Raw genomic sequence first — 144,179 nt, 5'->3', positions numbered from 1 at the left:
CTTGCACTCGATTCCCTTGACTCTACCCAGGCCAGGGGTGAACAGGTGATTAAAGTGCTCGAGACACGGTGGAAGGTTCGGCTGTATAGATGCAGGCTTTGCCGGCGTAGCTGCGGACGGTGGCATCACTGTCGCCCGTGCTTGTGGCTGTTGCCGAGCCGCCCACTCTTCCTCCAGCGCCGCCGAAAAGTCATCCGGTTGAGACGGTACGGCGGTTGATATTGAAGAATCTGGTTGTCGACCTTCTACAATGTCAGCAGTCTGTGTTTGTAACAGAGAAGGATCTGACGGGCTCGATGACGCTTCGTCAAGTTCGCCGGTCTCCGTGTAGAAGCACGTTCTGGTCGCTCCACTCATTTGAATGTCCAGTGCAACTATAGCGTCCATGCCAAGTAGCGACGTGCCTCTGTCTGCGATGTAGAACAAGACTTGTGCCTGTCGCGTCTTGAACATTACTGTCGCCGTGAAGGCACCCAGGACGTTGATGGGTTCACGGGAAAAGTTCAGTAATGTAACAGGTGGTGGCACGACTTTTGCATCACTGGCGAATCGCTGTGTGAATGTGGACTTGTCCATTATAGAAACGGACGATCCCGTATCTAACAAGAATGACAGTGGTGTCCCAAACACTTTGACGCTGATAAAAATACGCGTTTTAGAGGCTCCCGTAATGTGATTTACGAGCCCTGCTTCATCGTCGTCATCGAAATCTGATAGAATTTGTTCAACTTCACGCCGGCGCCGTTGAAAGTAAGCTCTGCGCACGCTTCTGCAAACATCGCCGAAATGACCTCGACGGCCACAGTTATAGCAGTAAAGGTTCCGTGCTGGGCAGGTGTCATAGCTCCGGCAACGTTCCCAGCCGTGACCGCAATTGGAGCGCGTGCGCCCATGACTTCTTGTGTAGTCCTGTCGGGGAGACTGGTGTCTCGCGAAGTCTTGCCGCGAACAAGTTGATGGTGTAAAGTGGACCACTCTGCGGTCCGACGACTGTATGAATCCTGAGTGTCCACCTCCATAAGATTGGTCTCGACCGGTACCGCCACAGGCTGTACAGGACGGAGCACTCGAAGACTGCCTGTCACGCATGCTCCGGGAGGACGATCTTCGCCTGACTGCCTGTTGGTGCCTGGAAGAACGACTACTGCACCGGCGCTGTGCCTCCCGAAGTGGCTCATTTCTTGAAGACGGCTGAGACCGTTGCCATGAAAAGTCTTCCCTTACCGGTAATTTTGCTTCGAAGACCCTATTCCTGGTGGTAACCTGACAAGTTGCCTGAGCGCTCGCAGGCGGAGTTGTCAGTGACGCCCATTCTCGCACCTCACGTCGTGAGCGTTCAAGGTTCAGAACCGTTTGGATGACCACGTCAAATGGAAGAGCGGCATCCAGAACCATACGCTCCTGAATTTCGGTCGACGCGACGCCAACCATAAACTGCTTCCGAACCTGCTCTTGGGTTTGGTTTCCGAAGTTGGCCGGAATTGCAAGTGCTCGAAGCGACGACAGGAAGTCTTTGAGCGACTCACCCTCCTCTTGTTTCCGACTGTGGAATTTAAGTTGTTGCAGAGTTACGTTCGTAGGTTGTGCGAACTCTGCTTCCAGAAGCATTACGGTCTCTGAGTAGACGTCTGTCGCAGGTTGACCGACAGCCCCTCCGCCGCTTGCTGTTGCCGACGTTGCTGGCGCCTGTTCGACAGCAAGCTGTGGCATTGGTAGGGAGTCGAATATTTGCTGACCGGCCTGGCCGAGACAGTTGAGCAGCATGGCTTGCCGACGCTCTGGGTCGTAGCCTCGAGCACCAGCGGCCAACAAATATCGCTCGAACATCCGAATCCACTGTTCCCATGGAATGGGCGGAGGACCCGGCTTTGTCAAGAACTCCGGAGGAAGTCGGCCACCGGACGCCATTGTCGAGGTGACTCTGAATGGAGGCCGTTCTATTCAGCCGCCATCTTGATTGCCGCTGGGACGAAGAAGGCTTGTCCAGCAGGATCACTCGTCGGGGCCCAACCGACGAAATTGGAGACCGAGCCGTTGCTTGCCCAGGTGAACGGTAAGGTCCAGGGACCTCCTCGTCGCCAAAAATGAATGTAGAGTCCCCGGGTGTGGGGACGTGTGTGAAGAACGACCAGTCCAGTCGGAGCTCTCAGGAAGACTCTTTATGTCACGAGACATTCCCGTTATATCCCAGAATGATGATAACATGACAGATAGGACAACACAGAGAAGAAAAGGAAGTGATAACGAAACATGATGAACACAACAAAAGGCAGGTGTGACCTTTTTAGGCGCTGTCACTTTGTTTTGTGCATTTTCTGCAGCTTTTGCGGGACAGCTTCTTTTTAAGGTTCAATAATGATAATATGAACTCGAGTGAGAGAGGGGTTTTTCTGAGAAGACCGGCCCCTTTGCTAAACCATTGGGACTGGTATTATATCTATAGAGTTCATGTACGCCTTACGTTATATGCTTTTTTTATTTTACTTGTTACTTATACTTCGATGTTACACGACAGCCACTAAAATGGGGAAAAAATAAAAAAAAATGTTGACTTGCCGGATTTTTTTTTTTAATGCTGAAAGACGGAAATAACCCCTGGAGAAGGGGAACAAGAGGAACAAAAGACAAACACAAATCTCCAAACACATCTAGGTGACTGGTGCGGGACTGAAAAAATCCGCCTGGTCCGGGTATCGAACCAGGGACCTCTCCATTACAGGTGGAGCGCTCTACCAACCAAGCTAACCAGGGGTTAGATGTTAGACGTTATTAGAGCAAACGGGTTTTATCAGCTGTCACCAGTTTAACACCAACAAGGGTGAAGCTTGCAATTCAAGGTTAGGTATGATTATGATGCAATTAAATGCAAAGGTGCAAGCGAGTTGGACAAGAATGACAAAAATAATCCCTGGAGAAGGGGAACAAGAGGTACAAAGAACAAACACAAGCACACGGTCACGCACCAGTCACCTAGCTGTGTTTGGAGATTTGTGTTTGTCCTTTGTTCCTCTTGTTCCCGTTCTTCAGGGGTTATTTTCGTCATTCTTGACCAGTTCGCTTGAGCCTTTGCATTTAATTTCATTATAAAAATGTTGGAAGGGTCAATGATGTGGTCGGTCATTCATGTTATTTTTCCTACACGCACGTCCAGCCTACGTTTACGTAAAGCCCCAACTGCCCCTTAGCAACGGAAATAATTTGTGCGACAGACTAGGCGGCAGCATTGTGGCAGGAAACTGGCCTGATTATATCTGCCATGTTTAGAGACTACATTTGATGACAAGTTATGAATTCAGTGGCGAATTCCCGCCAAAAGAATCTACATCAACTCCGCCAACCAATCGCTGCCGTCAGTTGTCGTGACGTCACGTCCAGCAAAGAAACTACAAACTAGTTTTTTTTTTTTTAATGGCAGGTCTTTGCCGTTGATGCCACATAGCACGTCGACACTCGAAGCAATTCTTCCGCTCTTGACCTCTCCGGTTTCACCTTGCGAAGTCGTGACGGTGTCTGCTTTTGTTTGCGGTATTTCTCGTGTGTCGACGTGAGAAGGCAGCGGTTGTATCGCCAAGGAAGTAGCAATCAATCTCTGCATTTGCTCCAGCGGCACAACGTTGCAAATCGGACTTTGCCCTTCGCGAAGGACAAAGTCTAACGACTGGCCCTACAGTTGCCAGCATCGTGCATGCGTGAATGCGTAACTTCTCCGAATGCTTTCATGCTTTCGTCTGTATACAGTGACAAAATGACTCGCTGAATGCGAAACGCCGTACTGCAAACTACAGTGGACTCATTAATTCAAACTACAGGAAGTCACAGGTTTTAGTTTGAATTATCAGAAGTTTGAATTATCAGAAGTTTGAATTATCAGAAATTCATCTAAACATGATACTAGACGACATTATGATTTGTTACATGGATAACTACTCATACAAAGCAGATTTTTGCCAGTTTCCTCTACATGGGCCTAATTATAAGCAAGTACAGGAGTAACTCATTGGTGAAAGAACTATGACGTTAAGTTTATTTATCCGGCAAGAAAGCTGTCGATTCTGGACTGTTTAGACAGCACATACGATCTCAAAACAAAATTTTCAATACCAGCCAACGCAAGTAGCTCTTTACGGGACTCTTCATTTGCAGACAGAAATTTCTGGAGTTGAGCGATGTGCTCAAAGCTGTGGCTGTGACAGTTGGTAGCTAGTCATCCCTTTCTTAATCGTCATCTTCACTCACTGCTGCACTGTGCTGGCATTACTTCCTGTACTATGTCCTCTAATGAGTCATCACGACAAACACGCATCGTCGTCAAGATGAGCATATTCCGCCAACTCGGCGTTCACATTATGTGCTTCAAGGCCAAAAAGCATGACGCCGTTGAGCTGGTCCTTATCCTCAATGTCGTCTTGGTCATCATTGCTAGTCTTGAAGCGCATAATATGAACGCTGTTTTCCGCTAATGTGTGCCCGCTTGAGCCCCATTGAGTGCGCATCTTTCCGAGCACCAATGCACTGCAGAGAAGCAACACTCGCAAAAGCAAGCTCCGCAGGTATTGCTTCTCTGCGGTGCACCGGTGCTCGGAAGAGGCGCACTTAAAGGGGCCCACCAACAATTTTTTGACCGGGGCGATTGGAGCAAAGCGTCGGCCGGTTGGCTCGTCGGCCATTAGGCCTAGCTGCAACCATGGATATATGGATATGGATATGGTGGCTTAACCCTTTGTATCGGGCGATCACAGTTTTAACAAAACTGGATCTAGCCAAAAAGAAAAAAAAAAAAAAACCTAAATTTGATTGCCATTGCCCCCCACCCTCCTCACAGTTTTCCCCACCAGTCCTCCAGTCTTCGCTTTGCGATTTCAACCACCCCGAGGCCGCCGACATCCCCCCGCTGACTGCGCTGGCCACCATGGTCTCGACTTCCCACTTCATTGATGCACGTCGTCTGCGTCGTCTGCCCCTGCCCTGTCGATGGTGTCGGTCCCAAGTCCAACCTTTTCAGACCCAGTGCAACCGCATAATCCACCAGATCTGGTGGCATCAGCGGTCTCAGCTCTCGGCACTCCATTATGATATGTTCAGCTGTCTCCTCCTGCTGGCCACATAGCTGGCATGTACCGTCCATCCCCGGCGTGTACTTGGACCTCAGGTGGCGTGTCCTCAACACTCCACTTCGTGCCTCGCACAGCAGCCCACTGCCCCTCGAGTTGTCGACGAAATCCACGCCCACAATGCTCTTCTTTTCCGCACCGTAGACGGCGAGGGACGGCCGCGCGCCTACCGCGGCGACCCATCTGGTCGTTTCTGTCTTCTTCACGCGTTCCCGCACCTGTTTCGCCGTCCCCGGAGATTCGACCTCGCACAGCAGCACCCGTGGCACGTCATATCGCTCCGTGAGCTTGTTCACTCTCCTTACCCACCGGGTGTTGATGCTTCGAAGGTGGATGTACTTGAACACCTGGCGAGCCCATCGTTGTTCCGGCAAAGTGCAAAGCCGCCGCTCGAAAATCAGTTTGCTGCTGGCCTCACGGGCCTCAAAGCAGGACCAACCCATGTCGCCCTGGACGTACTCACTGGTGGTGTTTCGGTGTGTTCCCAGCGCCAGGCGACCCACCTCTCGCTGCCTCACTTCCAGATGTTCTCGTGTACGTGCCGACAGGCACAGTACGGCATTGGCAAAGGTCAAACCCGGCACCGCCACCATTTTCCAGAGTGCCCGCACCGTCTCGTATCGGCTGAAGCTCCACATTCCCCTGCATCCCAGGTAGCCCTTGCGTTTGTTCGCCGTGGTCCGCAGCTCGGCCTCATCCATCGTAGCTTTGGGATCGGGTTGCCATCATCGATGAATTTACCGGGCTTATCGGATTTCGAGTGCGGAGCTGGGCGTCGCGCCGTACGAGGACACTCCACGGAAGCGCCGCGACGCGTCTCTGCCTCGGTCCGCTTCGACTGCCGCGGAACACTCGAATCCCGCAACTCCGCCACCGGAGCCACCTCGGCGAGTTGGAGCTACAAACTGGTGAGCGGTCCCGTTTGGCAAAAGCTGGGTCCCGTCGCCGCACTTCACTCAAACAGTGAAAAGTCTGTCACAGCACTAAAAGAAAATAAGGGTTCCCCTGGCTCTTCTTACTGCTTTTAGTTGACCGGGACCAGGGGCGCACAAGTGAAAATACGGTGCGCGTCGTCTGCATGGATCACTTGTCGTCTGCTCGTGATGGTACGTCGCGGACGCCGCTGGGAGCCGCGCATGAGCGACAAGGCGTTGTTTTCGCCCTTTTTGAACTTTACTTTGCAACTTTATTAGCTCTATAAAAATGACTTGTTAGAAAAATAGTGACGGTTAACGTGCGATATACTTTATTTCGCTTCAAAACTCCTGGGACGGCTCTCGCCAATCACGAAACCCAGAGAATGTGACGTATAGTGAAAGGGAGCGCCGTTATGCGCGCGCATTCGGCACCTCACGGCGCCACCGTCGGAGGAGGTGTTTCCGAGATGTCAAATTAAAATATGATGCGCTAATATTTTCAAACTCTTTCGTTGTTCACTGGGTTTCCGGGACCACTAGCGTGTAGAAACCGCAAAAAAAGTAGATGCTCAAATACTGTTGGAGGGCCCCTTTAACGGGGCCGCGAGAACAAAAGAGTATGAATTAAGCAAAAACGCCGTTCGAATTAGGCGACTTATAAATACATTAAAAACATAGCGTGACAACCAAAATTTTCAAATCTGTTTGAATTAACCGGAAGTATGAAATATCCGAGTTTGAATTATCGCGAGCCCATTGTATCAATTACTTTCTGCAGAAACTTAGCACTTAACATCGCAATAAAGTGATTTTTAGGCTACCGTAAGATACCGGGCAAGCGCCCACTCAAAATTTAGAGATAATCGCGAAAATAGGGGGATGGGCACTTATCCGGTCATCAATTTTACATATAAATGTACTGTGCACACTTTTTCATCTTAGAAATTTGGATATGGGCGCTTAATGTGCAATGGGCGGATGCGCAGTATTCTACGATAAATTCATTTTTTCGGACTGCTCGATTAATCTGAGCTTTGCGTGATGCTCATCGAGTCCGAAATATTGGTCGGTGATTATCAAACTTCAACACAATGGTTGCACACCACAGGTCCCGACGACCAGGACATCAATGAGCTGGCCTTCACCTTGTCCTAGGCAGCAGCGGAACACTGGGTGGGACCCTGGGTCACTGCACCGGCCGGCTCATGGATGCCGTACTGTACCCTGCACGGCACTGCGTGTGGCTTAACTGGCCAAGCAGGGGGTCATTGCATGACTTTTATGAGGCGTCGCAAGCCATTGTAAGTATATATTTTGGACACTCATGTCTGGTACTGTACAACACTTTGGTACTCTACAACAGAACAATACTCTACAATACTTTGGTACTCTACAACAGAAGACATTTGGTGGTGGTTCAGTCTTGCCAATGAGGCCATTTTGAAACGGAACACATTTAGTGGCGGCTCGGTTTCTGTCTCGGCGGTCTTGCAGCAATGTCTAGACTCGGCACAAACTTCTTTGTACTTCATTGTCAGGGCTAGTGTAATTTCTGCAATGATATCAAAGCAACTTCTGTACTCGAACAAGATGCAAGACGAAGCCAGATGCTCGTGCCCAGTGTACGACTACATGTACTCATGAGCACTCGTGCCCATGCATAGTTCATTTCGGCGTTGCCACTTCACGCGTCCATGCACTCGCTGCACCTTGAAAATCAAGTGTGCACCACAATGCACTCCTGTCATGCATCACTCACGAGAGGAACGAGAGCAGACATATGGGGTTTTTCCGTTATAAGAGACGGGAGAACCGAAAAAAACGAAGCATGTCCCACGGGCAACAAAATCGGACGCGAGCTGGGCTATTTATTCTGTGAAGCAAGCAATCAACAACCTGTGCTTTATTTGCAAGTTTTCAGTCATTTTGTTGCCGCACAGACGTTGAAATACATTAGTGGATAAATAAAGATTCAGAACAAACGTCAGCTGCCTCGAGATCTCTGTCGCCATCCGTGCGGGGGTGGAAAGTTGGGACGTTAGTTGACAAACCTCGCCAGCCCCCTGTCCATCACCTGACCCCATTCTGCGAATGTGGCTATATGCGAGGGAGCGTGATCATGTGGCAAAAGATTCAAGTGCTGTTGGCCCAAAGAGCACATAGTTTCCACAGCACTGTCAGCTTAGGGGTGCACGGAAGATATTTGTGCGTAGTACTGCGGAAGCCACAGGTCAGAGAGGGGGGGGGGGGGGGGGGGGGGGAATTGACAACTTTTGTCCGAATGGTGAGCGAAGAGCATCAAGGGCTAATTTTCTAGGGGATGATTGGTGATGTGCAGGTACAAAAATAAGGGTCCAAACACAATGAGCAAGAGGGGAGTTCCTGCTTTTCCTTCTCTGGTACTACTAGCGGTATACCAGCTTTAGGTCTACCCACTTGTCATTCCAACCAGGGCTCTGTGTTCTGACGTCCCCCACATTCTCTCGTGTCCTCCTCTCCCTCAGTGTTTTGGTACATACTCAAGTGCTCTGCATCATGGACAGATCTTTTTTCTTTTTTTGGAGGGGGGGGGGGGGGGGAGTTGTGTTTCTTTTTCAGGTTAACTTTTTCTTAATGAAAAATCAACATACTCCAGCTTTTCATAGGAAGAAATGATTAGTTTTTGGTGACAACAAATATTAGGTCAACAAAACACATCTGGGCTACATTTTGCCCGTGAAATAAGTATCTCCTTGCAAACTCCCCCTTCTCCCCCCACCCCACCCAGCCTGACCAGTAAATTCGCCCCTGCTCTTCATTGCCCTCCATGTTCTGGTAAGATATTGTCTGTATTGACCTGATCAGACTGTACCGTACGCATTACAAGTAATCAGATTACTTGTAATCGATTACTTTTTGGAGTAATTTTGTAATCAGTTGATTACTTTTGTTAGGCAGTAATCACAAGAGTAAATTACTTTTTGAGGTAATAAAATTACTTGTAACCGTTACAATTTGTCCACGGGACCACCCCCCCCCCCCCCGGCACACGCCTTTTTTTATAAAATGACAAAAATAAAATTTGCTTTTTCTTTTTTAACGGAAAAAATAAAGATTTTTGCGGAGCTGTAGGACATGATGTCAATCTCTTTCTATGTACAGTTTCTGTGGAATGTTCGTTTTTTTTTTTTTCGAGCTGGGACTGGGAGTGGGAAGCCCCAGGGAAGCCACAGTGCGTGACAAAGGCCATTCATGGCGAAGTGTGAGGAAGCAGAATGTAGCTTTGTGAGTCCTTCGTTCAAACTAGCCCCCTCACGCTCACACACACAGAAATTAAAAAAAAATAGAAAAAATCCTGCTTAGGGTACCTACTCGCAGCCCGTAGGAGAACCAGAACCGAAGAATGCCTAAAGCGGATACAAAATATAGCCAAAGGCAGTTGAAATATTTCCCCATTTCCCCTACGTGGTCTTTGTGACAAGCAATGTTTCGAGTTGACAAGTGGTCGGGGCGATCTCTTCCGCTAATGGATACTACACATGATCCGTTTCAAATCCTCGAGCTGCTGCTCTTTTGTATAACATGCGAGCTCATCCACATGTGAATAATAAAATGAGCGACGCAAACTTTGAGCGACAACCCTTGCTCAAGCTTAACAAGATCTATAACCCCCTCCGCTCCCCCCCCCCCCCCCCCCCCACACACACACACACTGGCGAACGCCTAAATCATTAAACGTCTTCAAACGAATTCTAAGCTTGTGTCCGCAGTGTGAAGGTGCAACGACCACGAAGAGGGAGCCAGTTTTTCTTCTTCAATACTTGTGCAAATGTGAAATATAGGTTGGAAGTAGTTCATTATTATGAGCGCTAAAGATGTGTCTTCACGCAATAAAGTAATCAGAAAACTAACGATTACTTCTTTAAGTAATGTCCAATTACTTTTGCCGTCGAGTAATCAAGTAATCTAATCGAATACTTTTTAGCCAAGAGTAATAGTAATTGTAATCGATTACTTTTTTTAGTAACGTATACAAGACTGGACCTGATGGACTCCTTTGTTCCCTGCATTCATCATAGGTTTCAAACCGTCCTGAATCATGGACGAAGCCTTCCAAGACTGCACTTTAGGCCCAGTCCTTTTTGGTGGATCGGGTCTTGCCTTGTTCCCTTCTTGTGGGTTCCTGTCGTAATAAATAAATTATATTTTTTTTCTGATGACGGTGCATACCTACTGGTACACGTCACTAAAAGTGTGTGGTGAATTCATGCCACGGATTACTGTGAAACATGCGAGAAGGTAATTATACAAAAGATGAATCTCTAAAACGTTTAATGGAAAGAAGGTAGATATCCCCGTTTAATTTTTTTTTGCCACCTTAACATGCATGTCCAAAGTATTTCAGCCTATCGTGGCATTGGCTTTTGACCATTCACACTTTCAAGGAAAGGCTATCAGCAAGAAGGGTTCCCAAGTCTTCTTTTTGCAATAATTACTGAGAAAGGTTTATGCGGAGCGCAGGTTTGTCTGCTTTTTTGCAGGGGTTGTGGTGACGTCGAAATGCCAAGCTCTTATTGAAGGATTGTGGGTACACAATGCTAGCTGCCTTCAGGTTTACCCACTATTCTTCAATCAGAGCTCTGCATTCTGACATCACCACAACCCCTGCAAATGAAACGGACGAACTTGCACTCCACTAGACATTGCCGAGTGGATTTCAACACGTCTAAATGCTTAAACTTTACACTATTTTGTCACCATGATTTTAATGAGGTTTTGCTAGGGGAAGTATGTTTTCCAGAGAGTTTGCAGTTGCCATGCATAAATTAAAAAAAAAGAACATTGACTACATTTGACCTCAGAGTTTTTACAGAACACACATCGCTATCACCATCACTCTTTTTTTGGATCACCATCACTTTTTATTTGGGTGGATAGCACTTGTGTTGAGATGTTTTACTTCCGCATGTCCAAAAATCATCCTTGCCGGGCAGCTGTCAACAGTCTAGTGACGAGCCGAAGCGGGACGGTAATGTTGGAGATATGAAACAGAATAGTACCCAGTGTTAAATATTTATTTGTTTGCTGGTCTGCTAGGCATCACTGAGGTGCTTTGTTTGGCTGTGTGCCTTTATTTTATGCTAATAGAATGAGCTGCACCTACAACTACTGCTTAGTCGCACTCGTGCAGGGGTCTACGACAGTTGACCGAACATCATTCCATAGAAGCATGTTTTCGAGTACGGGCACATTTTATCGAAGCTCAGTTTACAGCAACATCAGTTATTGAAAAAGGATCGCCATTTACTGAATCTATTCGATGGGAATAAGCAAACCTGGAAGCACATAAATGCTAGTGCGATTTACTGAGGCATGTTTGCCTATGCTTTAAGCACACGCTCTTCTCTCTTAGGTTGTAAACCAGGCAAAACGTAAAAGCATTCTTGCGAAAACAGCAGGGTTGTGACGTGCACAAAACATGTCTATCATATTCTGAATGTGCTGGCCGCCCGAGCGAGTGATTCGCTGACTGGCTCGGCTTCACCGTCGGCTAAGGCAGAGCAAGCAGTCGAGTTCGGTGAATTGTGTTTGCCTGAACACAAATTCTCTAAACTGTATCTTTTTGAAAGGATTCAATAAAATGGGGGTTTCTAAACCGGTGCTTGAGAAAATAGGTGCCTCCGCTCAGGCCCTACACACCGTTGTTCTTAGATCTATCAGTTGACAAGCTCCACAGAAAAGCAGCGTTCAAAAAATGAAAGCCGTTTACAACTCCCTGTAACACCGAATTGGAGCGCAGCTCTTGAGGAGGAGGAGGGAAGGGTACAGAGGGTTACCTGTTGTCGGGGCGGGGGGGGGGGGGGGGGTCATGTGGCCTTGGGGGGTCACGTGACCCCTCAGAAAAATTTTTCCGCTAGATTTAGCGGGGAAAATTTTCCGCTAGATTTAGCGGGGAAAATTTTCCGCTAGATTTAGCGGGGAGATTTTTCCGCTAGAGGAATTTTTTCCGCTAGATTTAGCGTAGAATTTTTTCAGCTAAATCTAGCGGGGAAAATTTTCCGCTAGATTTAGCGGGGAAATTTTTCCGCTAGATTTAGCGGGGAAATTTTTCCGCTAAATTTAGCGGGGAATTTTTTCCGCTAGATTTAGCGGGGAATTTTTTCCGCTAAATCTAGCGGGGAAAATTTTCCGCTAAATTTAGCGGGGAAAATTTCCGCTAGATTTAGCGGGGAAAATTTTCCGCTAAATTTAGCGGGGAATTTTTTCCGCTAAATCTAGCGGGGAAAATTTTCCCGCTAGATTTAGCGGGGAAATTTTTCCGCTAGATTTAGCGGGGAAATTTTTCCGCTAGATTTAGCGGGGAAATTTTCCCGCTAGATTTAGCGGGGAATTTTTTCCGCTAAATTTAGCGGGGAATTTTTTCCGCTAGATTTAGCGGGGAATTTTTTCCGCTAAATCTAGCGGGGAAAATTTTCCGCTAGATTTAGCGGGGAAAATTTCCGCTAGATTTAGCGGGGAAAATTTTCCGCTAAATTTAGCGGGGAATTTTTTCCGCTAAATCTAGCGGGGAAAATTTTCCCGCTAGATTTAGCGGGGAAATTTTTCCGCTAGATTTAGCGGGGAAATTTTTCCGCTAGATTTAGCGGGGAAATTTTTCCGCCAGATTTAGCGGGGAATTTTACCCATAATGCACCGCGCGGTTACGCCGACGGCGACGGCGACGGCGACGGCGACGGCAACGGCGACGGCGACGGCGACGGCGACGCCGCTCAAGCCGGAAACGGGCCCCTAAGAGCTGCGCTCTAAAACAGTTCTCTGTTGCTGGCACGCAAGCAGGTAAAGGTAGATAACGTTCCTAGCGCCATAGTGTCAATGCCTCCACGGTCAACAAAGAACGTTTTTGGAACGACACTTTTTTGCATTAAGTGCTGTGAAGACCTTATGTTTACTGTAAGAACCACAATAAAATCTCTTTCCACCGCAGGTAATGTGTATCCAACCTTTAACCGGATCTGTCCATAGGATGGGCCGATAGTGTAGCAGGTGCCATTGAGCGGATGTGCCACAAAAAGGCGTCGGGCGTTTTCCGAAGCTTGTCAACTGACCTAGATCTAAGAACATATGTACACACATGGCTAACATTGCCAGGCGAGTCCAGACATTGTTGGAGATCTGCTGTGTTTGCTGAGAAATGTTTTTACAATGTTCACACTTTGGTCAATGCAAGCACATCTTTTGTAGCGTGAGCTACACTGGCCGAGGTTCAGCAGTTTCGTGTGGCTCGCATAATGAGCCGTGCGCCGTGCTGCGCATGCGCGAGGAGCACTGACGTCACACGGATCTCAGCTGGTGCGCCGGAGCCGCCACCGCGCGCGTTTCGCCGGCCTGCACATGCGCGAGGAGCAGTGACGTCACACGGCGCACAGCTGGCGCGCCGGAGCCACCGCCGCCACCGCGCACGCCTTGCCGATCTGCACATTCCAGAGGAGTGACGTCAAAGCCGCGGCAGACGGACTGGCGCCGCCGCGTGCCCAGCTGTGAGCCTCTGTCTGACGCTGCTCCGGGCAGTCTGACGCTGCACCGGAGCCGCTTGGTAGCGCCTCTCATTTTGTGCACATAAGCTCACGCTGCGTATATCCTGGCATAACCGAACTAATTTTCAGTAATATTGACTAACATTTCTGCAATCAAGGAAGTTAATACCGAAATGTTTAAAGCAATAAAGAAATTAAATCTAGGCTTTTCTTGGGTTGAGATTATATGTCTTGTTTTATCGTTAAGAACAGCGCTGATTTTGTTTGCCCCATCATTGAAGCATGCATATCACCCGAGAAATCTGATCTTCCATCGTTGTGGAGAAATTTTACTGTATTACCAGTAAAGGAGGCTGGTGACATGTCTAGGGTAGACAATCATTGCCCCATTTTTCTACCGTATGCTCGTTTGAAAGTCTTACACGTTACAAGCAGCACCATGGAACGCAATTTTTTAGAAAGTCGCTCAGTACAAATTAGTTTCTGTACACTTGAATACACGGTGCCATTTCTTCTTTCTTGGAAGCAGGTCGATATTATTTATTTCGATTTATTACAAGCATTTAAGCTGCCGTGGCAACGACGCCACACAAAGGCCCTTTAGGCCCTTTAGCTGTTTACAACATGAACTGCTGCTTGCATCCCAAGCGACTTCCGATCGCTCAGTCTTTGCAAGTCTGTTGAGCTTGCTTATGCCACCAGTGCTAGAAAGAATAAATGCTACACGGAGAACAAAGTTGGAGATTTAATGAGGGCATCTGGCTGTACAATTTAATGTCTTGGAGGAGGCAAATTGGTTTACAAAATATTCGAAACATATTAACATAGTGTAAAGGACTTAAATTTCGCGAACCGCCTACATTTCGTGAAAAATAGGTCACGCGAACGATTCTGGTAAAACGTAAACACATTGGAATCTATAATGAGATTCCACCGCGTCGCGAAAATTAGAACCCGCGAATTATTCCAAAACTTCAGCTTTAACCTGAATTGCGAAATATTGAGCCCGCGAAAAATAAGTCGGTTACAATATCTCCCATTTCTTCGTTTTTTTTTTTTTTTTTTGGCGTTCACCTGAAGAATTGATGGCTAAACATTTCATCGATATTTCAAGCAGCTGTGTCAAGGTGGGTTGTGTTCATTCTTTCTGTGAATCGAAAGTTCGCTGGAACGTCAAACTGGAGCACCACCTGGTGGCATTTGCAAAGAAAAGGGTCTTTACAAAAAACGTTTTGGTACAGTGCATTTACTTTTGCTTTGTCAATCATTTGGTATAGTGCAGTGGGCAATCGTTGCAGGTGATACCATAGCTTCGCTGGCCAACTATCTTTACAGCGTGAATAGGAGCCCCATATTTTTTTTATTTTGTCTTGCTTTGTGAAGTGTTGTATGATACTTATATTTACTACCGAACTGCATGCCATCATTATGTGCGCAACGTCTGCACATTATTTTATATATGCACCGCCGAGGAAAGGAATCAGCGTTAGCACTGGTGCACATCGAGTATGTAGACGTCCCCAAGACAGGCAAGGGTTGAAAGGCCAATTATTTATGACACTGGAAATTCGCTTAAGTGTTACTTGTGCAATAAGAAGCACAAGGTATACACAAGGTACACATTTACGATCTTAAAGAAGACTGAACATATAGACAATGTAAGTAGTCACTGTGTGTTTCTGAAAGCATCAAGCTCTGCCTTCATAAAAAATCCAAAAATTGCTTTTGATTATATTGCCGCGCCTAGTTTCCCCGGCGAGGAGCGAGGGGCGACAGGCTTTCACGTCGGGGTCGGTGCATCGGCGAAGCTGGACGTTGTGGCGACGGCGACCGGAACTCTCGGCGGGACGTAGGCTCGGGGGACTGAGGTCGTCGCAGGTACTCGTCGATCTCCCGAGGGCGTTCACCATAACGGGGTCGCGGGTCGTTCGGGTGGAACCCGCGAAGCCCGAGTCGTCGGTATGGGCATCCGCGGTAGGTGTGGTCCGCTTCCCCGCAATGGAAGCACAGAGGGCGTCGGTCGGGCGTACGCCACACGTCGGTCTTGCGGGGTGCGCGAGGCTCCGGGCAGGCGTACTGGACCTGGTCGTCGTGGTGTCGGTCGTGCTGCGGCGCAGGAGACTGACGTCGGGGCGGCGCGACATAGGCGCGACGAGGAGGAGGCGGTGGCCGTCGAGCCACTGCGGCGTAAGTCAACGTGGGCTCCTCGGGGGCTGCCACGACGACGGGAGCCTCTTTCTGGAAGGTTCTCTGGACTTCTTCCCGCACAACCTCGGCGATTGAGGGCGAAGCTGGGCTTGCGGCGGCAGGTAGAAGTTTCTTGATCTCCTCCCGCACGACGTCCCGGATAATCTCGCGGAGGTCCGGGCTGTTGCAGCTGGAAGTCGAGAGGGCCGCGACGCCGGGAAGTCGCTGGTAATGGGAGGCCCGTGCTTGAAGGGCACGTTCAATGTTTGTTGCCTCCGTGATGAATCCTTCGACTGTGGTAGGCGGCGCTCGCACCAGGCCGCCGAAGATGTTTTCTTTGACGCCTCGCATCAGGATTCTCAGCTTCTTCGCTTCGGAGGCTTGAGGATCGGCGCGGTTGCTGAGTCGCAGGACATCCTCCACGAAGCTGACGATGCTCTCGTTAGGGCCTTGGATCCTCGCTTGAAGAAGCTCTTCCGCGCGTTCTCTTCGTTGTTGGTTCGTGAACGTTCTTCGCAACTCAGCTTTGAGTTGCTCCCAGGAGGTGATCGACGCTTCGTGGTTCTCGAACCAGTTCCGAGCGGTTGCTTCCAAGGCGAAGTAAGCATTCTGTAGACACTGTTCTGGTGTCCACCCGTTATGACGGGCCACTCGTTCGTACTGTTGGACCCAGTCGTCGATGTCTTCGTGGCTTTCGCCGTGGAAGGGAGTCGGTGTCCGAGGAGCGACGGGTAGGTAGACGACGGCAGGAGCGGCGGGGTTCTGCGACTGGTTGGCCATCGTCGTCGTCTTCGGCTTGGGCGTGTCCAGCAGTAAACCGTAGTCAGGATCCTCTTCCTTGGTGCGGCGGCTGGTCCGAGTTTCAGCTTCCGTGGTGAGTGGTCTTGTCACCGAGCTAGGAACCGGACTTGCACTGCGGGCCCTTGGAGGGGAACGCTGCACGGGCATGCGGTACCCAGCACCTCCACCAAATGTCACGGGTGGTGACCAAACAAAAAACAGGAAATAAACAGAAAGAAATAAACGTTTAATGTGGCGAACTTGTGCCAAAAAATAAAGAAGGAAACAGAAGAAAGCAGAGCGTCGCGGGCGTCGAAGTCGGCGTGTCAGCAGAATCGAGCGCTGGGGCGAGACTGACTCGGCAAGGTCGCGGGCGGCCTCTTATCTAGAGTGCGCCGCTATCTCGAAGATTCGGCGAAAGCGGCTCGAGCGTCGCGTGATCGGGGCGAGAATGAACACGCACTTTCTAGAAAACAAAAGCAGGGATAAAAGACAGAAGTCACGTGCGGTACATGAATAAACGGGAACTTTCTGGAGGACCGTGACCGAGCGTTGCTTTCTCAGCCTTGAGCGCGGCAATATGGAGGAATCATGATTGTAGTAAAACATTTGCTTGATCTATTTATGAATTTAAATATACTACCGTAAAATTCCGAGAGATGCCCCACCCCAAAAGATAGCCCACCCCTATTTTTGGCTTGACTTGCTATTTTTTTTTAAACACCGAAAGATACCCCCAGACTCCTGATAATAGTAGCATTGGGGTCAATGATGACCTCGGCGTAAATGCGGCTAGTTTGCTATGGCGGAATATAAGCGAACGTTGCTAGCTGGGAAGTACAGTTATCTTTCCTTCGTTGCCCCTCGCCACCATAACAAGCTTGAAAGGAACATGACCTAAAAATAGTAATGTTTTAAAATTTTCTTCATTGTACACCGAAAATTAGGCCACTCCATATTTTCACCTGATTTGCTCTTGATAGGTGGGTTATCTCTCGGGATTTTACGGTATACAAATAATTTATTTAGACAGACAGGGTTGGCTCCCGGGGTGAAAAACGTTTCAAAGAAGAGTTGAATGCCTGACAAAAGTGCCTGAGGCACATAATATGTGACGCTGAAAAGAGACCGTCATCATGTGGTCAAGGCATTTAGTGATTCTTCAAACCATTCTGTTTTTCTTTTAAGTCTCTAACCTCCTGAAAAGGGTTAGTCTCGCCGGTACATAATGCAAAACAATTTCAAAGGCTTTGTTAAGCAGGGCTCCTCGCAGTTTATTAATAGGGCAAAGATTAGTCTCAATATCCCTGCCAAGAAGTAAAAGCAACATGTAACTAACACTTTCGACATAGCCATTAACACACAAACTGTCACTGTCAAAATCTAGGACTCATTGGCATCGAGGGCTCACCAGCACAGTTAGTCCTGGCTGCTGTCACGCAAGGCATCTTGCGTGGCATCAAACCCTCTGTATACAAGGCAAGCCGTGTATACAGAGGGTTTGATCAATGGGAGGCGTAGGCAGAGCCAGGGCGTGTGCCAGACGCAGAAAGTGGGCTAGACATGCTCCCTTGGTCAACCAGAAGCCTGAAATTCTTTAGCGGTAATAGCGAGAAACTGTTTTGTCCCAAGGTATATGTTGGTATAGGGTCTTAATAAGCGCGCAAAAGTGAAGTGTTGTACGCTTTATGGTTCAAAATAGGGTGCACGTGATGTTTCGATCATGATCATGCAGAAAGATGTAAGAAATGAATGCGCCACTCAGCTCTGTTTTGCTTGGACAGAGTGTGACCGCTCGGACGGCAGATTCCCGGCCCTCGGCGCTTGGCGTGTGGATTATGTTGATCGTTTCGCTAGTCACACTCTTCCAACATGATTGAAACATCACGTGCACCATATTTTTAGTCACCGAGAGTTACTCCGACGCACTTGTCAGGTTTGTTTCTCGCGTCCACCTCCAGGGTATTATTTTCGGCTTATGGTTGGCAATTTCTGAAGATGCCCTGGAACACGCCCAGCCCGCTTTCGGCCAATGGCGCCTCCTCATTTGTCTCCTTTACTTCCCAACGAATGGCCAAACTCTACATATACGGCTTTGGGTTGCAGGTGCGGTCCTCTCGTCGAGTGAACAAAGTCAGCTCTGGTTGTTGCCCCAACCGGCAGCCACCGCCAGAAAAGTTGGAGTGCCGTGCTTTTGTCTGCAATCAAATCTCGGCCCAAGATCACAGGCACCACAATTTCACAGTGCTGATTCTGTTCCTGTTAGCCTCATTTGCGGCATCCGGGCTCCTTCAGGTGAGGATGCTGTGCCAGAGGGTAATTGTAAGCGTGTACACATATTGAGGCTTACCTCTTTCACTTTCGGGAGTTTAAAGCAAAGTCTCCTGTAAGAGAGATAATGGCCCCACCACCCAAAAGCATGACGGCATACCGATGGGATCAGTGTCACTGCCTCACCGTTCTCAGGGACGGTAAAAGCCATAGGTCACTGGCTGTTTGGGTTCAGCGTCTCTGCTGGTTTCTTTGGCCATTCGTCGCCACGGCGTTCCACCTTTGCTTGTTTGTAGGTTCTGCCAGTCACTGCTTTTGAAGATGGTCAGGCTCCTCACACTCATGGCAGTGGACCGACGACAGGTGCCTGCCTAGGTTCTCACGTACCAAGGTTTCCTTTGGACCGCCTCACATCTGAAGTTGCTCTCTGCAGTGAGTGCAGATAACAAAGAAGCCATCAGGTCGAGGAGAGCACTAGGAGACGCAAAGACGCAAGGCAACGTACGACACTTGAGCAATAAAAGGGAAGTTGGCGGCTGAATTCACTGAACCGCATGTGCTAAAAGTGCGAGCTAGTGCAATTGCTTAGGATCACGTGGTAAGAGCGGTCCTGCAGCGGGTGCTCCAGACATGGCAATGAAGGCTACTCGCTCACCGCTTGCACGGCCTTCGCAGCTATTCTATGCAAGGGTGATAATCGGTCGTATTACACACAGGTACAGCTCCAGAAAAGTGCGTACAAAATCTATTGCGGCTGGGCTCTGTCGCCTCCGGTACACGTAATCTTCATTTGCAGCAGGAGTGACGTTAAAGCAAGGGTGCAGGCAAGCTGGTTGAATATAACAATTTTAACCCTGGAGAGTGGGGACAAGGAGGACAACACGACACAGATGTCCAAACCAACTCCGAGCTACATAATTCTTCTCTCACATCACGCACAGCTCTAAAATCACGACTATTAGTCCTAAACGAACTGTCAACAATGTTACTTAACCTTTTCACAGATTGGTCTATAAACGCTGACCTTTCATCGTCAGATGAGATTTTGTGTGCTACCTCATGAATATTTGCTACCATGTCTATTCTTGAGGGTTTTACGTTCAAACAAACCTTGGGGCTTTTTTCTAATACACGGGAACCCGTGGGAGACAAGGGTATATCACAAGGATTATAAATCTGACTCCTTTCAAAATCCGGTGCGCTACGAAAGGTCCCGATGAGGCTGCTCGCTGAAGATGTAGAACGAAGGTCTGAAGGCTGCGCACTTTAGCTCCGCGAAAGTTTTCACAGTAGGGTTCTTTTCGACAACCAAAGGCGATGATAGGAGTCTTGTTTCAGTCGATACCAAGCCTTGAAGTCCAGCGAGGAGGCGAAGTTCTCTCCGTGGACAGCAACCCACAGCTTAGTTGACGCTTCATGAGCGAACTTAAGTTGAGGATTCTTCTCTTAAAACGCAACTGAAGGTTTGCAGAAGTCAGATATCTGAAGTTAGAACCTCCACCACATCGTTTCCGTAGTGCAAGGCTGAAGTAGCTTGCGTCCGACTCGAAGTCCGCAGCACGATGACCAAGCTGACATAAAACAGAGAGCGCATGCAGCTCGAGGTCTCTCGGATTCATTAGGGAAAGAACAGAAGTAGATATTGGGAGAATGTCTGCATTAGGTAGAAGTAATGAAGTTAAAGCAAGGGTGCAGGCGAGCTGGTTGATTACGGACATTTTAACTCTGGAGAGTAGAAAGGGCAACACGACACAGATCTCCTCCAAAACCAACTCTGAGCTACATAATTCTTTTCTCGGCACCGGGCGAAATTCGAAAATGAAAGACGCTTACCCTCTGATGTTCCTGAGAACGCGACGAGCACAGGCTGCACGTCGACAACACACACCAGTGCGGACACCGCCGAGTCGCCGGGCGCCCGACCGACGTTGCACGCCATTTTTTTTAGTAAAAAAAAAAACAAATATAAACCACTGTGACGTCACAGACGTCAAAATAACTTATTTTGATGTCCGTGACGTCAGTGGCCACGCCCCCTGTGCTTCAAATCGGTGCCGAAAATACGTAGCCGTCAGCAACATTGCAGCAACATCGTAATGACAGTGTTGTGGGTTGTGAACGGAAGACTGGAATTATCGCCGATGTGACCGTGTGCTCGCGTATCAGTGGTGTAACAGCAAGATGAGACCGTAAACTGTCGGGCATTGATGCCGCTGGTCGTGCCGTGATCGGAGGGGGCGGGGTGTCGCAGGTTGACATTCCGCTTTACATTAAAAAGTTTAATACCACTTGAGGGATTAGTCGCAATCGATCGACGTGCGGATAGTCATGTTGGAATGCTGGTCTGAACAGTAAGCTCCTATGGTACAGTGGCCAATGTGACTGTCGGTTGTATCGTCCCCGAGAGCGATTGCGCTCTGGGGCAAGGAGAACAGTAGGAAATCGGGACGGAAAGTACGTATAATTACAGTGCGGAATTTTAGCATTAAAAGACAATAGTAGGTAAAATAGAAAAAAAAAAACTACCCTTTATTTTGCTGTTTAAATATACTACGGTTCCTGGAGAACCTGCCCTCCAGCTAGCGCGCTGGGATGAGCGCTAGAAGTCTTCGGGCTCGCAACGGCGTAGTTCTGTACACTTAACAGCTGCCGCAAGTCGCGGCTTTGACTACATTCAGGTTGATCGAAAAGCGATTTCTCAGCCCGTAAAGATTCACTTCAAGCTGAGTGAATATCCGCTCTACAGAGATTAATTCAAGACGGCAATTGCAGCTTCGCGCGAACAGCACAAATAGAAAAACAAACACTACAATAGAAATACAGGCTACAACGTGCCGTGCGAGGAAACAAGCTCATGACTTCGAACCGCATTGGAGCGGCTTGATTTATTGGCTTTCAAATAATTACGGCATGATCGAGCGTTTGATTTTTAATAAGAGATTCATCCCCTGAGCCATTCGAAATACTTTCAGAGGTGTGACATTGCTGAAAAAAAATCAACATGCTGGGAATATTTTTTATTGCTTATTCAGTCACCGAGAAATTCCGTCCGTTCAAAATGACCAGTATAAAAGGCGGAAACGCAGAACACGGGTGTAGTGTGGTGTGCCGTGGTATGTGCTCAATGTATGTTCACCTGATGCTTGTACTGTACGTAATGTGTATAGTAGGGGATCCCTAAGCGCAATAGCGGCCTGAAGAAATCAATTTATTTTTGTAGAACATGAATTGGGCGGTACCTAGCGCCACCTAGCCTAGCTTTTTGCAATTACTCTGCTTGACCCTGCCATCTATTTAACCCTCTTCCACGCTACGCGATAAACAGCAGCTTCGAGTTTGTTCTTTTGGTTTCGCGGATTGAGTTTTCCATTCTCCGTGATGTGCGGTTGACGAAGGAATTGAGTTTCGAGGAACACCAAAGGTAAGACGCAATGTGCGCTAAGTAACTAGGTATCAGTTGTCTCCGTTTAACATCGCAGTGGTGTCGACGAGAAGACTGAGTAACTGCTTTCGAAACGCAAGTTTCTGTACCTGTGGGGGGAATCTGGCTTCGGAAATAAACACAGTTCGCGGAAAGCTCGTGTTACGCTTTTATTTGCTGGTCCTCTCGTCCCGTACAAGAGACGTAGCGTTCTTGTCAAGCCTTATTGGGCTCGATTTGTTCGATTCGGGGCCGCCATATTGAGATGCAAGCGACGGAGGAACTTTGCTCCCCTGCTTCTCCCTTTCTAAATTGGAACACAGGTTACAAGACCGTTCCTCCCCCTAAGGGAGGACTATCCATACCCTTTTTTCTAAGAGTGCATACTCTAGTTGTAGACTTTGACCAAGCTCTGTCTAGGTACTTCTATGAACGTCTTGGTTTTCCTCTCGTAACGTCCTGCAGGATCCCATGGGGTTCAAGCTTTGCGTGTTGGACCCCATGATGGCGCCTCTGTTGTCATACCATTGGCAGATTACAACGCCACTGTCCTTCTCTGAACTGAAGTCAAAAGCACCTCGACCTTCGGACTTCATGCACTTTTAATTCTTCAGTGAGCAATGCCCATCCTCCCATTCCTCAGAGTGGCAGTTCTTCCCGGCCCGCGGCGTTTAATTTCAGTTAGAAGTTCAACCGAGGCAAAGAAGTTGTCACAGATTTATTTTCCTTCACAGCCAACGGTAAGTCGCTCTAGAATCTTTACACTTTCCCCAATGTCGTTTTCAATGTCTTCTGGGTCAACAACAAGGTTGTCGCCATAAAGCTCGATTTTATAGACATAGCCTGACCTTCGAGCAAGAGTCCAAACTTTATAACCCCACTTTTGTGGCTTTTTCATTACATAAACCTTCAGGCCCTGTCTATCCTTGAAAGGCATCATCATCTCGTCCACTGCAAGGCAGAGTTCCATCTCTGCGGCTTACTGAAACTTCTCATTGAGTGCGTCAAGGATGTGACGTATCTTGTAGAGCCTGTCATTGCCGTCCTGGTTTTTGTTTTTTATCATCACTGTTGCTGGCGTGGAAGAAGGAAAATTCTTCATCGAAACGATTACGGGGCATGCACTCGGCAATCTATGACTGGCGCACGCGCCTGAAGAGAAAGGACGTAACGCGCCTGAAGAGAAAGGACGTAGCTGACATGTTGAGAATGATCCCAATAAACTTCTGATTTCCACGCGTCGGAGGGGCTTCACCTTTGTTTTATTCTTCTGGAGCCTGTGGCGATTTGTTTCAAACGTGAGATGCTCAATCAACTCCTCATCAACGAGCTTAGTAAACATATTCAGTGGTGTTTTCGCTTCTGCTTCCGTTACCCGTGGAAATATTTCACTTGTCTGAAAGCCCCTATTGATTTGATATCCTTTTTCACCCAGTGCCATGTCTTTTTTTACCTTATTCTTCACAGTTGTTGATTCCTGCACTTATGATTAATCTATGTCGGACGAGTCTGATGGATACTCTACGGAGGAACACTGACTGACTGGGGCTTCCACATAGTCATCGTCCGAGTTGTCCAACTCGGTACATTCGCTACCACTTGGGCAGTTGAAAAGAATAGCTTGAATATCTTCTTCAGTCAGGTGACGCCTGCCACAGAAAACAAGATGCTTGTGAGAACAGTGCCAATGTGTGCACAGGCAGAATAACACTTGTTTTATAACATATATATCACAGGGGACGCCTCATCACAACCGTGAATGCGTCGAGCGAAAATATAGAACACCTTCTTGGTTTTAAAAGCGCACAAAAGACGAGGACAGAATAAGAAACAGAAACGACGGACGAGCGCTCACTCGCAACAGGTTTTATTGGAACCTCAGAAAATGCAAAAAGCATCCCCCCCCCCCCCCCCCCCCCGATCACTCATGCACACCGCAGCTCCTTGTTGTCAAACTGCACATCTTAAAAACTGTAAAATCACGATGTTTACGTGTTGACACGTGTCGTTGTCTATAGAGACGCAATTGAAGTAATTACACTTACACAATTGAAGTAGTTTGTTGGGAGCCTTAAACACCACCTGTACGTCATACCGCCTCGCAACATTCTTAACATTGTGCGAAACACCGTGTAGGTACGGGAGCACCACCGGTCTCTTCGACCTTTCCCGTGGAGCCCGGCTGACAGGCCGGGCACCACGGGAAAGGTCGAAGAGACCGGTGACATGTGAACTGTTTTGTTCGATGTCGGGTTTGTGTGGTGTATTGCATTCCTTTATCCTGTGGCAAAGTGTACGTGGGCCAAACTGGTCGCTGTGTTAATGAAAGGCTCAGGGAGCACCGTGCCACTCTTCGAGCGACTCCGTCGGGCCACTTGGCTGTCCACTGTGACAGGTGCGGCTGCTCTCCAGCGTTCGTAGACACAAATATGTTGGGCACGTACAAAGAACAGAGGGCGAGAGAGTGGCAACACGTAAACATCGTGATTTGACAGTTTTTAAGATGTGTAGTTTGACAACAAGGAACTGTGGTGCGCATGAGCGATCTGGGGCGGTGGGGGCGGGATGCTTTTTGTGTTTTCTGAGGTTCCAATAAAACCTATCAGTTGCGAGTGAGCGCTCGTCCGTCGTTTGTGTTTCTTACTCTGTCCTCCTCTTTTGTGCGCTTTTAAAACCAAGATGAATAACTACCAACTAGCCCAACTTTCCACCCTACTATAGAACACCATTTTCCTGGCGACAACGCATGTAGAGCTGTGATGACAATAGGCGCTGTGCGAATTCTACAGCACTTTTACCTTTCAAAGATATGCAGAACGAACCGTCAGGTATTCCTATCTATGGAAAAAAACAGTAAGTTATACACAAATTAACTGGCTTACTACAAACAATTTTTTTAAACAAAGGGAACATACCGTGAGCCGCACACCGTGGAGGAAGCCATCGTTCTGTTCTGCCCGCCGCACTTTTTGGGCGCCTTTTGCCATCAATTGGAAGTCATTTCAAACGCGGAAATGGCACGAACGTAGCCGTCGGCAGACTTGTGCGTAATCCGTTACAAGTAACGAAATTACTTGGAATCCCTTACATTTATCGGTAATTTAGTAACGGAATAATTACATATTGCCTAGAGTAATTTTAAAGTGATTCCCTTACATTTTTTACGTAACGGATTCCTTGTAATCCGTTACAATTTGTTTTCAAAACCAACACCCCCCCCCCCCCCCCCCCCCCCCCTCTAAAGAAAGGGTTGTTTTCATTTTGGTAAAGTCGAGTGCAGTGACACTGTCACGCGAATTGACCAGCCCAAAGGGAGGCTTGGCACTCTTCGGTTCCCCCAAAGCCTTTTTTTGCAACACAAAGATCCTGAATCTATTCTTTTTAGGCACTAACAACAATGTCGAAAAATCCAAATAAGCATTTATCAAAAAAAAAAAAAAAAAAGAAGGGAGGGCAAGTTTGATCCGTTTTTTTTTTGTCCCTTTGTTTTTTCTTTGCGGTCGAACACGGGGAGAGGAGGACGTCAAGTGATTGTGTACCTCTTCGAGAAGCTCTAGGCGGTAAGTGCACAGACAAGAATTAACAATGTCCTTCTCGGTCACGACACGAGACAACGCTAATAAGAGACAACGATAATATGTAAAGATGTTATTGCCACATGCATCCTCGTTGGTTGCTGCGCACTTATCATCTTCTGTTCGAAACCAGGATGTATCTTTTTTCTGCTTCTTTCACCTTATTTGACCCTGTTTTAAAAGGTAATTACTTTTTTGTAGTCCAACTTCTAGGGTTGGCCCACTTTGTTTGTGAATTCCAGCCAGGTTATCCGCATCTCAGTCACCCTCTTTGTGAGTCAGCTTTTTGGGAGCACTTCTAAAATAGTAATAGTCTTCCTTTTTTCTTCTTCCTGTTTGTACGGCAGCAGGACGCCTCTTATCTCAAGCAGATATCTTTACAAATAAAACATAATCGTGGCTGACGTAGACTTGATATTCTGGGCTTGAGGGAAAGTGAAACTCGTGAGTGGGGCCATGATGTGGCTTACTTAGTACTCTACCCTTCACTGCCCGTGGCATCAGCGGACGTCTATCTGGAGAACACCGGAGTAAACTGCAGTCGGTCCGTGGCCCGTGCGTCTTTGAACGGCACCAAGAAAGGTACACACAGCAAACTTGCGTTTACATTTCCTTGTTTTAACCAACGTTCTAACTAATTGTTGTTATGAATGTCCTGGTGTTTTTTTTTTTTTCTCGATTACTTATATTTATATATTGGAAACTCTTATTCACCCACGTCTCAACCGAGTCTCGACCTGTTCAGAACCAAAGAAAGAAGAATATCGAGCCAAGCCTTATTTATTACTTTTATTATCACCTTAATGTTACCAACTCTTCTAAAACTCGAATATCAGGCAACTGTTGCAACGATGAAGCTTTGCTCTATCTTCGAGCTAAATAGTACTTCCATTGCTTCGCTGAAAAAGCTCGATGCAGAGCATTAAATATTCCTGAGGCACAATGTGGCACTCTTATCCAGTGTCTCAGTTTAAAGGGTGATCAGCGTAGCAGTCGACATCTTCAGTAAGAAATAACGCAATATGTCTGACGAGACTGTCGACAGTCAGCTGCTACTCAAAATACTCAAGGTCAATGAATAGAACAGGTGGCAACCATAACAACTTGAATAACTTTCTTCCCTTTGTTTCTTAACTAAGGAAAATATTGTTGAAAGTAGCGCCACGAAAGTAACGGATTACTTTTGGGGGTAACGGTCACTTACTTTTATGAGAGGGTAATTGTAATTGTAAAAAAAATACAATTTGGCCTTGAGTGATTGTAAATGTAATTCCCTACTATTTTCCAGTAACGTTTACAAGTCTGGCCGTTAGTATTTCAAAGTTCTGGACTTACACATGACGTGTAATAAATCAATTCCTTTTGGCAACATATGTTGCCATTGGTTAATAAAGGTTAATACGTTACTGGACAATGGTCTGACAATGTTAAACTATGCTTTACCAGATTTACTTAACAGCTTCATTAGTCGCGACATTCAACTGGATTCGGTTACAATGAATGAGCTTCGAAATTACTACGTACAATAACCGCAAAGTGCAAATAGGTTTGTCTGCTAATCTGTTCTGCCAAGACTGCTTTTTGTATCAGCTTTTTTTGTATTAGCTACGTTTTGTTTTCTTGAGCTGTTCTGTTCTGGCAATATATGGGGCCGGGGGCCTGTCGAGCTGCATGTCTTCACAGCTTTTTTACACGTCCTCCCCTTCATCGAGTGAGTGAAAAATAAACGCATCATTATAATAACAATAATAATAATAGTAATAATATTATTATTATTATTTGACGTACATGACAGCGCGCACATCACAGAGTCGAAATTTGCGCATTGACTCACTTAACAAGCTTTTTCGAATACGCAACCGGAGTCTTTCGAATTCCGAAAAAGTGTGCCATAACTATTGCGCTCTGGTTGCGCTAGTCTGCTCCCGAAAACCGCTTTCTACGTCCTTAAAGTTACAGATGGACTAATAACCAATTGAACTTGCTACGGAAAGCGAATCGGTCGTTCCTAGGGAAAACTGCTGCGTTGTTTTGAACTCTGCATTCCCATCGTCGTTTGTTAACAGCACGCCATGTATGTTTCCCGATGTTCCGGTTTATGATTTTATTCCGATGGATCCAATAGTTATTGACTGGGCAGGCGTAATGAAATTAATTCAAAATATGAAGCTTTCCTCTTCTCCAGGTAATGATGGCATTAACCCCAAATTTTTGAAGAACACGAAGTGTATTCATCGATAATATTATCGAAGATTTTTGCACAATCATTAGAATCCTGTACGCTCCCGGACGACTGGAAGGTGGGAAAGGTGGTTCCTCTGCACAAATCAGGTAACACTCATTGTCCCAATAATTATAGACCCATTTCATTAACCAGTATACTGTGCAAACTCATGGAACATGTCATATACTGTCATATGGTGTCCTTCCTCGAAACTAATTCTTTTTTTAGTATGCATCAACACGGCTTCAGAAAAAATTACTCATGTGAAACTCAACTACTCGCCTTTACTAACGACTTATTCTCTGCTGCAGATCACTTAATCACTGTTGACTGCATTTTCATCGACTTTCCTAAAGCATTCGATAGTGTCTGTCATAGTCTGCTCCTCTATAAATTAAGTAAACTTAACATGGACCCTAATATTTTTAAATGAATAGAATGCTTCTTGTCTAATCGCACGCAATATGTAACCGCCAATGACCATAACTCCCCTCACTGTCCTGTAACGTCCGGTGTCCCGCAGGGGTCAGTGCTAGGGCCCTTGCTTTTTCTTATTTATATTAACGACTTACCTAGCTGCATTTCTTCATCTATAAAACTTTTTGCTGACGACTGTGTTGTTTATCGCAAAATTCTGGAACCTGCTGATCATCATGCTCTTCAGTCTGACCTCGATAACATTTCATTTTGGTGTGACACCTGGCTAATGAAACTTAACCCTGCCAAATGTAAGTCAATGAGAATTGCACGTCATTCAAATCACATCCTACCGTGTGACTACTTACTTAACGGTGTTCGCCTAACCCAAGTTTCGTCCTACAAATATCTTGGCATTATCATTTCTGCTAACCTTTCATGGCAAGATCACGTCGACTACATCACTAGTAATGCTAATCGCGCACTCGGTTATCTACGGTGTAATTTTTCTTTAGCTCCAACTAACTTGAAACTCATACTTTATAAAACTTTAGTGAGGTCAAAGCTTGAATATGCATCATCAATCTGGGACTCTCATATTAACTCCATTATTCTTCAAATAGAAGCCATTCAAAACCGTTCCGCGCGTTTCATCTTCTCAAATTACTTTCGGACTGCCAGTGTCACTTCTATGAAATCTAATCTTAACTTACCCGATCTTTCATTGCGTCGTAAACTATCTCGTCTTTGTCTCTTTCACAGGGTTTATCATTTCAATTCTCTACTCAGTGACTCTCTCTTTCTGCCACCATCGTACATTTCTTCCCGCAGCGACCATCAGTTCAAGGTTGGCGTCCCAAGCAGCCGCACCAATTTGCACTTCCACTCGTTCATTCCCAAAACCTGCACAGACTGGAACCACCTCCCCGCCTCCATCGCTTCAATCACCGACAGCGACCGTTTCAAAAGCGCCATTTGCAACCATTTTTTTTGTAATCCCTCTGCTGTGTTTATGTTCATGTTGTATTTTTTTTTCTTTTTTGCTTCACCACTCCTCTCTGTAATGCTTCGGCCTTGAGAGTAAATAAATGAAATGAAATGAAATGAAGCCGCTCTTGACAGATGACACTAATAGGTCGCACTATAAAAGGCGCGAAGACGCCTCATCGCTTTAGAGTTGGAATGTATATATATGCCTGCATGTGCCAGTCTGAAAAAGAAAGGTGACGATCAAAACAACACCCACAATTAAAAAAAAAAAAGTCTCGCGTAGGGTTGTGATCGGGGAAATACTTTTGACCTCGATGTCCTCTGAGAACAAAATGGCTAATGGGGCTATTGTCAAGACCAGTTACGACGAAGTCGGTTATAACGAAATAGCGGCTATAGCGAAGCGATCACGATTTCTCATTTCCTTTTGCACTTCGTTATGACCGAAGTCGGTTATAACGATATAGCGGATATAACGAAATGGTTTCCGATTTTCTTTAACTTTGTTATAACCGGTCTCGACAGTAGTTGGTTCATGTTCATTCAGATGAAAGCCGCTCAGAGAAACGGGGACAAGTAAACACTAGACAGCACAGAGCGCTACTTACAACTGAAAGTTTTATTGAAACACGTTTATTTATAGACGAGATCGCCCTCTCCGGATAAGAAGGCGAAGTGATGGTATGCGGTCGTGCAAAACGGTGACCTAGTGCTTCACATTTCGTGTTACACTTCATTTCCCCAGGCTTGCTCCGAGAGACTGCAGGCTTTTCACTTACACCTTTTATGCATGACCACTCTCGTCTTGCCCTAAAACGGACTGTTTGGCATGAAATCGTTCGTGCTACTCCACGCTCGGTCCTCCTGTGTCCAATATAATCGACGACATACAGATAATTCAATATAACGTTAAGTGCCGGCAAAGAAGCTAGGACAGATATGTGTGCGCTTGGAACACTCCTGCTTTGCACGCACACTCGTGCATTCTAAGCAGAGGCAACATTCGCACTTCTGGTTCCAGTTTCGTTCCTATGACAATGTGGAGTGGAGCCTAGAAACTATAGGCTTTGGCTCTGGTTTTCGCATCTATTTATTAGTTACTGTCTCGCCTCCAAACCAAATGGCTTCAACGTAGTGCCCTCGGACTAGGTTTGCTTCATACTGTAGACCGAATGATCACCACCGCAGCTAGATAGCAGCTGCAAGTTACATTGTAGTCGTCGTCAATGACAGGGACTGGTGAAGGGCGTCTATGTGAAGGACATGTGTGTCTTCTCATCAGCGAACTGTGTTAACTTCTATATTTCGGTTTTGTATTTTCATGTTCCATAGAATAAATATGAACATGTTGATTTCAGCAGTAAAGGCAAATTTAAGTCTCCAAAAGTAATGTTTATACAAACCCAGCATGTGTGAATTCTTACTTCAACTGGGAGTAATCCGTCTTTTGTTCACGTGCCTCGAAGTTTAAAGTGCTCGAAGCGCGGAAAATTACAGCAACAGTGAGTTTTAGTAGATCGTTTTCGAAGGCCCACTACCACTACGGGCGCGCTCTTCAGAGCATGCATCGAAGTGGCAGCACGAGCTCCCGCTACAAATAGCGTGGCCTGAAAACACGATCTACGAAAGCTTTTTAATGGTGCCGGTCGGAAGGAAACTTCCCCGCTCGGAGGTGGCTCCGAGGCATCCGCTGTTAATTGCTCAAAGCAACTATAGATCTGTAAATGCACCAGGCGAGTAGCTTCACGTCAACCCAAAGAAACTTCCAATTCTTCAAGAGAGCTGCTTTTGTACCACTTCGTCCTGTGATTACAGTGAAAACAAACTGTGTGCACCCTTGCACTGCACCAAGACTGAAGCGCGTCAGTCTCGCAACTTCCCTACTACTACAATATGGTGCTTGGATTGCGTCTCCGACCGGTGTCGTTTACCGCCTCCCTAAAATGTCCCTCAATTTCTGCCCTCTGGCGTCGTGTAAGTGCCTTGTTGTTGCCTACCGCGACCCTGCCGGTGGCTGAACTGCGGAAGCGGATACACAACAGACGCCTGTTCCGCTGTGGCTCTCTCTCAGCTCAAACGTTCACGGAAACTTCTCCGACCACGAGCTGTGACGCCATGACGACAACGACACCCATGTTCGCTCGTACTGTTTTCTTCTTCTAAGTTCTACGATCAACCGCAAGGATCGCGACATCCTACAGCACGGTATAGAGAGCTTAGATTGAAGAGAGGGGTCATGTCGAACCATGGGGAGCGTTTGCAGTTTATGACGGACGTCTCGTGCGAAGAGTAGTCGCAGGTGCGCATGCGCTGCGTTTTCGCATGCCGAGGAGGAAAGCAGACAAAACTGTGGAGACCTTTGCAGACGATCAACACTTCCGGCACCTCCTCGCACTCGTATTGTAAACGCGGGTTACGCGGCCCACAAACCACGTGACCCCGACCAGCAGTTAGAAACTCTCCGTAATACGGGCTCTCGCACGCTCCCCTGGCGCCGGCCAACACCACGACAGAAGGCCTCCGCACGATCTCCTCTCCCTCTATAAAACGTCCCAAGAGTTAGGTCGCGCTAAATCGGCTATTGGGCCCGAGCCCGACCTTCGACGCGCCGATTGGACACCAGCGCCAGCCGAACACTGACACAGCACTCGTGCTGTGTCAGTGTTCGGCTGGCGCTGTTCGGTACTCACGCCTCGATTGACCTGACCGGCTTTTGTGACGTCGTTTGTTGCTACTGCGGGAACACTTTCGACAGAAGGACGGAAAAGGAAACTAAAACGGACCAGTCCACGGTTCGTTCCATACACGATACCGTTACGAGCCAATTCTACCGCACACTTTATGCAACCTTTTGTTCATCCAGGACGTATATTTTCCGTGGTCCTTTTTCATAATTAGAAGAAAAATCGGAGATATTTTCGGCGATTAATAATTTTTCAAATCTTGGTTAATCTCGAAGATTTTCTTCGTAGGAACGCTGAACAGGGTCAATTATTATCGGTTGAAAATTTAAATAGAAAACTACGCGTCTAAATTAGCGAAGAAAGGGTTTCGCCCCCCAAAAAATGTTCTAGCTGGAGAAAAAATTTTTTGAAATCGGTGTTGCCGGTTAGAGAAAGAACACAGATATTTTACACCAGGTGTTGTTTTATTGTTTTTCTTTTAATTTTTAATACCGACGATTGTCTATCGGTGTTTTTCGGGTTAATTTGGAAGGGCAACGACGTAGACATAACATATTCGGTTGTTACTTTCATGCCTATGTTTGATTTCGCCCAACTGTAGTTGACTTTGTGCCTTTGCACACACACCGTGAAAACTCGTCCATGCGTGTTCTCCTCAGGTGAGCACTCGGTGAGCAAGCCACCTATAAATAAGCTGAGGAAAAACATTTCGACCTTATGCATTCCACGGTGTGATACCGAGCACGCTAGGTGAAACGCCTCACACCCTTCCACATCGCACACTTAGTTTGTAAATAAAAAAATTAGTCTGGCCTCTTTTTGGTCATGCTCCTTCCTAGACTGCAGTATTTATTTATCCGTTGCTCGGCTGGAATACTCACGCGTGAATATTTTAATAGTGTAAAGTAGGGCTGGGCAATCGATAGATTAACCTTCCGATTATTCGATTAAGGTTGTAATCGCGATCAAATTTTTTAACCGGTTAATCGGTTTTTCAATCGGTACTCAAAATGAAGTAATCTGGACGCACGCACGGCTCTATCCTGGATGACCTGCCCGAACTATTTCGTTTCAGCTTCCGTTCGAGTGCAGCCAAAGCTACGTGTGGCCGGAGCCAATCACACGCCGGCAATAGGTCACGCGATATCGCTTGCACTTTTGTATCACTCCGCTGCGTCTCTGGCCGTCCGCGCCACCCGCGCTCGCCGAGTGTTTCGTCTGCTACGGGCGTCTCAATGGTATCGTCTGCTACAGGTTTAAAGAGTGCCTTTTCACGCTCTGAAATTTAATCACACGGGATGTGAGTACGTAGGCTGGCCGCTGGTGTCTGTGTCCGAGCTTTCCAGCTGTTCGGCATTTCGGCATAGTTTCGAGATCTAACTACACATTGGAAGGTGCCCGATGACCCGGCCGTTGATGTTTCCTTGTATTGTCTGCATATACCAGGGCTCAAGGCGCAGTTTTTTCCACCAGCTTCTCGGCGTTCAATGCGATCGGCAGGTCAAGGCGTGCCCTGATTTCGCCGCGTATCAGTGAATTGTAGTGGCCCGGACGCTTTTTCTTGTTTACAGCGCATCCGCGGTACGACGCGGCCGGAGTCTCCTGCCGAATTTGAAAGTGACATTCATCACGACCTCTCGCGCCTGACGCCCAAACGTGCCTTTGCAAAAGGGCGTTTTGAAGCGACTCGGTGAGGAAAGCAGCGAAGCACATGATTCGGCGATTACGGCAACGAAATCAAAAACCGAGCGCTGCAGCCGTGTTGCCAGCGGATATACATATTTTCACCAAACCATATGCATTTACACATATTAATAGAAACATAAACTTAAGAGATTTGATTTCTTCAGTTGCAAATCATTCTCAGCAGTACAAATCTGGAACATTGTGCAGTTTTTACGCCAAAAACAGTTATTTTAAAAGAAATTACTTTTGCGAACTACTTTCTGGTGCGTAGGAATGCTCTTCTCGAAGTTGCGAACCGTCCCTCAGCCTTTGGCTGCGCTCGGACGGAAGCTGAAAAGAAGTATTCGCTACTCCAACTAACTATGGGTGGCGCCACTCATTTTCCAAGATGGCGGGTTTAGTGAGGGTCAGAGATGCGTGCCACTGTTGAGCCTGTCTAGTGTGCTGGCTTCACTGAGCGACATAAATTATTTCTGGTAATACGAGGAAGCTAATGTTTTATGACCGCAGGTCACCTCTTTAACCTGAAAACAAGTGCGGTGTTTAGCGTGTTAATTACGCAAGGATGCGCGTTTTAATTTTGGGGCGAAACCGAAACTTACCTCTATTTTGGATTTAATTTCTCGATATAGGTCGTAATTTCGGATTCTTTCATGACTCAAGATGTGTCTCACATGGTAATTATTTCCTTGGAAAAGTTGTTTGCGGAAAGTTTATTTTGTGACATACTGTTCGATTCAGGCTGATATTTGTAGTTGTTGAAAAAATCTGTGCTGATATCTGTGCGTTCTCGCTGCTTTTTTCTCGCTCAGATAATTGCCATGGAAAATAATGACAATTATCCAAGCACAAGAACTAGAATAATTATAATTTTTACAATATGTCCACCAAACAAATAAACTAATAAACGCTGTTCTCACTAGAAAAAATTCAGTCGGAATCCGAGTCAGACAGCTGAAGTGTGAGTGTGTTTTTATAGCACCGGGCGTGACGCGTAAGACTTTATATTACATCCAGTGTTTGACTGTTTTTCTATCTTGATAACTATGTCAGAGTTTTTCATATGCTAAAAAGAAAACAGAATTATACCTTTCTGGAAAGACTATTATGGTTAAATAGCGTATTCTCGTGATCTTGGCGTTAATTAGAGGCATACATTGCCGCGGTTTCTATTAATATTAATAATATTAGAATTCACATATTTGAATAAGTAATTCTTCAAGCTGTAATATAATTTGTTGCTTATGATCTAATTTTAAATGCGCGAAGAAATATGACAATGAAAACTGTGCTAATTATCATCACTGGTTCTAATTGCTGCATTTTAATTACGAAAAAAAATAAAAATAGTCTAAAATAAATTAAAACATTCTAGCTAATGTGAGAAATCTATGTAAAATTACATTAATTGTTGGTAAAGTATATTGTGCTATCAAAGTCGTGACTTTTGACAATCGGCGAAACGTCCAAAGTCGCCGCCAATATACTTCCAAACCAAATGCCCAAAAGTAAAAAAAAAAAAAAAAAAAAAAGTATTATTAGTTTTTTTATAACATTTATTTATTTTTGTATTTGCTCGCCGTCTTTTTGCCAATCTCAGCCTTTCCAGTTCGAAGGAACGCCTACCTGCTTGCACGTCTGCTCACTGCAGCACGTTTCGTTGGCGTTGGAAGCCGGTGAAACAGTTATGAGTTTTAATATTGCGTATACGAGCGAACTCAAGCCCTGTGTGTTTGCGTTAGCTTTGCGTGTTCCACACTGCGCGTGCGCGAAGCCCGAAATTGCGGTCTTGGATGGCGCATGGCGATGAGGCGCACGCAAGACGTAGGGCACGCAACTCGAACGCAAACGCACACCGCTTGCGTTTGCTTCTATGCGCAATACTAAAACTCTCCAGTAAGGTACAATCCCATACCGGCTGCAGCACTATACGTTGGGACTGTGAAGAGTGTTGTTTGCATTCGGAAAAGACAATTCGCGAGCCATGATCGCGAGCAGTTCCGCCATGCCCGCTGAGCAGGAGAATCGGGGGACCCTCACTAGAGTGCTTCCCATTTCCGCCGCGGGAGGGCGAGCGTCGAGCTGGAAACGCGAATAGGGGTGACTCATGCCCCCCCCCCCCCCTCCCCCCATAGGGAAAACGCTGCGTGGCGTGCATCCGGTCGTTCTGTCCCGAGCGGTTTTCCGTTCCCAGCCAGGTCGCCAGGTGATATGAGCAAGGTTCAATTCTCACGCTCGCGAAGCATCACGTGTTCGAAGATATACATTACAGTTCCGCCGAGGCGGCCAGACGAACAAGCCGGGCCCGCAATTGATCCCTGCGCGATCGCGAAACTTCACGTGTTGAGGATAGATTTCACATCCTGCCCAGGCAAAACAAAACAACAAAAAGAAAAAGAAAAAACAAGCTGGGGAGCTAACAACGCCATGGTTACTTGTTCCAGTATTCGGCCCGTAAAACTGAACGAGTTCCCGAGTATGGAAGGCAATCTCGCTGAAAAGTTCGGGTTTAAAGTAAGCTCCAGCGGTGAAGTTTTTAACTCGAAGGAAGTCCACTGCATCATCGGCAAAAGGCCGCTTTCGTAGAGTGGAAGCGTAAGTTCGCTTCAGTATCACCTACGAGCGAAGCACCCATGTACGCCGCTGCAGCAAGGACCATCCGCCAAAACGCAGACAACAATCAACACCTTCTCATCGAGGCCCCTTTCTCTAAAAAAAGAATAAAGCATCGCCCAAGCCCTGACTTCTTGCCTTCCTGTCGGAGAATGTAGACAAACTTCTTTATCTTCGGAGCTGGAGCAAAAATATGTGAGCCTTTAAATCGTTGAACTATATGTATACTCAATATTTGATGAAAAGCGTAAATTTCGACATTGTGTTTAAATTGAAACGTTTCGCTTTTATCCTGTTATTGTAGATAATTTTAATCGACGCCCAGCCCTAGTGTAAACGTCTGAACACATGTCCAAAAAGTGCCGGCCGTAGGACGATTATTGAACCTTAGAAATAGCTTCCCTCAGACTAGTTTTATAACACCGAACCACACGAGAATATATACTCCTCAATTTGTTTTAAAAATATGGCTAAGTATAAACCATGTCTACGATTTTCGTGCTTTAGATACCCTCGCGTGGTTAGTGGTTTGTCGTGTGAACTAATACTATAGTTGCGCATTCAGATTTACACTAATATTAGGATTGTATTTTATATATGAATTTCTGCCTTAAACCGAGAAGAATTAATCGAAAAAAAAAAGAGTTTAGAAATTTGTTAATGGAGTTTTCGAACAGCGAAGCTTCCGTCTCCTTTTAAAAATCTGGACAGTGACGTACCAAGTTGTTTTTGAGTGCGGGGCAAGCCGGACCCCCCTCCCTAGGGGCCGGGAGGCGGTGCCCTTGATAGCTCTTGGGCACCACCGGCCAGTGTTTGCCCTGCCCAGTGGCGGCTGTTTCAGACAGAAGAAAACATATGCCTTGCCCCCCCCAGTCTGAATGAGAGCTAAGGGGGCGAGTGCCCCCCTTGCCCCCCCGGTTGGTACGCCCATGAATCTGGACGTGTATATTTAGCAACGCCGCTGTCAAACTATAAATGCTCTCTCAAAATGAGAACTACATTTAAAAATTCTCATTACTTTGGTGCGAGCCAGAAACTTTAGGCAGCAGAAGCGCTTTTTTACCCCACCGGACATTTTGACTGTCCGAATCATGTAACTCAACGGGTATTCAGTATTGGAAAGTTTATTTTTAAATACATTTCGCTAGTAAGAGCAAAAAAACAAAACAAGAAACGACAACAATGACATTTAGATGGTGAACCCTGACTGGCCACTGTTGAGAATGTGACATATCACGCTGCTCTAAAGAAACACAACAATAACAGTACAGTTGAAGTGAGCAAGCTTATGGCAGGAACTCTTTCTCACACTTTAGGCGTAGTAAGAGAAGCATTTTAACTCGAACATCGTTAGACAAGGTGTCAAAATATAGCAAAACTCTACGGGTAACCCCGAAAATGCGTAGTTCAATGAATGTTTTTTTTTGTTTTAATTCATCACAAAATAAAGGAATCCATGCAAGTTTACAGCAACCAGCGGAAGAATCTGCGAACGTTATTTGTAGGGTTCTGAGTTTTCGGTTTAAACCGATAAAAACCGATAAAAGTACGTCAAATTCATTTTCTAAAATTCTGTTTTAACCGAAAAGATCAGTTTTTTAGGGCCGCGTCGATGTGGGTGGGGGAGGGGGTGGGTAGAAAGAGAGAGAGAGTGCTTTGCATGGTTCCACATTGTGTGACGTCCTCGTGATTACCCTCTTTCAAGTTTGAACATGCAACAAAACAGGTCTTGGATTGCCCTTCGCGGGACATCTGTGTCCTATGTGTGATCGGGCTTAGTGTGTCAAGTTCTTGGTCCTAAAAAAGAAAGTTCAGATGTGGGCTAGTATAAGGCTTTCCGCTTTATGAACTTCAGAGGACACCGAGGAAAGCAGTTAATACCTTTCTTAACACCTTCTCTCAAACTTCCCCGTGGTTAAAAACATACATACAATGAATATATATATGGGTGGTTTCATTTCAAATCGTGCAGGCAAAAAGGGTCGAATTTTTAATTTCGATGAAAAAAATATATGTTATGGCGCCGTTTCCAAAAACCGCAGTCGACACAAACCGCAAGTTCGTCGGATTTTTCGTTCTCAACTTATGAATTTTTAAAGAGAACGCGGCGAAAAGCAGTGTTTTTCACACCCGTCGTCGGTCGGATGTTTCGCTTGATCTCCCGCCATGGATTTTCAGTCCACATTATATTATCTTTTTTGAAGCACTCTGTGGACACATTTAAAAGGCTCCAATACCATGAAATAATTTTAGGCCTTTTGTTTTTTTTTCTGTAAAAATGTCAAAAACGCCTCCTCGGTCAATTGTTGACGAACTTTGACAATTAATTATTGGCGATCTACTTGGGTTACACTGATATTTTTTATGTCCACGGAGAGCCCAAAACAGGCTCTTTATATTTATTATAAAATTTCTCGGCTGTATAAAATATCCCTTGCGGTACGTTTACGTTAATATTATGCAAAAACCAAAAAGTACCATTTTTGAAATTGATTTTCTCAAAAAACCCATTTTTTATTTTTTTCATTTTTTGTTCAAATGTAGATATGATAGTTGTCTACACGAAAATCATGCCTAGAAAGTGTATATTTTGTTTGCATGTTTTATATTTAGGCCTCAATATCGGAAAAAGACGTCTTTGTTTTGCAAGACCTAAGTCAGACATAGCGACCCATGCGTCTCTATGAATTGTGAAAAAGTTTTCTTGAATTTTCTTCTGCATTTTGTAATCAATTATAAACGGATTTTGTGGTATTGTATATTTATGTATGTTTTGATAAGAGCGGGAACCATGAGATACATATCTAACCAAATCAGCAGGCCTAGTAGACTTTCAATAACCAAAAGGCACAGACGTTGTATTGTTTCGATTTATAAAGCTTTCAAAGTAAACTAGCACGACTAGCTATTAGCTGTCATATTACTAAGACAAAGAAAGTCACCGCATCGTCGATATATTATATACAATTCTTTACAAAACCAAACACTGGGCCTTGTTCACCGCACATCGCACAGGTCACCAGGGAATGTCCTTTCACTTCCGTAATACACAAAAGTCGTGACACAGAAACGGTCCGAAACATACAGAGAGTGTGTCATGGAGAGGGGTAGGAAATAAAAATAAATAAATAGGAATTAAATTGCCCAACTCCGATCTTAACGAAAATTGCGTTAAAAAAATAATAAAGTATTTAGGTTCGAGCGGTGGCAAGGCGATAGGTCCACGCCTGGTGGAGAGTCAGACAAAGAAGTCGACGGCACGTAAAGGTAAAACAAAAAAAATCAATAATTTAATAAAGACGGGAAAACTCAGCCGCACATGGCAAGAACAAAAACCAACTCCCCCGGGCATTCCCTAAACGGGACGCGACCAAATGCGTGCGAACACGCTCTTTACATCACCGCCAGGCCGCTACGCCATGGCGAAATAAACCCAACAACTGAACAGTGCTAACAAACAGTTAGTAAGAAAACATTGAAAAAAAAAAACGTTAAAAAAAAAAACCGCACCCGAGAAACAAAGTTCAGCGGGGCGAAGAAACACACACGAGTCGGCCCCACAACATTGAAGTCTGGCAGAATGACGGCGTCCAGATGATGCTCGGATCTGTTCCTCCCTCTATTACGCACATCCACGACGGCTGTGCGGAACAGTGGCTGTACGAAAGAAAGTTAAGAATAGATTCGAGCAGGCGATGCGCGAGAAGGTAACCGAGACTATGCTTCAAGCTTCATATCGGGAGAGGAGCTTTCGAGGTAGTTTCTGCAGTTACTCAAACTTTCTCTTTCCCCTTCCCTTTTTCAAAAGAACACGTCAGCCGGCGCTAACGTTTCATCTCGGGAGAAGCCCACTCTTCACAAACGGTTATAGTTGACAAGGGGGCTGACTTCGACCCAACTAGTCTCCGGGCAGAATACAAACACAAGTATACTTACCAACACGCTCGTTTTAATGTCAGTCTCCGGGCTTTGCTGTTTCCAAAAGAGATAACCTTTTATAAGGACAGAACGAGCGGGTTGGTGGGAATAATTAAACTTAAACACTCCCTTCTCGTTTTCTTCCTCAAGTTTAATAGATAACCCTTCGGTGCTATCGGATCTCCCAGGAAAGAGAGAGAGCACGGCCGTTTCAAGGTAAGGATAGGGCGCTCGAAGCTAGGGTAAACAGGCGGTATCGTTTCACGCATGCACGGATGGCTGGTTTCAAGTTTCCCCACATCCCTAACAAAACCGGCCCACCTTCGCGTGTGCGTCTGCGGGATTTCTGTCCCGCGCCGCCGGTTTTAGCGCGCACACGGCGTTGTTTTGGCTGACAGAACAGTTGTTGACCGTCGACATTGTAAGGCCGTGGTGTCCTCATCCTTTCAGGCAACGATTCCTTTGCTTTGCCTTGTGCAATACTCTGACAGACTCCTCCTGGGTGGCTGTCACTGTTCGCCGCGTCAACGACACAACCGTACCATTTCACTCCTCGTGACACAGGGTGTGCTGCTCGCTTTACTGTCACGGGCCGTCCCATCTAACACAACGAGCGCGAAAAGTCGTGGATATCTGCTGGCTCCGAAAGGGCGGGACGTTCATGCAGGCCAATGAGGGCCCCGAATCAATAAGACGTCTGCCGACTCCTACCAATTTGCGACACCTGCTGGTCTGTTAAGAAGTGTTGCTTTCTCTTTTTGGAACTCCTCCGATGTAGCTTGCCGCCTATAATAAAATTTAAATAATCAATAAATATATCAGGGTGGAAATACTGTATTTCATTTTTATGTGGGAACGTTGAAAAAATGAAAAAAACTATTTCCAAGCTTGTGAAGACGCGCAATTCGCAAGTCTATTTCGAGCCGTAAAAACACGTTTTTGTACGATATTGATGCTTAAATGTAGAACATACAAACAAAATATACACTTTCTAGGCTTGATTTTCGTGTAGACAACTATCATACCTACATTTTAACAAAAAAAAAAAAAAAAAAAAAAAATGGGTTTTTTGAGAAAATAAATTTCGAAAATGGTACTTTTTGGTTTTTTCATAATATTAACGTAAACGTACCGCAAAGGATACTTTATACAGCCAAGGCATTTTATAATAAATATAAAGATCGTGTTTTGGGCTCTCCGTGGACATAAAAAATATCGGTGCAACCCAAGTAGATCGCCAGTAATTAATTGTCAAATTTCGTCAACAATTGACTGAGGAGGCGTCTTTGACATTTTCACAGAAAAAAAGCAAAAGACCTAAAATTATTTTATGGTATTGGAGCCTTTTAAATGTGTCCACAGAGTGCTTCAAAAAAGATAATATAATGTGGACTGAAAATCCGTGGCGGGAGATCAAGCGAAACATCCGACCCACGACGGGTGTGAAAAACACTGCTTTTCGCCGCTGCCTCTTTAAAAATTCATAAGTCGAGAACAAAAAATCCGACGAACTTGCGGTTTGTGTCGACTGCGGTTTTAGAAACGGCGCCATAACATATATTTTTTTCATCGAAATTAAAAATTCGAGTCTTTTTGCCTGCACGATTTGAGATGAAACCACCCATATATATATATATATATATATATATATATATATATATATATATATATATATCAGGGTGTCGAACCGGAACCGAACCGAACCGAAAACCGGAACCGAACCGGTATTTTTTCCGGAACTGAACCCGAACCCGAACCGTTATATTGTTATCGCGATGAACCCGAACCGGAACTGAACCGGAAAAAAAAAAATAACGGTTACCGGCTCATGTCAAAACGATTCGGCCACGCGCTGTTGACAATGAATGTGCTATCAATGCCATTTGTTTATTAAGTGCCGTCAACTGACACACACCTCGCTTACATATTTTTCTTCTCCACTCAGTCTTAGGAATATAAACGCTGCATCCATGAATCTTGACAAACGCTGCATCCATGAATGTTGGCATAGGAACCAGTATTGCGCTGGTCGCGGCTTGCACGGAAGAAAAAGAATTAGAAAGCTGTGCAAAAAAAAAAAAAAAAAAGTCGCGGATTGAATTAATCGAACCGTAACTAAACCGGAACAAAATAAATTTACCTCAACCTGAACCGTAACCGAACCCGTATTTTTTTCGGTTCGACACACTGATATATATATATATATATGTTTTCTCTTTGCCATTGCGCTGGGCTTTGTACGCTCATCACCTCAAACCGTCACGTTGTTAGAATGGGAAGGAAAAAGAAGCGCGCTGAAGATTATGCCCGCGAATTCGGCGATTGGAAGAAGAAGTGCGATTGAAGCAACCTGTTCTTTCTACCATTCGGCAAGCTTTTCAGCCTTTATACCCATTAGTGACAGTTAATCGGTATACCACTACCGGCCGCTGTGGCGATGACATCTGTCATCAGCCCCGCTGGCACTGTACCGCACGAACATGCCTCCTCAACAATTCTACGCACCTCCCAACCTGTGGTAATACCAACCGCAGTATCCCATGACTCGGGTTCAAGCCTTGCCCAAACAAGTGACATACCTCCGAGAAAACGGCGCGCTGATGAATATCAAGAGCCACCTGCTCAAACTATGGAACATCAGCAGTCCATCACCGATGAGGAGACACCTTTCACTGAGGTGGTTTACAAGAAGACTCGCAAGGCTGGCATTCCGGTGTTGTTCAAACTCAATGATCCATCCCAGTCGTTCTGGAAGGTCAACCCTAATAAGTTGGCGCAAGAAATCGTCGCAACATCCCAAGAGAAAGTCCTGTCTCAGCGAATTGACAAAAATGGAGGACTAACTGTCACTGTGGCGTCCGCCGAAGCAGCGAATAATTTGCTAAAACTAAACGCCCTCGCGGGAATCAAGGTGGATGTCGTTGTACCACAGTCGTACTCGAAAAATCTGGGGAAAATCTGGGGTGTGCCACTTGACTACAGTGATGATCAACTCGGTGAATACCTACGAGACGACGGAGTCATTTCTGCACAACGACAAATGAAGTTCACTCGACGGGAAGATGGTCCCGTAACAAAACATCCACTGACAACAGTAATCCTTAAATTTCGTGAAGACCTACAACTACCTGCACGAATCAAACTAGGATTCCACAGCTTCCCCGTGCAAGAACACTGCGAGGCACCAACTCAATGTTACAACTGGCAACGATATGGCCACCTGGCTCGCGACTGCCGCAGCTCCCGTCGGTGCAAGATCTGCGCAGGTCCTCATCACCACAAAGAATGCCCGACACCACGTGAACCGCAATGCGCAAACTGCGGCTCGCGCCATGTATCAACCTATGCAGGCTGCATAGGAAAACAGGCGGCGCATGCTGCTAAGAAAAATGAGCTTTTTTATGGCAAACCTACTTCACGGAAAGCTCCAGCTCCTAATCCGGATGTTATCAAGGCAAGTGACAAAATGACCACGCAAAATAAAACATCACGGCCTACTTTTTCCGACGTTCTGCAAGGAATTCCAAGCGGCAGCAACACAATACTAACAGATCACAAGACAAGACAAGGAAGTTCCCACGTCATACCACCAAACCCAAAAGCAACTGCAGATACGGAAGAGGAAATACCTTCCCATGTGGATAATCGACGCCGTACTAGTTCTAGAACCGCGCATCACATTGAGTCTGCCCATCCAGATCAAGAAAGCAGTGCAAAAGGCATCCTTCACATGTTCCTACGTCTCATGATGGAAGTCATAAAAGAAATTATCAAAGAATACCCGAAAATCGGTTCGAAATCATCCATCAAAGCTTTGTTGGCCATGGAACCACTTCTCAACGGCATTCAATGACTCATCTAACTGAGGTATACGCCACTTCCTTTTTATTACAATGGAATGCACGTCACCTAATGCCAAAACGCAGCGATTTCAAGGATTTTGTCAGTCGCTACAAATTCTCGGTTTTAGCTATCTGTGAAGGCCACGTATCCGAACAATTTCGCCTGCCTGATTACGTGCTATATCCCTCAAACGCTCAGCTCCGTTCCTCAAGAGTAATGTTAGGTATAAGATCCGAGCTTTCATCAGTAGAAATTGTGAGTGACATTGATAGTTCTGGAGAATTTGTTGCTTGTAAGGTACGCATTCGTGGCCTGGTACTTAATATTGTTTGCGTATATATACCACCAGGAAGCACAACAGACTTACAACGCCTAGAAGGTCTCATTGCTTCTTTGGATGCACCTTACATACTGTGTGGAGACTTCAATGCACATAGTCCAACCTGGGGCAGCTCTCATACATCAAAGAGAGGATCAATGTTAGACTCAATACTCATTTCAAACAACCTTTGCGTTCTAAACGACGGATCTCCGACATTCCTTAAAGGAGACGGATACACTAGTTGTTTAGACTTGACCATCTGCTCTGCAGGCTTGGTAGCTCAGGCCAATTGGTATACCGACTGCGACACCAGAGGAAGCGATCATCTACCTATCTATATAAGTCACACAAAATTACATCCATTTGTGAAACATAGACATACAGTTTTAACTGACTGGTCCAAGTTTCGTGCACTGAACGCTGACTCAATGACAAATTTGAAGACACTAGATGATTTCGTTTCTGGGATAAAAATTAACCTTGAGAAATCATCACAAACGTTAAAAGTCCCTCAAGGACATCTAGGGGTAGATCCTGAGTACCAGAAATTGCGTGCTCAACGCCGACAGGCGGAACGAAAAGCTCGAAGGAGCGGAATACTTGAAGATCAAATGAAAGCCCGACGAATTCAGACGAAAACAAAACACGAGCTCGAATATTTGGGAAAACGCCGATGGAAGAGTCTTTGGGATTCAATATTACCGAACACCCCGAAAATACAAGCATGGCGCATAGTTCGCTCATTAAAATCGCCGGTGTTACAACGCCAACCATTGCGCGCGCTGGCACTTCATCGAGGTGTTAGCGATATGAATATAGCCGAAGAATTTTGCAGAGCAGTGACGCAACACGTTTCTACAGCCATAGCAAACACGGATCAGAAAACCCCATCCCCGCGGCTATCAACAGCTTACAACCATATCATGAATCTGCCATTTAACAAAAGTGAACTGAAATGGGCATTGAGAAAGCTCAGGCGAAAAAGTGCCCCAGGACCAGATGGTATCACTCCGGCTGCACTAACGAATATTGGGAAGCACGCAATGTCCTTTTTACTGGATATGTATAACCAATGCTGGGCTAGTGGTTGTATACCCCTTGTCTGGAAAGAAGCAATTTAGTGCCTGTTTTAAAACCTGGAAAATCCCCTCTAAGCATCTCATCTTTTCGTCCAGTGAGCCTCACCAGCGTGCTGATGAAGACGATGGAACATATGGTCTTACAGCGACTAAATTGGTGGTTAGATTTCAGTGGAATATTGCCGTTCCAAATGACCGGTTTTAGGCGGAATATGTCAGCTATGGATTCTGTACTCGATCTCGTGACCTGTGTAAAACACGAACGCAGCATTCACAAAATCACAGTAGCAGTGTTTCTAGACATTCAGCGGGCATTTGACACTGTTAGCCACTGCCATGTTATCGACCAGCTTCAGCGACTAGAAGTAGGTGACCACCTAGTGAACTGGATGAGTGATTTCCTCCATGATCGATCGGTGTACGCACGGACGCCCAATGGTTTTACATCAAAGCACTATGTTTCACAAGGAGTTCCTCAAGGAAGCGTATTAAGTCCCACATTATTTAACCTTGTATTGACAGAACTTCCTGGTCTATTACCAGATAATGTATCAATTTCCATGTATGCTGATGACATATCTATTTGGTCATCAGATGCTAATCCCAGTGCGATTCAGACTCGTCTCCAAACTTCACTTTTAATAATTGAACAATTTATCATTGAACGAGGTATGTCGATTTCTACTGAGAAATCTGCGGTCCTTCCATTTACACGACGAAGACTCAATAACCTTGAACTCACGCTTGGAGGGAAACCTTTGCCTTTGGTGAAGGCTCATCGTTTCCTAGGGGTGTACATCGACCGGAACCTGTCTTGGACAGCTCATGTAAAATATTTAGAAAGAAAAATTGCGCCATACATCAATATCTTACGCTGCTGCTCTGGAACCAGATGGGGTGGCTCTTCGAAAGCACTTTTAACTCTCCACGGAGCACTCGTTACACAGTCCCTTTCGTATTCACTTCCAGCATTATGTGGGCTCTCCCGGACTCTTGAAGCGCGACTCAAACATCTGATTGCCCGCAGCCTCCGAATCTGCTTGGGAGTACCAAGAGCCCTAGCAAGCTCCTTGGTGGTTGCAGAAGCTCACGCCCTCACAATACCGATTCTACGTGAACGGGAAACTCTCCGACATTTCATTCGCCCTCTTACACGACATCATGATCACCCACTCGTTGCAACTATCCGCCGTAGGACATTTTCCAGTGTACATAAGGTAATAATGGCTAATGCAGATATAGTTCCCGCAAACTTCGGACTCCCATTTGAACCTCCAGCTGCGCTTTGGACATTTTACTCTGCAAATATTTCTACATCAGTGCCTGGAGTTGTGAAAAAATCGAATTTAAACCAAACCACGCTGAAGCAAATGACACTTTCAATGCTTTTTGAAGCCCCGGATGACGTTACTGCGGTCTACACGGATGGGTCAACAAGCGATTTATCATCTACAGCAGCATTTATAATTCCATCTTTAAATATAGAAAAAAGCTTCTTACTTTCACACAAGACAAGCTCAACTAACACAGAACTATTTGCTATTTTGCAAGCGGTTCTCTACTTTACTCAGAAAACAAGTATTATCAGTTGGACTCTCTACACGGATTCAATGAGCGCACTGAACATGATAAAATACATATCACCAACAAGTTCATCTATTGCCATTAATATTTGTTTCCACCTCTCGAGAGCTATTGAAACTGGGCATAAAATTAATTTTCAATGGATCCCTGCACATTGTGGCATTCAAGGAAATGAAGCGGCCGATCGGGCAGCCAAAAATGCCCACAATATAAATACCAAGACTGCAATTACTTTCACGAAAGGAGACACATTAAACCTGCTCAGAAGGACATCAAGGAAAAGATCCGAGGCTACTTGTTATAAAGACGCTCCTCAAAACTCCCACCTCGAACGGATTGACCCTAACTTAAAATTTTGGATGCCAAGACACATTTCAAGAGCTTCTGAAACATTGATACACAGACTTCGATTAGGTGTTCCTTTTGGACAACACTTCCTACATCGAATACGACAGGTTACCTCCCCTTTGTGCACCACATGTGACGAAATAGACGACGCAGAACACGTACTAATCAACTGCCGAAGGTACACAGATGAACGAGACCATCTTCGAGAACAAATGTCCACTATCGATAACCGCCCATTGTCCCTCACAACACTCCTTGGTCCATGGAACACACGAAGGACCCAACAAACTGTGATCGGGTATCTTGTAGATTATCTGGAGGACACAAAATTAAGTGAGAACTATTGACAACAACAAATTTCATATAGTGTACGCTCCTGGCATGCCGTCACTGTGCTGCGGCTTATTTTTGGAAGGGACAGGACACCGTTCTAGAGGCTGCCGGTCCGAGGACAAGGTGGATACCTCCTCATAGTGAGGACGGTTGCTTAGTCCAAGGACGGTGCCTCCCACCAGGGATGGTCGGACGTACTGTGACGTCGGGTTTTCGATATTGTAAATGATTATTTTATTGCATATGTATATGCATGTATGTGCGTGTACGTGTATGTATACGTGTATGTGTGTATGTGTATATATATATATGTATATATGTGTATATATATGTATATGTATGTATGTATATGTATATATGTATGTACATAATCTTTTTTTTTTTTTGTAAAATTTATATGCTGCTTGTAATTTCAATCAATGGTCTGGAGTAGCCGGCGCTGGTTCTGCAGCTGCTAAAATCTCCACTTTGAACGTTTTGTTTTAATAAAGATCTATTCTCTCTCTCCCCCGCGAATTCCGCGATTTTAAGGTGTGTCCTGACGGAAGTTGTAGCGAAGACGACGCCGTTATTCTTGGAGGGATCACAAATATCACTGCTACAAGGATCATCTGATCCGATGTCCGATGATGTTTCTTCTTTCATATTCACCGAAAAACAAAACAAAAAAACGGTGAACTTCTTTAGGAATAAATATACACCGAAAAAAACGAAAATTAAATTTTAATATAAACATCGAAAAAAGTACGCTGAATTTTGAAAAGATAAAAACCCAAAACCCGGAACCCTAGTTATTTACAATGGCAAAATATCTAAGTTTTTTTTTTTCTAAAATGAGAGTAAGACTATTTTTAAGCTCAAAGTTCTACGTAGACCCGAAGAAGTACTAAAAATAATCCAGTTTCTTAATAAACCTGCTGCTCTTTTTTTTTCTTTCCTTACATGCCCGATAAGGTTTTTAGCCACGATAAGGGGACCTGCGCGGCAACGGCGGCGACAATGGACGCTCTCCTCAAAATACGCACGCTTTCGCGGCACGCCGAGCGTGCTGCGTGTGCGGACTTAGCATTGGAGGAAACAAGGACAGACATAAAACTAAAAATCGTTTTAGAACAAGGTCAATAGCCATGCCATAGAATAAAGCGCGCTTGTTAAGCACGGCTGTTCGCTTGGCGAGTTCAAAGCTCCAACACACTTTCCCCGTATCTGTCGCAAAAACGACGCAAACAACAAAACGACGATACTGGCTTCGCCGCGGTTTAGACACGTGAGATCCGTTGGCGCACGCGCTCTGGCTGTTGGAGCGCCGCCAACATCGCCGGAAACGGGGATCGTCAGCCGTCGCGTGCACTGCCAAAAGAAAAGCTGTCGCAGCGGTCGCTTGTTGGGGCCCCACTCGGGGAAAACAAAAGCACGGCACCATGGAAGCGACTCCGTGCGCCTCGTGTAAAAAGAAGCGATACCATCGGATCACGAGGAAATGGTGAGTCGGCGATCATTCGGTTTCCCTTCGAACGATTATGAACCCAAGTATTTCTAAATGCGGTTTTGCACTGTGAACGGTATGCGCTGTCCTCGGGGGTTTCTCCACGAATTGAAGTTAGGGGGGGTGTCTAAATTTTAGGGGAGGGGGACGTTAGTGTGGGGTGGGGAGGGGGGCATTGAGAATAGAGGAGTCTTTGCGAATTAAGGGTGTGCCTTCAAAAAAAGCAAGAAAGGGGGGGTGGACACACGCACACACACACACACATATATATATGTATCGTAAAACGGAGGTAAATGCTTTAAAGGGTATCTTTAGACGATGTTCCGAGCGGCGTCCGCGCTGGATCAGATCCTAATAACTCGCTGCCTCGACGCGGCGCCCCCCCTCCCCCTCCCCCCTCAAAAAAAAAAAAAAAAAAAGGTAAGTATTGCGTGTAAGAGCGACGAAAATTCCTACAATTTTTGTATTCTAGGTAAAAAGATAATTTTCTCAAAACCGGATTACTTGTGCTGGCGGACGTCAGAAAATGCGCGATACTTACTAATTACTTCGCTAATTAATTCAAAATGGCTGATTAACTTTTTAATTAGTGAAAATAGACATATGGTTCCAACTAGAAAGTTTTGAGCGTCATCGAAAACCACTAAATCAACTTTTTTTTAGAACGATCTGAAACTCGTGGCAAACTCGGGGGCGCACCAAAGTTACCACTCCTGCAGCAGGCGCAAAGCTAGTTGTGGCAAAACGCGGATGATTTAATTAGAGCACTGCAGGGGCTCGGGTCAGCCCAAAGGCCCGAGCCCGTCCCGTCCCGGGGGCCGGGCTTTGGCCGGGTAGCACGCATTTTCTCGGGCCCGGGTCGGGCTCGGGCGCTGAACAAAATATTTTTCGGGCCGTGACGGCCCGTAACGGCTCGCGCCGGCCCAGGCCGTGCCGTGGATGGGCAGTCATGTGCCGCAAATTCTAAATTGTTGATAACGTAAAGTTTGTTCATTGATCTTTTGGGTTCAGTAAAAACACTACAGAGCCGTCCAAAAAAAGAAAAAAAAAAAGACGTTTTTCTATGGAAAGTTTTTACGCGGATAAAGGGAAACGTATGAATTCCACCAGCACAGTGGGAAAGTGAGGTCAAGGAAACGAAGACGAGGGCACTTCAGTCGCACGGCGCAACATGAGTGTCTTTTTCCTCTGCCGTTCAAACTAAAAAAAAAATAAAAAGAAGAAAAAAAAACGCGAGTTTGGCTTTGCACTTTGTGTAGGGGGCCTGACTAATTAATAATAATTTATAATAATAATAATAATTATAATAATTTTATGCTTTAGACCGACAGGCGGGCTTGACGTCACGGAGCTGCGGCGGCGCTTTGTGGTGTGGACAGAAGGGCGCACGTTTCGCATGGCCGTCACAGCATTTCAGCATGCCGCGAAGCTGCGTAGCCATTAATTGCACCGAGAGGTACAGAAAAAGTAGCGGAGTGAGTTTTGCGGACTCTGAAAGGCACAGAAGATGGATAATATCCGCGGATCGAAAAGAATGGTTGCCTAGCGCGATCGAGCGTTTGTGCGAAAGCACTTTCTTGAAGGGAAGAGCGGCTTCCATTTCAATCTCCGCCTCGAGGCTTGCTTATCTGCAGGGAAACTGTCGTCTGATCGGAGAGCACCCGGATTTTCTTCCCACGGTGGTCGCGCACAAAGCACCGGCCATGCTCGCCGGAGGCTCGCTGCCTCCGATCTACCAAGTCTAAGGAGAACGGCCACAGAACGGCAGTGTTTTAGGCGTTACCGAAAAAAAAAAAAAAGTCACGAAATACGTACACACTACCTCAAAATAAAAGGAACGCGTTACCGCTTGTCAATGAAGTGGGGATAATCTTCAATAAATGAAAATAATAGCCCACTCCGAGGCCAACAAAAATTACTTTAAAAAAAGGAATAGAAGTGCTAGGTTGGACCGATAGCAGGCGATAGGTCCACGCCCGGTGCAATGTCAGGTAAGGAGGCGACGACACGTAGATGGTCAAAAACAAAACACAAATTTAATAAGACTTAACACCAAGTAGTCGGTGGCGCGCGGCGACGAAGTAGGAACAATATAGAAATCACTTAGCGAACTATCCAAAAACCCTCGGGAGTACATGCACTAACATCCCGGTTAGTAATTCTAAAACCATTCCCAAACAACCCTCGATAAGACATACTTAAAATTGATCAAACACGTTGGCCCTAGCCAATCGCAACATAAAATAAAAGTCTTCTCTGTAGTCCAGACGCTGCCGAAGCCTGTCTTGGGGTCCCTGGTCGATGAAGAGGAGTCGTCGCGGAGTCCGGAGTCTTCACGCTGCTTGCAGGGACGACCCGACGCATTACACGCGTACGCACACGCACCGCAGTGCAAACACGCCCGAAGGCTAAAATAAGCTCAGGCCTGCAGGAAAACTAGGGTCACAGCCCTACGTACAGAAATTACAACCGCGACTCAAAAACAAGGCAATGACGAGCGGAGTCCCGGCCAGCTCCGGGCACTCCTAACCGCAAAGACGAACCACACTTCTTCCCGCCAGTCCACGTCTTTATATTGAGACTAGCGGCATTTTCAGGGCTCGTAATCTGGCTAATCTGCAATGAGCTTCTTAGCGCCAATCACCGCTCTTCGTTTTAGCAAAGCAACTAAATATACAAAAGTACAGTACCGAGAAACAAACCGTGAGAGACTTTGCCCGTCTGCGCGGCGGTGAACGCCATTCGAGATGCCTGGTTGTGAACACTGCCCTCGGTCAACAAGAAAATTAGAATAACAAATACAACAAACCAATGCTCTCGGTCGGCTTCGACTTTCGAAGAATGGAGACACCATCCCCCAGCGCTCCCATGTCCTCTCTCACCTGGGGAGAGGGTTGTTCCGCCCGGTTTCATAAACACCCGCATGGGAACGGGCACGGCCGAAAGTTGACACCATGCATCTTGCACTGCTGGTGTGCCCGAGAGTTCTTACACGAAGCTTAGAAGAAAACCCCGCGATTCGTGACACCGCTACCGATAAAAAGTAACGCAGGTTACTTTTGCGCTAGTTTTTTTAAATTATGATTTAACTTGTTTTAGTGTTTTGACAGTACAGGTATGCATAAGCTCACATATCAAGAAACATTTTGTTCATGCAGAAACTGAGCATAATTACTTTATCTTTTTCACGGTTTCACTTAAATACTGACGAGAAAAAACGCAGAAAACTCAGTTTTTAGGCTTGACGCCTAAAAACACGGAAGAAGTTGGAGTGTAATTTGTTAAGACTTGGAAAGAAATAGTAACGAGTAACGTAACTTCGTTACTTGAAATAGTAACGCAAGTGCGTTATCCGTTACTGTGTCGAAAAAGTAACGAGTGGGTTACTCGTTACTGAAAGAAAGTAACGGGGTATTGGTAAAGCCGTTATTTGTAACGCGTTACCTGCAAGACTACAGAACGGACAGAGCGTTACCGTTTGTCATGCCTTCTGGTCATGAGGGTACGGAAAGTATCATACCTTGACTCGAAGACTCTGTGTGTATTTAATCAACTAATAAATACAGTTCCGCAGACCCACAGTTTGCTCATCCAGCCGGCAGCCCCGAAACCGGCTCGAAGTAATTGTAGGTCTCGAGAGACTTGTACGCCTGCACCGTGCAGGCCGTGAAATGGCTTTACGAAAAAACTAAATAAACGATGACGTGAACCCTCGACGTCGGTGGCAGCAACTTCATGTCGGAAGCCCAGCAGGCCTTGTTTACGGCGAACGGATCCTCGAAGGCAACACCGTCCACGCACAGTTTGTTTCGATACCGCTACCGTTCAGGCTCGGGTAGCGAGCTCAAATATACTCGAGCATAACATACGGCATACGTTGGCAAGAAATACAACGCACAAATAAAGCTAAAAGCGTCCCTACAACGTTAACAACGAGCGCACGAAACGCAACGCTATGGCGAAACCGAGGAGAGTCTGACCGCTTTTGCCCACACAGCTTCCGCTAATGCGCGGCCTTCCGGCCGTGTTGGTAAACAGAGGCGCTCCGCGTTTCCGTTTATACAGCCTTTAGAAGATGCGCTAGCGTGATTCTGATTGTCTCTTCACAAAAAAATATAGAGAGAAAAGTTCTATTTGAAACGAACTGAAAAACGAAAATTCCAATATCTCTTCAAGAACTGCATAAATAAAATATAGCTCACTTTTTTTTTCAAAAAATCACTTATGAAGTGCATATTTCGTCCATATTCTGGAAAATACATAGTCTAAGTCTGTATATTTATCGGGCCCAAGTTTAAAAGAAATTTAAATCAAATATGGTCGCTTTATGCTTCGACAGTTTTTAGGTTAAAGCCTGCAAACTTTTTTGGGCTCATGTATACACGAACTCATCTCTGTGACGTCACGGCGCGGTGGTGGCGCGTCGGGCGCACTTCCGGTCTGGGGCTGTGGGCGGAAGCCGCCATGGGGCACGTGCATTCCTGTGTCACTTTGGAAGAAACTGGAAAATCTGCCTTCTCGTCAAAACGTCGCGATGGGGCTCTACTAAAAGAGTCGGGAAAGGTTTGAAGGTCAGTTTTCATGCGTTTTCTGCCTGCTCAGTTCGTCCGAGAACGTGAACAGGGGCCGTGAAAAAGGAAAAACAGACGCCGTCGGACAACGATTGCTTGGACGGGAAGCACTTTAGATTGAATTCACGGATACTTTCGGTCGTCAGATTTTTTTTGTTTTGTTCCAACATGAACGCAGAAAAACCGTCAAGTTGCACGGACCACCTGCGGACTACGTTCAGTGCGTCATCACGTTCAAACGGCCGCCTCATCGTTCGAGCTGTCACCTGTGTTGGCGCGCGTCCGTGTCGTACCTGTGTCTTTTCTCGTCCTGTTTGTTCGCGCCTTTTAACCTTTTATTCGAGCTGTCGTCTGCTCTCTCAAACATTTCTGTATGTCGTCTGCTCGTTCAAACGACAGCGGCCCGTAGACCAAACGTTCACCCGGTAATTGCGACAAGAAGTAAGTGCAGACCTCAAAAGACGTTTAAGTTTGAAGGTTGCTTCGGGTAAGTAGGGTCGGTGCGAACAGTAGATATAAGGAAATGTTGATAATTGTTACCAGTGACCATCACAGACTTGTTATGCCTGATTCACTCGGTCCGATTCTGCTTGCAATTTTCAGTATCGACGTCGATATCTCAGCTACGCAGCCCGAGCGACATCATGACTGAAAATAGCGAGCAGAACCTCACCATGTGAATCAGGCTTTAGCGTCCATTTTCCGGCGTCCACGCGGAATGAATCACCGTGTGTTACATTATTCAAGCCCAGTTTTGCGGTGTAACGAACCTCGTTAATTTTGCTGAGGCCGCTCAAGTAGTCAGACATTGCCAGAAAGACGTAGAATCAACGATTCCAACGCGAAAAAGAGCGCCGGGACTCACACCGACGCCGTCAACATCCCATTCCAAAGGTTGTCTATGGGCGACGGCGAGCCTCTTGCCCACACCCCTATAGCGCATGCGCGGCATCGGTCGCGTCCGCTAAGGGCGCTCCGGTTTGTTTGTAAACGTATATAATCTGTCGGGCTCGGGTCGGGCTCGAGCCGGGCTTAAGCTTCTGTCCAAAAATTCTGCCGGGCCCGGGCCGGGCCCGGGCGGTGTGCGTTCCGGGCCGGGTCGGGCCGGGCCTAAAAATTAAATATTTCATTGGGTTCGAGCCAAGCCCGGGCCGTGCCTCTAGCGGGCCGGGCTTAGAAATTCCGGCCCGTGCAGTGCTCTAGATAGTAGATTATCCTCGCGTTCCACCACTGCTTGTTTTGCGCCTGCTGCACGCGTGGAAACTTTGGTGCGCCCCAAGTTTCCCACGAGCTTCAGGTCGTTCTGAAAAGAGTTGATTTAGTGGTTTTCGATGACGTTTAAAAAGTTTCTAAATGGAAGCATATGTCTATTTTCACTAATTAAATAGTTACTTAACAAAATTTCTTCTTATCGCTAAGATTTGCCACCGACATAATCTCCCCTTGGCCGTATAATTATTCCGCGTTTTCGGTTTCTCTTTTTTCAAAATTCAGCGTACTTTTTTGGGTGTTTATTTTAAAATTCAATTTTCGTTATTTTTTCGGCGTATATTTATGCCCACAAAAGTTTATCGGCTGTTTTCGGTTAATATAAAATAAAAACCAACGAACACTGCATCAGACGATCCTTGCCGCTCTGATATTTGTGATGACTCAAAGAATAACGGCACAGATACATTGAAAAAGAAATGGACACTTCATTTGGCAAACGTGTGCAACTGTGAAAGAAACAAGAAAAAAAACACAGAAGTACAAACAAGTTAGATATGAAGCCTATGCCCAAAATACATGGAACTTATCTTCTGTACATCGGGATTACGTGACCTTGTTATAGTACACCCACATCTACTCTGCCAGGTTCTCTTCGTCGATCGGCACTCTTTCTTTTTTTGTTAATATGACCCTGAGCTTCAAGAATGCCCTCTTAACGCTAACACTGGACACCGGCAGGCTGAGGAGATGAAATGGAACTGTCGTTCCACTTTTTCGCCAGGGCTCTGCGGTGCGACTGGAAGGTCAAAGTGACCTTTTCCGGATAAAACTGAATTTTAGAAAATGAGTTCGACGTACTTTTATTGGTTTTTATCGGTTTAAATCGAAAATGCCGAACCTAAAAACTGACCTTTTTCGGTTAAAACCGAATTTCCGATAATGAATTCGGCCTACTTTTGTCGGTTTTTATCGGTTTAAACCGAAACCTCCGAACCCTACGTATAATGTACCTCCACAAACCGCATAAGTGAAACTTTCACGGCATGTTTCAAACAAATCTGCAAAGCTTAAAAAAAAAAATACAGGAACACCTTGTATATATATATATATATATATATATATATATATATATATATATGAGATGAAATCACCCATATATATATTTGGGTGATTTCATCTCCAATCGGGCAGGCTAAGAGGGTGTAATTATTAATTTTCACGAAAAAAATATATGTTTTGGGGGTATTTCTCAAATGGAGGAGGGCGCAAACCGCATGTTCTCCCGATATTTTGTTCTCGAGTAACGAGCCGTAGAAGCCGCAGCGGCAGAAACTAGTGTTTTTGCCTGCCGTCGCAGGTCGCGTGTTTGACTCCCTCTACTGACGCTATTGTTTTCTCTACACCCTTTTAACTTTTCCCCCTCATTTAATAGGTATTATAAAGATACCTTGATGTATTCAAATATTTTTAGGAATTTGATTGTTTTCTAAAACACATGTCAAACTCGTCGCTCCGGTCGCTTTTCGGTCAAATTTGACCGAAAATTAACGAATTTTAATTAATTAGCCGACTTATCGCAAAGATTAGCCACCCACATAATGTCTGCATGGCCGTATAACCCACCTGCACAAACCGCATTATTGTAGCTTTCACGTTTTTTTTAAACAAATGTGTAAGAATAAAAAAAAAACACCCTGTATATATATATATATATATATATATATATATATATACATATATATATAGGACTGATGTAAGACTGTAAAATTGACAAGTGGAGCTGTAGTATGCGAACGAAGAGGGTAGATTGATTATTGAATTGATTGCATTAATGTTGCTCCGCATTTGGGTAGACGACAGCCGTTGCTGATTTGAGGCCCATGCTAGTTCCAAGTTGCGGCAGTGACGTAGCAGGTCATTTCAGCTTGCAAATATCGGGAAGGGTCCGTCTTGCAAGATGTCTAGGGAACCACTCCTCCCGATGGGCACCGGCTGCACCGTATATATAGGGGGAGTGAGTGAAGATTGGCCACACGTGGGGCCTTGACAGTGGGAGGCCCACGGTTCAAGTCCTTGGCTCGCGGCTCTTTCGTAATGTTCAAACGTAAAGAACAGGTAACCACCAAAATGTATCGGACATTATATATATATGATAGAGAGTTTTAGTAGATCGTTCCGATACCTTTGATAGCCCCGATAACGATACTATGCGTGCGCAAGGGAGGCGGTGGCGGAGTATCGGGTATCGTTATCGGAGTCATGGGAACGGTCTACTAAAACTCTCTATTGTTACATTTCCTTAACTCACAAGAGGACGTCCATAACCAACTCAGGCCAGATTAGAAGTCTGTCACGTGCCGCCTGCACGCGCTTTGTCTTCATCTTCCGTGGTTCCCGGCACGCGCCTCAGCACGCCACTACAATACGAGGTGTTGTCAAAAACTTCCGGGACTGATTTTTTAGCGTAAATAGAGAGGTCAGCACAAAGATGCGCGCGCAGCAGTCGAAGGCAGGGACCTTGCTGCGTCATTTTGCTGAAGGGCGTTGCTCCGTGAACATTTGGAAGTGCCACACGAGCGTGTTTGATTACGTGCACGAGCATAATGGCGATCCCTGGTAGACTGCAAACCAAAGCCAGACCGGACAGGAATTTTATGTCAAACTCGGCAACTATAAAACAGAGACCTTTGAGAGGATTTAGAAGGCTTATGTGAAAAAAATAAACAAAAAACAGTAAGGTGTGTGATGTGTTTTAAGTGGCACTCCCGCGTCAAGAATGCAGAATATCACTGAAGTGAAGAAGTCGGATGAGGTCGCTTTACCGCTCTTTGTCTTCCAGCGATGTCCTGCCATTCCTGAAGCCCGAGTGCCCCTTTAAACTTTTCGCTAAATTCACTCCTTTCTGACACAACCCTACGGAATAATTTCAAAGGTCTGTGTTTTATATTTGCCGAGTTTGACGCAGAATGCATGTTCGCTGTCGCTCTGGTTGGTAGTATATGGTCGCAAAAACTCATGAAACGTAGTTCCCAATGTTCACAGGGCGGCGCCCTCTGGTATAACGAGACACGAAGGTCCCTTCCTTCGACTGCTGCACGCGCATCACTGTGCTGCCCTCTCTCTTTACGCTACAAAATCAGTCCCGGAACTTTCTGATCACACCTCGTGCTTTCACATGTTTTCACATGCATCGTTTTATCCAGATTTTTTGTTTGCTTTGCTTTCTTCTTCTTGACTAGTTTCCGCAGAAATATTTTTTTTTTCTGTATTGGTGCAATGCCCCTGCCGGGGTCCGTAGGAAAAATAAAGGAATAAATGAAAGAAAAAACAAAAAATACGTAAGGGATTTTCTATTTTCAATAAATCAAATTAATACTAAATTTCATGGCAATGCCAGTTTGGGTACCTGCAGGTGCATGTTTTCTTTGAAGCGAGTTCCACGCCTACTGAACTAATGCATTTCTATCTCGAGGGTTACGGCCGATTTAATAAAATGTCTAAATATCCAAGTTTCTCTTAGTTCTTCTTCTTTTTTTTTCTTTCTTTTGTATCGTAAAGCGTAGACGAAGCCATACTTCGATTTATGGTGCACGACGTACCGGCAGTTCGGCCCCTAATAGCCCTCGTTATCACGAGGAGAGGACACGTCGGTCCTATCTTATATGGCTCTTATACGATTCGGCGTCGTCCTGTCGTGCAGTCGCCCGGAGGCGCCTCAGGATGTTACACGAGAGATACGCCCGGATACCTTTTGAGTCAAAGTACGTAACTCTGCGTCGCTCCTCTCGCGTTAACCGCCAACGCGACGTTGTTTCAGTGTACTCGATGCGCACCATGCGTTAACTCTTCGAAAGCGGCGCATTTGCATCTTTTTTGCTAGCATGCATACACCTGCTCTCATTTTAATAATTAGAACCACGCGTTTTAGGGGCGAAGCTCCTTCGGGTCTAGCCTTGTCCGTCCGTCGTTCGTGCTCATATCGATTGCCATCTCATCTGTCTTCTTAAAAAAGAAAAAAAAGTATTTGTGCAGTCGACAGGATTTGAACTTGTACGGGGAGTCCCCAATGGATTTCTAGTCCATCGCCTTAACCACTCGGGCACGATTGCGGGACGAGTAGGGGGCTCTGAGATGTGGTAGTAACTCAAGAGCTGGGGATGTCATGGATGAAACGTTGCATGTAGCCGCTCAACATCTATACAGGAGGGGGCGCTGCGGTCAAATGCGTATATAATCGCGATAAACTTTACATGTATTGGCTCAACGTTTATAGACGAGAGGGCGCTGCGGTCAAATGCTCAAATGCGTATATAACCACGTTCCCTACCACACATTCCATACCAACGCAACCCGGAACTCAGCACTACCTATGAGGAATAAAAAAAAAATCGGCACCATCAGCACTACCTATGAACAAAATCAGTGTCATCAGCACCACCAGAGCTTCGCCCCAATCAACATCATTCACCACGTGGAGATGCGCTCATTTTTTATTGTTTTTTCTTGCTACGTGCTTTAAAATGTAGAGTATAACAAGCCTGTCATGAATACGGGAAATGGGCGCAAGGGAGTTATGTAGAGGCGGATGTTGTGTATGGGCGTTTTCCACGCGTGGCCTTTGGTGAGTGACGTTTAACAATTGCGGTGCTCACACTGTCGGCACGAACAGGTAATTGCGTGTGAAGCTCTACGCTCGTCAATACCTTTTCCTTATGAAATGCTAAAAAGTCACCGATATCTTGTTCGCTCTGTGTCGCGTATTGTGCGTGCTTTCAAGCAGTAAGTTGCCTGTGCGACCGCTAGTGAAACAGTTTCTTGTCTAACCGAAGAGAAAAGTAAATACACTCAGTCGTGTGGACACATGGAAACTACGGAAAACAATATCTATATATTTTAACACTTTTAGGAACCCTTAGCTCACCAGATGTGGTTCGGTCAGGCGATTCGGTTGGTGCTTAAATTTGAGAATAGTGTTGGAGGCACTTGACTATCATGTGCAGGCACGTAGCCAGGATTTTGTTTCGGAGGGGGGGGGGGGGGGGCCGCCCGCCCTTGACAAAATGCTGTATGAGGGTGAGGGGGGAGAGGAGGTCCTATCAAAATGGAAGATTTCGGGGGAGGCCCGGGCCCCATGGGCCCCTTCCCCCCTTTCCCCCACCCCACCCAACCCCCTGGCTACGTGCCTGGTCATGTGAAACTTTCGGACTCGCGCAATCGTGGACGGGTAGAACCAATAGACTGACGCGCGTGATTCGCGGTACCGATCCGCTGTTTATGTCATTACGTAGATCCCCCATTTCACGATTTTGTCACACATCCCTACTGAAAAATACACCAGGCCGAGAGCTGGTGTGACTTGATGTGACACCAGACTTTTTCACGGATGTGATTTGGGACGTTTTCTGGTGTTCTGATGTGACACCAGAAATCTGGTGTGCTGCTGTGACATCAGAAATCTGGTGTGACACCAGCAGTCTGGTGTGCTGGTGTGACACCAGAAATCTGGTGTGACATCAGGCGGTGGTGCTTTGGTGTGACAGCCTCTAGTGTGACATCAGGCTTTGTTGTGGTGATACCAGAGCACCTGTTTACTAAGTTTACTAACTGTTGCTTTACTCAGAAAAAAGGGTACAAAGATAAGTTTAACAATGTTGCTGTCATAACTACTTTATTGAAGCATAATTTTGGAGGGAAAAAATGTCATCTAATTATATAAAAAAATGAAGGGGATGGCCAGTGACGTGGTGACGTTTGAGGCTCTTCCTCAATCCAGCCTAAAAGGAAAAGATCAAGTGTCGTTTCAGCTCTTACAGCCCTTGGTGAAACATGCAGCGACGATAAATAGATTTTCATCTATACTCACGTTTCTTCTACACCCCCACCTCTTTCTCGCCGACGCAGCTCACTAACTTTTTCTGAAAGGTAGCGGCGGATGTTCTTCGCCCTTCCGGCAATGACCCCCTCGTGGGCTGTGGTCTGTCTTGCGTAGTGTTCGAAGAAACCTGCAACATAAGAAGCATAGGTTTAAACAGTGTGCTAAGCACGAATTCAACAGATAATGCCAATATTGTTTCACCACATGAACCACGATAATGTGGATTAAGTTTTCAAGCAAAGTGAAATGAAAACAGTTGCTTATCAACAACAATGGAAAAAGCAACAGTGAAGCATTCATGCTCAAGATAGCTATAAATTAATTAGTAGCTCATGCAGATCTGCACGCCAAGCACAGTAATGAAGGCTATACCCCCTTTCAAGAGCACATCTGCCCTTTAAAATATCAAGCGAACCTATAGTCTGTAGCTGGTCAAGAATAGCAGGAGAAGTCTCTCTCCAGATTAGTGGAGCCGACACTGGAGAAAACAAAACCACAAATCATGGCAAGGAGGGGTGGTTTCCTCCTCTCCACCCTCCTGCTATTCTTAACCTGCAACAGACTACAGCAACCAAATTTAGAAATATTAGAATGCTGTTAAAAACAATATAACAGATTGCTTATCGGGCTTTTTCCCAAGTTCTCAAATTCCCCTACTTTTCCAGATTTTCCCGCACTATTTCGATTGAACTCGCTGGCCGTTACAGAAGGGTGACAGCAATCTGGCAATTGTGCTGAGGTATTGAAATTGCTTTCCAAGTTGCTCAAGAACTTCCTTGAGCATGTCATATACTGAGCACCGTTCAAGCTGTCCGGCACAGGTATAACCGAGCTTGTGCTTTAGAAGATGCCAGGTAGGCTCAGTTCCCATTAAAAGGCTTCTTCGACAGCGATATCACAATAATAATATTGATGGTAATAAGAATAACAACATTATTAATAATTTCATTTTTGAAATAAATGGAGGGGCATAAGGGAAAAAGCCTCCAGTGGAGACTTGACTAACATATTTTCACTCTGAAGACACAATACAGAAAAAGAAGGTCTAAAGCAACTATGTGTGTGAAGCACAGGTCACACATAGACTGAAGTGTCCACCGACAAGGTCCGACAAACCAGGAGCCAGAAGATCGTTCTATTCATCGTCCCTGCAAGAGGCTGGAGACACGTGGTGCTTCCCGTCTGTTTAATAGTAGGTTGCGACGTCTTGCGATGCTTTGAGTAATGTGACGATCAGTGCGTTCTGACACACTGTCATGATGCTTTAATTTGCGAATTTCCCTGGCTTGGCCAACATAAGGGTTTCATTGATATTACCTTCATTTTACAGATTCTTAAAATTCCCTGACACTCTTAGGTTTTCCCTGTCGGTAGAACCCCGTTACTTTACCTTTAAAACGCCACAAGCAAATTATACGAGTCAAATAACTTTTAGAAAGCAAACAAACCCAACTATTTCAAAATTAGATAGACAGGACAATCTTTCAGCTTCAACAACACTTATTTTTGGCTTCAAGCTCAAAGCCCGCCGTACGGAAAAGGGAAATCTTGGGGGAAGGAAAGGAACGGGAGGAGGTTGCCAAACGAGGAAGGGAGAGGGGCTCGACTATAGACGCTTTACACACGCGCCAGAATACTGCCGCCATTGCTGACCTTCTCTTGTTTTACCGAGATACCGAGGCACTGAAATTGGTGTGGACGAGCCTCCACAAAGGCCAATGTTGGGGAGAAAGACAGAATAAAATCTAGGATGGCAATGACCTAGCCTGTTATGGTAATAATGAAGTGAAGTAAACGTAATAAGGGGAAACAAAAACTGAAGGTCAGTTATGGCGGCGCCCATGCACAGCTGCTGCAAAGCGTCTATAGGTGCGGGATAACGGAATGAAAGGAAAGACCGCTTCTGCCGGGGACCTTGTCGCCTGGCCTACTCTGTCAGCGTTCGGCTTCCATTGTGGACCTCAGAAAGGTAATCGCCTTTCTTGAGAGCGAAATGGAAGGGCTGCTTATGGTCTGCGGGCTTGCGGCCATTCGATAGGCCTCAATTATTTCGCTCTCGACTCGCTCGCAGTGGCCTCCCATGGTTGTCGTGCCGGCGAAATTAGGAGCGCAGCCGGGACATTTTCTCCCGTGAATGGCGATCAGGTGCTGGGAATCCGAAGCAGCTCCTTTCGGCGTCCATTTGATGTTCTCGGAGTTGGTCGTTGAGGCATCGCCCCGTTTGCCCGATGTACCTAGCCCCGCGGGACAGGGGGATCACGTACACTTTCTTTGTCATGCAAACGGTGAACTTCCTTGCATAGTTTTTGGTACAGGTGGGTTGTGGGGGTCCCTCTTTGTTGACGGCCCTACACGTGTCGCCGAGTCTCGATTTGTACGTGAAAAGCACTTTTGTGTTGTATTTTGAGGCGAGAGCTCTTAGGCGGCGAGATGTTGTGTGGATGTATGGAATACAGGCTGGTCTTCTGGCGACGAGTGAAGTCTCGGCGATTGGCCTGGACCGGGGGTTTGTAGGCAATTTTTGTGAGGTAGCCAAAATCAAATCTGCAGGGTAGCCTGCCCTCCGAAGCCGTGAGCACTGTTGGCTTAGGCTGGCCTCCCGTTGGTGGGCGCAGGACTTTGTGTATGCCGCAGAAAGCAGGCACCTCACTATGCCGGATTTTACGTTTTTTGAGTGTGCGCTTGAGAATGGAAGCACCGCCCTGGTTGTACACTGTTGGAAAGACCAGCACGCTCCTTTTTCGGAAGGTTGGAGGCAAACCTCCAGGAACTGCAGTTCGCCTTCCGTGGGGTCTTCCTTCTTGAATGATAGGCGCCCAGGCGAAGCGCTGATTGCCTCGACGATAGCCTCCGGCGTTGCGTGGTTATGGTGAATGATTAGATAATCATTGACGTACCTGAACACTTCGCAGTCCTGGGAATTGGTTTGCAGATGTCACTGGATGCCTTGGTCCGCCACGGAGAGATAGATCTCGCTGAAACTCGGGGCCAGACACGATCCGACGCAGACTGAATGAACACGTCCCCATTGTGCTTGACCAGTGTTGACCCGAGGTAAAGCTGGAGAAGTTCCAGCTTTACCTCCGGTCAACACTGGTCAAGCACAATGGGGACGTGTTCATTGAGTCTGCATCGGATCGTGTCTGGCCCCAATTTCAGCGAGATCTATCTCTCCGTGGCGGACCAAGGCATCCAGTGACATCTGCAAACCAATTCCCAGGACTGCGAAGTGTTCAGGTACGTCAATGATTATCTAATCATTCACCATAACCACGCAATGCCGGAGGCTATCGTCGAGGCAATCAGCGCTTCGCCTGGGCGCCTATCATTCAAGAAGGAAGACCCCACGGAAGGCGAACTGCAGTTCCTGGAGGTTTGCCTCCAACCATCCGAAAAAGGAGCGTGCTGGTCTTTCCAACAGTGTACAACCAAGGCGGTGCTTCCATTCTCAAGCGCACACTCAAAAAACGTAAAATCCGGCATAGTGCGGCATACACAAAGTCCTGCGCCCACCAACGGGAGGCCAGCCTAAGCCAACAGTGCTCACGGCTTCGGATGGCAGGCTACCCTGCAGATTTGATTTTGGCTACCTCACAAAAATTGCCTACAAACCCCCGGTCCAAGCCAACCGCCGAGACTTCACCCGTCGCCAGAAGACCAGCCTGTATTCCATACATCCACACAACATCTCGCCGCCTAAGAGCTCTCGCCTCAAAATACGACACAAAAGTGCTTTTCACGTGCAAATCGAGACTCGGCGACATGTGTAGGGCCGTCAACAGATAGGGACCCCCACAACCCACCTGTACCAAAAAATATGCAAGGAAGTTCACCGTTTGCATGACGGAGAAAGTGTACGCGATCCCCCTGTCCTGCGGGGCTAGGTACATAGGGCAAACGGAGCGATGCCTCAACGACCAACTCCGAGAACATCAAATGGACGCCGAAAGGAGCTGCTTCGGATTCCCAGCACCCGATCGCCATTCACGGGAGAAAATGTCCCGGCTGCGCTCTTAATTTCGCCGGCACGACAACCATGGGAGGCCACTGCCAGCGAGTGGGGAGCGAAATAATAGAGGCCTATCGGATGGCGACAAGCCCGCAGACCATAAGCAGCCCCTCCATTTCGCTCTCAAGAAAGGAGATTATCTTTCTGAGGCCCACAATGGAAGCCGAACGCTGACAGAGTAGGCAAGGCAACAAGGTCACCGGCAGAAGCGGTCTTTCCTTTCATTCCGTTATCCCGCACCTACAGTCGAGCCCCTCTCCCTTCCTCGTTTGGCAACCTCCTCACTTCCTCTCCTTCCTCCACGATTTCCCTTTCCCATACTCCCACGGTGCGGGCAAGCTTTAAGCTTGAAGCCGAAAATAAATGTTGAAGTTGAAAGATTGTCCTGTCTGCATCGTCCCTTATGTGTCTCCACTTTCTAAGTGGTTAAAAAGCACCAACATGCTCAAATAATACAAGTGTACACTAAATAGGTTGGCAGAAAGCAGTGGCATGACGTTTCAAGCAAAAAGCTTTCACAAACATATTGACTTAAACTCTATTAACGTGTTTAAGTCAATATGATCCAAAACTAAGAAAAGTAATACGTGCAGTTTTTAAAGTCCTTTTGTGCTTTATATGCTGCTAGACAAGGTAAAGGCGATGACCCCCGTAAATCTGAGGAAACCTTTTCAGCAGCTGACGTCAGCTGTCACCCCTCTACCGCCTGCCATGCTCATCGTACCTGCTGCACTTGTCATACATGCATAAATATGTAGCATGGGGCAGTCCTTGCAATCGCTTCGGTCAATTTAAACAAAGATGTGTGGACCGGCCATAACGTTTTCTTCTGGGACACCATTTATGGTGCTCAATACGAAAAGAGCTTGCCGAGCGAATGGTCTTGTGCCCCCACAGCTGAATCTGGCGCTCCAAGTCGCACATATGCACAGATCAGCCAGGCATGCAATGGCTGCTTGCGGTACGTGCATAGCCCACAAATGATTACTGCAGATTATGACCCTGCAGAATGACTGCATTTATCTTAGTCACAACATAACATTTCTTTTATGGGCAAGATGTCTACCAAATAATTAATCTCCAATTCTCCGATTTTTCAAGATCTGGCAGCTGCTGCCAATCATAGAGTACATGAAGACCATCCACAATTTAAAAGAATTTGTTGCAATTGTTCTCTCATGTTGCTGAAAAACAAATTAGTTGAGCAATATACCAGAATTATTCTAACAATTTTGAGTCGAACTAATACAGGGTTGGCCAAAATGAGTGCTCAAAAGCCACAAACTAGTAAATTTTTAAAAAGACAGATGGGGGATATAAGGGAGGGGGTGTTATGGCTGTTTATGAGACTATCCTTTTATTTATGCCAAGACATAACTTATAATTTGGCTAGTACAGTTCAGACCGTTTTTTCGGACACCGCTATTTCGAACATGTCCACTTAATCGGACGTCTTCGCTGAACCGTCCCATGAAGTTTGCTGAACCATCAGTTATACATTAGCCATAGAGTTAATGTATTACATTGACCGAAATTTAGGACACCATAAAGCTCGTTGCTTGATATTTCGGACATAATTTGCGTGATTTCCTCCGTCTACAGTCATTTAACAGCCACCACAATAATGCCGTGAGCGTAATCACCGTCACTTTAGTTGTTCTGGTTTTCACTTGTAGCCTCGATACCACATACTACGCAGTAAAGAAGCTGAATTGAGGTTACAGTCGGGCTTCCCAGTTCAGCTATAGCCAACATGGCTGCTGTTTGTTCTAATGTTGCGTTTTTCAATGCAACCACAAGAAAATCAGCCGTCTGCCGTTCTTGTGCTGTTTGAGTGAGTGCTTGAGTTCAGTTTTCTGTCCAATGGTAGTGAAGTAAGCTCGGTGGGCTAAACATTGTCTCCAAACAGTGCCAAATGACACCAACTTCATATTTGCTGTGTGCACCATCGAAGGTGCAACCAAAGCACACCACCGTGATCAACCATATCAACAAACATGTGAGAAGTGACCAACATACAAAGTTGCACGAGAATTTAATATTGACATGAAGCAAGTGGCCAGTGCGAAGCGAAGTGGCAGACATTTGATATCGTGGCTGAAATCTTTTTTTTCGGACTGCTTGATTATTTTGACAACTTGGGGTCCCTACGAGTCCGAAAAATCGGTCGGCGACTGTATAGAAATTATGGTTTCAAGACCTAATCTGCTTCTCTGTTCGAGTCTTGTCATCCTAATGTCTTCATTAAACAGAGAAAGTAGGTGAGACATGCCACTGGATAGGGCTTAGCAGTTTTTCATTTGCATGTGTGCATAGAGCAGTGGTCTCACTATCTTATAAGGCAGGTGCATGGCATTGTATGAACAAGGTTCAGCTAGCTTAGACACCAATTTTGGGTAAAATTTTTTGCACAAAACTAATGCTGCCTCAACCTAGCCCGCGAGGAGGCGCCAAAAAGGTAGCATATTTTAACACGGAGCTTACCCTTCTACCTGATTTGCCCCTTGTGACCATTATATGTTACTATAAAATGCCCCAAAAACTATGACTTTAAACCAAGCAATTTTATATGTCACGTTTTACATTTTTTGCCTGTTTCTGATTATAATGCTGTTATGAAAAAACTTGATGTTTGGCCCCAACTATTTGAGCTTGAGGGTCCTTGGATCACAAGAGCCACAATTCGGGGCATGCGGCTTGCGAGCCACGGTCCGCTCACCCCTGGCCTAATCCAACTTGCATTTTCAGAAATGTCTAGGTTGGCCCAGTCTCTATTAACCCTTTAACTGCTAGGTTTTATTTTGCAGGCGTTGGACAGTCTGGGCTTGCAAATTAACAAAGTTGTCTAAATAAAGTTTACACAAGCTGTTAGCCGGTGACATCACAAGGCAAAAATCTGTTTTTGTTGATTTTTCATTAACAGTGCCACACAAAAATCTTGGCAGCCTGAGTTTAACCGTTGAGTGGTGGGAAGTTGCATAGGAGTGTGCCTGGGTGTACTCGTACACACTACTCGGGCACACTTCCAAACATACCGTACATCTGGTATGTTTGGCCAACAGCAGAAGGCATGAGCGAGGAATCAACAGAAGCCGACTACTTCCTGCTATGAAGTAATCCTGAATGGCACAATAAAGAAATAATAGACCTGGCAAAATTAACAGCGACTTACTACGTATGGCTTTCACTTTCTGGGGCGTCATCGGGGCTTGCGGCGACATGTTGGGGTTCGCAGCGATGCTCCGGTTTGAAAGGGTACCAGTTACGCTGCGGCGAATGAGGACCTCCGACGACCATATAGCCACTGCCGCCTTCTTAACAAATAAAGCGTCCCTTTCTGCACCCAGCAAGGTCTCGAAGGTGTCCTTGTGCAGCCAAACATTTTCGCCACAGTGCATCTGTACAAAACATGACAAAAATTACATTTTATAAAGAAGCAGGAATAGTGGCTCTTCTCAAGTAACAGAAACATTTCAAGAGCGATAAAATAAAACCTCTTCAGTGGGCCTCTTCCAAGGCAATTGATAATCCAGAAGGAGCACAAAAGCAATGCTCTGCAGCACACAATGGAGACTAGAAATTATGGTTGGCTCCTGTGGCATCTGAGAAAGGAGGAAAAGGAAAAAATTGGAAGTGAGAACTCATTGTCATCCTTTTAGGAATAATCATTGTTTTATACTTCCCATCTCTCCCTGCTCCCCCTTTCTATAGTGCCACGGGCAGTTCCGCAAACCTCAGAAATCTCCATTGTGCCACCAAAGGAATCCACTTGCTGGTATTTGTCTTATCTTCCAAGAAGAAAAAAAAAAGTTTCCAAAACCAACTTTTTTAGTGGTAACCAACTTACAGGCTCTAAACATCTTACAAATCATAAAATTACAACCATATGCATCTCTTTCCCCATTAAAATTGTGGCCAAACACTCTGGCATGCCACCTTTTTTGCTGCAGATCGCAGAACTCGAACCCCGCCGAACGATGAACGAACGAGCGGTAGTTTCTCGCGTAAACTGATCCGCACGTGGGTTTTTTTGCAAAAATTTTAGTTACCTTTACAGTGGATGCTTAGGCTGGGCTAGAGTCACTGTATGGGTTCCCAGAGTAACGCATTCCTTTTGTTTTCGCGTTTTGCCGACAAAATACTCACTCTAGCTGATCATGTTTTGGCATGGTGAGCATCATTGGACGGTAGTAATCACGTGACACAAGCACTGCTAGACTCCCCTCCACAAGCACTTCAAGTGGCTCTAATCGCCACCCTTGGGTCCAGCAAACACCTGCACACACGCACGCTCTGCTGCTCATCGAACGCACGTTTACGCACAGTTTTTGTTGTGTACTTAGTGGCACAATGCCTGCTTGTTGCGCTTTTGGGTGCAGCAGCAGGTCGAAGGATGGAAAGACGACTCTTCCGGATCCCGTTTAGAAAGAACAAAACTGCAAGCCGGAGGAAGATGGCTTGGCTGGCCATAGTAAAACGGAAAGATTTCGAGCCCACTGCAACAAGCAAGCTTTGTGAGGTAAGTCCCGATTACAGGTGATTCATTCTGCATGTCGCGGAATGAACCAGCTCTTTCAACACGCTCCAATGCATATCACTATTGCCTTCATACACCCGTCGACACGTGGACCCAAGATGGTGGCGCCATGGTTTCGGTTTCAGCGTCGCGCTGCGGTTCTAGAACGAACCTTCGGAGTTTCGTTACTCTGGGAACCCATACAGTGACTCTAAGCTGGGCTGTCGTAGCTACCTAATCTCTCATTGTTGAGTCAAAGATACCTACGAAACGTAATAGCGTTCCACAGGTGATAAGGAATCGCAAACTGGATCCACAGAAAAATAAAAAATTTGAAATAGCAAACTGGATACATGAGATAATGGAAAAAAAAAAGTCCCCGCAAGTATCGCAAGCGCACACACCAAGATGCAGACGGGCAGACACATCACTCCCGCGGAGGAAGGCGAGAAGAAAACATAGTTTAGATGTACTTTCATAGTCCCAAGCTTAAAGGGGCACTCTAAAGCTTTCTGATATGGCCAATTTATGACAATATCACAATCTATGTGCTCCAACCATCCCAAAAACACAACAGTTATAATCATGTGCACTTTTTCACTATTAGAAATCTGATGAAAGATTGCGAATCTCAGATGTACAGCTGGTGCCATTGAACCCAGCAGGACCTGGTCGAACGATGGATAAGCTCGTAAGCCAATCGTGAGCAATGGCCTCCCGTGCGGACAAACAACCGACCAGTTCTGCTCGTCCGCACAAAAAGCCATCGCTTACGATTGATTGCCTGACAAGCACCATTCGTCGTTCGACCAGATTCAGCAGGGTTCAGTGTGCATACCTGCCAACCTAGCAACATAAAAATTCGGGAGACCGCCGCGCGGGGGGGGGGGGGGGGGGGGGGGGTGTTGAAACATTTTTGTTTTTTTTAGTTTGACAAGAAATTCCATGAAGAGGCACTCTGTGCGAATCACTGTCTTCGCAGTTGTTTTGGAGTAAACTGCCGGTAATGCCCTGCCCTTCTACAGCACGAGCATGGTTCTGATGCTTTCGTGAAGTGATGTGTATCTTGATGTGTCAAGCTTGCCGCCGTGCGAAACGCTCCCACATCACAGGCGCACAAGGCACAGAATTCATACTTGTCAGCTTTTTGCGAAGCGACAAAGCACGGAAACTCAGTCGCATATGATCTTAGAAATACTTGCAAGTACTTCTTCTAGCCTTTTGAAAGTGCCATCAATCGTTCCAACAGATCAGTGGTTCCAACTGAACTCGGGGAAACACAAAGAGTAGTTCGACGTTCCGCACCTCACTCGACGACCTGACAAAGCCAACTGAAGCCTAGCGCACTCATGATCATATAAGCCGTGTTCCAAAATGCGCTCTAACTTCAGGAGTAGAGGTTTCGTACCTTGGCGTTTGAAAATCTACCCTCGTTTTATGCTACTGCTCTGAGTTGTCACGTGGTAACCCGCCGGAGTAACCTAAACCTACTCTCGAGTAACTCGCAATGACACACGCGTGATGATTATAGCAATAAGGCATCATAAAAAAAAAAAAAAATTACGGTGGACATTTTTTGGGAGATCTGAGGTCGCGTCCGTACAATCGGGAGATGTGATCAAAATTCGGGAGGCTCCCTGAAAATTCAGGAGAGTTGGCAGGTATGAATGTGCCATCCGTAAGCCTTCAATCCGCTATATTTCATCAAATGTTTTGTAGTGAAATAGGCTGCCCATGATTGTAATATTTGGATTTTAGAGTACTTAGCGCACACGGATCAAGTTACAGGCTATGTCGGGGGTCAACAACCTTTTCCTGCAACAGGCCGAGTTGCCACAAGTTGGACAAAGAGCGGGATGGACATGGAGAGGCCCTTTCTCCAACTTGGCCTGGTGATGCAGTAAGCAACTACTAGAGAAAAAGACACCGTCAAACTAGTATGATGCTCTACCGTCCTAGGCTTTTGGCTGTTGGTAGGCATCACAAGTAAATAAATAAATAAATAAATAAATAACAAACAGATGGTTTCTTCTTTTAAATACCCTATAGTGTGAGGTTTGGTGCTAGATACTGGAAAATACATGCACATAAATTAAAGTTGCTAATGTAATCTGACAAGTTGTTATTGGGAGGAGCTAATTATACGAACCTGCTGTTGTATCTATGGGTTGCACTGACGTCACATTGCATACTTTTGACCACCATGTAAGAGGAGGAGAGGGAAGCTGCTTTTGTAATAATTTTGAGTGAAGGGTTAATCTTCTGGGAGGAGAATAGTGACGCCTGTGCAAATCCGGGAGGCACAAAAGAGGGTCCTGATAAGAGGAGAGCTCTTTCTTGCCCTATTCTCTGGTGGTCAGCTGAGCACTCTTTGATGGACGTCACATGCAACCGATGTATAAGCTTTACAAGGTGTCGGAGGTCAAAATTGTTGCATGGTCCCAGAACATTGCATGCATGAGGAAGGATGGGAGAAGAAAGAGGAAGGGGGCATTCCTAAAATTGTGCCGTGTGCCAGATGAAACTGCCTAGCGGACCAGACCCGGACTGCTGACCCCTGCTCTACTCTTTATGACAACAAAAGGTGCACCTCATTGCAACATACTGCAAATTACATGACCGGCGGTAGCCGTCATCTCATAGACAAAGGAGGGGGGGGGGGGGAAGGTGCATGGTCGAGAGGGAAAAGGAGCAAAGAGGTAGATATAGGAAGGGAGGATCAGGTCAAGTATAAAGATCGAAGGCCAAAAACACATGATTGTGCAAGGGAGGGAGCAGGAAGGGCAAAAGGGTAGTAAAAGAGAGGGGACTGAGGATGAGGTGACCCGGGGAGCGTGAAGGAAGAGGAAGATAGAGGGGAGATGAGCGGGGAGGGGCAAGTAGGTAGAGAAGATGGAAAAATGAGGGGACAGAGGGAAGAGCAGACAGACAGAAGAGGTGAGCGAGGTGAGTGGGAAACAATGAAGGAGTGGAGAGGAGAATGGGGTGAGGAGGGGTGTCCAAGGATCCCAGGTTGAGATCAAAGGTCAAAGGCTCTGAACACAGAACCGCATGAGAGATAGAGGAGGGAAGGATGGGAAGGGGAGCCAGGGGGCTAAAGGCCACAAACATGCAATCATACGAGGAAACGAGGAGAGGAAGAGAAGAAAGGGGCACGGAGGGGGGATGGGACAGGGATAGGGTGAAATGAAAGGCGACTGAGATGGTGAGGACGTCAAGCACAAAAAATAAAAGGCCAACGTTAATATGGAGTGACGGTCACACGGTCACACTGCGTTGACCACTAAAAATGAAGAGCCATGTATGGCTATTGCCGTAAAATAAGTGCCTTCGGAAACCTCTTTTGTGATCTATTCAACAGTAGTGTGAGTTACTTGGGAAGTGACTGGTGCAATTGCATGGCTTTTTGAAGACACTGTGGTTTGCTTGGGCATTCACACAGCATAAGCACTGCTTAGACCTGTACACATAGTATGCATACATACCCTGAGATGACCAGCTGATGCCCTCCTTACTCAGCCTATGTGTCATAACAAATTCTGTCCCAGTGTTAGTGTCCTCACAAAAGAAGACGATTGACCCCAAGCTCGTGCCACCACCCCCGTGGCGCACCGTTTTTTTTTTTGCTGGGCAGGCGAATTTGCCAGACATATGTTAAACGTCCCTTTTTAACCTTCACTGGTCCTGGTTTCCCATGTTGAGGCTCTAACACCTGGAACATTCCTGCACTTTATGAATTAAAGGGAAGCTACGGAGCTTCTTGGAAAAAATGAGTTAGAAGTGAATTCTAGTGTATTTTTACCCCGTGAACCCGAATACCCAAACCATTTGCTGCGTAAGTATTGTTAAACGCGAGAAAAACGCGAAAGACAGTCGCTGTCCATGACGTCATCGACGGCTCTTTTGGCTGCCCAAGGCTAGGGGGGCGGGGCTTCAGCCCTATTTTGAAATTGCTCTTGTGGCTCTCCGGCGCGTCGCATTGAAATATAATTTTGATATCTGTTATTCTAAAGGCCAAATGAACCCAATTCAAGCGTTTTTTCTCAAATGTAGAAGTGCCCCATCTTCCCTTTAAATTTTATCTGCAGTCTAGGCTGCTTTCTTTTGGCTAAGCTTTTACAGTATATTGGAGTACCGAGGAGTGCATATATTAGTCTACCTGCACTAAATGAGAGGTCTTATCCTTTGGCTCTCTTGCCCTGTCCGGTAGTACAAATTCTTGCCATTGTGCCTGAAGACTGATGTGATACAAAGAATACGCTAGAAAGATCATCTAATTTATTTTGCTGGCTCACCATTCCATCTGACCTTTCATGGCCCACAGGAAGTGAGTTGGCCATGGCACAAGGCTCAGCTGCCCGTGAAGCTGCATTGGCAACAGGCAGGACAGGAGCGGGGGGGTTAGCAGTGGCCAGGACGAGAGCAGGAGGGTTTGGAGCAGGCAGCTCATGGGGACGGGGGCCAGCAGCACGGGGACCAGCAGCACGGGGGCCAGCAGCAGAGGGGCCAGCAGCAGAGGGGCCAGCAGCAGAGGGGCCAGCAGCAGAGGGGCCAGCAGCAGGGGGGCCAGCAGCAGGGGGGCCAGCAGCAGAGGGGCCAGCAGCAGGGGGGCCAGCAGCAGGGGGGCCAGCAGCAGGGGGGCCAGCAGCACGGGGGCCAGCAGCACGGGGGCCAGCAGCAGGGGGGCCAGCAGCACGGGGGCCAGCAGCATTGGGGCCAGCAGCAGGGGGGCCAGCAGCAGGCAGGGCAGCAAGCATGCCTATGGTTGGTACCTCAACAACCCGTCGCACTGAAGGTGGCAAAGCATGGGGTTGTGAGGCAGGCAGTCCCCTGGCAGGCTGCAGGGCAGGGGCAGGGAGCTGTGCAGCTGGCCGGACAACCTCAGGTGCCATCACAATTCTGTGATCATGGCCACCTACCAACACCTGGTCCTCTTCACTTCCATAAAAACCTGTACAACCAAAGATATTCCATGTGGTGCACCACAGCTGCTGTAGCTGCAATGTAACTGAGTTGCCAAGAACAGCTTTTTCTTGCCTAGATCAAATTAAAATACTGTATTCCTTTTGCATACCATAGCATCTATATCATCAGAGCTCGAAACACTGCTTTCCAGAAAATGGTCATTTTTAACCGATAGGGGATGCTATCTGTATTTTGCAAGCGTTCCAAGATTAGTAAAAGGTAGACGCAAACTAGTTAAAGCGTGCTGACACTTTTGAGTGCAACCATGCAAGATATTCAAGCATTCTTCCATCAGCGTCCCTGCATGCCTTGCACAATAGGCTTCATTCCAAAAATATTCATCTGTTCCTCTTACATTTCCAGTAACTGCGCTGTTAGGAGGAGGGGAAATTCAGTTTCTTATTAATTTAGTGCTATGTCACGACAATGTGCAGCAGCTTTTCCACATGGTATAATCAGCTGACCAGCAGATGATTGACAGTAGTTTCCCATCATCTCACATGCTACAGCAATAGCAATGCGCGAGCTCAAAACTGTGTTGCCACAGGGCGAGGGACCACACAACCTAAAACAACAGTGGCTAAAGATGCAAAAGCTATCGCAAGCTGATAGTGCTTTAGCAAGCACTATCGGTAAGTGAAAATGCTGGTTCATTGATTTATATAAAGACTTATTATTGTAAGTCAAACAAAAAATGGATACAATTCATAAGACGACCACGAAACTGCCTGCAGAGCCCGCGCAGCAGTGGCAGACTGCGGTTAGCGATAACTGCAGTTGACTTCTGTAACCGTGATTAAGCTTAACCATGGTTATGGCTGCCCACGACAGGGGTATAACTAGGGTGTGCATTCTCCGGTTTTAACCGAAAAACACCGATAAACATCCGTCGGTGACGAAAATATAAAATCGGTTAAAACCGAAAAACACCGGTGGTTGGATATTTTCGCCCTGGTTAAAACCGAAAAACACCGGGCGTTGCTAGTTTCCGACCTAGCGAAACCCTTTCCCCTTAGAGGTTCGTCGAACGTGTTATCTCGTGGATCCTGCATTCTTCCAGTGTTTATACATGGCATGCAGGTGGCGTCAGTCCGCCCTCCTTTCTGGGGGTCAAAAGCGTCTAGTGAACGCAGTGGAAGCTAAGCTCTCATATGCCTTTCCCCTATTGTGTCTCCCATGGCCCCCTTTTGTGGAAAAATTAACACAAAGGAGGGTAGGCTCTCACGTGCCTCTTCCTCATTGTGTCTGGCCAAGTGATGTTGGTGCAAGCCATGTATTCAGAGGTTGCTGTGGTTCCTGGAAGACACTGCCAACGTCCGTGTCGTACAGGAGCGTGCGTTTTCATAATTGCGGGTTGCGAACCGCAAGGAACGTGCTGCCATGACGGCAGCACGTTCCTTGCGTGTAGATGCAAGCATGAAAGTATGCTTGCATCTACTATAATAACCAAGTGTGAGAAATAGTTGCTTCCTAGAGAAGAAGTGTGTGAACTATGTGAACAAAACTGGAACTCTCTGTCTGTGATCAATCGCTTTTTTTTCACCGATAATCACCGTTTTTAGCCTCGTCGTGAGGCATTCCACCGAAACACACCGGTGTTTTGAAAATAAATAAGCACCGAAAAACATCCGCCGATTTTTCTCACAAATAAACACCGGAAAGTACACACCCTAGGTATAACACAGCAGACCTAGCTCCTGTTAGCCCGCTAACCATAGTTAAAACAGTCTTGTTGGCAGGCTCAGTTTGTGCTTGCTAACCACGTCAGCATAGTGGCATCTGGCACTTCGCCACCATCTGCGAGCATCGAAGATGCACTTAATTTTTCCGAATGCAGGGGGTGCCATGTAGAAAGAAGTGTAGTTCAAAATATTGTTCAAGGAGCCATACTTAAGGGTGGGAGCTGCTTTTATGATGATTGAGACACACCCTGCAATGGGGGAATTCTATTAAAGCTGCCGATGGAAGCACGAATAGAATTCTCCCAGAGCCAGCACAGAAGCCGCACTGTAGCCGAAATGCCAATAACAATGCGACCCCTGCACTTTTTTTTGTCATTTGTTTAAAGCATTTTAATGCTTTCATAATTAAAAAGAAAAAAATGCCTGTTATCACTAGTATATTAAATGCTTATAACAGTAAAATGTACTTTGATAATTAATATGCTGCAATATCTAGATAGATCATATAACACCACACTAGGTTTAAATAAATATGCACCCACCAAATCATTAAATAAGGAAACTACATTTCGAGACCTACTCGTTCTCTTCTTCAGGAGTTGACTGCAGCCAAGGCCGCCGAGGAGCAGTATTTGTTTTCTTCTTCTTCTACGGTGGTGCCTCACTTTTTGCAATGGTAAGACACCACCGACAGACATAGTTGCAGTCAACCCCTCATGAAGGGACAGTGTAGCTCTTGAAACGTATGGTTCCTTAATTGAGGATTCGGTTGGTGCATATCTCTTTATTTATAATAGCTCCTTGACCAGAAAGACTCCCCTCAAATGTTTCCTTTCAAGTTTTCACACTGGGTTTCACTTTGGCTTTAACTGAGATCAAGGGTAAGAGCATCTCAGTTCGCAAACTGCAGTTAGCCAACGTTAAGGCAGCCAGGGTAATTATGGTAGTAGTCATCATTTTCATTCTGGGACAAGAGATAACTACAATTAGAGATATATGCTTTGCTAAACTGTCATGCAAACAAATCAATGAAAAGTTAATTTAAGCCAGAGGTGACTACTATAACCATAAAATAACAATTATTTTACAGAGCGGAACCTTGTTTAAGCTAGATTACATAAAAATAAACTACAACTAACCCTCTGGCACATGATGACTTGTGGATGCGGAATGGAAGCTCTTCGTACTCCTATTGGCTCTGCTGTCTGCAACCCAAATATAAAGGATGATTTAAAAACACAAAGATGGTATGAAATAAAGTAGGCTTGTACCTTTTGCAAGCACCTTGGCACAGAGTGCTTCTTGCAGCTTATAATTTAGGTGCCGTAGGTGTTCATTTTCCAGTTTCAGCTTTTTCATTGAAGGGCTGTCCTCGTCACCAGAGCTGCTGAGTGTCCCCAGCAGCTCCAGCTCTGCCATCTGCTTAGCGTCTTGCCGCTTCCGCTTCTTGCTTTTAGGGGCCTGTTAAAAGGTGCATACTTGTTAAAACAAATATGTCAATAGCCCATTGAGCACATCCTTAAACTAGAGGGGACCGGTGGTAGCAGAATAGCATTAAACATCACACAGTCATGAAGTGAATTTCAGGTGCAACGACTTCAAAACAGCACATCATACAGAGCACGACTTCTAACATGATTGAAATTTTGGGGGTTTACATTCCTAAAAAAATTACGGTGTGGGTCAGCATTCTCTCCCGAAATCTTTGAGAGGTAAACATTGAACAACCACCAGGGTGGAGGCCACAGAAAACAGAGTTGTAGGCAAAGGACGATATTTCAGCACCTTTCCGAGCGTCATAGCTTTCATAGCTTGAAAAATAATTTTGACCATCTGGTGCTGTTTACTCGAAGTATGGCTAACTTTAACCACAGTTAAAAGTAAACCATAGTACCTAGGAGGGGGTTTTAAAACCATGTGACTAACCAGTAAGGACAAGGGTAGGAAAAATACCTGCAGAAGTTCTATTTGACAAACGGGCTGCAGTTCTGGGGCCCGAAGCGATAGATAATTCAATGTGCACTCTTTATTTACAATGGCAAGTCATGATGTCACAGTCAAAGCAGAGAAAATGACCCGAAGAAATGACTACTGAAGCTGAAGCCAGCTCGCCAGCTGGCCTCCGTAATCGCTGCCTAGGTTAGCGGCTCCCCATCACTATGTTCAGCTCTTGGGCCGTCGGTGTAAGAATGAAAACATATTATGAAGCTTTTGTCATGCTTTAATGGGCGTTTAAGTGCGCTCCTCCACTCCTGCTCTGACGCTACAAGTTTCATACTTTGAGCACGGCAACTAAACAGAACATTGCATACATACCGAAACTATTGACAAGCCACAGTCACTTCCGGATGTAGAGTTAAGATACAGCCGTAGAATGTTATGGAAATGGGTGGAGAGGATTGCAATTGCTTGAGAAAAAATGCAAAAGCAGCTCATAAATGAGTGCAACCACAGAGTTTAAAGTGAATTAAGTCAGCAGTGCTATAAACTTTGTTATTGAATGTTTTGCGAGAAGAAGGCTGGTATATCATAGCTGATTAGTACACTACCGTTCAATGAATCGCACACGGTGCTTCTGACCATTTAGTGAACGGAGCGCCAAACTCTCGTGCTCCGGAGCATGTACTTAACGCTCCCAATAATTCACAGCAAGGGCACAGAGATAATGTGCTGAGCTTTAGAAATGCGAGTCGCATCTCATAAACATTACCCTCGTCAAAGCCTACATGCTCTTTTTGCATTCGTGATGTAGCGAACAGTTAAAGGGGCACTAAAGAGGTTTCTGAAGACACTTGTTTTTGCTTTTATACAATGTTGTGGGTACCAATTGCTATGCATTCCAACTTTCAAATGACAAAACCACTTATTAAGCCTCTGACAATAGAAATACACGGATTATGTTTTCCCTCGCCTTCCTCGGAGGGAGTGATGTGTCCGCTCGTCTGCTTCATGAAGCAATTCGCTTAAAAAATAATTGTGTTAGTTTTTGTTTCAACACAGTAGCAATAGACCCTTTCCGGAATTCAGTCTGGCCACTTTGATCACTATCATCATCTGAAAAATAGCATATGTGCTATACTAATGGCAGTGTTCTGTTTACTGACGAAGGAAGAAGTTGAAGATGCTCCCAATCAGATAATTCGAGGCCTATACATTCTAGACGTTAGCGCGACGCAAAGTAGGAATTGGATGCAAGAGCTGTGTAAGTGTTCATTTCTATCTCAGGCACAGTGAATCTGTTAGTAGCACACACTCGGCTCCAAAGCTCCTTGATGTATAGAACTTCATCAAGGCGTCTATGTGGGTTGGCGCTTCGTTCTGACTGGTAGCATCGTTTTCGCCATCAACATTGAAAGAGATTGAAAAATAATTGTACGGCGAAGCGCAGATTCTCGTTTACCGTTGACTTGCGAAAGCGACGGTGCCCCATAAAATGCTGCAGACCACAGGTTCCATTGCCGCCATTAGTACGGTAAAAGTTAAACTGTCATTTGAGTAACCAGATGGCACTGAATTCCGGAAAGGGTCTATTGCTAAAAAAAAATATTGAGAGAATAAGCAGTTTTTACTTCCTCAACTCGCACCCCAATCAAACGGCCAGGTGATCCACAGCCATGCTTTCACCCACCAGTGTTCATCATAGCCACGTGCTATGTTCGCCAATGCAGACTACACATGCTCTGCTCCAAGAATCGTTAGAGCTCGGTAATTTTCGCAAAAGCAGTGATCAGACACAAACCTTCGATGCACTGTCATCTGAGGGGCGAACTAACATGACCAGTTCCCCGTCGCTTGTACTGGACCAGACTGAACCAACAAAATGGCTGCATTACTTCGTCACGACGAAAAAGACCATTTTGTGTGCTCTTAAAAGCGCGTCCCAACTTCAAGCATCAAAAACAGGGAAAAAAGGACGCGAGTAGAACAAATCAATGTGATTTTGTTTTGTCTCAATCATAGCACTTTGCAAGTCAGTTTGGGCTGCTTGTAGCTTTGCTATTTCAGATTTCATGAAACAGTGCCAAATTTTCTCAATTTCAGAGGTGCCTTTGTTTCAAGAAGTTTCTACGGCATGGCAGACATACTGCTAAGGACTTATATGTATAAGTAGGTAGGCATATTTATGCAAGACGCATTACCAGCCTTCTGCATTCTGCAGTAGAACCTGTTGTCGAAGTAAGCACCCTCCTAAATGCAGGGGTACACCACACAACTCCTTCTATAACTTAGCAGAGGATGGCCTTACCGCTTCTTGTTTAGATGTCTTTCGCTGTTTCGTTGGAGCTGCACCTCGCCTCTTTTCAAGGTACTCATCCATTTCCTCTTTTGAATCTTAAAAGTTGGAAAGCACATGGAAATAAGAGAAAAACCATTTGTGTAGAAAAGTGGTGACTAAGTATAGAGGTTTTTTGCGCGACACAGGGGACAATTACAAGCGAGTAGACACGGACAAGCTTTTGATAACAACTAATAGCTTTTGATAACAACTTTTGCTAAAATAGTACCTCGAAATTGAAGCTTTTACGACTTGGTCAGTCAGATTTTCTCTAGCATACTGGAAAAGCGAGTTCTGGGAAAGCTCAAAACGGCAGCCGAAATTTAGCTAACAACTTGGCTCGCCAGAAAAGCCAGAGGCATGCTCAAACAATGCATATTTTGAAATGCAATACTGTTTTGCAGTGTACCAGCTGTATGATACGAGCTTCATGTGTCCCAACAAATGGTCAGGTCCCATTGGGGATCTTTTTGGAAATAATTTTTTTAATGATCCCACCACCTTATGTTGCCGTTTCAATTTGCAGAGTAGTATACTGCAGTTATGTGAACACTACAAAGCAGCAATAACAATTCCTGTTGGCATGTTTTTTTTGACAAGAAGTACTATTTTTATTGGTTAAACAAAACCTGCCTACTTGTCAAAAACTCATTTGCAGATTGCCCCAATGCATCAACAGTATTCCCGATCATCCTGCCTAAAATTTTTGTTGCCATATTCTGACAGCAAGCTTCCATGGTGGTGTAATAATAATAATTATAATAATAGTAATAACAATAATTATTATTATTATTATTCATTCGGACTCAGGAGAGCTGCGGTGCCTCATAGAGGCTAGTAGCAACTAGAGCCACTTTATGCTCTATACAGTCGCTCAAGTAGCAACCACAAAATCACCACTGGCTAAACAGCCAGTGGTGATTCTGAATGGTAGCGGAGCACCAATGATCCCCCACAATTCCTTGACTAAAAATCGCTGTTTAAATACTGTCTTGAGATTACAGTTTAGTAGATAAAAAGCTAGCTAAAACAAAAAAAAAGGGCATGGAAGGATTCACGGAGTCCATCAACGAAGTATACTATCGGGTAGACCAGACGTCAGGCCGAGACTTAAACAAATTGCAATAAATTGCAAAAAAAAAAAAAAAAGGAATTTGTAAGCTACGACACTCTTGGATTTAATTTGCGAAAATGTAAAAAAAAAACAAAAAAACAATAAAATATATATGGGCCAACATAAGCTTAAAGGGGCCCTGCAATCATATTTAAGTGTCTACCTTTTTTGCGGTTTCCACGTCTCTTGGGGTTCAGGCAAGCAAGCAGGCACGGAGAGAGTAACTAAGTATCAGTGCATCATATTTTAACCGGATGACGCGGAAACCTCCTCCACCGACGGGGGCAACCCGCAATACCAAAAGCGCGCGATATGCGACGTCTTAGGTCCTGGGCTTACTACTGGTCAGAGCCGCTAACAGCTTCTTTTTGGTCGAAATACAAAATATAAGTTCAATTATTCATGAAAGTAGTTTTTGTTCAGTATTTTAGATCAGAAAAGAAACAAAAACACTTTAGAAAGTACGGAAACAAGAAATGACCCGTCGACATACCCGCCACCAACCGGTGGAAAAGGCATACTAGAATTAAAACTTGTGTTTGGGCGAGTTGGTTCATACTGATTTAAAAGGTTAAAAAGCGCAACACAACAAGGACAATGAAGACACGAAGACGACAGGACGGGCGCTAACTCACAACTGATTTTATTAGAAACAAGTGACAGTGTTGTTTCTAATAAAATCAGTTGTGAGTTAGCGCCCGTCCTGTCGTCTTCGTGTCTTCATTGTCCTTGTTGTGTTGCGCTTTTTAACCTTTTAAATCAGCATACTAGAAAGTAGTAGTGGGATGAGGCGTCAACACGGAAAGGTCCCGGATGTACGCGGCGGCGCTGCGGTCGTATGCAGAGGAGGATCCGACCGGCTCCAAACCTTCCGAAGGCCTTCGGCGAGAAGCTTTGTCTTGCGGTTTGGCCGTTTCGCGGTATGGCAGCACAAAGGGGCTCCCATTCTGAACTGATCTTTACCCCGTGTTTGCTTTCGTTTGTGGCCAATGAAGTGTCATGTCGAATTAGTTTAATCGCGCAGCAAATGCAATGAGAGCCGCTCTGGCCGTTCGCTGCATACAGCCTATCCAGAACATGCTTTAGTGGCGCCTTCTCGCGCCGTCGACACGAAGTGCGGAAGCTGTGAGCGCTCGCTGAGCCCACTACCCCTCCTCTAGTTCTCGGCCACGCAAACAACCAAGGATACCATGAAGGAGGTTATTTTTACTTGTTTTTGCAATTCTAATTTGTCTATAACTTTTAAAATAAAGCGAAATTCGAGAGAAGAAAAGTTTCATTAAGTTACTACGTTCAGTGCACTCAGGTTCGGTGCAAATTAAAAACCAGTAAAAAAGTCCTTGCAGGGCCCCTTTAAGCGTTTTCCTCACCAAGGCTGGAAAACGTTCCTGTGGGCCACTAGAACATTTGATAGACAAACAGGAAACGATGGCAAGGAGATCACTTTTTCTTTCCATTGCACTTGTTTTGTTTAATCAAACGTCCCAATAGTCCCCATGACGACGCTTTTTGGTTCCATTAGGATACATAAGTGTCTTGTTTTCTTTTGTAACTTTTGACTGAGGAAAAAATTATTTTTTCTAAAATATAATTTCACAAATTAAATTCACCACCTAGCCGAACTTACGCGGCAAATTACAACGTCGCAGCTTACAAATCCAATTTTTTTTTTTTTTTATTTAGGTCTCGGCCCGACATCGGGACCACCCGGTATCTACAGATCGTATAACCGAAAGCTTACACGGCTCATTATCCCCGGCACCTCACCCGGAGTTTAAACCCGCCACCTGTGGGTACGAACACCGGCGCTTTGCCCCCGAGCCACCGAAGCCTTTACTGGCTAAATAACTGCCTTGCGCGGGTTACCCACCAGAAAGAAATTGATTTGTGTGTGTGGATGCTAAGACCGCGCGATCCTTGTCTTTACGCTTGCTCGTCTCCGTACCTCATCGCTCGCCCGTATTTGTGGACCGAGGCACAGAAATTAACAAAAATTTCGAGCAATCCAAGAGTCCACATATTCGTGAAATAGCTTATTAGTGAAGTTGAACTTACCGGTCATGGTAATAATTTTGGCGTCATAAAATCCTGCGCGCGTTCGGTCATCCCCACGCCACCAACATTCGTAAATGCAGTCGGCATCAAAATCGTCCACATTTTCGGGGTTGAAGTCCTTGATGGAGGAACTAAGCACCGTTTTCTTCACGCCATCCAGGACGTACTTTATGCACACGAAGTACATTATGAGATCGGGCACGGAAATAAAAAGCGGAGCAAAGGTAACGAGCAAAATGACGAATTCACACAAAAGGAGGAAACGGAAATCCTTTCGATTCGGAAGTCGGTGGAGTTGCGTGCAATGTTAGTTTAGTAGTCAAGTAACTCGGTGACTCACCCTCACTGGTTACTACAATAAACATAAATATGTGGTTCAAGTGTTATTTTTATTGAATTGTACTTGTCTGGATTGATAAATAAATAAACATTAAGTATGTTCCAACGTCTTCAACACTTTAGCAACAAAGCACATATCCAGGCGTGACGCAAATGCGCACCGCGGGTGGCGCTGGCGCTGGCGCGCTGGGGCTACTACGTGAGTCGTCTGCTCTTTCGCAAACCAACGAGTAGAAACTTAATTTAAGAGTTATACTTATACATCCTCCCTCCCCTAATTGAAAGCTGTATTTCAAACACACTCATCGGTAGACGATTGAGCGTATAGACAACAATAAACGGCATGCATAAAAAATCAGACGGACGCGGCAGGCGAAACAGAACCTCTTTAACATCCTCTCTCAACTTGTCCTGCTCCTCCTCCTCACCGGTGTTGTTAATTAAGCGTTTGCTTTCAGTTGCTTTCTTCCATTCGCGTTTTCGCTTTCGTTTAGTGTATTCAGCAGTTACTTCGCGACTGCGGAAGATATTTATTTCTTTTGATATTAACGTGTTCTGCAAGAACGAAATGACCTCTCAGAAGCGCAAGAGCTACCGAGCTTACCTGGAGCCTGATGCTGCTTGCGGCAAGGTACCACGGCAGACCCGTTTCAACGAACGAGTGCGGAAGTCGCAAACTTCGACGACGACCACCCCGACGGTAAGTAATTGTTTAATACGAGCAAATTTATTTTAAAAAAAATTTATACATATTGGGCACAACAATATTAATAGCATCACGTCCCGGGATTCGAACCCGAGACCTCAAGTTCTGCAACAGAACGCCCTATCCCTTGAACTAATGCTTTCTTCTTTTTTTTTTTTCTTTTTTGCAACAAAACAAGTGTACTTACTTATTGCAGTTACACGTAACATGAGTGGACATTTTTATATGTTTAGTAATTCTATTATAAGGACAGAGAGACAAAAAAAAAAAAAAAGTCAGTCCCGGTGTACAGATCACAAGATAACACAAACAGAACAGAAAGTGCGACGCATTCAGCACCTAATGTTGACAGCGGCGCTCACGGAGATTATGGTTTTCATTAATAAATGTAGAGGTACTTAGGCTAGGGCCCGTATGCCGTATGCATGAGCGTCTGCCATCCAGCGACCATACACGGGGGACCCCCTATACTCCGTTCCACCTTCAGTCCGAGCGCAGTGGACGCCACGAGCTGTCCCAGCCGATCCAGCGCCGGGAGGAAATCGCGTGACCTGCCGGTTGGGCAGAGCGACGCAGGGAGCTCAAGGTCACATGACACTCTCTCCACGCTGGATTGGCTGGGATGGCTCCTAGCGTCCGCTGCGCTCGGACTGAAGGTGAAACGGAGTATAGCAACGACGCTCACGCCGGATTGGCTGCTCGGCAACGCGCGGGAACTTCAAACTTCTCCATTTGGAGAGGGAAAGCAGAAAATAGAGCAACATAACAGTTGCCTGAAACTTAAATTGCGGATTCGGACGGCGCGCGTATCACTGGGAAACGTGAGAATGGCATTCTTTTTTTCCTTTCTCTGCTTTAGCTGATGGCCCACAAAAACAACACTGAACTACAATAGGCTCAATTTCATGTCTTGCCATTTATAACTCTTGACTGAGTTAAGATTTTTTCCATATTTCTATAAAATATGAAGGTTGCATCATCACAGTTTGGCATACGCTGAGCTCGACAAATACCAACTCACTGCATAAAATTATTTTTATTTTAGAAAGCACTGAAGTTGATATTTCAGGCGACAAAAATCTCTCATTTAGAGGAGACTCAAACCTAGCTGCTACTAATGGAGAAAACAACCTGCTTAAAACATGCAATGGTACATTTATCTTTTTCATGTCGGATGCAGACACTTTTTATGTGCTCATTTGGTTAAACCTAGCTTGTAATTAAGCATACGGATACAAAAATATAATCAAAATGTGCCAATAAAGCAAAATACACAAAACCAAAATGTGTCCAGCAGACAGCTTGGATGCAGTGGCGCTGTCTTTAGTGCTCATGTACACACACTTCGCTCATCTAGAAAGAGCTCCTGTGCATGCGCAGTTGATACAGATCCTGTGGTCAAACCCACACGTTTATGAACAATGAGTTGGTGAAGGCATCCGCCTACAAAACATAGCAGTTTTTATGTTTCTCTTCTGTTTGGCACGTTATGTTTCGGCTTTAGGTGGTATAGCAAATGCACACCCCAAAGATGCTTTTTGTTGAAGTTACACTTCCCTATATCGATCATCTATATTTGTTACACAATTTATAAAAAAAAAATGCATAATGAAGCTATAACAAATAATGAAGAGCAGGATTTTCATTAATACTTTCTCACTTTATTAATTTACCCATTGCTAACAAGAGTGTTAAAGTGCTCAATCATAAAGCATTTTTTTTTCAACATATTTTGAATGCTTTTTGCTTCCTTTCCATTGCAGATTCAGTCTGATGGGCCAGGAAGTGGCCCTTCTACTGCAGTAGACGACCATGATGCCTCTTCAGATGATGAAATGGAAACAATCATGAGCGAAGCATCCTCATCAGCTGATGAGTCCTCATCGAGTGATAACTGCTTATCGGGTGACGAATCCTCATCGGGTGATGAAGTGCCATCGTCACCTAATCAAGAAGAAGCCTGTGCAGATCCGGATGGAGATGTGCACGAGTTTCTAAAGAAGTATGCGGAAGAAAAACTTCCCCATCAAGAAACCCTGAAGGTTCAAGCGATACTGCTCATCCTGACTTATGTCGTCTCCGCAGGATTGTCCTGGGTTCAGGTGGATGGGCTTTTGAAGCTTGTTAACACCCTTTTTGGAGAAGTGATTCTGCCAGGCTCAAAATATGCGTTCAGGAAGCTCTGGGAAATCAGAAGGAAGAATATGGTAACGCTGAACTTTTTTTGTGAAGTATGCCATTTTTACCTGGGTTCGTCAAGCTCTGCAAATACGTCTCTCACATGTGGCGAGTGTGGGAAGACGTACTCTTCACAGGTCCTAATCAAGAATGGTTGTTTTTTTCTCACATTTGATATCAAGAAGAAGCTGGAGCATATGCTGAAGGACGTGGGACAGGCGCTTGGAGACAACTTGTCGAGATTAGCAGCGTCAGCACAGTCAGAGTCTTATTCGGACATCACTGATGGCAGCCTGTACAAGGCCATGCGTGACAAGCTCAACATGGCACTTTATGACATCACAATATCATTCAACAGCGATGGTTCACCCGTCTTCAAGTCCAGTAAAGCGTCCGTGTGGCCCATCCAAATGACCATCAACGAACTGCCGGTCTTCTTGCGATGGAGGCACATTATAGTGAGTGCAATCTGGTTCGCGAAAGAACACCCCCCAATGCACCTCTTTCTGAGGCGTTTCACGAGTGAACTTAACAAGGTTGGAACTTTGGTGTGGGAATATGGAGGTCAAACAGTGAGGTCACGTGTGTTTGCACTCTGCTGCTGTGTCGACTCTCCTGCAAGAGCAGCTGTCCTCAACAGGAAACAGTTCAATGGATACTATGGCTGCTCTTGGTGTTTCCAGAAGGGGACCCTTGTCGAAGGTATGTTGCATGAGAGTAGATCAATGCATGTAGCAGTTATGTTGTAATTTGAGAGGCTACAATAGCAGCGAAGAGTGTGACTATCTGTTGCCCTCAAGAAATGTTTGGACGTTTCAAATAGTACTAATAATCAAGGAAAAGGATGTTAAAGGCCCTTATAATTCAAACTCATCGAAGGTACAGGATATGAAATCAGTAACTATTCTTTCAAGCAAAACTGAATGTAAGTTGTTACACTGCAAGTGATTTTTTATGACATATTAAGAAGACACACTTATTTAATTGTCATCAAAGTAAACAGAGTCATAAACCAAACTTGGTCATACTGACTGTTCACCATCTAGTAGGGTGCACAAAAGATGCCATGACATGATGTGATGCGTGGCATTACAAACAGAACTTTGAAGGGAGATTCTTGTGCTTGCTGTACCTGCACATTTCTACATTCTTTGTCCTTAATTGCCACACAATTCTGGCATTGTAGTACAACAATAATAATAATAAGTGATTATATTGTGCATGTCCCCGTTCCAGATGATTCCACATGACAGCACGTAACGTTCCGAAGGTTTCGGCTCATGAAACACAGCCAGATGGAATATCAGTAAATGCATATTTTAGATTTTTGAATATTTTATTTTATGTAATCATGTCAATGCATATGGAGCAAAATGAGAGAGAAGTCATGAGCCACCTACTGGACAGCAGTGAAAAGGCAGACACAGTAGATTCGGAGGCTCATGAGCCCCAGCGTATGTAGTGGAAACTAATGATGTCACATGCATAGAGTGCAATCTATCCTTTTGGTCAATCACCTGTTGCGTGGGCATGCACCTCTTGAAATAATTTACTTGCAAATCTTGGGTTGTTTATTAGAATTTCATGTAATAAAGGTATAGTACTTAGTTAACTATGCATATATACTGCCTGATAGGAATACAATGCAAAATTGTATCCCTGTATTCAGATACTGCATGGAAACCACTTCAGGTATTTGGTGTATTTGACCACCGGACTGCAGCAACATGTCCGAATTACACAAGAGGCATCTCCTGGCCTAATGCTAGCCTTCTTCTGACAACCTGCATCCTCATTAGGGATGAAGCTAGGTTGCCATAAGGGACATAATTTCATGCATGTCTATGTGCAGTTTTTATGTGACGTCAATCTGGTCACCATGCCCAAAGCATACCATTAGTACAGTGGAAGATACATTGGCGTGTGCCTCTGTGACCAATTCACCTCACCCTTTTAATGCTGTAGTAGGTTAGCCGCACGTGCAACAAATGCCATTTATTGGTTGTTAAAACTGTATCTCGCATTATTTTAATGAGAAATTAATGTTGCTTTTTGCAGAATGTGCACCTTTTGATTTGACACATATTTTTTCTTTTCCAGGCACTGTAAAGTACCCCTTCGAGAAGGATGGTATGCTTGAGCGCACTCATCAGACTGTGCTTCAATCAATGAAAGCTGCGGTCCGCCAAGGCAAGAGTGCAGTTGTTGATGGCATAAAAGGACTGTCCCCGGTAGCGGAGCTGCGTGCCTTGGACATGGTGTGGGGTGTACCACCTGATTATATGCATTGCGTGTTAGAGGGCGTTGTGCCGCAGTTGATGGAGCTATGGTTGTCAGCAACAGGCACTGCTTGGTACATCGGCAACAGGGTCCGCGACCTGGACAGCTGCATGGCACTCATCAGCCCTCCTCTGTCATTCACAAGGCTCCCTAAGAGTGTCAGTGAGCGGTCCTTTTGGAAAGCAACCCAGTGGAAATATTGGTTGTTGTTTTACGCCCTTCCGTGCCTTAAGGGCATTCTTCCTTGGAGGTATGTGTCGCACCTGGGGTTGCTTTCCGAATCAGTGTTCTTGCTTCTTCAGACAACAGTGCAAGTTGCTCATGTCAGGAGGGCTCAAAGACTGCTCGAGCAGTTTGTGGCAGACTTGATTGCTCTTTATGGTGAAACTGCAGCAACCTTTAATGTCCACCAGTTGTTGCACCTGTCAAGAAGTGTAGAAATGTTAGGCCCGTTATGGGCAACTTCCAACTTTGTTTTTGAAGGTGGAAATGGCGCAGTGCTGAAGTTAATTTCTGCTGCAAAAGGGGTGCCTCTGCAGATAGCAGAGAGGTTGGTAATGGAGACAAGCCTTAATTCTGTTTCACGCCTTGTCAGAATGCCAGGTCACCTAAAGAAAAGATGTGATGAGCTTTCAGCAAGAAAGCTTGAGGGGGATTCTACATGTGTACTTGGTAGTCCAGTACCCATAGTGGCTCAGCTTCCATTTCACATTCAGGACATGTTTGTCCATTCACTGGGATCTTGTCCAACCTTGACAGAGTACTTAAGAGCTCGCGTAAACAATGTTGTCATACACAGCTCGCAGTATAAGCGACCTGAGAAGACCTGCTCAAAGTATGTAAAAATGCGTGATGGGACATACTGCGAAGTGAAGCACATTTTTTCTTTTGATGGGCCTTCTATTGCATTTGTTTGCCAAGAGCTCATAACATCAGTCAGCAGGTTTGGAACAGCTCATTTGCAGATTTGCCGCCATCCTCCCCCAAATGAACAACTCTGTTTGTTTTTTGAACACGATTTTTCTTCTCAGTGTGTATTTATTGAACAGTGCCTTGAGTCATACATTTCACACGTCCCCAATTGTTATGAGAAAGATTAAGTGCTAAAAATCCCAGGTCGCATATGTCACGATGTGTTTTACCGAATGCTTGTCTCTGGCCAGGTCGACCCCAGAAAGGATGCAGCGATGTCTGCCTACGGCCACCTAAATGGTCATCTGTCACTTGAGGTTGCAAATTCCTTAAGGCTTCAAAGATAGGCTAACCACCTATATTAAAGGGCATTGTGAGCATAAAAGTGATGCCTAGTGCCCCATTGGAAAGCTTGTACGAAACAAGGATTTCATGACAAAATTAACCTGTATGCAACTCTTTCATATCAATTGAAGTTTTTTCTGGTAAATTTGAGGGATCTCACAAGATCTGAATTTTGATCTGGAACTCATTGTCACAGGAGTTTTGTAGAAGGCTTAATGTAAAATAAAGAACAATAAAAGCATTGGTGTTATATAAATTTAATGTACTACAGGTGTGGGTAAGATATGCAGATATCGTCACATGATTCCCAGCTCCGTTATGATACATGTTTACAACTCTGTTTTTTATGCTCATTATAGCTATTGCTTCTTAGTATGGGGAAATATGACTGACAAAACTTCAACAAATAGAGTTTCTCCAAAAAAGTGATTCATATAATATGCCACACTCATGCCTATGATAGCCATACGAAACCATTGTTTGAAAAGTTCAATATTGTGCAAGTTACCAATTAACATACAAAACGTCCTTATGTCATCACCATTTATTCCTATCCATCACTCACTTTGAGTTCAGGAAACAATACTCATTGGGCAGATATATCGTCAGTACCACTCTCCAGGACCAGTTATAGCAATCAAATGTTGAGATGTACATTACCGCATCTTTTAAATTGTTGCAGTGAATTGAACACAAAAATTTTGAGTGGGACTCGAAAAGAGGTGTGTTTTGTTTTTGTTACGGGAGCTTTCATAAGTATTTCTCTGCGTAGTTAGAGCATGAAGTGAGTGTATATTATTTAGCTTATTTTTTTCTTTGCTATCTTTGATACCTATATTGTTTGTTGGTAATTATGTTAATAATGTTTAGATTTTCTCTCTGCTGCTGTGTGGGGGCAGAGGCTTGTCAAGCAACACTGATTTGCTTTTTTTCTCTGCCTCCCCTCTCCGAGTGAAGAAATAAAGAATTTGAATTTGAACCGAATGGCATTGGATTAATTGATGTAAATCCTGCATGTTGTAACATCTTTCCGGTGTGCCAGCTGGCCTGGCAAATTCACCCAGCGGACTATATAGGCAGTGGCGTGCCAACTTGTTTTTGAGTTGGGGGGGGGGGGGGGGCAACCAGAACCCCCCAGGGCCGGGGGGCGGTGCCCTTGGTATCCCTTGGGCACCGCTGGACGGTGTTTGCCCTGCCGATCGAGTGGCAGCTGTTTCAGAGGGGGCAAAACACATGCCTTGCCCCCCCCCCCGGTTTGTACGCCCATGTATATAGGTCGGGCTTTTCAGACGATCTGGTGGGCCAAACACACCAGGCTGGTGTGCACACTGGGTTGCCCAGCGGGCACACCAAGGGACTCTGGTGTCACATCAAACTGCGTGGTGTGTACACCAGGCTGCCTGGTGGGCCCATGAGCCCGTGTGGTGTGACACCAGACTCTCCTGGTGTGCCCGCTAGGCTGGTGTGCGGGTACACCAGCATTTCTGGTGGGCACACTAGGCTAGTGTGCCCGACACACCAGCATTGCTGGTGGGCACAACAGGCTGGTGTGCTCATTGCTGGTGGGCACACCAGATATTCTGGTGTCCCACCAGGATTCTCTGATGTCACACCAGGATGGCCTGGTGTATTTTTCATTAGGGATATCGTGGCAGTTCCAGGAATCTAATCTCATTTTGCCTTGGAGTAATAATGCCTTAAACGACGTTCAAAACATTAAATACGCGCTTTTTTTCTTCTAACTTGCCATAGACACGACCAAGGCCAAGACGATGTAACTTTTTAGAATTCTTTTTTTATTGCTTCCAGATGTTCAATGTATTGTGGAATCGATTGCTGAGCTTCCATAAACCATACTACTAAAATTGTACCATGTTACGAAACAAAGTGAATAAAATTCTGTATGTATGCATCTGCACGAATCGATGCATACATTTGAAATCTAATGATAGCCTCCTCCCGTGACCAAGAGGATCTATAGTTTATTGAATATGATATTCCGGATATTAAGTAAAATGCCATAAAGAACACTCCACTTATAACTATGAAGTAGAAATCCGTAGCTGGTGCTTAACAAAACAACCCAACCGTTTCATTTGCCATAACCCTCAATCTATAGTGTCTGATATGATGGGTATATTCTAGATATATTTTAGCTTGCTATACTTTGCCTGTGTGAACCAGTTTGGTTGCAGATTTAGGCGCCCATAATCATATTTGTCCCACGTTTTATGGTAGTACCTTCTTCGGAACTTTTGGTTTAAGATCTCACGTTTCCCTACCATTTTAGAGTGTCCAATAAGATTGAATCTGTGCAATCAATTTCTGAAACTGATTAAAAACTGAAAAGTGAAGAAACATCGAAATAATTTGACATGTTTTAATGCCACGAATGTGGACTGTACTGGAACTTCCAATATTCTTTAAAACAATTTAGATTATCATACAAACATTTAGAGGGGTCTAGAAGAAAAATGTTTGACCGATGATTAATCTATAAATGTGCTTATTGCTTCTATCGGAATCTTTCTTTTTATATCGCCAGATCTTTTGCAATTTGGCAACGAAGGTCTCGTTTTTAGACAAAAATTTATGAGGAGGCTATTGGAATTGTGCGTTTATAAGGGGTCGAAACCTTTAGACTTCGCGAACTGATGTCGTGTTTTTAGACTTCGCGAAAGCCTTCGATCACGTATCGCATTCGAAGTTATTACATAAACTTAGTCTCATTCTAAAGAACAGTCAAATTGTAGATTGGTTGGAGGCATACTTATCGGATAGAGAACAGTTTGTTTATCTTCAGGGCGAAAGGACCAACTCATTGCCAGTGTTATCTGGTGTTCCGCAGGGTTCTGTGCTTGGACCGCTCCTTTTTATATTGTATATCAGTGACATGAGTGACGTATTCGATCCTGCGATAAGTTTAAAGAACTTTGCAGATGACACCATAGTATATTGTAGTATTTCCTCTGTTCATGATCAAGATAGCCTAAATAGGCATCTGAGCAAAATAGATAAATGGTGTACTGAGTGGCAGATGGAACTGAATATTTAGAAAACTGTCTATATGAATATAACGCGTAAAAAACAAATTCTGGAATTTAACAATAACATGAGCGGCCTTTTTTGAATAAAGTTACTGAGTATAAATATCTGGGAGTGTTTTTAAACTCCGATCTAAACTGGAACTGCTATTTCGATCACGTATTTCAAAAAGGATTTCAAAAACTGTGGATGATCAGAAGACAGCTAGATCATGCGAGTCCAGAAGTAAAATTAATGGCTTTTAAATGTCTGGTTTTACCAACCATTCACTATGCGAGCCCTGTATGGGAGCCATTTACCACTAGAAATGTTCATATTCTAGAAAGACTACAAAACAAAGGAGTGCGATTTATATTCAATAGTTACAAATCAACCGACTATGTCTCCGCACTCAGGCCCCGGCCAAACCTATGCATTGTTCAAACCAGGTTAGCTATAAGCAGAATGAAACTTTTTTTTTAGATTTTGAATGGATGTTGCAGAATAAATGTTTCAAAATACGTAACAACTTCCGAACCCATGCAGCATAGAACAAAACATAATCGTTACATTCAACCATATTGGTGCTCAACAGATCGTTTTAAGTACTCCTCTTTTTTTTCGGTGTATAGATGAATGGAAGAAGCTACCCGCACGTGTTGTCGATTCCGAAGATCTCATGTCATTCGCAAAAGAACTAGAATTTGTGTATGCATGTAATTTATACCTTTTTATTCGTGTTCTTTGTGTGTATGTAAATATGACCTTTTGTTTATGTTTGCTATTTGTACCACTCCTGCCCTGGCCCTACGGCTGGCAGTAAAGATAAATAAATAAATAAATAAATTACAGCCTTTAGAAAAAATGAAGTAAAATGAATTCATGAATGATCCTTGTAAGTCTACGGGATATTTACGACCTCCGAGCGGGAGTCGTTTGAGCGTGGGGAGAACTCCCCAAAGGGTGTCCCGTTAAAGGCCGCTTGTCCGTGTCTTCTCGCTTGTAATTGTACCCTGTGTCGCGCAAAAAACCTCTATACTGCAGCATGAACCAACTAGGCCAACAACAAGTTTTAATTGAGTACAAGCTCGGTTTTTTAGAAGGAAGGTTATTCGTGCATGCCTTGTACGTGACGTCATATGGCCTCGTACGAGTCACATTTTCCTGTACCTTCTGCACCATACATTTCGCACAGTTGAATTTGTTATTCTCGGCAAGCCTTGTTGAGAAGAACAAATTCGGTGGTGCGAAATGTAAGCTGCAGAAGGTACGGGCACAGGAGCATATGGTAAGGCGCAATGGCGACTGATGTGACGTCAATGCGAGCCATGTATACTACAGCCAACGCTATTAGATTGGCTCAGTTACGGAACTGCTCGTAGACGCTGTATGCACGAGCAGTAGCCCCCCTCACTCACCACGACTCGCCTGCCGTCGCTCGACGCGCCGGACGGCGGCTTTGGTAACTGCAGTGTATTCTATGGGATACGTACGTTTCGAAGCACGGCGTCTAGATGGCGTTTCACCTCTGCTCTATGCAGGCTCTATGGAAACCACAGCTATGAAACGAAACTCTAGATGGCGCTTCGAACGACGGCAGGCGGATTGAAGTCAGTGATGGGAGGGGGGGTACCCCCTTCCGCGGGAGTTCCACAACTGAGGTAATCTAGTAACGCTGAATACAGCGTCGGGGGAACTAACACACGCCTGCAGGAAGTAGCACCGCTATAAGCTCGAAACAAAAGCAAATGCTGGAAACATCGAGTGCAAATAAGCATTTATTTTCTACCTACTGTCACACAAATCTCAGGGAAACAAAAAAATCACAAAATCGCGTTTGTCAAAGCATCTACCGTCCCTGGCTTCGAGGGACGCGATGCGCTCGCATTTCGCAGCAGCCTTTCACGTTGTTTTATAACATCGAAGGGAGCGGAAGAGTGCGAGTCTCTTGGAACTGTTCTCAGCTGCGCATTGAGGTTGATTCAATATCAAAATTTATATCGCGCCATTTGTCACATATGCAACGAAGGCACAAAAAAAAAAAAGCGTTGCTGTGTTATATATTATGCATGGAAATGAACAAGACCGATTAATCGACCAATTAATTGAATAAAGGGTGGCGATTGATCGGGTTAAAAGTTTTAATCGACGCCCAGCCCTAAAATAGTCAACCAAGTATAACACCCTAAGCACTGAGCGCGCCGCAATGCTCTCTTATAATGTGCAATATCAGCCACACTACTAAAAAAAACAAAAACAAAAACATCGCACTGTATTTTTTTATGTAGGCAGAGCAATTAATACAACAATGAACCAAGTACAACACCATAAGGACTGGAGGCGCCGCAAAGTTCAGTCTTTATGTGCAATACCGGCCACATCAATAAAAAGACAGATCACAGTTTTTGTATATCGTTTTGTGGTGCCTGCACGTTAATATGACCACGTACAGCCACTTTGGCATGCGATGCTCAACTCCTACTAGCCGTTAAGAAAAGAATTCATCCCCGAAAAATCGACCGCAACATAGACCTGCCTAAACATTTATTATTGTAATTTAAAACAAAATATTGTAACATGTTTTTGCAGATACAAAATTACTGGTTTTCAAATCTCCATGAGATATATTTAAAAAGGAGGTACGATGAAATCTTTTTTTTGTGTGTGTTTTACATTGTGGCTCCAATTTTCGCATAATTGTGATTTTTTGATTGTGAGTTTACTTTCAGGCACAGTGTAAGAAAAACTACAATAAAACGAAATCTTGTAAAGCCTGAAATGTTTTTTTAAGTGCACGAAACATGAAGTGTTTTCCACAAAGGCTGAGGCTACATTCACGCGCGGGGACGTAGCCAAATCGGGAGGAGATAAGGCTCCATCCAAACAAAGGGTCACGCGACTTATAATATAAGGACACAATATGTTTTATGTACATGTTGTGTTTTCTCATAAGTAAATATAGGATATAAAAATAAAGAGTTTTGATTTTATTGTTTTAAAGTTAATATATCGCTCGACCTTACAAATGTTTAGACAATTTATTAATTTTGCACTGTGTTCTAATACGAATAGCAAATATCATGCATCATAAAAAAATTATCCATAGATATCTGTATAGTTATGTCGTCCAGCAGTCACACACGTGTGGGCGGCGTGCGTGCCATCCGTGCGTGTGGGCGTGCGGGTGTGCAGCCATGTGGTGCGGGTTTGGTTCGCTTGGTGCGGGTGCGGCCCCCGGGGCCTTCGCCCATGTGTGCATCGCTGCCGAGGCGAGGCGGTGAGGCTTCGTCGTGTGTGTGGTTGGCTTGGTTCGAGGCGTATTAGTGGGATCTTATGTGCGTCGAAGGGGACAAGTGCGAGCCCACTGCTCCGTACGTTCTCGATTTGCGCGCACGCTCGCAATCGCCCAAAGATTGTGAGAGAAGGGAAACATGCATTAGTCCCAGTAATAACAACCACACGGAGAGTATTCAATCGAGGAAACTGGGGAAAAGATTCCAGAAACGGTTCATTCCATGACAAATAAAGCCGATGCACCGACGGCACTCGTCCGCGTGATCACCGATGAACACGAAGCCCTTCTTGTGGCAGAGCTCCTGCAGGAGCCAGTTCACGTCCCTGTGCTGATCATTCAACGCCTGATGACTGCGCTGACACTCCAACGTAAAGAATCTGTTCTCCCGCCTCGGAAGGACGGAAGAAAAGTCGATCTGCACCGTCGGATTGCATCCAAGATCTGAGCGGCCAGCCGACGGTACTTGTCAGCGTACGCGCTGGCACAAACGCTGGTGTTGGCATGTGCCAACCTGCAAAATGACAGCGGCAAAATCGGGCAGGGCGTCAGACACCTTCGAAAACAAGGTTTTAATCCTAATGCCACTAAACACCCGCATTTCGACAGCCACCCGGTTATTCGATGTGAGATACTGGAACAAATATTTCACCATCGATTCCCCCGCAACCAAAACACGAGGAATGTCAGAAGCCTGATCGTACTAATGTACAAAGGGCCAAAGTAGACCTGCTGAATTTTCCTTGACCAAGAAAACCAAAACTTTCAATATAAAAAAGGATAAAAAACAAACAAACTAGATATACAGGATCTACATATGCACACAAATAAACACCGTAAAAATGTAAAAAGAAAAACGCTTCAGAGAAAGTTAAATTCGCTTGCAGAAATCCAGACAGGAACAGCACTCCGGGCAGGGCGAGAACGCAAGGAGTAAAGGCCGCCGAGAACATGGCAAAACAATGGGGGGGGGGGGGGGGGGGCAAGACCGGAAGTTGATTCCCTCGTAGACGAAGACGGGAGGAAAACGGGCTCCGTCCAGGCAGGAAGTGACGTAGTGCGTGGATGGAGCCGTTTCTCCTCCGGCTTGCCTACGTCACCACGCGGGGATCTAGACACTCTCTTTCCCAAAAAGATTAAGCTCGAAAACATACTTTTAATATACCCTCAAATTCACCCAAATATGGCTAAATGTTTTGTTTCTCTCTCGAAATATAGACCGTTTCACTAAAAAGAGCGGAGACAAAAAAAATGCCCTCCGCCTAACATCCGGCTGGCGTTCAAACTCGGTTTAAAATCGCGTCATCTTGGAAATTTCAAGCGCAGGTGCGCGGATCTTAATATGCAAGTTATCGTGTAATGCTATGCTCGAACAAAAAGAAAAAAAAAGAAAAAAAAAAAAGCTAAACGGGTTTAATTGCGCTGTTATCGGCGTGCAAATTAAAAAGAAAAGAAAAGGGAAAATTGTTTCAGAGTTGCCGGTCCTCCGGTGAAATGTAAATCCGGTTGCTGTAGCTTTTTTACTATACAAAGATCGTACTGATAATGGTCTTTAGCGACAGTGAGTGAAAGTCTGGAATAATAAATAAAAATGTGCTCTCCTGACGCATTAGACGCAGTGGTTGAGCGTAGTACTGCCGACTGACTCCACTGCTATTGAAGTAACAGAACAAAGATACACTATTTGATCCTGAAACAAAAAAAACAACAAAGCGCTATAGGCTGATTGTGGAGTGGCTATAAATATTCTAAGAACGCGAACAACTTCACAACGGCAATTACCAGCGAGAGTTCGATGTTCGGTGCAGCCCGCCGGTACAGCCCAAAGATGGAGAGCAGCAACCTCCCGGATTATCGTCTGCTAGCGGAATCGGGCGCGTGCCCTCTCTCGTTTTACCCCGCCCAACCTGCTGAACTTCCCGGATGTGTGGAGAGGGCGCTGCGGTCGAACAAAATGGCGCCGCCCTGAGAGCGCTAAATGAAACGGTGTATAAACTCAAATACAATTAATTTAATTTATTTACCTCTAATACACCAGTTTTCGTGCAGTATGCATACAAATAATAATTGTTTAGAAACTTGTATTTGTTATTTGAAGTTGCGTCAAAGCGCAATCAGGAAGCGTGTTTTTCCACCTCCTCTCTGACGTGATATTTTCTCACGAAAACAAGAAAGTATCTTCCAAGAGGAAGGTCCGTTCTGTCGTGTGGTTGCCACCTCTACGAATATTTAATAAAAAAAATAGATATAACAGCCCTATGACTCACGTTTATGAACACACTCATAAATCAGTCAATGTGAGGAAGCCTTGAGCGCGTTCACACACTTGCAACCGAGTAGGACAGAGAGAGACGAGACAGATTTTTAAGCCTCTTGTGGAGGCGTATTCGGAAAATGTCGAATAATATTTGTGTAATCTTAGTTGAAACATCAAAAGATACCGAAACCGAAACTTTGGATGCGACAGGCAACATTGGTCTCGTGTCGTCAGAGTCATGTCCTCGTCACGTCGAACCACGTGGTCCGACAGGTCACGTGATCCTCTAGGCGACGGCGGGCGAACTTAGATCAAAGCGCTAGTCTCGTCTGCTCCTCACTTTTCGCCAATGTAGTTCGTTACAACATCCAATGACGTCTGCACCACTGCCGCCACAGCTTGCGCGTCTAAAAAACAAAGAAAGACGTTTACAACACCCTGTAACGCCGAATTAGAGTGCAGCTCTTGAGGAGGAGGAGGGAAGGGTACTGAGGGGAGGGTGTACCTCTTCCGCCTCCTCCTCATCCTCCACTCTCCTCCTCCCCTCTTCCCCTCCTCCCCTCATCCCTCAAGCAGCTCCCCTCCTCTCCTCCTCCTCCCTCCCTCCTCTATCCTCCCCTTGCCCTCCCCTCCCCCTCGTCCTCCTCCCCTCCCCTCCTCCTCCCCGCGCGGTGCATTATGGGAAATGTCCTATAATGCACCGCGCGGGACCCTCGTGACGTCACGAGTGACGTCACGAGGCTCCCGCGCGGTGCATCAGGGGCGGCGACGGTGACGCCGCTCAAGCCGTAAAGGGACGCCTAAGAGCTGCGTTCTAAAAAAGTAAGCTTTCTCAAACGCATATTTCGGAAGCATTTGTAAATGCTGGGGAATACTAAACAACAGATGTATATGCACGAGCGAACCGCAGCCAATTTCCGATGAAACAAATGAACTGTAGCAGAGTGAAGAGCGTAGTGCATTCGCTTGTCCTCATGAAAACGTTGACGCAATAGAGCTTAGTTACAACAACCATCGCACAGCCCACGAAGCTATCCTGTGTGTAACGTGACGTGCCAAATTACCGTTCCCCCTACACGCCACTATAATGAGCCACCGAAAGTTTGGTGACAGCAAGGCTTTTGGCACAAAGGGAGTGTCCCCATTATGTGGACACCGCGAGAAGAAAGTCATTATTGATGCACGGTAAGCTCGTAACACTGGGAGAACTTTTTTGGCAACAAAGCCGGCTATACGCACCCGTGCGCTTGCAGATTTTCAGCGCCGATCAAAGCTGTGCACCGCACTCCTATTTTAGAGCGCAGCTCTTAAGGGCCCGTTTCCGGCTTGAGCGGCGTCGCCGTCGCCGTCGCCGTCGCCGTCGGCGTAACCGCGCGGTGCATCATGGGAAATATCCCATAATGCACCGCGCGAGCCCCCCACCGGGGTCACGTGACTTCGTGGGGAGGCACGTGACCCCCCCCCGAGGTCACGTGACCCCCCGAAGTCACGTGACTCCCCTGAGGTCACGTGACCCCCTCCTCGAGGTCACGTGACCCCCTCCTCTAGGTCACGTGACTCCCCTGAGGTCACGTGACCCCCTCCTCGAGGTCACGTGACCCCCGAGGTCACGTGACCCCCGCCGATGTCGCGTGACCCCCCGATGACGTCATCGACACTGATGACGTCACCGGCATCCACATCGTCATCGTCATCATCAGTGATGACGATGACGATGCGGATGCCGGTGACGTCATAAGTGATGATGACGATGACGATGTGGATGCTGGTGACGTCATCAGTGATGATGACGATGACGATGTGGATGCCGGTGACGTCATCAGTGATGATGACATCAGTGATGATGACGATGTGGATGCCGGTGACGTCATCAGTGATGACGTCATCAGTGATGATGACGATGACGATGCGGATGCCGGTGACGTCATCAGTGATGATGACGATGTGGATGCCGGTGACGTCATCAGTGATGATGACGATGACGATGTGGATGCCGGTGACGTCATCGGTGATGATGACGATGACGATGTGGATGCCGGTGACGTTACCGACATCCGCATCGTCATCGTCATCATCACTGATGACGAAATCAGTGACGTCATTGATGTCGTCACCGGCATTCGCATCGTCATCGTCATCACTGATGACGTCGTCAGCGACGTCACTGATGACGTCACCGACATTCGCATCGTCATCGTCATCATCACTGGTGAAGTCATCAGTGACGTCACTAATGACGTCATCAGTGACGTCAGTGATGACATCATCATGTCATCACTGATGTGGATGCCGGTGACAACATCACGTAACCCCCCCCCCTGGTTAGTCTAACCCCCCCCCCCCCAGCGCCCTTCCCTCCTCCTCCTCAAGAGCTGCGCTCCAATTCGGCGTTACAGGGAGTTGTAAGCGGCTTTCACTTTTTTTTTTTTTTAACACCACAAAATGTTTTAGAATATAAGCTCAACCTGCGCATCTCCAGTTGGCGGGTTAAATCTCGACGGAAGTACCACAATTTGACACGGGCTTATTGCCACGAAGGAGCCGTGTAACCGAGATTTCGGTTACATGTCGCAGGACCCCCAGGAGGTCCAAAATAATCAGCAGGCCTCCGCAGGGGCATGCCAGATGCCCTTCGTAGGTCTACACTCTAAGAAAAAAGTTGGCCTCAAGGGACTAACGGCAGCATTTGGTCCTCTGAACTTCCAGTTGCTCCCCGTAAGGACCATCTGGTTCAAGCTAGGTACCGTGCGCACAAGCTGGGGACTAACTGCGCTCGACTGGGGCTAACCGATAGGCGTGCGCGAGAAAAAGCAGCCATTAGTCCCCCTCAGACAGGGTGCATTTGTAGGATTTAGTCCCCGAAGGCAAACGAAATGTTCGCCAGGAGGACGGGTCATATTTGACTTGCCTTGAAGATCGGCGAGACTCTGCCCAGCACGGCTGAAAGCGTTGACAAAACTCGGACGAAACTGGCGAATTTGTTTAATGTGCCACGAACGATCAGACATTAGATGGTAGAGCTTCGCGCGTTGTACGAATGCGAGTTAACGAATGTGTTGACTCTACTTCACCAAACTATCTCGTCAAAAATGATCTGTTGACATTTCACAAGTCCCATTCACGTAATTTGCCTTCGCGCAAAAAATGTGCATTAATCCAAACGCAACAGCTCCAAATACTAACACTTTTTTTTTCTTAAATGAAACTTAAGAGTTTGTAGAAGACGCGCTTTCAACACCGGAGTCTCGCAGTCAGAATAAATGGTCACTTCATTCGCTAAAACTGAGCTACTGAGAGCAGGTCGAGCCTCGTCTCTGCGTCTCCCCGTAACCAACCTTTCTTTGTAGTCCAATGTTGAACTCAAAATCCGCAACGGCACACTTGATGCAAGGCACGTTCCCCTCAAAAAGCACATTCAGGGGCAGTATCCAGACGCCTGCATGCCATCGTCGTCGAAGTTTCAGATAACATTCCAGATGAACAACGAAGAACGAACCGCGCCCGGACGCCATCCAAGGCAACACCCTGCTAATACAAAACAAATGCGAACTAAAAAAAAAGGCCCCCGAGAAAACTGAAAAGAAAGAGAGAGAGAGAAAAAAAAACGTGCTTGCTTGTACGTCACTTGACTGGCGTGTTGAAAATGGCGACCTTCGACCTTCTCCCGTCCTTCGGGCATTGGTGTGTCCGTGTGTCGTGTGTAGTGAAAGGGGGAAGAGAGATTTTCGGGGAAAAGAGATTTCCCTTCCCGCTCCCACCAACCCCCTACCCCGCATTCCTCGCTCACGCGGGGGGTCGGGCAGATGGGGCAGAGAGGGTCCGTCGGGAAAATGGAAAGGGGTCTTTGTATGAAAAGGACCTGTTTTTAGTATAGCCTTCGTCAGGACTAGAAGCTGGTCGTCTCCGATCATTGCGGGATCCGGTTTGGATTCGCGGTGCTGCAACACTGCACTTGATCTGTTCTGAAATCACAAGACAAGGGAACTCGATTAAGGTATGTCAAAGTATTTCTGTTTATGGTATATTCATTAACTGCGGCTTCAGAAAGTGTTTTATTTTGAGCGCGTTCTCTAGCTTCCAAAGCACGCACCATGCTCTATTCTTTTTGGCACCATGGTTGCTTATTTTGTAACGCAGCTCAGAGACCTGATATTCAATCGTATCGAGCAAAACGCCAGTTCTACCGATGGCTTATTTTTTGTGTTTTGCAGACCCTGGCAGGATCGCTTTACCATAAAGGCCTGTTCACACATGCAGCAGAGAGCTACAACCATAGCGCTGACCTAGCTCTAAGCGCGTGCTGACGGGCGCTTTCACCAGCTTTGTATCGCACCGTCAAAAGTGTTGCTCATGGCAGACGAAAAGCAGCTCACAACACATGAGCAGCGCTACTTCAGCGCTCCGCTGCGTGTGAAAACCGGCCTTAATGGAGACATTTATTCGATTGTACAGACTTTCGCGTTGATGGCGGGAGCTCGTTCCGTCACTTTGAAGCATAGTTTGAGCACGCACACGCTGGGTCTGTATTCACAGCGAACGGTCTACTAAAAATATAATAGTGCGCTGGTCTGCTGTCAACAGATCGCATGTTAGATGTGAACCATTGTAGCACTTTTGTAGCCTATTTATTATTTTAATATGTGTGTGTTATACCTTATATCTCATACTTTTGTTGAGCAATCGGGTATTTCACGTTGCCTATGTTGCTAATAATCCAAATTCCTCGCAAACAGGCAAGAAGCTGCAGGTGCCCCAATAAACGGTGCTTGGACCACGACCGGTTTGGACAGCCGTCCCAGTGTTCAAGCCATCGTCGACGCAAGTACACTCTTCGGAATTTGGCCTTATCGTGAAGTCTACCGCTCAGGAACTTCGACTTCAGTCATCCTTAAATGGGATGTGTACCTACGAGGCAATAAAGCTACGTTTAACCTGAAATACACAATTTGGTTTTGGAGACTTGTGGCTCGGGGCCAAATGTGAAGGATGAACCTTTAGTCCCAGGGTTCTAAATCCAAGGGCGGAACGTTTAGACCCAGGGGTCCAAGTGCAAGGGCCTAACAGTTGGTCCTCGAGGTGCAACTGAAACGGTGTAACAGTTAGTCCCAACGGTGCTAATGCGAGAGGGGCGCAACTGTTACTCCCCTTCCCGTTAGTCCCCGAGGGGACTAACGGTTGTGGCAACGCACTTGCTCCCTTTGGGGACTAACCGCCGAATTCAGAAACCTCCCTCAAACTACACTCAAACTGAAGGGCCCCTCCACTTCCTCGAGGAAGGCGCGAGGGCCGGCGCTGGCCAATCGCGACGGCGGATCCGTCCTCACGATTGGCCAGCGCCGGCCTTCACGCCTTCCTCGAGGAAGTGGAGGGGCCCTTCAGTTTGAGTGTAGTTTGAGTGAGGTTTGTGAATTCGGCGGTAAGTCGCGCCCCCCTTTTTCTTAGAGTGTAGCACATAAACTTTCAAGTGAGCATTTATTTTCTTGAAAATTGCCGAGCCATCGCGCCTTGTCTCTGCAGGCGCAAGACTTATATACTCGCTCACTGGGAAACGGCTGGCGCGTAGTGCCACCGACGCGCTGGTCGTTTCACCGCGCATGTGTCCCCTGCTTTAGTAGCCTGAATTGTGTGCCTTTATGGAGCTGTACTGGCAAACTACACGTTCGTTGTAAATAGCGAAATAGTGAGCAGAGATTATGAATGCCGTGTTAAGTATGCTTCAGTGCTCAATCATTTGGTTTCACAGCGCAACTGATATTTTTACGCACGTGTTTCTATTTAGCTTGTAGCAGCAAATTAGTTAGTGTCATGAGCATTAGCAATCACAACATACCATTGTCCTGCGAATCGGCGACAACGGCTTCCCAGAGTTCCACCGGCAGGGGATGTCCGTCTAGACATTCAAATGCGCACTTTCGTGTGGAAACTTGTGTGCGCACTTTCGTGTGGAGCAGGCAGGAACACAGCATCGTGAGCCTATGGATCTTACGCCATGGGCATCGCAGCTAAAAAGTCAAATTTGGGGGTTTTACGTGCCAAACCAACGACGGGCATCTGGCACGCCCCAGCGGAGGACTGAGGATTAATTTTGACCACCTGGGGATCTTTTGACGTGCAACCGAAAGCTCGGTTACACGGCGCCTTCTCCGCAATAAGCCTCCGTCATATTGCGGGCACCTCGGTCGGGATTCGAACCCGCCACCTGGGGATCCGTAAGCCGGCGCTCTCGCCTCGGAGCCACCGAGGCGGCTAATTGGCTCCAATGCCTAGCATCGCAGCTAGGCATTGGAGATGCACCCCGCGCTCGTATCGTAAACAAAACGTCATTCTCGATCTACAACAGCGGCGACACGGAACATACTGCTCCCAGCTCCCAGCTCTCAGCTCCAAGAAGCGCACAGGGCATCGCAAACTAGTGCATCCGTGTTATACAGTGATCACGCGGACACTGTTCAGCCAACACCGGGAGAATAAATCATGACGTCGTCTTTTCATTTTGTTCTGAAAAGTAAAAACAAACAAAACGTGACATTGACGTTGACATGACTCTGACGTAGTGCCTCAATGTTGGCTACACCAACTCCGCGGTGTTGACTGCGGTGTTGATTGCGCCTCACGTCGCAGGCTAGAGTTAGATTTCGGCGACTTGGCTCATTTGAAAGTTTGCTGGCCCAGTTTATTAAATATGCAGGCGGAATTCGATCGTAATATTTGACATGGGGTCTTCCTAGATGATACTGAAGAGGGCTGCGTAGTTTTCTCACTTGCAAAAATGAAACGGAGTTGCCCTTTAAAAACCGATCTTGTCTTTCTCGGTCCTGCTCGGTTGCAAGTCTGCGAACGGCGCTTTAAGGCGCGTTCACATTGGCAATGTGCAGCACTCGCGCAATGCGAATAAATCGCATCGCAAAAGAGAAAAAAAAAAAAAAGAAATCAGGTGGTCACACTGGCACGCGCGATGAGGAAGTTGCTGCTGGAAAGCTCCCGCTCGGTACGCCGCCGATTGGCTCAGCCTCGACCGAATCGCAAAAGAGTCGGGTCAGCTAGCGGCTGCTCGAAACGCGTCGCTGTTTTCCGCGATGGTCGAATTTGCGATGAAAGTTATCGCGCGAGGGCTGCACACAGGGGCGGATCTAAGAAAGGGAAGGGGGCGACGGAGGCGGTCGCCGCCCCCCCCCCCCCCCCCACCCCTTCCCCCTTCTCGGAGGGCAATTTGACATGGGTGGACCCCTCCGAAATAAAACGGACTACCGGCCTGTCAGGTGGTAGAAGGCTCGGTACTCATGGACGAGGGTTCAAAATAAGGTAGGTCTCACCCTCAGGCACACTTGTACTCGGAACTTGGAGAACCACTCCGTCGCTTCAACCAAAACCGAATTCCGCGGCGGCGGTTTCAAAGCACGGCTTGGAGCCAATAAGTCGGCGCAGCGGCGCAGATCTATAGGGGCCGTCGGCGCAGTGTGGTTCTGCGGCGGCTAAAACAAAAGGCGCAACAGGAGTCCTGTTTATGCTACTTTAAAAGGTTAGTTGAATGACTGTCAGAAGAAAAAAAAGAAAGCCTGCAAAGGAGACATTGAGGCTAGCCCGTCAGCCTCCGAGCAAGTACTTCAGAGCGGCGCGTATCAAAGACGTGCCGTCCTTATCAATCTCCCCCCCCCCCCCCCTCAAAAAAAAAACAAAAAAAACAAAAAAAAAAAAAACGGAGTTTTGGGTCCGTTCCTGGCTGGCACATCGCCGGTGTGAAGGCGCCTTTAAAGGGATACTTCAACAAAATTTGAAATATATCCGTCGTGTTCAAATATAGGTTGAATATGATCCACAATATCCGTGAATGACAATCGTGCGTTTGTATTTTAAGCCTGGTGGCTGTATTTTTTGTTATAAACGGCCCACTCTGGCAAGCGCTCGGAGAAGGCCCAGCTTAGAGCACGTGACGTCCGACGCAATCGTGACGTTGTTCGTCTCGGGACGAGCAAAGCTACGGCGACGCGGACGTCGAGAGGATGGCCTAGTCGTTCCAGCCACCGAAGCGGCTGCTTTTGTACGAATTTTGAGTGACGGGTTAGTCTTCTATAATCTTGTAGGGGGACAATAGCGACTTCTGCGACACACAAAAGGCATTCTCGGGAAGAGGGGAGTTCCTCCTTCCCCTCATCTCTCGTCATGGCCGGAGGCGAGACAATAACCGTCACTACCTCTCAAGGTTCCTAGACTGGCATTACAAACGAGCCGTTAGCGACATCCACCAGGTGCTCTTTGCTAATCGTTTAATTCATTTTAAATTTTCTTTTCGTGTCTTTTTTACCAAGATATTGGTGTGTCCGATGTGATACTGCTCCTTTGAACACATATAGACTATAAAATGAGCGCCAAAATTTCGTTGTAGTATCCCTTTAAAGCAGGCGTGAAACGTGAGGGTGCGCTATATTTTTCACTCGTGCAGCAGGCGGAATTAAGGCTGTCGACGCGAAAACGCGGATGGTATCTTTGTGAGCCGCGTTTTCACATCGCAAGCCTCGCGCCCGCTGCACTATAGTGGTAATATTAGGGAGTTTTAGTAGACCGTGTTTCCCGCTCCGCTAGCCCTCCGCTACGAAGAAACCGCCACTGCGCCTGCGCGCCGATGGCCTTGGCTGTAGAGTTCCGGGTAGCGGAGGGGCTTAGCGGAACGGGAAACACGGTCTACTAAAACTCGCTATTAGTACAGCGTAACGTTCCACGCTTGCTCTAAGTCTTCCTAGAATTGATTGATTGGGGAATTCAGATGACGCTCAGCAAGTTTATTTTGTTTAATATATGTTTAATTTTATGTTTAATTTTGGCCATAAGTGTAATTTTAGAAAGTAAAACGCTAGTGATTTCAAGATAATTATGTTCTTACATAGCGCGTTTCTCGTAATCCCTGACGTTCCGCATGGCTAGCAGTTTGGACTCAAAAATAGCTTCTTTTTCCCGCAACCACCGTATTTGGAGGGATCTTTGAAAGTATTCGCCTAAACCTCCGGTATGTGTGACAGGAAATGGGAAGCGCCAATTGAAGTACGGAAGCCATTTTAGTAAGGGGAGCAGGACGGCGGTGACACAAAAGTCAAAGTACGATGTGAAGACTCAAATCTGAATAGAAACAGTCACATGATTGAACTCTGTAGCTACTGACCGCTTATAAAACTCTGGGCGTGTGCCATTATGACCACGCTTCGTGTTTCCCTGCTGTCATCGGTTGATCCGGCTATCCTATTGGCTGCGTAGTTGTGATAAAATGTTCGGAAATCGCCTCGCGTTGCGTTTCTCGAAATGTCAGAGCCTGTATATGGTATCAATATGTTCGGTTTCGAGCGTAATATGTGCCGCCCGTAAATATGAGCAAATTAGAGACTTTTGAACAATTGGTAAAAGAAGCACACATATTATTATTTTTATTTTTATTTGTTTACTTTAGCAGTTTGTTCGAATATTTTATTGAACATGCTTTAAATAAGTGCCATTTCCAAACAAACATATTAATTTTATATCTGAAATAAGACCTTTTTGAGAAGTAGAATACCCTTACGGTTTAACCGCAGTCCCCGCTTTTATAATGTGAAACCGTACTACTTTGAAAAAATTGTTCAGTTGATTTTTGTTTTTTAATATTTTTTTGACTGCCTGGCTCTGGCGTTTCAAATGAGAATGCATATTGTCCTCCGCATTTGTTACTTGTATTTGCAGCTACGTAGCGTCTCGCTTGCGCATGAATTGTTCACAATTTTATTTCTTTTATGAAAACGAACGCACAAATTGTTCCACATTGCTGAATTTTGTGTAACAGGTGGTCTTCGATTTTAAGATATAAAAAGCTTTTCAAACCCAAGAGATATAAAAAAGATGCACCTAAGCATGTGTTGCCTTACGATAGTTGCCATCCCAAGGCACTAAAGCGGGGAATACTGCGTTCGTTTCTGAGAAACGCTTTGAACAAATCTTGCTGCCACCCCCTACAAGAGAGTTTAATTCGGTGCTCTGACGACGATGTTGGCCAATTAGGGGCATTGCTTGAAAGTTGTGACTGATGTGATGCAAAATGTTTCGGTTGGCCTTCTCTACCTCACCACATACTATGGATAGCTTTGGGTCACAACTTATCCTTTCAGTCTTGTCGTGCACTCGGTTCAAACCGTGAATGTTTCTGAAGGCTCGCGTGGTTCGAAGGAATGTACACACCTCCGCATTTTATTGCGTGACATATGCTGTGTTCAATGCCAAGACGCATTTAAAAGTGCACTCTTTTTTTGGTTGTTGTCTAAAATGTTTTAGCCCGCCATTTTGATAATTAGAAAACCCGAAAAACGTTTCATCACAAAATCGCTTCAAGTAGTCTCAGTGGTTGTACAACGTGACAAAGCCTGGAATTTCAACCAGTTGCTTAAATCCTCCCCAGAAAACCCTGGAAAGCATTATAAGTAGTCGGGAATGTTCCTTTGGTTACAGCTTGTGGGCAGATACCCTAAAGCGTGTGCTGCACCTGAACCACGATTAATTAAATATCTGCCACTCCTTTGACGCGTTGCTTTGGTCTCTTAAATGTTGCTCAGAATTTGCGTAGGCAGATTTCTGCTGATGGTTTCTAATTTGTAAGATGTGAAGGAGTTGTTATGTAGCCGCTCCTTCACAATCAAATGAATTAGCTTTAAAGCTAAATCATAATAGAAATACAAGCATCCTGATTGTTTAAATGAAGAGACTGATATAGGTATTCTGGTAGTTTTCAACTACGTCTAAATTCTTTAAAATCCCGACGGCGTGACTATCTATATTCTTAAGAAACGCCGCTAACAAACCAGTTAGCCCGATGCTTTATCAAATGTGTGGAGGGTGGATGTGCTGATGAAGTTTGTTTAGTCAATTTGAACTACTTTTTATTCACACGTTTTTATGCTCCTTTAGCGTGCAGGTTTCTCCCATCTTTACAAGAAACTGCTCCTGTAAAGCTTTTTTTAGTCCAGGTCAATTTGAATCTTGATAGCCATCATCATTATGTAGAATTCAGATTCGTTTCTTTACCTACAGTTCTTATACCACCATTAACCATGGTTTCCAAATGCACTGTATATTTGTAAATTTCTCAAATAATCTTAATGGATTATTTATAAGTTCCTGTATTTAAGAAGCTCCGTATGTCTTCTTTTTTTCATAACACATTAGCTTCAGTAGAGGTTTTTTTATTAACTTATCTCACTTTGTACATATATAAGGGAAACTGACAATGTGTACGCCTTTGTTAACACTGACGTTCTTTAAGTTTAGTACTTTATTGTTAAATATATATATATAATATTTACCTAGCTTAGCGTATCTTGTATCCATTGAAGATATGCACAGTAAAATTATTTAGCTAATACATTAGAAACCGCGAGCCATGTATGCTGTAATCTGATATTAAGAACATGATATGTCACCGCTCCTCGATAAAGCTTAGTTCTAGAAAATACCAATGTACAGTACATGGGTACCCCCTTGAGAAAGTCAAATCTTTTTAAAATTACAATATTTTTAAAGGGTTTAGCGTCTTAAATACATATCGACCTCGCCATAGCTCATAGTATAACAAATAATTTCCATATCCAACGTTTAACTAACAACGCTGACCATACTTTAAGGAACATAAATCTTGCCTACAACAAGTACCCATCACACTGGCTTTCTTTCTGTACGCAGCGGTAGTAAGCACAAAGCCATGGCGAGCACCATCCATCTATGATGGTTTCAAACTTATCTTTCTATTGGAGTTCATGGGAAATTGCTCGGCTCGCTTTATGTTTCTAAATCGTTATTCTAATATTTGAGTCTGAGTCTTTGTTGCATAGTTATGTATCCCCATACTCGTTTTCGAGCAGAATATATTTTTCTTGTGCTTGTTTTATGATATTTATCATTTCAATTCTTCTGTATGTAACAAAAAAAAAAAAAAACATTTTTCCTGATCGGTATAAGAATCCTTACGTACAGATCGCAACTAAAACGTAGCCATTTCTGTGAGTAACAGATCTCGTTTGTATCAAGATTTCATTCCTAAAAACACAATATTATTTCTTAATTCACTTGTACTTATTGCGTGAAATGCATAGCACCCAATAAGTTTATGTTCTGTGTAATACGTGCGTTATTAAAGTTTTGCATGGATTGAGTACGTTTTATACCCCATTTTAATCTCAAGTAGCTTGAGGGTATTATACAGAATAATAAAACATATCTTTGGTTTTCTTACAGAGTGGTAATCGATGGTGCCTAAGCATTGTTCCTTCGGCTGGTAAGCGGCTTTTACATTGCGAAGACGTACACCTGGCTGTGCTGAACGCCCTGCCATCCGGACCATGGGGCCCCTCAAGGCGGACCCTGTTTACGGATTGGACGGTCGCTGGAGTTGGATCACGGCAGCGCTTTGCAGCTGGGTGCTTTTCCTCGCCATGTCCGGCCTGTGCTCTTCTGGTGTCCTCTACTACGGCATCATCGACACGTTCGGAACCACGCGCGAAGAGGCGTCCTGGCCGGTCACGCTACCCGACTCCCTGCTCAACTTAGCCGGTAGGATAGATCTTTAAAGGCATTCGTTAAACGGGTTCTTCGCTTTTACGTTCTCAGGATAGGCAGCTACAAAATGAGTAGAAAAATATAAATTTCAGCGTCGTTTCACCAACAGACTGAATTTTGAAAGGGAGAAAACGATTGAACTCTTTAAACGAAAAACGTATATCTCTAAAATTTAATTGCATACACTCGAAACAAATCTGCAACGCCTACTTTTCCTGCAAAGCACTTTAGAGAGGCAATCGCTGCAATATACGGAAGGAAGTCGGCAAATGTTGAGGCTGAAAATGGGTTTATACCTAAAACAAGCAGTCTGCGTTTTGGCACTGGGCAGGGTGGAACATCATGCTCTGTGTCATAAAGGGGACTGCTTCTTTAGGGTTAAATATAATTTTATCCTCCGTAGATTGAAGCGATTGGCTCTCCAAAGTGCCTTGCAGGTGAGTAAATACTATATATTTTTTTTAACTGTAGACTGCGACATCGGTGGGCCCCACATATCATTTTTGCAGGATCTAATTTGCAGCTAGTTATGAGTAAGCCAACCACAACCCAAGTAAGTAATGTTTGAATGTTGCACGGTATCGAAGGTTGAAGGATGTCCGGCTGTTTTATTAGCAAAGGACAATTTGATACCTAACGCGAGCTATGGCCAGTTTGTCACTCTAGTCACTCCAGACTGCCGACTGAAGTCTACATGTTATAATTAATTTTATTAACGGATCTTATATATAAAAGTATGGTGATTAGTTCTTACGCTTCTGTGCCGCTCGACCGTTTTCATCTGCTATTTGTTTTCCGCGGCTGCTGGCTCCTATATGCTCAAACGATAGTAAGCGTACCAATACTTGATTTCGCTTTATACAGATACATAGAGCAAATACTAAAGAATTTTTTGCTTCTCTCGAATTACAGAAGCATATATAGATAAACATCACTTCATAATGACAGACAAAAGCTTTCTTTTGCATATGTTAAATTTCTGGGAGAAATTGCACAATCATTCGCGCTCTTGGGTGAAATGTTAATAATTGTTTCAGGATCGAGCTATGATGGAACATGCTCGGTGATTAGACCACGATAAGACTGATTTAACGTAAAACAAAATAATTTCTTTATTCGTGAGAACGTGAGAAACATCTTCACTCTAAAGTTCACAGCAAAGGCGCGATTGAAGGACTGTCATTAGTCGGCTGTACTAGATAGAGCAAGTGATAGTTTTATTTTTTCCAAGGAACTGCCAATGCCTAAGAATAGTCGGAAGTATCTCGAATGCAATTTGAATCCTCTTGGGGATTTCTGATCCCTTTTAGGGTTTGGTAGTACAAATAACAAAAAAAAAAAAAAAAAAACGCTTACTATAGTTTTGTATTTCAAGCCAGTCGTCTGCAGTTTCCCAAGCAATCTCATGGACGTATGTTTTGACGCAGGCGCCTTGATGGGTCTTTTCTGCCGATGGCTCTCCTGTAGAACAGTGCTCCTGGTTTGCTGCCTCTTGACTGGGTTTGGGATCAGCATCTGTTTCTTTGCTCGAGGAATCCTCTTCCTTAGTATCATGTTTGGAGCTTTACATGGTAAGATGTCTGCAATCGTGATCAAAATATTATATGTATGTTTGAGACAAAGGAAACGAAATTATACGGTTGATTAGAAAAAACATAACTCACTCCATTAAAGTAATTACGTATAGAAAAGTTACAAACTAGCCATCAAGAAAGACCACTTAGAGTTCACTCAAAGTTCCCTTGTAGAGCACTTAAATTTCATTTACGTTATACTCGCAAAAAACATATTACAAGAATACTGAAATCTTATAATTTGTGTGCTCCAATATTGCGGTCTCAGTAGAAGGCATGCACATATTCAATACAGCACCTTTCTGACTAGAAGTACACTAACTACACTTTTAGACCATTGCTTTTAGGAAGGGTAGCGACTGCGTAACGTATCGTGCTACAAAGCAGCCCAAGCGGGAGAGAAGGCCCGTGCAAGGCCGAAATTGCCGCTGGGTCGTGGATTTCGCCCCAGCTTCTGAGGCCAGTTGGTCGGCAAAGCTGCCGGATGTGTACGTCACACGAGGATGCATACGTGACGATATGAACTCGTCGATTACCGAATCGCTCTTTCCGATAAAGAGAGAAAAAAATATTGTCAGCAACCTTCATCTTCAAAATCTTTTAACGCATACTGCGCTCCATTCAACGAGCGATATTTCTCTTTTGTTTATAGATCCTGACAGCTTTCGAAATGCGAGGCGTAGTGCGGGGGCCGAGCATTTGATCAATGCTCTTCAGCCAATAATAGTACTGCGGTATTAACCGACAAGAACTCACCAAAAAAATCACAAAGGAAGTAGCGTAAACATAATCAGCCACCCCCGGCTTTTCTTAAGATGTCAGGGACCATGCGGAGAGTAGGTCTTTTTGCTCAGGAGTTGCAGTGACGTCAGAACCACGCCGAGCTCTGATTGGCTTTGATTGAAAGGATAGTGGGTAGACCTCAATACAAGAGATGCTTTGAGGTCTACCCGCTATTTTTTTTTCAATCAGCCAATAAGAGTTCGCCGTTCTGACATCATCGTAAGAAGGAAACGAGCTTGCGCTAGGAGTTATGAGTGACTTATGAAAGTGTAAAAGCACGTTTCTTTAATAAACGCAACGCCGCCCGACGTCACATATGTGGTCGCGTGACGTTACGTCACCATTTCAAGTAGTCGTATCTCGTCACGTCGTCACGCCACTTGACTTTACGTCACGTGAGGTCGGGGAATATGCCCTGGTCTTAGTTTTTTTTCTTTTTGTACATTCAGCGAGAAAATGAAATTTGTGTATACTGAAACACCGTTTGAATTTCTCCGTGAAGGTTATCAGTAAAGTTCTTCCTGTGTGACGCGACCTGAATTTGCACAATTTCGATTTCGCCTCTGAATTCAGCGGGAATTTAGCGGAAAGCACGGACCGACGGATAGATAGATGAACAAACGTCTGGGAGTGGGGTGTTTTGGTAAAAACCATTCCATGCGTTATGAATCAAGCAGTTCCTACTGATTTAACGATTCAATCACGGACGATTTCGGCAATCTCCTGTGCACTGTCGTGCGAGAGAGAGGCGGTGCTGCGGTGTCCCCGAACCGGTCGCCATCCGTACTTGCCTGCTATTCCACTGTGCGATGCAGTGTTTTTATGAAATGCCGCTACAACAGTGCTCCCACGAGATTAAGCACACTTCGCATGTTCCTTGTAGGTTTAGCGGGCTCCGCGTAGTCATTCTACCATTCAATAATAAACAATAAGTAAATGATGGGTTGTTCAAAGTGTGCGTTAAGGTTAGGGGCGCCCGAATAGTGGGCTTTGAACATAATTGCGCTCTGTCATTTCTAGCTTCAACATTGTAAAGAAAACCAGTTGTCGGGACCTTTCCTTACACTCCGAAGGCTACGAATAACGGGACGCTACTTGACAAAACCACTATTCCCCCATGCCTAATTTATATGTTAATCTCAATTTATGACGCAAACTAATATAGAACCACACTATAGAAGAGAGATAACCGTTTTAAAGCGCAGCTCTTATGCACCTGTTTCCGGGTTTCGCGGCGTCGGCGTCGCCGTAACCGCGCTTTATATAGCAGGAAAATTGACGTCACGTGACCTACACCAATTCAATTTCACGCTAAATTTAGCGGGAAAATTAGTTTCTTCGCTAGATTTAGCGGACGAATTCAGTTTCTCCGCTAGATTTTGCGGGAAAATTAACGTTACGTGACCTCAACACCAATTAAATTCCCCGCTAAATTTAGCGGGGTATCGAATTTGTGTTGAGGTCACACGACGTCGATTTCGCCGTTAAATCTAGCAGAGAAACTGAATTTGTTCACAGGTGATGTGACAACAAGTCTTGTGACGTCATTTTCCCCGCTAAATTTCGCGGGGAAACGGAATTGGAGGAGCAGGGAAGTGAAGGGGAGGAGGAGAGGGTAAAAAGGAGGAGAAGGGGCATACCCCTTTCCCGTACCCTTCCCTTCTCCTCCTCAAGAGCTGCATTCTAATTTCGCATTCCAAAGATTTGTAAACGCCTTTCATTTTTTTTATTGAGGTTACACAATGGTTAAGCTTCGTCAAACGTAAGGCTCGATTTAAAAAAAATTCAAAAGCGCAAACAAAACTCGAGAATGCATTCCGAAGCGAAATATTCGGCCCAGTGCCGGTACGTTAACCTCGAGACGATGCAAGTTTCCCGAGACCCCTATAGTCAACGACGACTATAGGGATCATGCAACGCAGCCGACCAGATTGCTGCGTTGCATGGTAGGAACGCCAAAGAATGAATAACAAAGCAAGGGGCGGGAAGATAAGCAATAGGGGTGTGCGAATAGGGATTTTTGAAACCGAATCGAATACGAATCGAATGATTGTGGCACCGAATCGTATACGAATACGAATCGAATAATTTTCGAATGGTTTCCGAATAGGAAGTAGATAGCTACTAAAGAAGAGCAAAGAGATTATAAAATTATTTCTTTTGTTCCAAAATGTTTCTTAAAATATTGTAAAATTCTACTACGCGATAATGGCTAGAGTTCAACGGTATACATTGAAATAAAGACAAAAGCTGCTAAAATACTAGAATGCCAAACATAATATCACGGTTCACGCGAATGCTGAACATAAAATCGCAGTTCGCTTGAGCTTGGTACATCCTGACGCACTGTACTTGGTAAGAACTCTACATTCTATTTTTTTCCCTTGTAGCAGATATTCTTGAATTGAGGATCAAGGAAGGTGGCAAGGGCGTGATGTGCCTGTGTGCTTACGTCCAGGAACCTTGTTTTCATTGATCTGAGAAGATTCTGGGAAAACGCATTGTCTTGTTCCCCTTGCGCCCTCAAAGAGCAACATTTTCCCACACTGAACAAGTGGAACAACCATGCAAAATGTTGGGAAAGACTCGACGCAGGCAGCTGTTGTTTCTTCTTCAATTGGTTACATGGAAGTGACCGAAAAACTTCCACACTCTACTGCGCTTTCTCTTCGAACAACTTCCCGCTTCTACCACTTCTACTTCGTTCGTACAGAGCGGCGGTACTGTTCCGCCAGTTATAAAACGTCCCCTCGGCAAGCTTTCCGAACGCGTGCATGAGCATCTCGCGCGAAAGTGGTCCCTAAAGGCTGAACCGCATGTAGGCGATTCAGCGAGCGACGAGACGACCGACAGCGACGAGAGTCAGCAGCTAGCGACGATTTCTCAGGTCACGTCGCTCGGTGTTTGGATTTCTAGAAAACGTCGCTCATCACTTTGGTCGCTTGCTCACGCCACTTTCATGCGGCTTGCCTCATCGCGCGACTGACCGAGCGACAGCGAAGCGGGTCGACGTCGCCTGTCACGTCTCTCGGCAAATCGCTTACATGCGGGTTATACCTAGGGGTTATACTTAACACGGTGGTCCCTAATGGAGGCAACAGAAACGTACGTATAGAGAGGAACTGCTGCTGCCCATGATGACAGTCATTGTCTGGGAGAAGAGGGTGCGTATTTCCATCTTGCGGGCACGTATGACAGGCGTGCCGGCGCGTTGTGGGACGCCTGGGAAGGGAATCTCGCGGCGCGACACCGTAACGACTATTCCGAAATTATTCGAAAAATATTCGACATTTTTAAAATTTATTGTTCGATTCGATTTCCGAATTTGAATAGGGTAATATTCGATTCGGTATTCGAAAATGGCGAATATTCGCACACCCCTAATAAGCAATGACTTTTTGCAGTTCTTAAGCTCTGAATGGCTGTGAGAAAGGCAAGTCGTCTGCTTCTTGCGCAGAGGTTGCGATGACGTCAGAACGACGATGAGTCCTGATTGGCTCAATTAGAAGGATTGTGGGTAGAGACCTCAATGAAGGTGCCTAGAGGGTCTACGTACCCAGTATTTTTTTTTCTTCAATTAGGCGATATGGGTTCGGCATTCTCACATCACCGCAACCCCTGTGCAAGAAGCAGACGGACTTACGCTCCGCATACATATAAAATGTCATTAGAAAGGTCATATCGGTATTGGAGCTCGCACACAGACGTCTTTATTTACAATTCTCTCAAGCTTGAAGCCATCGTTGCTAATGATATAAAGCTAGAATCTCTAAATCTGAGAGGAATTTATACATACAATGGAAACTGAAACGGGTAGCTGATTATGTTCACACTGTTTTTTTTAGGTTCCTTGTTGGGCGTTTTTGTCGGCTGATAGCTTCAGACACTCCCAGCGCGTCTGAAGTTTGGTCTGATTAGCAGATATTACAGTCCCCGTTTTTGTTTTCTTTCAGGGTTATCCTTGGCCGGAATCTTCGTTAGTATCAACGCCATTTTGGCCCAACACTTCGACAAGCGCAGGAACACCGCGTTCAGCCTGCTCATGGCCGTCACTGGCCTCAATGGTTTCCTTATTCCTCCGCTGGTCCAATTCTTCTACTCCACGTACGGCTCGCGAGGGGCATTTCTTCTCTTAGGTGCAGTTCTCTTCAATGCATTTCCAGCAGCCATTCCCATCAAGAGTCCAGCGTGGGTGACTCGTACCAAAACATTCCATTTCAGTTTTCGTAATGTAACTTTCCGTCGACGGAGTAAAGTCATGCCTGTCACAAAGAGATTCTCTCTTTCGGACGACAAAACAAAGAGAACGGAGTACCGCTTCGGTCCTGCAGACGAAGCACACAATTCAGACGGTTTGGTTACCCTTAGAGAAGAGGATGACACGAGTAAAAACTTAGTTTTCAAAAGCGTAAATCATACTATAGTGGACAAAATGCCTAAGCTAGGGATGAAAAAGTTCAGCATCTCCAGTTGGAAAACCATCGCTACACATTTTTTGACATTGTCCTTCTGTATCGACTCAATCTCGATTACAGCGCTGATTGTTTCCATTACGACCTTTATACTTGTGTCCATAGATCTGGCTACTGACAGAGGAGTGACAGCATCCAAAGTTCTCTACATTCAGTACGTCTTCTCTGCTGCAGATATCACGTTTAGGGCGCTCGTGGGCTTCATCGTTGACCGCAATATCTTGTCCCTACAAGCCGTCATGCTGATCGGTTTTCTTATTCAGGCCATTGCATTCGAAATCCTGGTCTGGGTGTTTGCCTTGCCCTCCATGATGATGTGCTCGGTGCTTATTGGAATGAGCAGTGGCTTCCGGATGCCCCTTCAAGCACCAATTCTCATCGAAGACTTTGGCGTTGATCTGCTGCCGGTCATGATGGGAGGAGCCAATTTCTTTCTCGGACTCGTGAATGTGGCGCGGCCGACGCTGATTGGTAAGATCTTCCGCGTCTTTTGTTGTCATATATTCAGTTATGACAATGATATAATACCTTTTTGCATTACTTTCATAGAACACATTGTGTCGGGTTTTCCAAATACAAAGGGGCGTGTGGGACGGAGCCCGGAAGTCTGCTTAGTGCACGTCGTTGTATTTTCGTGTTTTGTAGTTATTTTCATACGACATCGTGCAGCTATATCACAAAACGACAATAACGACAGCAGAGGAACAAGTAAAAAAAAATTACATTGGGTAAAGTCAGTAAGCAATCCGGGCTCACTACGTACCAACATTTTGTTGCGTAGACTATACACACTGCACACTAATATTATGTTTTTTTCAGTTAACAACATAACTGGCAAGGAAGTATTAAAGTGTGTAAAAATTAATGCTTCGAGCTGTTAAAAAAAGCGGAATAGAAAGCTACATTTCTGTTTGTCGAAATGCGGCAGTCAGTTTTAGAGTTCAGCCTACCGGAGTCGCCCCATGTGGCATTTTACTCCTTTAAGGTAACATAAACAAGGCCAGCTTATTTGACCGCTGACTGTACTTCCGCATAGCCTATCTAAAAACTTGTAGTAAAAAAAATGTAAGCTCTCCAAGATGGTTTTAGCGGCAAGATTTGCGAAACGGTGTTTGGCACATTTTCATTCAGAATTTTAAATCAAGTGCCATAATGATTATTTCTTTTTTCTTTAAAATTTCCGGATCCCGGATTCTTTAATAAAGTCTCACACTTTGCTGTATGATAACCTCAATTATGCTTTATAACTTAAAGTATAAAAGAAAGGAATGAGCAAATATCATCTCGGAGGCTTTAGCTGTATCACGGCGAATATTTCAAACATAAACTATTTTCTTATAACTGGACACATTGACATGAAAAAAAAAAAAGAAACATGTGTTGCTTTGACATTAACCCCTTCTTGCTTTATAAGTAATTTAAGAAAAAAAAAAAACGCGTGTTTGAATGACAAGGTTCTTATTAAACAAGACTAAAACCACTTTGCGAGTCGAAATATGCGGGGCGTTTTTTTAAAATAATGAGCACACGATTTCAGATGATCCACGATGTTTCGGCGCAAGCATAAAGCATACCGTTTCCTCATTTATGTCTGTAACAACTTATAAAAATAATAGTTATTTGTGCTGGAGTTAAATGATCATACATAAATATCTTCGTCTATTTACTCTTTCTGTCTTTCAACCATCTTGTACTTCATAATCGAAGGAAAAGTATTGTTGTAAAATGTGTTACTTTAGAATACTGAACGGTTTCTTCAGTATATTATTTTCGTAAAATAATTTATTTCCTCAAGGCTACTCGGAAAACAATAATGAAATATATTGATTTTATGATATTATTGTTATCATTCCTGCTGCTGCAACGTGTGGTCCAAACGAACGAGCAAAAACGATCCGCAAAAAGTGGTGAGGGGGAACCCGCTTTTTTATATATATATATAACTTCCGACTGGCCGTTTTGAATCCTGGAGGAAAGCTCACCGCAAAGCCGGCGGATTCAAAGAAGAGCTCACCGGACATTGAGCGTATGTGGAGAAAAGCTCACCGCTTTTTTTTTTTCTTCTTTTCATATGGAGGCTGTTGGATCATGCCTAACATATATCAATTTATTATCATTAAAATTCGTCAGCTTTGTAGAAAAGAGAATGTCCTTTTTTGTAATATTTCTTAAACGTATTGGGTATATTGCTCCGGAATAAATAATTGCGGGCGATTGTTTTGTGTGGTTTACTCTCTAGGCAACGAAAGCCTATCTGAAAACTGTATAAACTTGAAAAACAGGAAAAAGTTCGAAAACTTAGTGATGTCTGCCTTAAACCAAAAGAGCAAACCTGTAAGCCGAAAATCCGAAAGTGAATGCGGAACAATGCGGTACCTGAAATTATATTTGAAGCTTTTGTTAACCTTTGAAAACGTAATCAAATGGTCAGTACGATATCGAGGTTTCGTTCTTCCACGGACATGCACGTTTTCTATCCTGTTTTCAAAGGTTGACAAAAGCTTCAAAGAGAATTTCAGGCACCGTTCGTGCCGGTGTTTCCACACGTTGCCTTTATGTCATTGTGCCACTCTACGGCGAGCCGCCCATGACCTTCAGAGCTGCACACTGTCACCGCTGTGACTCGTGACCTATATAACAATTAGTATTCTGTAAGATAGCAAATTGGGCCAGTTGGTAAACGTTATACATGATGAAAAAGGCTCAAAGGACGAAGGCAGAGTGAAGACAATTCAAACACAACAGGACGAAGCTGTTCTCGCAACTAAAGTTTTATTTGTGAAAAAAAGGAAACAGCCTAGCCAACACTAATTACATCAACAAACACCCATTTATCTATCAGGCACCTCACAATCTTCGGAGCTGAAACGGCTCACACACCGCTATTCGTTTTAGCTCGCAAAAAAACAGATACGCTTATCTGACAAAACTACCGATAGCGCACTGTCAAGCTGCCAATAAATTGTTGTCTTTTTTACGAGTGTCCGATGTTCTGATTTTATACTTGCGGCGTCATTAATATACCAAATGGGTGATTACTAATTGTAATCCTAATGAACTTCAAGGATATTACAAAAATATGACAATAATTTTTATTGAAGTGACGAATTCTAATTGTGCTAAATTGCCACGTGTAACGCAGAATCCGGCTAAGCTAAAAAAAAATGGTGAGCTTTTTTTTTTTTTTTTGATTTTCTCAAAGGCCGGTGAGCTTTTTTCCACATCTGCCGGTTTTTCGGTGAGTTTTTCTCCGGTGAGCTATTCTCTGGTGAGCTTTTCTCCCGTGAGCTTTTCTCCGTTGCCCGCCGATTTAGCCCGGAAGCGTGCGGGACTGTATGCACGAGAAGTACACTCCGAAAAATGCCTGCGCGTCTACTAACCCGCAAAACACTCGTAGAGCCAATCTTTTGCGATCTACGAAATCAGCTGAGCGAATGATCAGGCGGAACATCCGTTTAGATCTAAAAATGAAGTCTGCGCTGTGGCATTACGCAATGCAAAGCGTCATACTTGCATTACGCAATGCAAAGCGTCATACTTGCATTGCGTAATGCCATAGCGCAGATTTAATTTTGAGCGTTTCTTTTGTGTTCACTTAATCTGTCGTTGATGCATCGTGATGTCTGTCCTACATACTTAAACCCGCATTCCAGTGGTATCTCGTACACAACACCATTCTCGCAATTTACCGATTTTTCTCGGTAGTTCGTTTTGCAGTTATTCGCACTCAGGGCCGGCCTTTGGGTTGGGCGACCTGTGCAGGCGCACAGGGCGCCATTCATAGGGGGGCGCCGAAAGGGCCGCCGACTGAAAATAATATGTGTAAAGAACTTTGGATCCGCAGGTCTTTCTTTTTTGTGTGTGTGTGTGAGCGACCAGCGATAACTACGTACTCGCCATGCCGATTAGTCTTGCCATCTCAAAATTCAGAAACCCACCGCAAGAATCCCGAAAACCGCTAAATTTATAATGTTGCACAAGAATGACTTTTAACGCATTTTATTTTTTTGATTATTTTAGAATACGCATAAATATAGAAAATATTGTAAAAGGTGCTCTTCTTTTACTTTTTAGTCTAAAAACTGGGGGCAACAGGTGGTATTAAAAAAAAGATGTCAGCGGGAAAACTGCGGGAAAACTGCGAAACTGGCAACACTGATGCCGATCTCTTTCATTACTGTTTTCAGTTAGTGAAAGACTGACCATTTCATTTGTCAAGATACGACATTGCATTATTGTATTCGCCTTATATTGGCAGGGAGATCCTGAAGTGCATTTGTTCCAATTCCATGCAGTGGACTGATCACTGCGTAACCCCTATATCACTGTGCGTGCACACCTGAGTAGCTTAAACTCAATTGTCGTGACACGAACATATGATTACGTAATGACTGCTAGTTTCCAGAGTTTTAATTGTTAAAGCTCAGAGTGCACGTGTTGCTGAAAGTAAACTGGGCGAATTTTCATCGGTTCGGCAACTCTTCTTTGCGTTTACTTTGACCTTCAAGGTCCGTATCACGTAATCAAGTGCTATGCCTACGGTACGGCATACACAGGTGCCAAGAGCTGCTCAAAACTATTGTGGGATCTACGGAGGTCACATTTTTAGTCTACAAACTGTAGAGTGAAAATGCAGAGATTGATGTAGACTGTAGACTTGTACACTATCAATTTTCTATTCTCGAGTATCGGGTTTTTATTACTATGAATCACCACCAGGCAGCTTATGTTTTAGGTATTATTACGATATGCATTACGGGTCAGGATGGCTGATGTAAATTTTATATTTAGTCTGATGGTAAAAATGTCAGTGATATGCTTCTTCCTCGAGAGAAACCATCAGGAGCGCAGTACAGAAAAGAAAATTTGAACAAGATGCCAAATCCAGGATGAGCGCAGATGCCCTGAGAAGGTATATGAAAGTACACGAGCGCCTTCAAGTACCAGTGAACCAGCAGAGGGAGAAAAATTGCGCGAAAAGAGCTCGACAAGCGAAGATTATTCCCATACAAAGGAAAGTGAGATGCCGCAGCAATATCCCGACGACGCCGAGTGCTCGACTGCCACAGTAGTCTGTGACACTTAACAATATGGTGATGACACATCGAATGAGATAAAGGCCGCCAGCGACGAACTGTCTGATCCTGCATTGTAACAAGCTGACACCACAAATCCGGGACGCCATAGTCAGCCAAGAGCCTGCGAATATAGAGTAGCGTCGTTCGTTTTTAGAATGCATGTGGTTCTCGACTACAACGACGAAGTCGCGACCATTTGCGCTGGGCCACTCTGGCATGTTTACTAACAACGTGATGTTGGATGCGAAAATAAAGGGGGGGGGGGGGGGGCGCCACGGCCGCAGTTTGCCCAGGGCGCTTGCGGCTCTAAGGCCGGCCCTGTTCGCACTTGTCTGAAATCCCGTCAATCTACTGAGTTTAAGGTTTAAGTAGACGTTCCGGTTCATCAGTCGTTGAGCTGATTTCGTAGATCGCAGAGATTGGCTCTTCGACTGCTTTCCGGGTAAGTAGACAGGCAGGCAGCTTTTAAGGCTAGCCCACATGGCGCGCTTTTCTTCGCGTCTGCGTCGCGTCTGCGCTTGCGCTTTGACGTCACGTCCGGCGCCGGAACGAAACGCAGCGTTTTTTGGCGCATTCCGACGTATCTAAAGGAGCCAGATATTTTGCGTCCAGGCGTCGCGTCTCCCGCTGCGTCCAGAAAGCAATAACCAATGAACGACCGTGTTCACTAGTTGCAAGGATTGTTTGAGTTTTCTCCACTGTTTTCGCCACTGTAGGACTGTAGTTTTCGCCACGGACCTCGCGACAAAGGCGATAATAATAATAATAATTTTATTTGCGCAGATTGCGATACCCGCTCGGAAGTGTGCAAGGCTAGGCAGAAAGGTTGAGACCCTTACACAGGTGTGCCTGCTAGCCCGCCGCCAAGTATACGGAGAGGGATACGGGAGAGCGAAATAAATACAAACACTCAAAACAGGAAGGTACACGTACAAAAACGGGTAACAGCCCTGCGCCATTCCGAGGTAGAGCGCACGCACACACGCACACCCGCGGACGCGGAGTTTAAAAAAATTTGCACGCCCGCGGCCTTTAATAAAAACAGCTTAGGCCCCGTCAACGCTCGCAGCAGGGCGAACATGGGTAGTTACGTCCTCCCCCCGCGAATATCAGTTTACCATTTTTTTTTTTTTTTTTTTTGCACAAGCCCAGGGACTACTCCCTGCTCCGCGGGAGAGGCTGACTCCCCTTCAGCGGAACAGAGAGGAGCTAGCGAAGTACAAAAGCGTCCTGCACTCTGACAGGCGAATTGTAAAGAATACAAAGAAACCGAGAGACAAAGCTTCAAAATGAATACTACCGGCAACAACCGCGACAACGCAACCCCTGTAGCAATTAGCTGTAAATGTTTTGGCGTGGGAGGTGGTGATGGAAAGGTGAAGAGCTTGAATGCCGTGATGGAAAGGCATCTGGAGAAGAAAACAAGCGGAAGCAGAGATTTATTTCATGATATGTTCACTATTAAAAATATCAGCTTTTAACAATATTCATGTTTGTGGTAGGCTATGCAGGCGAGCCCACTGTACCGTTGCATTGCACGAGCGTTTTACAACAACCTCGTACGTTTCAATCTAACAAAGTCCCGTGTTCGAACTTAACAAAAGTTGCTGATCGATGTTGCTGTCTGCAAGACGAGCAAGTGCAAAAGAGGGTAGGACTTTTGGGAGGTCAGTCTTGAAACCTACAAGTTCTTCTTTGTGAAAGTTGGATTCGTTGTTCAGTTTGAAGGAGGAGTTTGAGGTAGGGCAGGAGGAATAACGGTAAATTTTTGTGTATTTTTTAAGTGACCAATGTTCGGGATAGAAGAGTGCGTTCATGTCTAGAGACTAGTAACCTGTTCTCTTGTTGTAACTGTGGTTCTCTTCGTTCAAGTTCAGTCGCGGCTGTAGTTGGCCTCAGATTTCTTCGTGTATGAGGCCTTTTCCTTTGACTAAAGGTTTTGGGTTTTGCTTTTTGGACTGCAGCCTCGGGAACTAAAAACCGAATTAATGTCCACTAGCTTTCATGTACCCAACTGTTACCAAGCGAGGACCACACAAAATAAACCACGTGATAAGTGACCAAAACGTTAACGAGATTCTGCTCTTCGTAAAAACATTGTTTTTATGCTTCTACAATTTCCCTCTTAGAAATAAATTAAAAATTACCCCAGTGGCGAAAAAAAAAGAACGCCGTTCTTTATCCGTTCCAGTAAAAATGTAACGAGTTCCCGTTCCAGTTTCACCGATGCCAAATGGAACGGCGGCGTTCCTTTGTTCCTCCCCAAAGGAACGAGTTCCAGGAACGCCGTTCCATACAACACTGGACCGGGCGCACGCGTCTGGCTTAGCGCGCGCGCCAAGCCGAGACGCGCGTCTAGACGCCCAGAAAAACGCGCCATGTGGGTTAGAGTGACGAAAATGATCCCTGGAGAGGGGGAACAAGAAAGACAAAGGACAAACACAAATCTCCAAACACAGCTAGGTGACTGACCGAAAAAATCCGCCTGGTCCGGGTATCGAACCCGGGACCTCTCCATTACAGATGGAGCGCTCTACCAACTGAGCTAACCAGGGGTTAGGGACAGCGCGCCGGGACGCCGGAGACGGAAAGGATAAGAGGGAAAGGGAGAAATGCACATCACGGGCGGGAGCGGTGGAAAATACCCTTTGTGGGATTTTTGAGTGACTTCTAGCTTTTGACAACAAAAGTAACCGTTTCTGAAGACTCTCTTTGTCCTTTTGTAATGCTCCCTAGAAGCAATTATTGCACCCCTCCTATCCCACCCCGCCCAAGGTTTGCGAAGACGGCGATCAAGGTGGACCGCCTTCCCCTGATTGGCCGAAGGCCTCTCGGGCGCTCTCTTCGGATCTGGAAAAGATTAATATGTTCAACTTTGGGTCCGCAAAACGCCACGTCTACGTGACCATTGACGTTGATGTCACTCATCTGCCCCCAGATTTTTTCGGGAGTTCTGTTCGCCCTTTCTGGGGGATGTTTGGGACCGCCCTTTCTGGGGGATGTTTGGGACCAATTAAGAAAATTAGTTGCTCTTTTCTCATTATCAGTACATTTTGCTAGAAAGTGGCGATTTTTATAATTGGTTTATTAAATTTCATACCTGACGACTATGTGAAGACGTCTTTATTAGCACCGGAAGCTATGGTAATGGCACCAGGCCGTTATATATTTGAATTAAAAAATTCAGAGGGAAAACTCATATAGAACTGCCATGGTAGTTCAATGAGTGGCATAAGGTTTAAAAGCGCAAACAGTCAGGGACAATAGAAAATAACACAAACGACAGGGACAAGGCGCTTGTCCCTGTCGTTTGCGCTTTTAAACCTTATACCTACCATGGACCAACTAGCCCAAACCAAAATTTTAACAATAAGTGGCAGTTTTAATAAAGTTAGCGCATATGAAAGGTTAGGATACGACTGGACGCGATTTCCTTTGTGTGCGCAATGTTTAAAGTATAGTACTTACACGTTAGTGACCGCCCATGTTGCCGGTATGCCGCTGGGTCCTCCATTTTTCACTTCTCCCTTATTTTTTCAAACAGTTAACTTCGTCGTCCATCTCGGCATTTGGAACGTAATTTCAACACAGTATGCCGCTAGAATCAGGGCTCTCTCTCAGCCAAAAACATCGCAAAAACTTAACAAAACAATTAAAGACGAAACACAAATTCAGACGGAAAAGAATAAGAAAATAAATTCCTGTCTTGTGCCAACATTTTCACCTCTATAATTAGTGACTCCCCTGAAGAGGATGACACTGATAGCCAAGAAATTAAAAATCCAAAGTTTAAGAAAAAAAAAAAGGAATTACACAGCTTGAGTGCCAATGAGATACAGTGTTTGTAGGGCATAGTAGTGTTAAGCCCCCAGCAAGCTAAATAAAATGTGTTTGTTCTTTTCATAGACGGAAGACATTCGAATGAATAAGCCATAGATCACATATATTGGGGAGGGCAACAAAGTTGCCGTAGTGGACGGCATCAAAGGACGATTAGAACGTTATAATTTGCGAATTCATTCACTCGAGTATGCTTCCTATATTTTAGATCTTAACTTCATTAGGTACGTGCCAATCAGATATATCTAACCTGTCTTAAAGAATGGGTCTGAGGAGATGTTTGTTGTAAAGAAAGAATCTGCTACGAGATAGCGTGAAACTTTGAGTATCGATTACGGCATGCCCTATCCCTACTAAATTCAGAAGAAATGCGAACCCCCTTCTCCCCTTCAGGGTGCCACAGAACTGTCATCAAGATTAAAATCATTAAGGAACAAAAAATAGCGGTGCAAGTAGTCTGGTGCAGGTGCAACACGCTGAAGTTATACGAGAGTGGGTTTATTTGCGGACATGTCTCAAGCACAGCTGAACATTAATAGACAAAAGGGTCCCTAAATAGGCAACATGCAACATAAGACAAAAAGGGTGGCACGGAAAAACTATTTCCGCAATCACACTTCAGCTTACAAAGCCTCCACAAAGGGAACTCGTTCTCTAACCTTGCCCTTTATTGCACACAACCTTAAATGCACCGAAAGCAAGATAACAAATAGGAGTCACCAATTAACCGCCAAGTAATTGTGATCAAAGAGTCAACAAGTAATGACCATGAACATTCATATTAAAAATAGCGCAAAAACGACGGGACAAAAAGACGAAGAAGCACACAGGACAAGCGCTATTTAAGCATACTCTAAGCTTTTACCATGAACATACAACCTAGAAAATCCGAGTTCTTTTTTTATTTTTTTTTTTACTTCATAGAGTGTTGTCTAAACTTGATAGAGCACGCTTCATTCGACTGTATATTTTGGGCATTTCCGTAGAATAAAGACATTTTTCTAGACACAGGGCTCTTAAAGTCAGTAAAATAATTTTAAATATACACTGTGCATAAGTATATGCAGTATTATTTTTATCTATCACGGCCACAGTCATCGCTTGGCAACTTCGCATGAGAGTGATGCCGAGATGTTGAAGGTCTCCAGATGCATGATATATTTTGCTATAGGTGTCCTTGTCACAAGGAAGGAAAAATGGCACGTTAAGTGAAATTAATATTTATATTAACAGAGGTATGATATCAGGTATAATGAATGAAAGCTAAAATGTGATAAAGGACGGGGATATGCCAAAACGTAGCCGTTACGAAACTCGGACGGGAGGCGGTTTGCGCAAAATTGAAAAGTAATATATAGTTCACAAAATCTCATTCGCTTGATCACAGTATATTGCTTTTCTTTTCACATTAAATGTTACTTTCATATTACAGATATTACTATGCTCGTGCCAGACGTGCTGTGCTATTGTGTTTCTTTCTGTGTGTATCTGTCCTTTTTATTAACATGTGTAGGCACCAAGGCCAATAGGTTGTTCCTGGACACTATAGTAAACTTTGCTTTACTTGTTGATTTATCTGTAATTGCTATATTGCAATACATTTATTACCTTCAAAATATGGCGAAATTGGCATCGCCTCTTATGTCAGAATTTCTGTTGTTTTATCAGTTTTAAAGCACATATACCAAAATCTAGAACACATTCTAACCACATTCCGGTCAAGGTAAGTCCAATTATAATTCCATCTTGCAAATTTGATCAAACTTACATTCAAACACTCTATATAGACATTGAAGCCCGAGAAACCCAATGAACGCTTGCGTTGAAAGTTTCCATAGGTGTGCTCGTAAGCAATCGGGATTTAAAAGAAGCCTCAAAACAGTTTGTTTTCGAAGAGTGAACATACATTGTTTTGTGCAAACTATTTATTCTGGTTTGATTTTCTTACGAATTAAGGTTACTGCAGGGACAAGCTGGGAAAGTACGACATGCTTCTCCATATTCTCGCCGCCGTCAACTTTGTGGTTGCGTGTATGTGGACATTGAGGCTTCTGGTGCGACGACAAAGACAAACCAAGGAAGTAGATACAGCGCTTCATGAACGAGCAAATCGAACCGCGGGCGAACAATTTCCGACAGAAAACTCACATCATGCTACAACATACATATCTTGATCTTCTGTAAAAAAAAAGAAAATAATTCGAAAGAATTGCTATTGAAGGCAACGAAGCCTTTCATGACATCGGACATTCAAAGCCTACGATAGATTTTCCAATGAAGCATCTTATTCAAGAGAAACTGAAAGAAAACTCTACAAAGGGACGCGTGAGTGTGTGTGACGCCATCTTCAAGCGACAGTCTGCAATGCTAGTCTGGCAGTGTATTTTCTCGAACGGGCTTAGATAAACTTCTTAGTGAGCGCGTTGGTAATGATGTAGGTTTAGAAAGAGTTATATACGTAAAAACAGGGGACGGGACAACACATAGATACGACGCCGTTTCAAACAAGCCAGCCCAGTTCCCAACTTTCTGTCGTCCTCAGAAATCCAAGACGTCAGAATGCCCAAGAGTAAGCGACGGATTATGCGTTTCTACTGTATGCTCATGTTGTTCATGATTTTTATAGGTGTTAATAAAATCAGGTGAGACACCTGTTTATGTGGGAAAGATGTTCACCGAATGTGGGACGTTTGAGACCAAAAGGTAAGTACACTGTTCTACTCAGTGCAAACATGGCATCAGCGCCTTTTCGCGTTTGTTTAGGCAGAGTATTACCAAGCAGTAAAGTTGAGGAGCTGAGTTGATGCCCATAATTCCTAGTTTTCACCACACAAGTTTTTGTAATTAAAAGTTTCAGTTGTGAAAAAGAAAACATGTACACAAAATGACAATAGTATCTTTTTGCTAACTCTATGCACTTAATTTCTGCTATGTACACTTAAATATGACAATCACTCCTCGCTTTATACACTTCAACATGACATTCGCTTGTTTCTGCTAACTATATATTATAATTTGTACTAACTCTATGCGCTTAATTAAAAGCCTACATTTCTTTTCCACATGGAAGTGCGTACAGACGTAATTATTTTACAAGGGGAGGATCGCCCGCCTTGCTTAAGTATCTGGAGGCAAGGGGGCAAGGTTTAAGGAAGCTAGGGCTGTTAAGGGGGAACACTGGTCTTGGAGCTTCTTTCTTATTCTATGACCAAACCCATTGAAACTGCTTGAGCTTGTTCAGCTTTTTGTGCTGATTTCATATATCTGGTCGTTTTCTCAGTTAGGAGAATTGTCCTCAAAGTAATTAAAACTTGCCTGCCTCTGTTTGGAGGAACGATAGCAAAAAAACAGCTCAACAAAATATCCTTTTTAACACATGGCTAGATGCTAGAAAGTGTAGAGCATACAATGTTGGAAGTACTTTTATGATAAACCGACTATTAGCGATTTTACCACACATTGAAGTTCAGTGCTCAATGCATGGCTAACAAATCATAAAACAAAAGATTAAATAGAAAATTTTCTAGACTTTTATTAGAAAATCTGCTCTCAACATTGTATGCTTAACACATTTAGCTACACATTTCAGGAAAGGTTAAATTTCTATCTGCTCTGGATGCTGAGATATCCCTCCTGCAAATTTTTCATGAGTCCAAATATTGTGTCTTGTGAAAACAATGTTTTAGAGTCAACTTCAACTCACATTCAGCCCGCATAGACATTATTAGTTGATTTAGAGCCCAAATATTCACCCACGAAATTAGAAGCCTGGTGAATTCAGAAAAACAACAGCCATCGCCATTTTCAAAATAATACAGTTTTAGGATGTTTTTGGCTCCAAGGACCCATGTCCCCCCTTAAATTTGGTATTACGCCAAGATTAGATAAGGTGAGGGGTCTTCAATCTTCTGATGCAATTCACCATTGCCAAGTGAGTCGAGGATGGCGTGTGTTCTATCGAGCCTTTGTGTCGGACCGACCCGTCTAGAGTCCTCAGTCTGTATTCTTCTTGAAGGGCATCGAGCGCTACCTCTTTTGGCTGTGGAAGGTCTAGAGATCTCAAGGGCTCGGCGGATGCGCACACAACAGAACGTTTTATATAAAAAAATAGCTGGCCTGCATATACTTCAGGAGGAGTGAGCGTAAATGGCGGCCTCGGTTCCAGTCTGCATGGTGTGCAGGATAGGGCACAGGATAAAGCAAGTAGCACAGTCAGGAGATGAGATGGGAACAGTCAAAAGACGGCCAGGCCTGGTGTTTATGAGATCTCCATCGGTGCCGCAAATCCCAACCAAACTCCATGCGCCTATTTATTTTTATTTTTTATTTGCGATGTATCAGGTGGGCTGAATTCTTCCTTTAGTTTCTTCTCTTTGGCTTGTGACAACGCTAGTATATATTGCGATTTTGCGATAAGTAAACTCAGTTGTAAGTCAGCGCTGCGTCCGTGTTACTTCTTCGTCTGGCCCTCGTCTTTTCGCGCTGTTTTTTAATTCCGAAGTATGTACCAACTCGCCCAAGCCTCAACTTTAGCAACAGCAACAGTCGGGCAACATGTTTCTGCCGCCCGGCAACCGCGTTGTCCGATTTGTTGTCTGATAACCATATCACACCGCGCTGACGGCGGGGACAACACGGCGAACACTCCGCCATCTTGATTGTTTACCTTCGCTCGTGTGCGGCACGGCATCGCTGGAAATGTGACTCTGCAAAGTGCTAGTGCGTTCGAAGGGCCAGAAATTACGACGGGTCGGCATCAATTAGTGACTGCGACTGGAAAACTTGACACGGAGAGTATTTTCCACCCCTAATTTTATCAAAATGTTCTTCATTCGATGACAAAACAGATAGCCCAAACTGGGGAAAGTGAAATCGCTGATATATGTTCGAAATTTACACCGGACAGAAACACTTCATATATGAAGTGTTTCTGTCCGGTTCTTTCTTTCGTGCAATTCATACTTTTATGTGTAAAACTAAGTAAGCACCGGCAGTACCCAAAAGCGTCTTTTGTAGCGTGGTGTTGAGCTGAACTAACAGCGTTTCAAAACGGCGACGCCGACACGATCGGCCTTCATAACAATCGGTGGAATAAAACTTTTCAACGCTTCTACCCACCGCCCGCTATGTGATCGCTTCATTCCCGAAAACGTAATGAGTATTTTTTAAACAAATCGGGTGTCTGGTAGCGGCTGTTTCCAAGTTCCAAGCATCAACAATCATGATCAGAGTGGTCGTTTTAATGCTTCAATTTTTTTATCTTCGCTTTACTAGATTATCTTTATTATACTTTAGCAGCAGGTGAGTAGGCATGCCATATTATTTCACTAGCAGTAATGCGAGCTGGTTTCTGGACGGTTCTAATTTCAATGCTAGTCTTAACGTTCACGATCCTAGCTGTGACCATTTTGACAATCGCTTTCCGTAATTACACAGTAAAAACAATCATACAAATATTTTAGCTGCATGCAAGCCTTAATTATTATTAACTAATATTTTCCAAGCCTTTATTTGAGTAAGACGTTATTGATAGGGAACTAGCTCTGCCATCAAAGCTCTCTGTGTTGTTGTGTTGCCGGCCCGAAATTCGCTTAACCAGCGATCAGGGCAACACACGCTGTCCAACACAAGTTGCTGCTGTTTTTGTTGCCGAAAGCTCTTATACCGAGGCAACATTTTAGTTGTCGTCCATGTTGTGCTGCTATTGCCGCGATGTGCCAGGTTTGTCAGACAACACGGGGAGCGAGCACCAAGTTGCCAGACTGTTGGACAACGTGTTGTGTTGCTGTTGCCGTTGTGTTGCATCAGTGTGACAGGGCCTTTAGTGAGAGTGAGACGCTCGAACATTTTGTTTTGAAGAAAACTTGCCTTCGGCCTGCCCTCCTTGAAGAGTTAACGCATATGCCGGTGGCCCTGGGTTCTGATGGCGAAGGTCGAAGAATGGAGAAGGAACGTATTGCAGTCATAAAAGGTAGGTTAGAAAATTCGTGGAAAATATTCAGGGAAAACTGAATGAAGCAGCACGAACTATAGTCGGTTACAGGTTAAGAAGGTAGCGGCAAATGCCCCTCAAAGGGAATCGTAAATCCCTCCGCCACCTCCGTATCCAATAGCGTCCCATCGTTTCCGTGACGCAGTGTTGTACGGAACGGCGTTCCAAGGAACGGTGTTCCTGGAACGCGTTCCTTTTAGGAGGAACGAAGGAACGCCGCCGTTCCATTCTTAATTGCTGGAACTGGAACGGGAACTCGTTACATTTTTACGGGAACGGAAGATGGAACGGCGTTCATTTTTCTTCGTCCGGTGGGGTCATCTTTATTTTGTTTGTAAAAGGGGAATTTTGAAAAAAAAAAAGTATAAAAACATTATATTTACGAAGAGGAGGATCTCGTTCAGTATTTTTGTTACTTAGGGTTTATTTTGTGGGGTCCTCGCTTGGTAACAGTCGGGTGCAGGAGAGCTAGTGACCATTGATTATTTTTCCAGTGCCCGAGACTGCGGCGCAAAAATCAGAACATTTGGTCGAAGGAAGAGACAGAAAAAGGGACGCCTCGAACTCAGCTACTTTCCTTGCTTCCATGAATCCTCATACACCCAGAAATCTAAGGCGAACTGCAGCCATCACTAAACTTCTACAAATAAAAAAGTTGCATCAAACGCACCCTTGTATCTCAAACATTGGCCAGATGCACAGAAATTAACCTCCCTTCTCTGTCCTCTTCTCCCACCTTCAAACTGAACGAGTCCAACCTTCACGAAGAAGGACTGGTAGTTGTCAAGACTGACCTTCAAAAAGCCCTACCCTCTTCTCCATTTGCACGTCTTGCTTACAGCAGCATCGAGAAGCAACTGTTGCTAAGTTTGAACACGGGACTTTGTTAGATTGAAACGCGTGAGGTTGTTGTAAAACGCTCGTGCAATGGGGGTAACAGTATATTTGGCTCGTCTGAATTGTCCACCACAAACCTGACTATGGCAAAAAGCTGAGATTTTTTAAAAGCTCATATATCAACAAATGAAACCTTGCTTCCGCTTGTTTTCTTCCCCTACACTGTTAGCGAAAATGTAATATTTCGCCTGTTTACACCCCATTTTCACTCGTTAGCATATTTTTACACGCTCTGCTAGTGATAAATCGTCAAAAAATTACTTGGGGTAGTAAAAATTGGTGTTTCGGTTACGGTTTACACGACTAGGCGTGTAAGCAACACTGAAAACACCCCAGCCCAACACCCCAAAACGTCGAGCGGCATGTCGCTTCTGCCTTGAACGGTACGGCGGACGTAGCAGCCGAAGGTGAGTGTTTGATTTTTTTTATCAAGTTTGTATAGAATGTAGCACGTCTCAGATTTTTATTACATGACATTCAAGAACGTTAGATTTGCTTTAAGCAAGCCGGCTCAGGCGTTAAGCCCGATTCACACAACCGGCGTTTAGCCACCCGTCGATTGGAAACGACTCGACTGCTCGCCGGTTCTTTTGCGCGAGCTTTCGCTCGGGCGCTGTGAACCCTATGAACTGTGGTGCTCAAAGCTAGCACAATTAGGCACGGCTAGCGTCCCGGTGGAAGCTGCAGAGAGCGGAAACCGAAGACACCGTTCCATAAGAGTGGCGAAGCCGCGATCCTGCGCTGATCGTTGTCCCGCCGCTCTCTCCGGCAATATCGACACTTCGCTGCTGGGTGTCTCGTATTTCGACGTTTTAGAGAAACTTGGCATTGGCAAGCGCGAGGAGTCTCTATATCGTTTTCTCCGTCGCCTGCGTGGAGGGAACACGGTGGCGATAGAAACATGCTCATGCAGTCAGTCAACTTGGACAATCCCCCTGTTCCCTCAATCCTATCGCATTCTTTGACTGCGTTTGTGACAACAACGTTTCCCCAGTGTGAAAGCTTTCAGTCACAACGGGCTACAAACTGGGTTGTGCATTGCATGTAGCCCTGAGGGAATTCTTCGCCGGAGACACCAGCACATTAGTTTCATTGGTAAGGTGACCGGCCACTAACGTGTTTGGCAAATGAAGCGATCACGGGTAAGTAGAAATGCAAACAATGTTGAATGAATATTAAGGTGGTTGTAGCCAGAGCCTGCCAGTTGAAACCAACCTTTAACAATATAGTCTGCGGTAACTTCTTTTTGCACTTAGGATTGCAATTTTAAACAAAAAGCCACTCCACATAGCTGTCGAAAATCGTGTAAACAACAGCAGTCATCGTCCCCGGTTCGGATGAGCGAAGCCTTAGCTTGATGAAAAGAATGGCGGTCTATACTTCTTGGTTGTTTCAATCACAACCTCGCACAGCTGAACAGACAAACAAATCAAGGAAATATATCCCGCGCTGGCTTGCAAATCACAGCACACAAGCAGGGTACATAGCAGAGCAGAAAACACTGGCAATGAGCACACGGAGGCATGCAGCTCCCTTCCTTTTTCCCTCGGCGAATGATTGGTTTGCTGCAGCATTCCGTAAGCACGTCGACATTCAAAAGTTGAGCCTGATCTGTCTTGCAGTGCCTTGCGGAACGGCAAGTATCGCCCACCATTCCACAAGGCACTGCAGGACTCGCAAATGTGTGAACAGTGCTTTGCAATAAAGGCCATGATCGGGCAGCAGGTGCCCATCTAAAGACATTTAATATTGATTGGCATTGAACTAACCTTTGGGCTTCATCACGTAGCAAGCATGGGTGAGGTATAATTCAAGAACATTTAATGTTCGACGAGCTTAATACGTTGTGGTGCTTTCCCATCTGTTTCGGTGTCACAGAGTGGGGTTCAAATTAATAAAAATAATTCAATGATCCACTCTGAGAATAAACGAGAAATTACGGGAAAAGAACAAGAGAGCTAAGTTCGACCATTGACTAGCGCTAGGTCCACGCCTGGTGTATAATCAGTAGAGAAAGATGATGACACAGGGAGGAAAAGCAAACTAAAGATTAGATTTAATAAAGTGAAAAACTAAGCTGTACACGGCAATAGAGCACTCAACACAAACCACACTCCAGCTCAAAGCTATGGAGCCCTGCGAGCCAGAAACTAATACTAAAAAGACTCGACGCTCATAAAACCGGAATAAGCCAACAAAACAGTGACGAAAACCCGACACTAACAACGAGAGCAAACCGAGATGGAGCTCGAACGTTACCGCTACACACATGGGATATTCCCCCAAAACAGTCGCGACAGAAAGTAGCACTGTGTAAAAATCTTCCCAACATTCAACAATTCGTACTTCAGAGCCAGAGAATGCAGTAGACAAGTGCTAGAAAACCAGGCTTAGCTTTCCGGTAGGTGCCGAGTCCAGAGCAGTCCGTAGTCTGGAGTTGTCGGCCGAAGAACGGCGTCTCGAAGTCCAGCGGTCCAATTAGAGGCTTGATGAGGTCGACACCGCGCACCACACAGCCACACACGCTTCAGCACAACAAACTCAAACACTTGTCCGACAGGCAGGGCAGAAGCCAAAAATTACACGTTCCAAGACTCATCTGCAGGGAGTAACCACGTTGAGTAGCGACCCGGCCAGCTCTGGTGTTGGACTACCTTCTTTGTTCCCGAACCCCCTTTTATAGGCTCGTCTACCGACCAACCTCCCGTTTCCCTGCCTTTCGGGTCAGTCAACTTTCAAGAAAAACAAAGCTACACAGCAACGACCCAAATGGCAAAACCTATTACATTTTTCAGACAGCCAAACATATGTGCCCATCCATTCCCCCGTACGAGTCCAAAAACATCAATTATCGCCGATACATAGAACACGACAGGCGGCAGACTGAGCAAAGCCGCCGCCTTCAAAAAGCGTGCTAGCCAGCGTAAACATCTTTGTATCCCGGCGGCGCCCCTGCATGTCAAATCGGCACCATACGCGAGCCAGCATACGCACCCCTCCGTCCGCGAGGTCAAAGCCACAAACTGTGACCTGGGATGATCTACGTCGCCCGTTAACAAAAACCCATTCCACAAACGAGCAAATTCGTTGGGGACTTAGAAAGGAACTACGACGGGACGAACTGAGATTAAAAGTGGCACCACACTCCCCCTTTTTGGCCGTACCAACACTTAAAGTGGTCCAAAAAAAAGATCATAAAAGTATTTAAAAAAATGAAGAGAAGCCTGAATTTGTGACACCCGGTTTCTCCATCCTGTGTTTTTTTGTGCTCTTTCTATTACGAAGCGAGACATTATTCCAGCCGTAGGCACCAGATGTAATTCCCGTCTGCGATCATAAGATTATAGGATCCTAACTGCCGGCAGCTAAGTGTCAATTACATCCGGCTTGTGCATACAGTGCAACATCTTTTGCTATTCAGCCGATCATCACTTTACAGCCTGGGTATCTGTTCTTGTAAACGACAGTAGTGCTACATGTTAAACGGCTCTAAAGCGATAGAGCAAACTCACATCTCATTATCTTTTAGCTGAATAAACTGTTTGTTTGGTTATGCTTGTTATCCAATTTTTGTTTTAAATTTAATTTTCTCATATAAACACCTTACATTATAGAAAAAAAATCTTTTTATAGTACGGAGGTGTCCATATTAAGAAGACATGGCTGTATCATCTTTGAAACTAGTTTGCCACAGCCAGTGTTATAATATGTATTGATTTTTTATGCAGTGCCTGCCTTTCCTTGCCCCTTGTGAGGACGACTGAGAAAGCGACTTTGCGCCACAACGACGGATGGCAAGTGTCCCAAGTGTCGTCACCTATAGTGGTCATGTGCTATGTGTTCGCAGCATTGTAAGCCGACCGTGGAGCACTTTCAAAAGGGAACTTTCGCCATGTGCACAGTATGGCCGTGTACAATACGGGGCACGTACAGTCAGAATAATTATGAGAGGGAACATGCGGGCGCGTGTCACTTGGTACAGGCAGAGCAGCCTAGCAAGTGTCATGCTTGTGCACTGAGGGGCCCTGGTTTGAAGAGCCGAGGCAGAAGTTTCAGCGGCGGTGTCACCGCCCTGGCGGCTTGTCGCCGAAGCAGAAACGGGGTTAGCTAGCTTTGCTCGTGGCTGGCTTTGTGTAGTGTGTGTAGACCGGGAACGTAGGCTTATGAACTTCGGCAACAAGAATACTACACGGCTTTGGTGTTTTGGTACGAGCAACAAGCGTGACACTATCTGCTACGACTAGCTACGACCACCCACCGCAGCGGTGAAGGCATCCAAGAAGCAGAACCTGTGTATTACGCCGTTGCCGTAACCCAACAGTGCTCATTTGTCATGGAGGGCTTTCCGCCCAGAGACTTTGCTCATCACTGAGTGTTATTTCCCGTGTTTCTCTTTGTGTGCGCAGTGGCTGGACGGGCCTCATACAGCAGTTCTTCAGTCTCAAAGGTGACTAAAAGTTGAGGGTGGATGGACTTGCAGCAATCCCCTCGGTTGGTGCGTGTGACAGAACCTTTGTACGGCATCATCGGGAGGATGCTGTTGTGAGTTAGCAAGTTGTCCAATTGTATGTTCATTATGCTAATATTTTAAAAAGCTTGTTTAAAAGGATGCTGGACCTAAATTTGGATTTCATAAAATAAGGCCGCGGAAGCTTTGAATGGGAGCTCTACAAACTCCGAAACATCACTCATACATTAATATCTCAAACGGATGGCCGTATTCTTGGAAAGGAAAGGGCACAATCAAACAAGAAATGTGGCATCATACTTCTCCTGGCACACTTTAAAATGAGGGGAAGCGGCCTCGCTTCTCTCATTCCCGCTTCGGTTCACCTGCTTAAGGGGATGAAGCCTAGAGGAGAGGGAATGAGGATCGCGACATCACATGTCTCGTCGGCCTTGTTGAATCCCACATGTTTCCAAAAATACGGCCATCCGTTAGAAATAATGCTGTATGTGTGATGTTTTGGGGGTTTCGCAGCGTCCCGCCTACCGCCCCAGTGTTGTTTTGCAAGCTTCGAATTTTGGTTAAGCATACCTTTTAATATGAATAATTGTGTCATCAGAATGTTAGAACATGTCAGTTCTACACAGCTACTCTCAAACATTTTCGAGTGGTCTCGCCTGCCAGATTCAAAGGGGGGGGGGGGGGGGGGGGGGGGCAACATGTACATGTTTTTATGTCTACAGCACAAATAGTTCCTATCATGCACTCTAAATAGCTGTCAATCGACAGACTGGGTAAAAGAGTGAGCACAAACAAGTCCAACTACCAACAATGCTGTCCATGGCGAATCTTGGACACCATGTCTTACGTTATGTGGCCTCAGCGGTCTTTCTATAGTTCTTTTCATTGTTGCCGGTAGAGCAGCTACCGATAGGGGGGGTTACGAGGACGTCATCTTTGAAATGCAGTTTCTTCACATAATGTTTGCACTTTGGGAAGTTTCTACACATATACCTTGAAGTCGCTATTGTACGGACGAAACAACTTTGTAAGAGTGTCTATGAAAACTTGGGTAGGGTTCTCTTTAACGTGCCTGACTTACAACAAGGCTGTCCAACTTGAGAAATTTCACTGGTGGGAAGCTTATTTTCATATAAGAATGGTGTACTTCTTCACAGCGCTGTATGTATCCAACAGAAACTCCAGATGTGTTCAATAAAAGTAGCATTTGCTAATATTGTGTTTTCTGTGTATCTGATGCACTAGGTTGTATTTGTTTTGAACGCTTGCTACGTTTAGGCTATAAAAAATAGTCTAAATTTTATGCCGACAAGCTTATTGAAAAAGAAGTGTTCGGTCTGAATAAAAGATTTCAGAAATTACACTAAAATAAATTGCTACTTGGGGTAGCAAAAATGGTGTTTTACAGTCGACTCTCATTATTTCAAACTCCAGGGCCCGTTTGCTCGAAGCGCTAACCGCGGCTGAAGTTAGCCGCAGTACCTAGGAGAGGGATTTTCAAATCACGTGACTGGCTCGGTAGGGATGCGGGGAAGCGTGGCGGTGCCCCGGTGAGTGAGCGCCGCACGCTTTGGAACTAATATGTCGTTGTAGCTGCAATACCGGGCGCGTTAGTCAGCAACGAATGGTGCAGGAGGCTTTCGCTTTGCCTTACCTCACTTCATCACAAAGCATGAGCAAGGCTCTTGCCGCATTTTTTATATAGTCTTTCGACTCTGGCCATTCCTAAGCCTAAATGAATGTGGTAATTGTCGGCTTAGCAACATCTTTGGAAAGCGGATTGTCTTGACTCTATCGGTCGGGTATTGATCGCTCACAAAAGCAAACAGCATCCCTATAGACCTTTTTCTAAATTACCCAAGCATCGAGAAGAACGCTGGAAGTATAATTCTGCGGTCTGCGCGCACTGGCCTTCCTCTTATAAAAGATTCGAAGTAAATAATCATAATAAATATTTGACCAACGCACGTGCAAGACAAAATTTGTTTTAGACTTTTTGCTTTAGAACAGTTACTACTTCAGACGCCAGCACGTGCAACGCGTGTAACTACACTTGTAGCATGCACCTCGGTGCTTGGGAAATTTAGAGAAAGGTCTAATATGGTCTATTGGGACGCTGTCTGCTTTTGTGTGCTATTAATACCCGGCCGATTGAGTCAAGGCAATCCACTTTCCAAAGACATTGCCAGGCTAACATTTATCGCGTTCATTTAGGCTTAGGAATGGCCAGAATCGAAAGACTATCTAAAAAATGCGGCGAGGTCATATGCTCATGCTTTGCGATTTAAATGAGGTAAGGCAAAGCGAAAGCCTCTGGCACCATTCATTGCTGACTAACGCGCCCAATATTGCAGCTACAACGACATATTAGTTTCAAAGCGAGCGGCGCTCACTCACCGGGGCACCGCCATGTTTCCCTGCATTCCTGCCGAGCCAGTCACGTGATTTCAAAATCCCTCTCCTAGGTACTGCGGTTAACTTTAGCCGCGGTTAGCGCTTGAGCAAACGGGCCCTGGAAGCCACACACTTTAGTTTGAAATATCAGAAGATTGAATTATCAAAATTCATCTAAATATTGTCACGAATAAAAACATACTTCTTTATTAAACTTAAAATCAGTGTGTAATGCGCCGAACTTGTGCTGAGAAACATAAATTAACAAAGACTTTTGATGGTGTCGAAAGGACAACTGCCTCACGCAGCCAAGCGAAGGTACTTTTGTAAGCGCGTGGGTATCTAAAAGTTTCTGAGCTCGAACAAAAAAAAATTTAGAGTCTTCTCATCATTCCAGTCACGCAAACAATAGAAAGAAGGACATGCGCTAGCGGGGTCAGCGGCATGTGAGTCGATCACTCTGCTGACTCGGCTATTTGCACGTGGCATTAGTCCCCTCTTGTGAAAGACTCATCGTCTTTATGCAACACAAAATTAAATTAACAGCTTAAACAAGAGTAGGTCAAAATAGAGTCTCGTAAATAGCAGATTTTCACAGTCCTACCGAGCATACCTAGTTCAGTTGAGTCGGAAGACGTGAATCGCCTACGGGTCGCAGAGGGCAGCGTGACAATGTTGATGTGCCATTGGCCAACGACTTACAACTTAGGTCTCATGTAGCTAATAACCTTGAGGTCGAAGCACCACTTTAACAGTTCCTTGCTGCGACGATGAATTGGTGTTTAGATTCACAGTGGGTAGCCAGGCTGAAACTGGGCGTCGTGGTGACAAAGATTGTAGCAGTCATCGTCAGAAAGTTGTGGCTTGCATCAAAATGCGACCAAGCTGGCAAACTTCCTCCGTTCGTTGAGTGACATACCAGGCGTCGTCGTCCTGTTCGTCTTCGTGACAGATACCACACTTGCCGTAGGTATTGTCATCGGGTTCATCATCAAGGTCGCCGTCAAGTTTGTAGTCGTGGTTGTCGTTAAAGGGCAACTCCGAACCATACTTTAAATTTTGGGATTATGACTGTTTTTAGTGCAGTCAGCGTCCCTGAATTGCAAGGTGTAATTTTTTCCTCGTTATTGTGCGTAGTTTTAAAGATATGGACGCCTCAAAGTTTTGTTTGGGGCACGGCCAACAAAACCGAAACTAGCCGCTCGAGGCCCTGTCAGCACTAGAAATCAGCCGCTATGTGAACGTGACGTCAGGATCGTTCTCGTTCAACGAGTATGCAGGTTGATCAGCAGCTACTTCTGTTGCGCTAGCCGTCTAAAGGTAGGAGGTAAGCTGATTTTATTTTAATTCTGTATATGTGGTAGTTATCCAGCACATCTAGGAAGAGTTAGTGCGTATACCCAAAAGCTAGTGACTGGAAAACCCGTAAACTCGTACAGTGCCGTACTCGGCGGCCGCTGCCGCCGTGCGTGTGCCATGCCGTACTTGTCGCTAGTATACCCAAAAGGTAGCGACTGGAAAACGAGTGAACTCGTTCAGTACCGTACTCAGCGGCTGTCGCCGTGTGTGCAGTCTTCCGTACTCTGTCGCTAGGCCTAAATTGTCATCGGGGCTCCGTGGATGGAGCGGCGTTGCTCTACGACGTGCTGCCAGTGAAGTACAGTACTGGGGGCCCTCTCGCTTTCGCGCTGCGAATCAGTAACAGACACGAAGCTTTGAGGCTTTCCGGCACGGGCTGCTGCGTTAGGGCTGTACATGTCTGTTTTTGCATTCTTTTTTCCTTGGGCGCGTAAAAGCCAAAGTCCACTCGTCAAACAGCGTTTACCCACACCTTCTTCAATTTCTGGTACGTTGGAAACTTGTGAAAAAGCAACTCCGGGTTGTGCAGCGGGTTGTTTGAGCAGCCCACAGCACTACAAGTTCTACTCGGCATCCTTCGAGGAACAGCTGGGCAGTCTTGGGCGCTACGAGTTGCTCGCTAAAACCAGTCTTTGAGTCCTCACAAGCAAATAAACAAAAGGCTATACCGAAGCTACACGGGCTACAGATAAAAGCAATGGCTAAACATGACAATCACAAGTCCAAGTAGCGGTGGTAGCGGCTCAAAGAAGCGCACTCCGCGTAACGCTTGGAGGAAAAAAAGAATGATACTGACGTCACGGCCCAATGTTGCTTTAGTGATCGGCAACCCGCTAGCCGACCGCTAAGGTGCAGCGGCTCGCGGCGGGTCACATTTTTATTATCGGCATTAGTTGAGAATGCGGCATCCCACGGACGTAATATTTTGGCTGGGGTCGTATTTTGTGTCACTACAGCGATACCAGTAATTTCTTTAATTTCGAGTTTTGGCCGGAGTTGCCCTTTAAAGTCATCGTCCGGATTGTCCTTGGATAACTGTCAAAGCCGTAGTCGGGATAGTCTTCCATGAAATTGTTTGAGTCTTCGCCTGGGTCATCATCAGTGTCGTCATCAGTCTCGTCACCACGGTTGAAGACTGTTTGTCATCGAGGCCGTTGTCAGGTTGGTTGTTGACATTGTAGCCGGGTTTGGTCTTTGGAGTTGTCGTCCGTTTCATCATCAGCGTAGAAGTCGTCATGATGTTTTCGTCTAAGCGTGGTAGCCAGGGGCTTTGTCAAGTTCATTGTCCGGGTCGCTTCCGAGGCCATAGTTGAGGTCGTCGTTGATGTCAGAGTTGGAGTCGTCCTCGGATGATTTCAAGGACGTCGCCTTCACGATTGTCGTCTTCAAAGTTATCGTGTTCACAGATGGTACGCTTTATGGGCATAGACTGCGTTACCCTGCACATCCACCAATATGTTATGAACAAAAACAAACTCGATTAATAAAACTTCAGATCAATGTTAAATGCAGAGAACTTGTGCCGAGAAACATAAAGTAACAAAGACCGCACATACTTTGACAGCGACAAAAGGACGACTGACTCGAGCAGCCATGCGAAGCTCTTTTTGTAAGCCCGTAGGTATCTAGAAGGTTCCGAGCTCGAACAAACAAGATTCTCGAGTCATCTCAAACATTCTAGGTGTGCAAACAAACAAAAGATTCCCCATTCCACCCAACTCCATTGCAGAGAATTGGAATTTTCTAATACTAATTCCATTACTTTGAACTCCTGGAAAGGAAAAACTGGGCCCATTCCTACTCCTGGAATGGCTGAACTGCTGCATTCCATTCCTCTCAATCCCTCC

The 144,179-nt window shown here is 45.3% G+C and overlaps 2 protein-coding genes across 3 annotated transcripts; one reads left to right on the top strand and one right to left on the bottom strand.

Moving 5' to 3' along the window:
* The first annotated feature begins 49,148 nt into the window (after window positions 1-49,148).
* LOC115314577 (monocarboxylate transporter 7) lies at window positions 49,149-129,880 on the top strand. Its single transcript, XM_042291024.1, has 6 exons — window positions 49,149-49,300; window positions 111,155-111,469; window positions 112,903-113,046; window positions 117,786-118,775; window positions 129,179-129,624; window positions 129,710-129,880. The coding sequence occupies exons 2-5, from the start codon at window positions 111,259-111,261 to the stop codon at window positions 129,394-129,396; spliced, it is 1,563 nt and encodes a 520-aa protein (XP_042146958.1). The 5' UTR covers window positions 49,149-49,300; window positions 111,155-111,258; the 3' UTR covers window positions 129,397-129,624; window positions 129,710-129,880.
* On the bottom strand, window positions 60,743-83,726 carry LOC115317164 (BEN domain-containing protein 5). Of its 2 annotated transcripts, XM_040220242.2 has the most exons (8): window positions 83,579-83,726; window positions 80,380-80,465; window positions 77,405-77,594; window positions 77,273-77,338; window positions 74,259-74,437; window positions 68,143-68,368; window positions 60,950-61,088; window positions 60,743-60,860 (listed from the first exon to the last, which is right to left on the bottom strand). In XM_040220242.2, the coding sequence occupies exons 1-8, from the start codon at window positions 83,583-83,585 to the stop codon at window positions 60,851-60,853; spliced, it is 903 nt and encodes a 300-aa protein (XP_040076176.2). In that variant the 5' UTR covers window positions 83,586-83,726; the 3' UTR covers window positions 60,743-60,850. The 2 variants fall into 2 exon arrangements, with proteins under 2 accessions (XP_040076176.2, XP_040076177.2); XM_040220243.2 differs by lacking the exon at window positions 77,273-77,338.
* Window positions 129,881-144,179: the final 14,299 nt, after the last annotated feature.

Source organism: Ixodes scapularis, unplaced genomic scaffold, assembly GCF_016920785.2.
Source record: "Ixodes scapularis isolate PalLabHiFi unplaced genomic scaffold, ASM1692078v2 PGA_scaffold1__304_contigs__length_218370807, whole genome shotgun sequence".
Classification (NCBI taxonomy): domain Eukaryota; kingdom Metazoa; phylum Arthropoda; class Arachnida; order Ixodida; family Ixodidae; genus Ixodes; species Ixodes scapularis.
Note: the sequence above shows the minus strand (reverse complement) of the source record. Positions and strands in the feature narration are given on the sequence as shown.

What these genes read in the sequence shown, in the direction of transcription:
- LOC115317164 (XM_040220242.2), bottom strand. An exon ending in TGCCAAGGTGCTTGCAAAAG is followed by an intron (nt 77,339 to 77,404) that starts GTACAAGCCTAC and finishes TTTGGGTTGCAG; the next exon opens with ACAGCAGAGCCAATAGGAGT. An exon ending in AAGTCATCATGTGCCAGAGG is followed by an intron (nt 74,438 to 77,272) that starts GTTAGTTGTAGT and finishes TTGGTTGTACAG; the next exon opens with GTTTTTATGGAAGTGAAGAG.
- LOC115314577 (XM_042291024.1), top strand. Translation starts at nt 111,259, where the DNA reads ATGGGGCCCCTCAAGGCGGACCCTGTTTACGGATTGGACGGTCGCTGG. An exon ending in CATGTTTGGAGCTTTACATG is followed by an intron (nt 113,047 to 117,785) that starts GTAAGATGTCTG and finishes GTTTTCTTTCAG; the next exon opens with GGTTATCCTTGGCCGGAATC. An exon ending in GGCGCGGCCGACGCTGATTG is followed by an intron (nt 118,776 to 129,178) that starts GTAAGATCTTCC and finishes TTACGAATTAAG; the next exon opens with GTTACTGCAGGGACAAGCTG.